The 140,109-nt window shown below is 55.7% G+C and overlaps 1 protein-coding gene across 1 annotated transcript; it reads right to left on the bottom strand.

Annotated features, from left to right (window-relative positions):
* Nucleotides 1-50,493: 50,493 nt before the first annotated feature.
* On the bottom strand, nt 50,494-116,757 carry ZMAT4 (zinc finger matrin-type 4). The gene is made up of 7 exons (XM_082495809.1): nt 116,662-116,757; nt 98,115-98,216; nt 83,652-83,741; nt 76,951-77,107; nt 68,565-68,792; nt 58,881-58,977; nt 50,494-50,929 (listed from the first exon to the last, which is right to left on the bottom strand). The coding sequence occupies exons 2-7, from the start codon at nt 98,214-98,216 to the stop codon at nt 50,914-50,916; spliced, it is 690 nt and encodes a 229-aa protein (XP_082351935.1). The 5' UTR covers nt 116,662-116,757; the 3' UTR covers nt 50,494-50,913.
* Between the last annotated feature and the right edge of the window lie 23,352 nt (nt 116,758-140,109).

The raw sequence follows: 140,109 nt of genomic DNA, 5'->3' as shown, positions 1-140,109 counted from the left end.
CCGCCCCGCCGCGGAGCGACCCGCTGCCAGGGCACGGCACGGCACGGCACGCGGCTGCGCAGACCCCCGGGGTCCCCACACCCCCACCACCCTGGTTCTCCACTTCCATTATTTTCCAAGCTGCTGTAAACACACAACAAAACCCGCCCGCAATTTCGACCTTTCCCCCTCCACAAGAGATATTTAAAACTGAAAATACTTTTCGCATGTGAATAGCGTGTTAAGTCAGAGCGTCCATCTTTAAAATTGAAAATACTTTTTGCATGTGAATAGTGTGTAAAGCCAGCGTCCCAAGTCCCCTGCAGTAACCTTCGATCGTGGAAAGGTCCCAGAAACAGCTGCCCCTAAACCCCACAGGCTCTCCTGCCCCTTCAGGGGAAACGGCCCTCTTCTGCTAGACCACTTCACGGGGTTTTGACCTTCCTTCGATACTCAAAAACTGATTTAGTGGGATAAATCTTGGTTTGAAAACTAATTAATGCTTTCCCCTGGATTCCCGCTCCCACTCCAGGGGGGAAAGGCTGTGTGCGTCTGCTGGGGGCTGTGGGGGGCTGCTCTGCCAGTGAACGGACTCCACCCCGGAGACCCCGGCAATCCGCGGGGGCTCTGCTGCCACAAGCCGTGCTGCGAATGCCGGCGACGTGCTGTCCGCACGCCGATGACCAGTCCGGGAACGCCACCGCCGTCCCGCTGCCGCGGCCTCTGGGGCCGCTGAGAGCGCTGCCGGGTTCCACGGGGGTTTCCTCCGCTGCAGTTTGGGGGAGCAGCTGCAGCTCCACCCCTGCATCGCACCCCCTCCTCGGGGTTTGCGACTTGAGTTTTGGGCCTGGGACCAAGCCTAAATCCAGGATCAGACCCTGAGGTTTTGCTGTCCCTTACCTAACAAATTCCTAACAATAGCAATTTTAGATTCACATCGTTTAAGAACCAGTTGATTCCCTGCACTCTGCTGCCCGCCCAGCAGCACCGGGCTCCCGGGAAGCTCTCTGCAGCATCCCCGCGCGGCAGCAGACGGGGGAGTGGGGATCGGTTGGGCCGGGCAACGCTTTTCTGTTGTCGCTTTTGCTTTTTCTGCTCTTGCTGCTGTGCGGAGCCGCCTGCGTACGCACCGAGTGCTGCCGACGGGTGTTTGAGGATTCCCCCCTTTCTTCCCAGTAGGCAGTTTTTGTTTTCTCACAAAACCAGCAATTCGGGCAAGCTGGAAACAGCGTTTTTACTGCTTGCGCCGGTGCCGCCCTCCTGTGGCTGGAGAACCGCTCGGGTTGGAATAAAACCAGCTTAAAAATCTGATGTAACACAATGAAGTCACTAAAACCTACAGTTATTGCCTCGCCTTTGGTCTGGCGATGCTGAATACTCCGGCTTGGCACCTGAACCCACAGCGACTCAGCAGCGGTGCCGGGCAGAGCCTTACGAGCCCGCGGGGGTTTATTCTCAGTTACTGTTCTGGATTTTAGCTCAGCAACGTGATGCTGCTGCCGAGGGTGCCGACGGCGCGGAGAGAAAGGGTGCGCGGGGGGGACAGGCACCGCTCCGCCGCCGACACACCTCACCAGCCCGGGGGTTCTACTCTCTGCTGCGGTTTGGTACTGCCGTGGTGGAATTTGTGTTAAAGCAGAAACAAAGCTTAATTTAAGAAGTCCCGCGAATAGCGTTTCTCCAGGCTGCCTTTGATCCAGACCGCAGCCATCACGCCGAGGAGCTGTGAGGTCTCAGCCTGACACACCGATGCTGCCCACCGAGTCCCCACCGAACGGGAGGGATCCCGGCGGCAACAGGAGCGCTCACGGCCGAGCCCGGCGCCGCAGTGCCAAGCTGGGCCGTTTCCTCGCCGCAGGGGTGCCTGGAGACCCGTGGCACGTGCTGGCAATCCCAGCACACGCGCAACTCAGTTGCTGGGCAGGATGGAAGGAAGCTCTGGCGATGAGCTGTGCTCCCAGCACTGCCCTCGCTCTGCCTTCCCCAGACACTCCGCACCCCAGCGCCTGCCCCCAGTCCCCCCTGGGGACACACGGGGGTTCGCAGGGCTGGAGGCAGCGGACACCCGTCTCCTTACGGTGCAGCACGCTGTACCAGGCAGCGCTGAGCCCCCTCCCGCTCCCTCAGCTCTCCGGGGAAATGCACAGCCTGGAGGGGACATCTCCCGCCAAACGCTGCTCCTGCCTAACGGGGGCAGCGGCAGAGGTGCGGGCAGGACCGAGGGAGAGTCCTCCGCTCCCCGCTTCAGCGCATCCACCCCGCAAAGGCACCCGCTGCAGCTGCTGTTTGAAAAGCACAGCCACGTCCTCAGGAGGAAAGCTCTGAGCTGTCTGTATTCAGTGCTGGAATAACAGTCTGCCTCCAGAGAGGAGTGGAAGCGGTTATTTTCAGCCCATTAAAATCCACCGCGGTGGAGCCCTTCACCTTTGCGGGGCGGCAGACCCTGCTGGGCTCAGTGGCCAGCGCACAACCCGTCCACGGCTAATCACAGGCTGTTACTCTAACTTCATCAAAAAACGTAACTGCTAGTAGCACGGATGATTCCCAAATTACTTTGGGCCAGATAACACCAGAGTAAGGTGGGCACAACTGGCCTGGACACACTCACCGACCCCACTGAGTCCCACCAGGGGCGACCGGCTCTGTAAAGTTCGTACACACCAAAAGGTTTCCAGGACAGGGGGATTTGGGATAAATGCTTCACCCCGGTGACTCACCACCTTCCGCAACACGTTCCGGGTTTCTTACTTGTGCTATGGCAACAGCAAAGGCAACACATTCTTGTCGGGTGTTTCACACAATAACCCTCTGCTGAAGCAACTCGAGTCCCTGAAGAGACCGGGCACGCCGCAGAAAAAGCACCACAGCCACTGCCCCAGCGAGGGGCTGCGACCACGCGGCTACAGACACGGGCTTTGGAATGACCGAAGGCCACATCAAACGTTTTGCAGAGAACCCAGCAAGACGCTGCTGCCGGACGCTGATCCAAGGCTACCGGCGCCGGTGGGGCAGCGCTCGGACACAGGGCGAGAATTGCCGGAGGGGAAGGGCAGAGCGGGTGAACAGGCACGGCACAGGGAGAGCGGCGCTGTGGCCGTGGTGGAGGAGCCCATCGCCACCGCCTGCCTCCAGCGCACCGCCTGCGCTCCGCGACCACTACCGCCAGCGACGGGGGAGCGAACCCCGCGTTTCACAGACTCATCTCCTCTGCGTCTCACGTAACAGCCAAAAAAAGCTCTTGAGCAAAGTGGGTGACTGACGAAGCCGGTGACACAGATGGGATGTTTCGTGAACGTAAAACCCCAAAATATATAGGGAAACACTCAATCAGTCAATAACCCGGTACAGGAGTGCTCTCTGCGTTCCTAAGGAAGGAGACGCAGACACTCCCTTTCCTAATAACCCTTTTGATTTTTTCTAAAATACATATGATATCAATGCACCTATAAATCAGCAACACACACCTAAAGGCAGCGACAGCCCAGGAACGTGTCCCGATGCCCTTTCACCACCTTCACCCGCCCCATCCTCGCCGAGGCACAGCGCAGCCGCGGTTCGTTCCCCGGCGTGCGGTGCGCGAGGGGGCTGAGCCCCGCGTGTTCCGCAGCGACCGAGCACTGGCCCCGGCCACTCCAGGGAGTCACTCAGGTCCCCTCTGTGGCCATGTAACCCGTCAAAAAGGGATTTCAGGCTGAGGGAACAGCTTGCAGGGATGCCCTCTCAGCCTGGGGCGGTTACCTTTGGTGTTGGCCGGGAGCTCGCAGTCACCCCGGAGCGGGTAGGTTCCATTGATCCTTCTCATGCTAGCTCTGCTTTTTCCACTTAGAGAAAGGACACCCCTCGGCACAGGTAGCACACAGACTGGGAAGGCACCACCCCCCCATTGCTGCCAGCATCACCAGCCACATCCACCCCTGGCCCAGCTGTAACTGTAGTTATTCCTTAAAAGCAACACCTGTGCTCTAATTAGTCTCTTCCTCAGCTTTCCCTGTTGACAGCAGTTTCTCCCACCCCACCTTCTCCCTCGGGCGCACACAGCAGTCACCCCGGAGCATGGCAGAAGGCAGCAGTGAAACCCGCTGCAGCCCTCGGCCAAAGCCCCCCTCCGTGGGCAATGTCCCCCCGCGGTGGTGGGCTCTTTGCCGGGTCCCACTCCTCAGCCTGGAACAGCGCTTCAGCACCTCCTGGGGACTGGTTTCACCCCGGCTCCCTGCTATCAGGGCTCCTGCATTGGGGGACATCACCCCCGTTTGCCTCTGGGGGGTCAGGGCTGGGAGCAGGCAGTTGACCCGCAGCGGGGTTTCTCTGGGAGCGCCACGGGGGACCGGGGACAAGCCAGCACCCAGGCACACTGCGGTACGCTTCGTTCTCTACAGCAGAGGCTCGCTCGCTCGGCACTCGCCCCGCCACGCGCTTTGCTCGCGTCTGCCCCGTTTACTGCGCGCCTCCCCAGCCGTGAGGCAGCAGCGGTAGCCCCCGGCCAGCCCCCGGCCCCGCGCAGCGCGGGCAGCCTGCGCACCGGCACGGACCGCCAATCGGCGCCGGTACCTGCCGCGGGCCCACGGCGAGCCGGCGCTCTGCAGCAGGCGCTGCTGGCAGCCACAAAAATTACACAACCGCTCCCCAGGAATGTGCATGTTTTTGTGAGTATTATAGATTGCAGGGGACTGGGGTTGCATCAACAAAATCCTGATTCAGAATGAAAAGCACCCTTGCTCCACTTAAAGGGACATGTCAAAACCTCCCTTAATTGTGACAAATCCCATTCTTTCATCTGAGAAGGTGACATTTCATGGCAAATAAGGCCAAGAAATTGAGCGGAACAAGGAAGAGGTTCCTGTTTTGTAAGTGATTTCCTATAATGAACAAAGCTCAGCGTGAGCACAGTAGGCTGCGTGCCTGGTGCTCAGGTTTTCTAGGTCTTTGTTGATCCCAGGCAGGCAGATGGAATTCATCACAAGAAGCTAATTAGGGACACTGAGACCTAGTTGCATTTACAGGGAGAAAATCTCGGGTTTGGGAGTCATCAGAAACCTGCCTCTCGTAAGCACATTGCCTGCAAATTTACAGACCGTTTCCCGGCCAAACTGTTCCACGCGGGCCTGCCAGTGGCGACCCAGAGGCGAGCGACGGGAGCCGTGCGCAGGGGACGGGTCACCCGGGTCTGTCCCCTCTGGTCCCCGCGCAGAGGAGGTTCACCGTTGCAGCAGCGGGAGGCTGTGTGACCTGGGGAGAAGGCCCACCAGAGCAGCCGGGGAACTCGGCCTCTCCCCATCTGCCACCGCACCGGTCCACCCCCGCGGCAGAGGCCTCCCCGGAGCTCCCGTAGTTCCGAGGTCAGGTCGAAAATCCCCGTTCTTCCCTCGAGAAGGGAAGAAGCCCTGGAAGCCTCCAGGACCCCCACAAGCCCCCAGGGAAGCCACCAGCCAAAACGACCCCTGAGCCAGGCGGCCTCTGCCCAAAGGCACCAAAGCGACACCGGGTGACACAGGGGAGCCTGTTTTGAGCTCTGGTGGGTGGAACTGCAAACAGGAAAGTGCTGAGCCAGCTGGGAACAAGCTGTTCGCCTGCCCCCGGGTCTCCCTCCCAGCAATATTTTAATTCCAGCTCAAACTGCCAAAAAAAAAGGAGCTCCTTAATCAGCAAAGGCGGGAGGAAGGGCAGCTCCCGTTCCCGCACGCGGCGGCAGGGTGGCCCTGCGGCCACCCCCTCCCCGGCCACTGCCCTTCCTTCCCCTGCGGCCGCGATGCAATGCCCGCGGCCGTACCCGTGCTGACCCTGCAAAAAACCCTTCCCGTGTCCTCGCGAGAGCCGGCACACACCGAATCTGCCAGATGCTGCCGCAGCTCTTGGTCTTCCCTTGTTTCCCCAGAAAGAGGTGCTGCTCTGGTGGAGCATCGATCGTCCCACGCGAGCTGCGAATTTCCCTGGTTTACGCCCTTCCAGGAAACTTGTTCTTCACGGTTTATCAAACTCGGCACGTTTCCAGATAGAGGAAAACAAGCTCCCCCAATTATGCTTTGCCATTTGTCTGACGTTTTCATTATCCCCGATGCAGTACCCATCAAATATTGTCTTGTACCGAAAGCCATTTCTGTCAAATTAAGTTAAAAGGAAGTAGTGGAAAACTAAAAGCTCCACATCTAATCCTGCCACCTGGAAAATCAGCAGAGAAATATAATTTTGTAGTCTTTCAAATTAAATCAGATTCTGGGCTCTCTGCTGATGAGTTAATCCAATGCTGAGTGGAATAGCTCTGCTCAACCATGAATAGGTTTAGGCATGTTCAATTCATGGCAAAGCGCTTCCAGTTCAGAGAAACTGCTTTTAATTGTATTCACACCCTATTTCTTTTAATTTTATAATTTGCCTCAACCGTTCCCCATGAAGAAGCCATCAGCAGGAGGTGGCCCTTAACCGCAGAGCTGTTCGTGCTGCCGCGGGGAGCAGTGGCCAGGGACCCGCAGGGGGGTGACGAGGTCTCCGCGCATTTCGGGAGGCCTTTCCCGTCCCGGGCGCCTGCGGCACCCACCACCGCAGCCGGATCCGCAGCAGAGCCCGCGCTGGTGGGCTCTCCCCCGCCAGGGCAGGAGACCACCGAGAGCAAAGCAGCTGGAGATGTCCTCAGCATATGAAAAACCCCCATGAGCTGGAGCTGGAGGACACTGGAGCTTTTTGACCATCTGCCCCCAGGTGGAGCTGGACTACGTGGGTTTATAGGGACTTTCTGGCCGAACTGGGATTGCAGCCTAGCGAGAACTGCTAAAAGAAAGAAACCAGGAAAGAAACAGTCATTGCACTAACGTCCCTCCTCTAAATTAAATTTTACCCACATCCCCTCACCCCCAAATCAGAAAAAAATCTACATAAAAATAAAAATTATTAGGGAAAAAAAGTAAAATCATCACCCGATACAGACTTATCAAGTAGGGCTATTAGGAAAATAAGAAAAGTGTGAGCATTGGCTTTTTTTGTGGTTCACCTCAAAACCCAGCCTGAATTTAAGAAAATTTCAGAGATCTACCAGTACAAAAGTTTTCTTATTTTACTTTTTTTACATTATTTTATAAATGGCTATTTTTATAGAAAAGCAGAAGTGAGGTCATTTCTTCAAATAATAAAAAACACCAACAAGGGTAAACCTGAATGAGGCGGTTCATTTTGAGAAGCTTTTCTGGTAACAAGAGAAATGATCTTAGCACAATATGGTGTTTGGGTTTGCTTTCTGTTTTGTTTTCCTCATTTACAAAGTGTTTTAGCATCTACGCAAAATATCCCTCAGGCTGCCAATGGCAACAGGACCCAGCGTGGTGATTTAACGTTTCTCTCACACCCTTTACCCAAACTCTCCCCTTTGCACTGAGATGTCATTAAACCACTGTAAACCAGGTCCAAAGGCTGCATCCGCACCCCGCACCTCCTCAGGCGGTGGCAGAGGAGTTGTCCCCGTGCCACACACCTGCAGACCGACGCTGGCATCTAGTGGCACCTCCCTGTTCCCCACAAATGCCACTGGGCACGGGGCAGAGCCCCTGCCCGAGAGCGACCCTGGCAGCCCGCCCCGCTGAGGGGACGGTGCCCCCCAGGACGGCGCACAGCCCTTGTGGTTACCCAAAGCCATTTTCCTTATGAGGACAGCGAGTGACGTGCATCAGGTCAAGCTGTGTGTCCGCAGGGGGATACTGGTATCACTCCAGTGGATGCTCGCCGCTGTTCTAGAGAATTAACCACCCATCATAACAACGAACCTAAAGCAACGGCTGCAAAGAAAGCAGGCGATGATTTCTGCCAAACATCGCAGCTGCAGGAGCACAATGGGAAAGGAGCGGCCGCGGGAGCAGCCTGACTCAGGCACATCACGACAGGAGGGGAAGGAGAGCCCGAAAGCCGCTCCTTTGACCCGAGTCTGGCTTTTTTCATGTGCAGGGAAAACAGTTTGCACTGCTGCCCCTCCTGCAATCACAACGGATGCTCGAGGAGAAGGCGAAGGATTTATCACTCCTCTCTGGGCGGGCAGTGATAGATTATCCATGGAGCTGTGGAATTTCCCCAGACCCGATATGAAATCAATCTCCTGGAAATGTTGCACCAGCCTTATAGAGGGCTGTATGGAAACCGCCGGGTCCGCCGGTGTACGGCTTTACCTGCAATCATCGGGGCTGCAGCATTTTAATTTGTTTCCTCTAAAGAGACTCAAGGGTACCGTAAGAGGCAGTTTCCAGGATTCAAAGGAGACGGCGGGATTTGATCTCTTTCCGTGGCCTTGTGTGTAATTACTGGAAAGAGCGAGGGAGGCAATACAGATGCAAAGGCGCAGAGAGGTTGAGAGAAGTTACTCAAAGCCAGCAGACAGAAACCCACCTCTGCTTGGATTTGGGGGAGGCGTGCGGGAACTGCTAAGCAGGACCAGGGCCGGTAACAACCACCTTGTGAACTCCAGTTTTTGGGGACACGTTCCCCGGGACGGGCGCCCGGACCTGGACAGGAGGGGCGATCACTGCCTTCAAGCCGCACCGAGGGCAGCCGGAGGTTCAGCTCCACCCATGGCCTGCCTTTAATTCCCTCCAGCCCTTTCCCGTCCCCGCGGGCAGAGGGCCGGTCCAGCCTGGGTACCGCTGTGCGTGGGCATACGGCAGCGCGCAGTGCTGCGGCAGTCTCTGCGGCAGTGCAGCCCTGGGGCAGGAACTCTCGCCAGAAGAGCGATGATGCCCCAGAGCATCCCACGGAGAAGACCACAAAGGGGCCGTCAGGAAGTGAAGTGGAGGGGACCCAGCCCTGCGGCATCCTTCTGCAGCGATTACCCTGCCATGAAGATAATTTTCAAAATGCTTTCTTAGTTCCCCTTGAGGCGGGTCCGCCAGCAGCGAAACGAGCCTGCCCGCAGCCCAAAGCGAGGCGAGCCCTGTGGTGCTTCCGCAGCACGCTCTTCCAAAGGAGCAGCTCCCGGCCACGGGGGGGCTTTCCCGGAGCCGCCCGGCTGCCTCGCAAGCTGTTTCTTTGCACTCTGTCACCGTGAAAGCTATGCAACTCGTGACACTTATAATACCCCAACGCAGTCCGTTTCTCTCCTTTTTTAATTGCTCCTCAGCCCAGTGCGTGACCTTCAGCACCGCCGGTGGCTCAACAACCACCTGAGGCCCTGGGCAACACCAAACTCATCTGCCTTTAACTTCGCAGCTCTGTATTTTACAGCCTAAGTGACTCCTCGGCACTGCCACTTGGAGAGAGTTTCTCACGTGTCATCTAGTTTTAGTGCTATTCTATTTCATTTGCTACCTTAGCTTAATCATTTTTTAACACACTTTCAGTTTGCGTTTCTCTCTCTTTTCATCTTCGTCTGTTCCTGATATTTTATTTTTCCAATAAACTAAGTAATTCAATGGCCCTAATCCCAAGCCTCCTATTTGGAGCATGGATGTGGAGGCTGCAGAAAGAAGTCCCAATTTAAATCTGTCAGTCAAACGTAATTTAATCTATCATCACCTTTATATCTAAAACTGCTCCATGGGAAGGAAAGCACGACCGGAATTCAGTTTACCGTTACAACATCCAGCTTTGCAGCTTTCTAGTGCTTGCTTTGCTTATGGACGGGCTATTAGAAAATGACAGAGTTATACAGACTCTGGACAACTCAAAGTCATGACTATTTAGGTCCCGAAGCGACTGCGCAGGCTTTTAAGAGCCCGGGGGCATCTCCACCACGCGCGGACAGAGCGAAGGAGCTTTAGAGCGAGGAACCTGCATGGGGAACACCTCCAGCCCCTTCCTCACCTCCGCGGCTCCGTCCCATTTCAGCAGCGCACGGTGGTCACCTTCAGCGATCAGCCCCGGGACAGGAGCAGCGCGCGGAGACCCACCTGAGAGAGCGGCAGAAGTGCATCTCTCACCCACAGCTGCACTCAGCGTTTGTGTAATCCCCGTCCCTGCGCGGGGCCCTGCGAGGAGCGCTATCAGGCGGCAACAGAAAATGTTCAACAAGACCGACTGCGCAAGACGCCAACTCCTGAAATCAATCCGTGTGAGAGAGCAGCTAATTACCGCCCAGGCACATGCTACGCTTCCCAGTCCTGCTCCCCGGTCCCCGGGGGGGACACGCACAGGAAGGGGTGTTCGGTGGCTCGAGCGCCTTGGCTCAACGGGCGGCTGTGGGCGTCCGGCACTGCCCTGGCTCCTCTGCCGGGGTCGGTTTTGGCGCTTTATTCTGATTTACATTTTCCCAGTTTCACCAGGATCCCAGGAGACCCACGTAACATCAGCAGGCTGCAACGCCCCCGGCAGTAAGAGCGAGGATGCCCAAAGCAGCCGGGCTGTGTCAGAGCTGCCGCATCCCGCTGCGAGCCGGGGCGCTGCCGGGGCGGGCCGGGGGGAGCACCGACTCCCGCCTGGGGAGGACGGACCGGGAAAGCGCAGCCCTGGGGACGGCTGGTGGCCAGCGGCCCCCTGGGGAGTGAGCTGGGGCGTCAGGGCTGCCCCCCGCCCGCCCCGAATGCGCCTCCTGAGGGAGCCGAGGGGACCTCTGGGTTACTCAGGTTTGAAGCAGGAGCACCCGCTGGATGGCTTTGGACTTGTCCGTGTCACGACCTCTGCAAACAAATCCTCCCACCTTCTACGGTGAGATGAGAGGTTGGGAAGACGGCTCACAGCGTGAGAAGAACCCATTACCCTGGAGCATCGAGTACTAAACGATCGTACTCCACCCGTGAGATGAGTTGTGTAACAGAGATGTCATTCTTCATGAATAATAAAGGACCTTTCATAAAAATTTTACCAGCAGCTGGATACCAAACGGGTGGGTGAGGGGTCCTTGCTACCTCCAGCGCTGGCAGCGGAGCGGCACACGGCACGAACACAAAGGAGAAGGCACAGGATCACGAGTCCCGGAGTCCCGGAGCCTCAGCGCGGGTGACTCCTGTCCGGCATCTCTGCAGAAGCGAAAACACCTGGGTGCATCTCAGGGTACATTTGCAAGACTGGACCAAGTAGTTGCTCTTCTAGAAAGTTCTCATCGGTTGTTCTTTATTTCCATGTAGTCAGTCACTGCTGGCTACGCGAGAGAAGCTTTGAACCAGGTCTGTTGAAGGCCAGAGAAGTCACTGCGTGATTCTCACCCGAGCCGGAGCATTCAGAAGCCACAACTGTCAGTACATTGTCGGCTGCAGCGAACAGCCTGACGCTCGGGCGCAGCAGCCATTTAGCACATGGCCACATTTTATTCTGGCCCTTATTTCATCCTGCAGCAATTAGCCACGAAGAAAAGGGCCTCGTCACACTGTCATTTCAGCCTTACGTATTCCAGCGTGTTTAGGGAGGCAGACCCTAGAGGCGGGTGCCTTCTGGACCCTGAATAAAAACGCTATTAATGTCTGCGAGCGCACATCAGAGTTTTCACAACTACAGCGTGAGACAACAGCCACTCATCCCTGCTGGGCTTTAACCATCTCAGGAGAGGACTTTTGACAAATCTGAGGCAATCCTGAAACCGTGGGTGCGCCGGGAGGGGGAGGATATGCAAAAGGGCTTTGTAGAAGGGATCAAACCGTCCCGACAGTCTGAGTGCGCTGTACTGCACTGAGCGCGCTGCAGAACGAGCTTCTCATCCCGGGCTGAGCCTCCATCCCAAAAGACGGGTAACGGAAAACTGGCATTTCCCACCTCCAGGCTTTTTACTGCCTATTAGATTGTGGGTGTGAACGTGCACAGGGACCCCCGTCCCGTGCTGTCCCCGCTGCCCGGCAGCGATCCCCCCCTCGCGCCGCAGGGGCTGCGCTGCCCGGCACAGCGCTCCTCGCCCGGGGAAGGGCAGCGGCGGCAGCGGGTGCTGCGAGGAGGCAGCGCAGGGCACCCCCCCCTCACCCGGGCTTCGCCCCGCCGGGGACGAGCCCCTCACCAGCACTCGCACATTTAACGCCTGTTAGGTCCTTCCCCTTTGCTCCACCTCCACATAAAAACATAAATCCGATGTCCATGTTCTAGTTTTCTGCAATAATATCTTCCCCATAAATATCTTCTAAATAGTCCCAACCTAACACATAGCTAATAAAAACACTCTTTATGGTTATTAGACAAGTGAGATGTCCCTGGACTGAACAATTACCTTCAAATATCTGTTCGGAACTGGCTGGGAGTGGAAATCAGTTTCTTCCTCCCCAGGTACAAATCCATAATGAGGATTTATTTCTGAGGCGGTGGGAATGAGGTAATCCCTCTCCTTGAGTTGAGATAAGGACCAAAAAAAAAAAAAAAAGAAAGAAAGAAAATGGTGCAAGTTAATACTGAGGCATCTGGAAAAGCAAATGATTTGCAGGAGGAAGGGGCAGGAGGTCAATAGCATAGAAAAGCTTTAAATAATAAGAGGGACAAACGGGTGGTTTGCCCAACGCTGCCCTGTGGCGGGAGGAGGCAGCAGAAGGATGGCGCGGACGTGCCGCGAGCCCGGCCCAGCGCGGGGTCCCTGCACCCCGCGGTGCCCCACAGCCCTCCCGCTCTCCCCCGACGGGGTTTGGGTCTGGTGCTGCGAATCCCCTCCCCACTGCGGGGCAGGACACGACGAAGGGGCGCGCTGCCACTCAGAGGGACCTGCGCTGCCTGATGCTGCCGCTGGACACTGAGCAAGAAACGGCCCCAAAACGCCCACACCGGAACAGTCTGGGTTTAACAGGGGACGCGGCACATAGATTGGACCCCCCCGCGGGCAGTGGCGCAGAGCCTCCCCGGGGGAGGAGGAGTCCCGCCGGCAGCGGGCGGCAGCCCCGGCACAGCCCGCACCCCCGGTGCCCGCGCAGACCTCCACCTCCGGCGGCGTGCCCCGCTCCCGTAGCTGCGCCCCCGTCCTGTGCCTTCGTGACTCCAGACCACACAGACAATGCTGTTTCTTTCTTTTCCACGCTGTTTTATCTCACTCTCTCCCGCGAGATGAGCAATTACCAGCAACAAATACCTGCTCGGCAGAGGAGGGAAGACAAATGCGCTTTTAGACCTGGAATATGCAGTTACTTATTACAAATATTTGCCAATGCTAAGAGAGTTACTATCAGTCTCTCAGTTATTCTCCAATGGCCTAACATCCACCAAAAATAAATCCAATACCTAAATTGCCTGTGAGAGCGCTGAGAAGCACTCTGCCAGTCTAGTCCTGCCAGGTGACAGACAGACGCTTGGGACAGACAGACACAGCTCCACCGCAGCCCCGTAACCAGCTGGGGCTGCTCTGCCACACGACGAATGCCGGGCTGTGCCGGGCCAGCCCCGAGGCACCGCCGCAGTCCTGCTCTGCTCCCCCTGGCAAGAGGCTGGAGGGATGGAGGGAGGGAGGGAGGGAGGGAGAGATGGATGGAGGGATGGAGGGATGGAGGGATGGAGAGATGGAGGAAGGGAGGGAGGATTGGTCCAAAACCAAACAGATGTGTTGCTTTTGAGGGGACAACCTTTTTCTGTCTATTTCATTTCAGTAGTTGTTACTATAATAATCCTACTTAAAACATATAAAATTGCCATAAAATGAAGCAGATGAGAAGAAAGCGTATCATCTGGGAAACAAAACTGTTGCCCAGTGTCTGTTCTCCAGCAAAGCCACAGCTATGGGTAACACCGCCCTATGCAAATGTAATCATTTGAGAAACAGTGTAGATTAGGATAAAGGTGTGTATTTTTAGGAAGCAATTGAGGAAAAACGCTTCGGCACTCTCCTGGGATTTGCGCTCTCCATTCGCTGATCAGCTTTGTTTTCTGCTGAACCCCCTGGTAGTTCTGCAGTAGGCAGAAGAGGAATTTGTTGATGCTACAGAAAATGAAGTCCCGCACAGCAGTCAATAGGAAATAATGGATATCAATTACACAGCTGGAACTGCTGACTTGATCAGATTTTATAACTCCTTACTCTCGGGGTCTTCTTAATAAATCCATTGAGAGAAGTGTCATACCGTTTACAGCAATATGTTTCAGTGTTTTATTTCCTGTGAAGGAGCAACTGGCAGTTTTACAAAATGCTCCTCGGAGTCTCCCAAAGCCTCATGAAGGGATCAGATTGACGGGAGATGGACATGAGCTATTTGTTCTCTAATGCGGGGACCACTTTGCCATAATGTTCCGAACCTGCCGCGGGATACCAGTCGGATTCCTTCCCTTCTGCTTCAGTCCCGTTTACAGCGGGGGGGGGGACTCCCAATGAGCCTCATAGCGCGGCGCTAAAACATCGGGTCACCTGGAAGCAAATGGCCCCTTGAGGAGTGCCCTGGATTCGTTGCAGGCGGAACGCAGCATCGTCCCGCGGTGTGCGCGGGTCCCCGGCCCCGCGAGGAGGGGCCGCGCTCGGGCAGGGCGACGGCGGCCGCGTCCCCTCAAACCGGGCTGGAAGAGTGCGCTGAACAGGGGCAAATCTCACCCCTCTCTGTTACTTCCAGTCTTTTATCTGTGTTTTTATCTAATCCAGCCGCCATCTCAAGCACCGACAGCAGAAACGCAGCCTTCTTACATGGCACCTTTCCTACGGTAAATCTAATTAAGCAGCCATTAAAACGTGTGCTAGCTCGATGATACCAAGGTGACCTGGAGCTCCTGCTAAATGTTAATAACAGCGCTCGCCACTAACAGGCATTCAACAGGGAACAGGCAGTACTGTTTCTATTGATGTAGCCTTTAGATGAACACGGTTATTACAGTGCTTTGTGTACTACAGATTCCCAAATGAACGCGTATCTAATTTTTGGGCAGCTGAAGCGCTCGGCGTGCCCCCCCAGTGCTCCCAGCCAGGGCCGGCACCCCGGCACGGCGGCTCCCGCAGCACCTCGCTCAGGGCAGCAGCGGCAGCAGGGGACACGTGCACAGACAAAAAGTGCACCAGCAGCATCTCTAAAAGCCTGGCCAGAGGAGAAGCGCTAAAAGGTACGAAAGGAGAGGAGGGAGGTCCGACCCCTACCTGCGAACTCCCCGCCCTCGCAGCAGCCCGTGGGAACCTCCGCCTGCGGCGGCCGCGGGGGGCTCACGGAGCAGGTCAGTCCCTCCACCCGTGGGCGATGAGGGTGGCTGCTTCCCGGGCAACGTGAACACCCATGGATACCTGTAAACCCCTAAGCCTCAATTCAGGCCAAAATCTGGAATAATTTTCCTGATTGACACCGGCCTGACCTCCAGCCTCAGAACCACACACCCTTCACGTTGATGTCTGCAAAACTCGGCAGACCGATTTGCACATCCCTATCCAGAACCAGACCTGCTAATGCCCAACAAAGAAATACCTCTTTATAAGCAGGCAATTTATCCTGTGAAGGTTAATGACAGCAAAATGCTAATGATGAGACTGATAACTGAGAACAGTGTCTGTACGTTACTGCAGGTTTTTATCATGCACCCTAAGAAGTATCATTATGCTAAAGAAAATCTTCACCATGTACTAAATCAAAGTCAGAGAGATCTGCAACTAAAAAATTACTTCCTTTGGTTGTTACCTTATGTTGGACTTTACAAGTTTATTCCTTTTACTGCAGCTGCAGTTGAAAATAGGAGATATCCCACCAATCTGCCAAATAGCTGAACAGGTGGAAAATGTCTCACTTCCCCCTTGCACATGTCAGCAAACACGATTTGGACACTTGGGCTGCATGACTGCATAAACCTCCCCCCCATCGATAATTAGCAATGACAGCATTAATTTACCATCGCTTCCAACCGCTCAGTGGCATCAGACTGAGCCAGAGCGAGTCCGCGGGGGCTCGGGGGGATCAGTACTGACTCCGAAACCTCCTCAGGAGCCCGGTGGTGCATTCCCACACCTGACCGTAGCTCAGCGCGTACCTGCGGAGAAGCGGGTGCCATGCCCCGGGCGGGCGGCTCTCCCGCCCCGGCGGAGCGCGGTCCCGGCCGTAACCAGCCCGCTGCAGCGCGGCTTTGCCGGAGCAGGTGACGCGCAAAGCTCCGCGGGACAGACCCGGTGCCCCGTGCCCGCGGCAGGGCAGCAGCGACGGCCCTGCGCTGCGCGGGTCTGCAGACGCTGGAAGCGCAGGAAATCCATTTCACTCTTACGGCTTCTCGAAAGAGCGGAGACCGTTTCGCATAATTACGCAAACAATCGGCCGTGCTAACAATTGGAGAGACAAACAAATAAGGCAGATCAATGCTGAAGGACGGAATGCAGCACTAATGAACTGGGCCGAGTTTCAGTGTTACGGTCCGGTAACAGTCCTGACAGCGGAGGGAGGTAACGCAGCTTCAGCTCGTGTGCTCTGGGGGATGCTGCTGCCCTTCCCGCGCTGCGCGTGCCGGGGGCAGGGACCTGTTCCCCAGACTCCCGCCCTCCCTTTGGCCAGTGGGAGTCACCGTGTCCGCTTTCTGGACTCGAAGGAGGATGCTGAAGGGGGTCTCAGCCCAGCTCGGGGCTTATTTCCCTTTCCTATACAAAACGGAGTCAGAACGACCGTTTATAGACCCCGCTGGAGTGCTGCCGCACGGCCACGCACAGGTCACCCGGCAGAAAGGCCGCTCCGGCCGAGCGATTGCGCAGCCCCCGGCAGGACCCACCGCCGCCTGAGGCACTCAGTCGCCCGGCGCGTGCGGCATCGCCGGGAGCCCTGCCCGACGCATGCCACGCAGCCGCGCGTGCGAGGAAACCGGCGCGTGGCCGTGTTGCACAGGACGGCCGTCGCGTGCTGTCCGCAGGGGGCCGGAGGAGGCGGCCCAGGAACGATGAACCCCCGGGGCGCAATGACAAAGGAATGAACTAAGGTTAAGAACAAAAAAGAAAGGAGAAACGGAGCCAGGCTGTAACACAGAGCGCTTCTGTTCCCCGGGCTTTGGCAACCCTTCTGAAGGCAAACGTCTTTTCCAGCGCCCTTTTCATGTTTCCTTTCTCATACATCCAAAAGAGGTTTTCTACGAGCACTTTGAGAGTGGTCAAGTATTAAACTCTGCGCTCGGCACAGGGTATGATGAATGTGCTTGAACAAATGACAGTGCGCACCAATTTAACAATAATTCTGGAATAAGCCCTGCACAGTCATTTTGAGCCTTTGATGCAGTTTGGCGAATGCCCTTCCCAATGTCAGGCTGTCTCCAGGGGATTAAACGCGCAATCCAGCTTTAGCCCGGTCAGAGTTGAGGTTTTTGGCCGACGAGAGCAATTCATCAGCTTCCTTCTCACAGGGGCACTGTGTGCCTGTTGCACCGCAGTTTCATCTGGGCAATTCTTAAAATCTGTGTTTATTTTCAGATCTTTGTTGTTCTGCATTATTTTGAGTTTGAATTTCTGTTTAAAGCATGCCTTCGTATTAATCCTTCGGCTATTAAGATATATCTCTGCCAAGTATAGGAGGCACAGTAAAACTAATTAAATAACATCCAAGAGCCTTAGCGCTGCCATTTATTACTATTACAGAAATGCATTAAACTCCGAGGAACTGCTGCTTAAGAGTAATTGCAAAGGATGCACAACCGGCTAATTTTTCCCCTGATGGACTGTCTGCTCATCTGCGGGGAGTCAGGAGAGCGCGGGCTCACCAACGGCGCCCTGCCCGGCACGGCCACCCCCTTCGCGGGCACGGAGAGGACACGGCTCTGTAAGTCCGGGTTTTGAGCAGGGATGTGACAAGGGGAGGGGATGACCTACACACTCCGGGACCGCTGGCTGCTCAGCTGCCGCCCGGGGTACGTACAGCCCCGGGGGCCACCGCCTCCCCCCGGGCCAGAGCCTGTTGGCAATCTGGGTACAGCGCTGCTGCAGCCTCTGCCTGCCTTTGGAGCAGAAGATGTCCCCGGCGGCTCCCATCACGTCGCTGCCATCAACCCTTAGGGGAACAGAAAGAAAAGAAAGGGAAGGGGTGGAGGTGGGGGATCGCTGTTGGAAGGGACAGATGTGATATAAATGAGCAATTCTACGCAGAAATCTACTGAATTTCACAGGGCGTAATGAATTAAATGAAGTGGAAACCACGGCACGAACCGGAGGTCTGCTGTAGTGACTAATGTAATTAACCTCTATTGAAATAATTAAGCCTCCTAATTTGTGCTGCATGAGCAGCACAACCCAAAGGGCAGGTGGGAGTCAGCCCCGCGCTGGCGGCAGGCGGGAGGCACCGGACTGCGCCGCGAGCGCTCCCTCCCCCGATGGGCTTTGGCTCTGCCGGCGGCGGCTCTCCCGGCGCTGCCCGGTGCTGCTGCTCGGCGCCTACCGGCATTCAGCGGGGTGGGACCTCAGCTCCGGCACAGACCCCGGCACCCCGCCGCGGGGAGCAGGACCCCGCGCACGGCCAGCGTTGCCCGAGCGCCCCCAGATCGGCATCTTGGGGCTGCTTCTCGGGCTCTGCGAGACAGCGGCGCTCGTGGGGAGGAGCAGCGGTGCCCCGGGCTGCAAAGCCGAGGGAGACGGCCTGGATCGACAGCCTCCAAACGCCCTCCTCCGAGCCCTGGCGAGCCCTGCCTCAGCGGGACGCTGCTCGGCAGCTCTGCCTGCGGCACAGCAGGAATAAACCACGTAGGTTTAGGAAAAAAAGACCGTGGTCACAAATATCCCACAAAATGCTGCGGCCCCTTCCTCTCGGACCTGACCTCTCTCCCGATAAACTGTCGCATTTCCCTTCCTTCAGCAGAGGATTGCTTTCTGCCAGTCAGCGAGGCAGGGTTTTGTTGTCGCTAGTTATTAATTTACTTTTATTGGCTGCAGTGCCTTTCCACGTTTTATTACCAAATAGCTCACAGTAGCAGAATGGTTTTTCTTTCGGGTTATACAGAGAGGTTTGACTTTCCCAAGCGGGCAGCAAGGACGGGCAGCAAGGACAGGCAGAACTCCGGCGGCGCCGGCGCGGTGCACCCGCTGCCGCCCGCCCTCGGGAGCGCGCGGACCTCGCTGCCGCCGAGCACAGGACCGGGGCAGCGCAACTGAACTTTGTAAAGCATCAGAAATCCCTCCTTTGAGCGAAGGGGAGGCAGAAGAGGTAGGAGGTCATGAAGGAAAGACTCGCCACCTCTCTGCTAGTAATGAATGTGACTGTGCCCCAAACACGAGGCTGTTGGTGGTCCCCATCGTACGCAGGAACGGCCACCGCTGCGCAAACCGCCCCCTCGCCCCGCGGCCGGCAGGGACGGGCTGCAGGCGCCTGCGCTGGTTTTCGATGCAGGAACAGCTTCATTTTATGAATGCTTCTGGGTTACCCGGCTCTGCCATAACTGCACAGTGTAAAACAGCCGATAACAAAAGGAGTTCGCTGGGTCTTTTTGTTCCGTTAGTTCTCTTAACCGTCCCAAAGGGCGCTCGTTCTCTATTTCACCGTCTGGATGAAAGGTTTTACTCTCCCTCTCCTGCAAGCGCTTCTGTTGGTGGGATGCATTGAATCTGTCTGTCTACTGAGTTTACGTTTCCCTGCTAAAGACTGGCTGGTGATGGAGGAGCACTGCAAAAACGCTGATCCCTTTTTCCCCCCTTTCACCGCTCGAGGCACATGATGAAAAAAGCATAAGATTTAGATTGATTTTTTTTCTGTCCTAAAAATACGCTCTGAAATGCTTCCATTGTCAAAGCACTGCTCCTGTGATAAAGCACATTTTTCCTCTATAGCAATTATTTTGAACACTGCTATTAGATTGACTGTGAAAACCCAATAGCATCACATAAGGTACGGGTGACACTGAAAGACCGGGCTCCTTCGCCGTTCCCGAACAGCAGCTCCCCGCTGCGGCGGGTCACGTCACTCGGGGTCCTGCTGAAGTCAGGACAACAGGAAGGCAGTGGGATTTTTTTTTTTTTTTTTTTCCAAGAAAACTGAGACCTGAAATGAGTCCCCTGCACAGACACCCGTTCATGCTACAGTTAAAAAATAAAAATAAAAAAACTCGGGTGCTTTCCTTGCTCTGAAACCCGACCTAAGAACTTCTCTGCTTCCCCGACGCTGTTGGGAACTCAGCCCGGTGCGGCGCAGCGGCTCAGCGGGACACTGCGGCGCGGCGGGGGAAGGTCCCTGGCAGCTCTGTCCCACTTCCCACCCGCTTCTGGGGACCCACAGGACCAAACTGGGAGGAGCAGCAGCGGGGACGAAGGATTAGCAACAAAGCAGCTCCGCGGTGAGGGCAGAGCGGGCTCGGGCGATGCCTGACGCTGCTCCTGGTGCGATAACGAGTCTCGTGCGGAGGCCGCGTAAGCACACCGCGGCCGGGCCGGCAGGCTGTTGTTAAATTAATGTCAAAGGCAGGCATAAATTCTAATTCACTGCACCCTTGTCAACGGCACTGAGCAGCACAGCTTCTCTCCAAATTTGATTATAGCTATATCACTACTGAAGATAATTGGGGGACTTGTCATTAGTCTTACATCAAGTACAGCATGTATTTTTCTCAGTCATATTTACTTTAACTTCACAAAGGATTAAATTAAGCTTACAGTGATATTCAACATCTGTTGTGAGAAGGTTAGAATTCAACTGAGCAAAGGAAAGAGAAGGAAAGACCACAAATGGGAAAAACTGAGCTCTATCAGACACTAGTGCTGTCTGATCCTCCTTTTCTTGCTCTGCTTTAGATGATTTTCCCCATTTTGCTGCCAACCACAAAAGAGTTCCCGGGAAGAAACTGTGGTGAAATACCTCCAGGAGCGTCCTGCTGCGGCCGGAGACGTGTGAAGGCACTCGGGGTCACATCCTGCCAAGGACGGGCCGGCGGGTGAGGCTGACACCCGGCACGGCATCTGCGATCTGCCGGCGTTTAAAGCCCGGGACACACTCCGATCGCTAATTCTGCGTCCCACAGCCCCCCATTCGCCAGCCGGCGCTGCAGAGTGAGGGACGGACAACAGAAGACATGAAGAGCTTTCCCTCAGCCGCCCGCACTAACGCGGCTCCTCTGGAAACACCTCTGTGCAGGAGAAGAGACCCTCAGGTCTTCTCCTCCTCTTCTCCGCAGCCTTCGTCTCTGCTCACGGAGGCGATGCGGAAGATTTTAAAGGTTTGTTCATTTGTTTGGGGGGGGTCATTTCCCTGGAAGATTGACAGGCTCCGACAAAGTATTTACATGAAACTGTTGGGTCCCTCTACGCTTAATTACACTCGACTGAGTGCATTAACACGACTGAATCTTTAAAAGCTATCAGTTCTATTCTGACTCCAAAGCTAACCGTGTGAGCCGCCTCCCAGCGCGTCCCTCCCTCCGAGCCCCTCTCCCCGGCAGCCGCAGCCGCGCTCAGGCAGCCCCGGCGCCGGGAGCCCCCGCGCACACCGGGCTCCGGCAAAGCCGCCGCGCCAGCGGGAAAACACCGACTGCAGCCCACGGGCCCCACTGGGCATTGGCTGTTCGTTGGTAATACAACTGCCCCAGGTCAGGAGAGGAAGTGCTCACAATGAGGGAAGAAATAGATGAACAAGACTGAACTGGCTCAAAAATCAGCACCGTGCACCAGGTCAGCAGTGCTTCCTCCCAAGACATTTGGCTCCATCAGAAATGGCTTTTATTCAGGAATAAACGAATTTAGTTCACAGCTGCTCACTCGGGGCATGGGACAACACACAAGTCCTGTCCCCAGGGACCCCTTTGGTCCCTGCCCGGGGTCAGCATCGAGTGAGTGGTGCTGGGGCCGGTGCCATGGGAGGAGAGGGATGCTGGGGCTGTCCCATGCTGCACTACCCAGGCGCCTGCGCCCAGAGACGTCCCTATCCTCATCCCATCCCATCCCATCCCATCCCATCCCATCCCATCCCATCCCATCCCATCCCATCCCATCCCATCCCATCCCATCCCATCCCATCCCCATCCCCGCCAGTGCCACACAGCCCCACGGGGCAGGACGGGGCAGCGAGGAGCAGAGCGGGGCTGCTGACAACGTCCCCGGCACAGCGAGCCGCACTCTCTGCACCCAACGTGGCGGATCTCCGCTCTCCCGAGCAACGCGCCACGAGCAGGAGCTGAGCGACTTTGGGAGCTCGGCCACAGTCGTGGGCACTGAGCTCCTGCAACTCGTACTTATTTGCCTCCTGCGCTCTGGCAGGAGCCCAGGCTGTGCACAGCTCCTCTCTTACATTTTGTGACTCTTCCATCTTCCACACGTTTATTTCAGTCCATTTCCTACTCCAGTCTGCAACCCTGTGATAAGGCATCACCCAGTCTCCACAGTCTGGATTTTATTGTCTCTGCTTTTCCCTCCATACTTAATACCACCGCATTTTCAATGAGAAATAATTTTTTTTTTTTTGGCTGAGGGATCTGGGGGCTTGTTTTTGGAAACACAATGCTAGCAGGTTTATTTTAAGGGGTATAAAGTCCTAATGCCAGCAGCAGAGTAAAAAGCTTCAGCACCTTTAGAAAGTCACACCCCACAAACCCGCGCAGTGGCCCGGGACACGGGGCTTTCTCGGGGCAGCCAGCCTGTGCCACGGGCACAACAACGAGCAGCTTCCGAAATGGGCACACGGCAGGGATGGCGAGGGTGAAAGTTTGCCACTGCCAAAGCCGGCTGACCATCAGCGTGCTGCCCGCAGCAGCCGTTCGGTGACAGCCACCACGGCCGGCACGGTGCGGCCGCTGCTGTCGCAGAGACCAGGCGTGCGCCGGGGAAGGACGGCACAGACGGGGCACCGACGAAGCAGCCCCGCAGCCGCACGGCCGGCGCCCTCGCCGCGCACCAGCGGCACAACGCCAGCACAGCGCACATCCACCTCCGGCGGCAAACCCGGACCAAAACCAGGGCGGGCGGGAAGTCAGCCACGGGCCAGAGGCCAACCGGCCTCGTCCAACACGACTCTGCTGCGACGGAGCCTGGAAAAGGATCTCCTCCTCCTTCCCACCCCCCTCGTCAGGCTGTGCCCATCCCTTTGCTAATTAAGCCCCTCCCCGGGCACAGTTACGGGGGGGCTCAGAGCGAGGGACACAGCCACTGCGCCACCAGCGCGTGCAGCACCGCGCTAGACAGGCTCCCGAAGACCTCACCTTTACACCCGTTGTCCGCCCCGGCAGCACGACCTCCTGCGCGGGCAGAAGCAGCGACTGAACCCCGCAGAGCATCTGACAATCATTTGGGTCTCAACAGGTTCTTCCTCCTCGTTTATCTCTGGCTGCAGAGCTGCAGCTACACCGAGCCAAGGCTGCTGAAACCTGCGGTAGTGATAATCACGGTCTGTTATCTTTGGCATCTGGTACTGAGCCCTGTGAGAGTGGTATCACCTATGTAAACACAGCAGCGAGAGGTTTGAGAAAGCAAGTGGTAAAATCCAGATTTGGGGACAGTAAAATACAGTTCAGCCGAAAGGGGTTGCAAGAGAAGTTTATAATCGCGATCTGCAGCACTAGGAAGGTTATTTGCATTTAATCTGGACAAGAAAATATAACCGAATTTACTACAACAGTTCTCCCGAGATGCAGCTTGTAGACCAACGCTTTATCTTTGCCGCTGTGCCGAACCGACTGCCAGGACAGAGGCGCGGCTGATCAGGGCGCATTAGCATTCACAGAGTAAGGGACAAATTAGCATATTGTCAGGAGCCGTGGGCAGCGGCGAGGACGGTCCGTCTCGAGGACTGCTGCCGCCGGCTGGGACCGGCACAAAGCCCGCGGCACTGGGGGGGCACGGCCTGGGCGCGGGGGGGCTGCTGGGTGCGGGGCCGCCCGGGGCGGGCAGGGGATTTCTCCAGCCCAGCTCTGGACAACAAGATAAGTCCTTCATCCCTTGGGCCACCGGCAGAGATTTCTTTTGAGGTCTGTGCCCAGCTGAGCCCGCAGGCACAGGCGGGGGCACCGGGGCCGCGCGGCTGCCCCCAGGCAGCTCTGCCGGACGGAGGCTGCGGCTCCCACCCCCCGACCAGCAACCGACGGTACCGCACGTGGGGTGGTGTAAAACTGAATTTAGAGCAGTGGCTCATTCATCCATTTATATTCTGGTCGAGCCCTGTGACGATGATGCTGGAGACATTTAATGAATGCAAGCGAGCACAGTTCTGCCTGTGTAATTTGCTTCTCTCTGGCTCACACACCTATCATCTTCCTGTAGTTTGTTAACAATAAGTATTCACATAATTCATTTCTGTAAGGACAAAACAGAGCGTTATTAATGTTTTGTTGCCCTTCACACATATGTCAGGCATTTATTGAATACAAACTTGAACAAGTAGGTGCCATCCAGAAATGTAAAGCAATATTTCAGAGCGAACAAAGCCCAGGTGCTGGTACCCTCCGAGTCCCTTTGCAGCGTTAAAACCCATCAATTGCACATAAATAACGAAGCAGTAGGGACTCCGGTTCACAATTAGCAATGACTAATCCCCAGTTCCTACACTGGGACACCTCTGCCACGCACAGACCCTCCCAACACAGCGCTCTGTACTTGTGTTCTGCTAAACCTTGTGCTGATGCCAAAGGTGTCCCCGTGCCACCCCCGGCGCAGGGACGCTCCTCGGCAGCCCCCGCCGGGGCAGAGGCGGGAAGGGGGACGCTGGCGTTACCGCTGCTCGGGGTTTCGCAGACACGCAGCCCCCAGCGCGGCTCCCCGTGCCCGGGAACGCTCCGCTCCTGTGCGGGTCTGCGAAGCGGCTCTCTGCTCGCCCAGCCTCGGGGCGCCCCATCCCCTGCAAACACCCCCTGCGCCCGCGCGGAAAGCGGTCGCCGGCGGAGCGGACGCTCCCGCTCCTCGCACAGCCCGGGCGGCACTTGCCAGAGAAAAGGGGAGCTACGACAGATCACCGCACTCCCCTCAGCTGGGAAATCTTGATCTTTCTGGTACTAGACATACTGGGAGAATGCTCCAAAGACTTCTTCGCCTCTGACCGGCTTTTTTTGTTTCAGATTTTTTTGTAATGCTTTCCTACTTAAAACAGACACAAACCCTCCCGGTGAAACCACACGCTTCGTAGGTAACGTAACGATGCCGTAGAGCACAACGCTGGAAGCATTTATTTTTAACAACCCCTTTTGTGATTTTAGGAGGACAGCGCAATAAATGCTATGAATATATACACGTCTTCCTGATTGCGAACAACAGCCTGGTAGCCCGCAATGAGCAGTCATTTATTAGGAATGACAGGAGGAACCATCCTGCCTGTTAAATGAGCACGTATACCTTACAGCACTACTTGGCAGGCTGAAGCTGCAGGTCCCCGTATAGACCTTTCAGGTTTTCTTTCAGATCTTAAAGAATCAGTACCACAGAAGGAAGTGTGCTTCCGACTTTAAACGCATCTCTTTTGAGATCATTTCATCTACTACGCAGAAATGTAAACTGTCCTGGGAAGCTGCTCTGGTTTCTGAGATGACTTTTTAAAGCTTTTAGCTCTCAAGCAATTTTCTTGCAAGGCTTTCAGTATATGGTTGCAAGGGTATCCTTTTCATACACCTATTATCTGGAATTTACTTCTGTGTTTGCCCCGTGGAGAACTACAAAAATTCTGAAAGGTGATGCACTTAACTGATAGTGACAACACACGCAAACACAGTATTTGAATTTCAATCAGCCATTCGTTAAAAAAATGAAATGGCATGAAGCATAGCAGCAGGAGAGCCTGGCATCAGCAGGACGGACAGGCAAATCTTCCTATTAACAGAAGTCTTTCCCACAGCCTGGAGACAGGTGACATTTCAGAAGTGTTATTTTTTAATCTACTGAAACGTGTTTTTTAAATGCTGTGAACTTTAAGTAAAAAAGGACATCTAATAAACATTAGAAAAACTTGCAAAAAGCAGCATAGTCCGGGAAGATAAAACCCTGCACTGGCAATTAATAACACCTCAGCTTTTTAATAGATGCACCAATAACGGCAGTAGAGCGGTTGTTTCGGGCTGTGTTCCCTTGCAGCGTGTGTTCTGCTGGTTGGGTAGCCAAGCCATGCTTTAAAAATGTGTTTAACAGGTTGGTAAATGGGGCAGTTTATCGGCTTCCTGCAATTCTGCCTTTCACCTGCAGCACCTTGAGCAGGCTGAGCACCGCGGCGCCTCTGCCGCGGCACAGGTGCCTACAGCCGCGGGGAGAGGGGTCTGCGGGAGCGCGTTCCCGGGGAACGGGGCACAGGAGGGGTCACGCAGACACCCTTAGAAGCAGCTACACTGGCGGACGGCTGAATGGTCTCGAGAGCTTATGGCTATAACAGCTCCCGAAAGTTGCCCTTAAACCTTCCCGTAACTTAACGGAACCAGAAGGCGGCTGCCTTAACGCCCGCCTTAACGCCCGGGGCTGACGTTCAGCCCTGCGCAGAACCGAGCCCTCCGGCGGCGGCTCCTCCCGCACAACGCCGGGGCCCACGGGCAGCTCGCTCCCTGTCTGCCTGCGCGGGGTCCCGTCTGCGGCGCAGAGGCAGTGTGTTGGTGGAGCTGCTCCTCTGCGCCGCCGCAGGAGCGTCCCCCACCCCAGCGCGCGCCCTCCAGCACCGCGCCGGGACAGCCCGGGCGGCATCCCCGGCATGGGAGCGCGCCGACACCTGCCTGTCCCCGGGCTGCCTCTCGCTCGCCTCCAGCCTTAACAGCGCGATTTCCACCTGCTCCCCGGGCACCACACCAGTACTCGCCTCGCACGCAATGCTAATTATCAGCACGGACCGATAAGCATAATTAGAACTGGGAAAGTAACAAGGTATTACAAGTGACTCCTTATCAAATAAGTACAATTCTTAAACCTTTGATGTGGACAGTTTTATAGAATTTGCAATTAACTTTGTCTAAACGTGTCAGGATTTGACCAGCCAGCGCTGCACCTCCACGGGCAGGAGGCTCTGGGAACCGTCACTGGAGATGCACATCCCGCCCTCCTCTCACACAAAGCACAAGCAGGAAAGACAAGTGATGGACAAGACATTCCTTTGTCTCCGTTTTGTGCCTCGTCCATAGCCCAGAGACACCTCTCCAGGGAACAAAGTCATTTGCAAGCAGATGAGAGAGTGATGGGGAGACGGACAGGAACGCAGGAGCCGGTTCTGCAGAAGCATTACATCTGAAAAGTAATTAAAGTGGTGAAAAAGTTGCTGCTAATAAAAGAGCTGAAGCTTCCAGCGGCAAAATCCCATGACGAACCAGGCAAGTGACAAGCAGGTTTCATCCTCTCCATCTGAGAGGACCGTGGACAAGTTTGTTTTCCCGCCTTAAAGTACCTTGATTTTACAAACACACTTTTCCCATTAGTAACCTATAGAGGGGCTAAATTCAGTGACACGGAAGGCGACACGGGCTCTCCCCGCGGAGCCTTCGCAGCGGGCTGGGGGCACTGTGCAAAGGGCACGGCCGACTGATATTGTCCATTCTATGCGTGCCCGGGTGCTGGCGGGGTTCGGGGCTTGCACCCCTCTGCTGAGGCTCTCTATGCGGAACGAGGCCCGAAGCAAGCGGGACCCCGTCTTAGTCCCTGGCAGACACTGACCCCCACCGCCCGAGTCCCTCAACAGGAGGCCTCCCGCCAGATCTCTCATACTCTGCTGAGCAAGAGTTTGATACAGTAACTTAAGTGGATACGCTTTTTGCAGCACTTACTGAGCTTTTATTCCTCAATAAGTAGTATTTAAATACGTCTCCCCCTTTCAGGCTTCTTCCCTGGCAGCGCGCGGTTTGAGGGGGCAGCCGCGCTCCCCTCACCTGCCGCCGTGACAAACCGCCACACCGAGTCATCACGGGAGAGTGTGCAGTTTGCGGATAAACCTCTAACGCGTGCAGACGCTCTTATAGAATAATTTTGGTGCAGTTGCTCCGAGGTTCCCGAGCCCAAGATGCCATCAGCAACACTGACGCGGGGCCCATTTTTTACAGGAGAGAAATGCAGTGTTTGGTGTAAAGGCAGGAGGAGGTGCGGGATAACGAATGAGCTCGGCCTTCAGCAGCGCCCCTGTGCAAGGCGGGGTATCGATTCCAACATGATGAGAAAATGAAGAAGGATGATGGGGGTCATATTATTGATTCTATCTATTAGCAGTAGCGGCAGGGCGCTCCATCCCCCCAGCCGCCTCCCGCTCCCGCCGGGGAGCACGCGCGGTCGGCACGGGAGGGGACAGGCAGCCTTGGAGAGGTTTATTCCGAGCGGGACTCGCTTGTGGCCAACGGGGAGTACACAGACCGACTGGCAGCAGACCGCCGCCACCGCTTTTTTCACGCAGAGCATTATTCTCGCTGCCGGTCAGGAGTGACTTCTCCCGGGGTCACCGGGACAGGGACGGGGCCGGTGGAGGGGTCGCGAGATCCGAAACTTGGCCTTACGTTGGAGCACAGATGAGAAAGCGCGTAAGCTGTGAATGGCAAGGCGATTTTTTTTCTTTTTAAACATATTACAAGTTACAGTTCATGCACCACAGTTTAATTGCATTTGCCCTCCAGCCTTTCAATTAAAAATAAAACAGAAACCACCGCTTTCAGAATAGAAATGAGAATGAGAACAAATTCTCATAAAGAAGGAAATGCTATGTTTGGAGAGGAAGAATAATTATTGCCAAAGACATAATAAAGAGGGAAGGAGTATCACTCTGTTATATCCAGGGGCCAAACATGAGCTACTCAGACCTTTCAAAATGAGGTCACACCATAACTGGAGGCAGAAGGGCAAACGGCAGATTATTGCGGAGCTCAGGGATCGCATCTTTTTACCTGAAATTCCGAGGTGCAATGGCGAAAACCCTGAGCTGGGAAGAATTCAGATTAATGACTTTGGGGTACTTTCCCTGGGATTCTGCTCCATGACTGCCCTGCACAAGGGACCGGGGGGGACCGGGGGCCGCAAGGAGACAGCTATCCCACCGCCGCCGTGGGCTCCAGGAGGAGGAGGTGAGGAAGGCTCTACCGAGGGCACCCGGAGGAGCGGCAGCGCGGAGCGAGCCCACCACAGCCGAGAGGTTTCGCGGCTTCTCGTGACGCGGCACGGCAAAGAGCCTCCACCAGCTGTTGTGAGAACCATACGGCAGCACCGCACACCCCGGCCGTGCCGCGGCCATAGGTACCTGTTGGAGTTCATTAGCGCTCAAGAGAAAGGACTGTATTTCCAGGCTACAGGAACGAACACCTTCGTGACAGATAATGAATAAATAGCAACTGCGAATAAATAACCTACTGCTATTTCCCAAGGGATCTTCGACTTTCATTCTTGCCTCAAATTTCTACAGTAGAAAAATAAATCTACAGAGCACTCAGTGTAAAATACCAAATACTTCTTATTCCCGGTTGTCTCTGCTACTTTCTACCGCCTTGCTTGGCGAGAGATTGATTTCTGATTAGTGTTTGCTTTTCCCACGTATTGCTGCCGGGTGCGCCTCCCACGAAAACGGCCCTTTTTCCATCCCCAGCCCCACCAGCCGCTCTTCCCCGGGGTCCCCGGGCGGCACAGAGGGGGTCCCCGGGCGGTGATGTCCCCGGAGAGGGGCTCCGCAGCGGCTCATAGATTGACAACAGCACCACAATTCATCTCCTTCCATTAAACACACACCTCACCCCGGCCCTGCCCCCGCTGCCTCAGCCACTCACTTGGAGAGCCGAGCGGAGGGGAGAACCAGCTAACCGAGCCCGTAACCGCGCTGCCTTCGTCTGCTTTGCCCCCTCCCGGGCACCTCTGCGAGCCAGCAGTTCCCGGCAGAGCACCCACGGGCGTCCGGTGAAGCCCCAGCAGCTCTCCCTCGGGACGCCCGGGGCAGGGGGACGGCTCCAGGCTGGCCGGGGCGTCCCGAGGGACAGCCGTGAGCTGAGCCTGCGCGTCCCGGCACTCTTCACTCAGGACTACAGCTCTCGCCTCGTACTCGAAGAAATTATTGGCACCCAAAATCTTGGAGGCTTGCGGCCCTCAATATTAACCACCGCGGTCCCTGCTTGCTACAGCTCCGGAATATTTTAAAAATTCTGACTGTACCGTCAGATAAATTATATCACGCTTTCTGCAGAGCTATGAATAGAAGATATTTTCATAAGAAAACCAGGAGGGAAGACACCCCTTCTTGCTATATGAATAATACACCTCATCTCAAACCTGGACCTCGCAGAGAAAAATAAGTCACCGCGCACAGGCTGAGAATAATCTCATACAAATGACCTTCTCATCACCCTCTCCAGTCCCTTGCTCTGTGTTCAATTTTGCTCTCATTAAATATCTTCAGAGCATTAACTCGGGACGTCTCTGCACTGGAGACCGCCTGGAGGGATGCTCCCATCCGGCCGCGGGGCTCTTCCCACGCTCCAGCTGGGCTGAGCCGCGCGGGGACCCCTCAGCTTCTCCGGGAGAAGGTCACAGGAGCAGAGGGAAGGCTCAGAGGCCCCAAACCTCCCGGAATACGCACTGCGGGGAGCGCTCAGGGGCAGGGAGCCCGGCGGCGGCAGAGCTGGCGCTCCCCACCAGGCAGCTGCCTCCTCCTGTCGTCCTTGACTCGTCCCCGAGGTGCCCCGAGCTGCACCAGCAGCTCGTCGCCGCAGCCGGGGGCTGACCTCATCCCAGTGCCTTCCCAGCCTTGGGGCATCCACTCCGCTCCCGGTTTACTCTGCTGTCAACAAGCTCGTGCTCAACTCGTCCTTTGCCTATTTTTCATGTTTTTCCTGCATTAACAAAGCTGCTACGGGGCCAGACGGGAGGAACCCAGGCAATGCGGAGGGGCAGTTTGGGATCTGCTCTCTCCAGACAGAAGGCGGCTGACCAGGCCATCAGGTCCCAGACACCCATCCCAGTGCCTCCGCGCCGCTGCCGAGGCTGGGGGGGAGTGGGAGGCACCACCGCACCGGGACACGGCCATGTCCTCCTATCCGCGTCCCCCGCGCCGCAAGGAATTGTGATGAGGACATGGGCAGTGGCTGGAGAACAGAGAGCTGCTCTCCAGAATGGGTTCTCACCTAGCAAAGTGTGGTTAATTAACACAGGAGGTTTAATAAGCCAATATTTCTAAGGCACTCTGAGAGCCTGAGGTGAAAGACACCAGATAACACTTTGCAGTTATTATTACATTTTGCACTGCCTCTCCCCCTCTCTCACTGCGCCCCCCTTTATTACACCCCCCTAATGCAATCACCTCCCTCTCTTTTCCCCAGACTCTGCGTTTGTCCTCTGCTCCCCCTCCAGATGCGGCTGTCGGCATTCGGCGGCTATTTCCCTCCTGGACATGGTGCGTGACCCTGCGCTGGGGGGCCGAGGGCCGGGGGCTCCCGGGGGCTGGGAGCGGGGGGCTCGGTGGGCACCGCGGCACGGGCAGCCCCCAGGGGCATCGCTGGGATTCGCGCTCCAGTAAGAGATCTCAGGGTTGGGTTGGGGGTCTTTTGCTGCCATTAATATGTGCTTAAGCCACAGGGAGCTTCTTAAGACAAAGTCACTCACTTTCTGCTTGTGATGCGGAGCTTTCGTTAACCACACTTTGCCTTTCCTCCCCTGTCCCTGCCCGGGGGGGGCCGTTTCAGACCACTCCTCTGGAGCGGGCACGGGGCGCGCTAAGAGCAGAAGAAAAGGCAGCAGCTGCCCGCCCAGCAGGAGAGACGTGTTCGGAAGTTCAGGGGGGACAGGGAGCATTAGCTTTAATGGATTGTGGGGGCACACACCGAACCAGGCTGCAGAACAGTCATTTTGCTGCGTGGACGAGTTTTAGACAGTAGATTTGCAAACTTTGATGCCTGGAAACCAGTGAGCATTAATGTGGCGTTCCCACGCCCCAGCTCAGCTGAAATGAAACAGCAACCAACAAGTTTCAGTTCGTGCATCTACTAAAATCCACGTTCTGAGCTCACAGAGCACTGGAGGCACTATGGGTACATGGGAAACATTGCTGGAAATCCACTAGTGTAAAAACACAAACATCCTGGAAAAACTGCCAAAAGCGATAGCCCCTGCTGCTGTGGAGCAACAAGCGGGGGGCGTTGGCCAACAGAGCGGTGTTTCAGAAGGAAAACAAACAAGATGATTTAGCAAACATTAAAGACATCTCAGCAAAGCACTTCTAATTGCAGGGAGAGGCCAGAAGGAGACACAGAAAACTAGCTGCAAGGAGGACATTCGAAACATGTCCTGCCCATCACCTGCCCGGCCAGCAGTTACCGTGTTCGGAAGGACACAAACGTTCTGTCCCTTTACTAACAACCCTAACTGTGACAGTGACTGCTACTGTAGTGCAGCAAGTCCCGGAATAAACGGAACAGTGAACGTCGGTGAGAAATCCTGGCTGGTTAGCCAGCTGCTCAAGCACAAGTTGTTTGTGGACATTAGAACAATAAGAAAAACATCATCAACGACAAGAAGAGAAGGCATTTCAGTGACTCACCAGCTGTGCTCGCAGCCCCCGTGTCTGTATCTGCCCAGGGCCCCCAGGCTACTCTGCCCGGGCTTTCCCCAGCGGTCGCTGGTGCCTCTCGCCGCCGATCCCGTCTCCAGCTCCATCAGTGCATTCCGGTCGGGCGCGCGCGGAGCCGCAGCCCCAGTTGCTGAGGTCCGGGTCAGGCAGCGCTTCCAGCCCTGAAAGCATTTGGCTGCAGCACCTGGAATTTAATACACAGACCCGGGAGTCACCGCTCGAGGAGCTATTTACAGCTCAACTTGTACCGAGCGCAGAATGATTGCAGGTCTCGCAACAGAGTTATGTTCTGCTGCCTTATTAATAAACCCCGAAACAGCAATGCCAGCTCGTTAAGCTCAGCGCCAAGGCCGCCCCTGGCAGCTCGACAGCCTGCGTCGGCGGAGACGGTGCATCGCTCCCAGCAGATGCGGCGCTGTGACCTGGACCCGGGCCACTGCCCCACGGGCTCCCACAGCACCGCCCGGCCGCGCCGATGGACGTGCGCTCAACGAGGCGGTCTACGTCAGTCCCCTCCTGCCCAGCAGGCTCCCCAGTGCCCGCACATCAAAACCACTGCCCCGGCCCTTGTGACAGTCATCCTCATGGAGAGCCCGGGGGTGCTGCTCGGGGGGAGCCCCCACCACCATCGCTGGCGCCCAGGAGGGTGAGCAGCCGGGGGCCGTCACAGGGCCGGATGCGACGGTCCCTCTGTCATCTCCCAGAGCTGAGTTCCTGGCAAGCCATGCGATGGGGTCCCCATCCCCACAGGGTGGTCTCCAGCCACTGTGTCCCCCGGGTCCCCATCCCCACAGGGGGGTCTCCAGCCACTGCGTCCCCCCAGGGGATGCTCTGCTCGGGCTCGGCGCGCTCCAGAGACAGAGCTTGCTGCTCACCCGCTCTTCCCAGGGCACTGCGCCCTGGGGCTGGGGGTGGGAAGGAGCCCCCGCGGCCACAGCTTTAGGACTCTCTGTGCCCGGCCGCTCTAAGCACAGTCTCTCACCCCTCCTCACGTCACAGCTCCGGCTCTCCTCTCGGCAGGGTCTCGCCACGCTCCCCGGCCATGCGCAGCCCTCCTCCCAGGGGGGCACCGGCTGCTCCCTGCAGCCCCAGGGCTGGATCCACCCTCCCCAGAGGAGCCCAGGGCAAAGCTCCTGATGCTCTGGGCAGGACCGTGCCCACAGCACGTCACCGCCGTCCCTGCGCGCCCCCAGGCAGCTCCGCATCACCTGCGGCAGCGCTGCCAGGCTCCCATCCCCACGCACAGCCCTGCCAGCAGCCAGCCCCTGCCGGCCAGCCCGGGGGCTTGATGGGCATGCTCAGCGCCAGTGGTAACGAGCCTGGCTCATTAGGGCCAGCTGGGCTCAAAGGTGTGGGCAATCCCTCCTCAGGGCCCGCTAGCCAGCAGGACCCCAGCTGTGCCGGGGAGCAGCTCACCGCCGTCGCCCTGCGAGGTGCAAACCAGGCACGGCTGCCGAGGGCAGCGAAACCCCTCCGCACGTCAGCCGGTCCCTGCGGGACAACGGGGACGCTCCTGTTAGGAGCTGATGAGGAGGAAAATACTAAATATCTACAAAGTCTGCTATTTTTGGTTGAGGCATGGATAAACACTAGCGCAGACAAGTAAAACCCAGCACACTTTGCACTCTGGATTCATTCTATGGCCAATATTTTCTTTACAGAAGTCACTCGAGCTAACGTGTAGGAAGCGTAAAAGCACTATTTCTGCTTTACTGATTCACAAATGGTTTTGCAGTAGCCAAGGACGCGCTGGGTCCCTGCAGCGGAGAAGCAGGAGCAGCGAATCTGCAGGGCTGCAGGGTGGGAATGAGTTAAACGGTTCTGCAGCAGATCAGGCAAAAAGCCGTCCCTGTTAGTCAGCCCCGCTCACCGCTCACCCTGCGGTGCTGTTCTGTGCGACACTCTCGGGGACGGTGACCTCCAGCATCCGTGTTGTGTGTGCGGAGGCAGTAGCAACAACACGCTGAATTTCCAGTGTCTGCCGTCGCAAAGCCACCTGCCCTGCCAGCCCGGGGCCGCAGCGCGTCCTGACGTGTGGCCGTTGCTGCGCTGCGAGGAAATAAATGAGAAAGAAACGACAGCCAGTGAAAAACTGTGCGATGTCCAATTGAAACTGCAGGAGGAATTCCCTGGCCAAGAAAAATGAGGTAAAGGTGGAGGGGAGAAGAGCCAGCAGATATTTAATGGCCCAGACTGACTGTCTGATACAGCATCAGCGATAATAGCCCATCCAGCCCACAGAAATGCCATGCCAGGGTACGGGGCTCATTAGTGACACAGGCGGAGGTGCGTCATCTGCACTCTGTCACAGGAATAAATCTTTCCCAAAAGGCCAAATGACTTAATAAGCCTTGGGTCCTTCGTACCAGCTCTTTGGCTGCGGAGTGTGAAAGCTGTTTCTGAAAACAAGTGGTGTAGGTGGGAGCTGAGATCCATCACACCGTACCTTGCACCAGCGCAAACGGTGCGAAGAGGTGAAAACGCGCCTTGGGAAACTCTATTTCCACCGCACAGTCCCAGCTGCAAGCGACCAAACAACATCGAAAATTAAAGCAATGGGAGCCAGTGTATCTGAGACAGCGCGCGGCGCGGTGCGCGGCGTGGCGCGCGGTGCGGTGCATGACGAGGTACGCGGTGTGCATCTTCTCCACGGGCAGTGCCGCCCCACGGCTGCCCGCAGCCCCACCAGCCCCCGCACGGTTTAAGGTGACTTTGCAGAAAACCAGGTGCTGAAAGCACGTGTCTTTTTCCCGCCTCGCCACCCGTTTCTCGCAAACGATGGTCCCAGTGGTGCCAGGACAGCCGGGCTGGCCGGAAACGCCGCGGGCAGGACAGCAGCGCCGAGGCGGTGAGGGCAGGGGCCCGGCTGGTGCATCGCCCCCGGGACAGCCCCTGCGGGCACACGGGGGGCAGGAGGAGGCGGTGGGTTCAGGGGGCAGCCAGCGAGAGAGCCCGAGCGCCCGGGGAGCGAGAGCTCAGGCGGCAGCAGCGGAGCCTTGGGAAGCGCCGGGCAGTGCAGCCACCCCCTCCCACCCCGGCAAAAATTTCACCCACGCAGTTCTGACGTGAAGAAGCCCCGCTGACCCGGGCGGGCCTCGGGCGCAGGTCTACCGCTACCTCGTGACAAAACCCGGGGGTCCGTCCCTGCGCTGCCCGGGGGAGGTGTTGGATGACCCCCCCACTGCTTTTCCCTCTGGCTGCTGCTGTGCTGGTGGCGCGCAGAGCCCTTCCGCCTGGTCATGGCTCAGCGCGTCGGAGCAACACACCGGTGACCTGTTACGGCACAGAGGAGCCACAGAGCATCCCTCTGCAAGTTGTACGTATTCTTTAACTGCGTGTTTAATTAAATAGAATACTTGCGCTTTATATTAAAATCACACAGCAGCTGACTATTTAAAACACATATATTGAATCCCGCCAACAGGGGAATGGCTCCGGAGCTGTTCCATAGATCAGCTTCCAAGAGAAAACACCGCTAATTTCTCTGAGGCCTTTCCCAATGACCCTCCTGGGACCGGCAGCCTGGTGTTGCTCTGCGAAGAGAAATGGGTCAGAGCCATTGCTTTTGCATTTAAAATACTGCTTCAGCGCTCACCAGGAAGACACGGAGGCTGCGGGCAAACAGGGGAGGCAGGGCCGGGCAGACGGGTCGCTGTCTCGGCGCGTTTGCCATGGTGCCCTCGGCGCTGGGAGGGCGAGGGGTTATTTCCCGAGCTCCGCTTGTTATTCCCAGCACTGCTTTCCTGTCTCTCCTCCCGGCGGAGCGCCGCCGTGGGCTCTGCCCTCGCCAGACGGTGACTCACCGAGCTGCCTGTGCCGCTGCCGGCTCCCCGCGCACCGCCGCGCCGTGGCAGGAGCTTGCCGGCGCCATGGCACTGCCGAGCCCCACGCGGGGTCCTGCAGCCGGTAGGAGCCACGGCTCCCGCTCCCCACGGAGCAGCCGAAGCTGCAGCTGCGGCCGTGGCGGAAAGCGGCTCTCTGCCACCACAGACCCCCGCCGATGTGCCCGCGGTGCCGCTGTTCTCTCTGGAGGTTAAAAAAAACCCCAAACCCGAAAATACAACATGTCGGGGGAGCAGTGGGTGTTCGCCAGGATCGATGCTGCCGCGGTTGGCAAACGGGCATGCCCCTCACGCTGCGCAAACCGGCAGCGCGGTGCTGGGTCGCCGTCCTGGCACTGACGGTGCCCCCGGGCGCGCCTCAGCCCACACCAAAATCACCTGGGGTAATTCATCCATGGTTTTCATCTTCTAGCCCCCCAAAGGACAGCTGGGTTCCTTCCACTGGTGAACGGGACCCCGCGATAAGGCCGGAGTGCCCAACCCCCGCCAGGGCGAGCAGGTCCAAGCGAAGACGCTGTTGGGAGGAAGGGGTTGTTCTGGAGCCTGGGCTGCTGTCCCGCACCGGTGGGTGAACCGGGCGGCGAGATTAACGTGCTTTTCCCCATTCCTTTCCTTTTGGCCTGTGCTAGCATCGCGTTGCTCAGAGGGAACGGCGAGGCTTTGCTTTGCTGCTCCGGCAGGAGGCGAGGAGCCGCCACAGAGCGGGCGTGAGTGCACAGCGGGACGAGCGCAGGGGGTGCCCGGGGAAGGGGGCTCGGCTGGTGAACGGACACGGGGCTGGTGAACGGACACGGGGCTGATGGGTGGAACCGCACCAGCCCCAGTTAGCACTGGTCATTCCCCGCATCGCCCGTCCTGGGCGCTGCTCCCCGTGCTCAGACCCCGGCAACGCTGTGCGACGGCGCCCAGAGCACGACGGCTCTCCCCGGCCCGATGGCACTGACCTACGGGGGACACACCGTTCCTCTGCCAGAGGTAAATCCCACGGGCAGGGCTCCGCACCCTCCCATCGGGTGCACCGCCCGGGCTGGAACCGATGCAGCGGTACCCGCGTTCCCATTTTAAGCACAGAGGAGCCATCGGGGCGTGCGGGAGGGAGAGGGAAAGGCTGGTGGCTACAGGGTGGTGTGTGAGCCCAACGGGCTTCCCACCCCCCAGAGCACCTCCGAGGTGGTGAACAATGTTTGGCTGGCGGAAAAAAAGATGCAACTGCAATAAATCCTAAAAAAAAATAAAATAAATCCAACTATATAGCATAGATTTCAAATTATTTATTTTTAACATTCCTTTTGAAATACATGTCTACAGTTGTGCTCACTTTAGAAATGGTACATACACAAATATCCTGTTCTCAGAACAGAAATGATGGGGTTGGACGTTCTCACGTACAAAACGCACGACGCTGAATGGCAACAGAGAGGATTGTACAAAACCCTCTAAACACAAACCACAACCTGTGCAATTCACATCTGTCAAGTGACAGTTCCAGTTTTTTGTCCAATGCAAAACAATAAATTTATTTTAAATGCTGTGAAATTATGTGATGGATGTAACACTATTTAAAGCCCCCAAATTTGAAATAATACATGATGTTTATAATACCTAATTTTACAGGTGCTTATCTACTTTTTTCCTCCAAACTGTCTAATTAATTGCCATAATTACAGGAAATGAGCTAAAATTTTTTTCCAGTCTGCATCGAGTTTGAAGCTTGTTGTTTCTATTTCAGACCCCAAACTGAATCTGTGTTCCCTAAAGCTTGTCCATTCCCTAACTATATTGGATACTCTAATAAAAAAGCAGTACGTTTCACTATAAACTTTAATTAGCCTATATCCTTAGATCATCACTACAACACTAATACTAAATTACGTAGAACTGATAATGAGGGTGAGAGTCAACGGGACCTCTAACAGACATCGCTATTGCTATGATTACAGCCAGAGAGAAATCCTAAGTAGAAGCCGGTGTCCCCGAGGCCGCCAGTGCCGCCAGTGCCGCCAGTGCCGCCAGTGCCGCCAGTGCCGCCCTGCCTCGCTGCGCTGCCGCGGGGCCCTGGGAAGGCTGGCGCCGGGTTTATTTCTGCGCTCTGCTGCGGAGGCCGTGTGCTCTGCGTCCCTCAGAGCGGCGTTTGTAGCCGGTCGCCAGTCGAGCTAGTGCGAGAGCACGGAGGGATCCGACCCGCAGCCAGTAGGAGGCAGCTGGGGCTCCGGAGGCATCCCTGCTGCACAAGTGCACACAGCCTTTTTAATTAGCAGGAGGCGCGGGCTTTCTGCATGGCCTCCTATTCCCAAGCCGAGCGCGGTGCCACCAGCGTGAATAATCACCAGCTGGTGCCTTTGCCGCCACTGGCTGTCCCCATCCTGTGCCCGCCGAGCGCCAGGGTGCAGCGGCACCACCAGTGCCAGGCGGGCGCAGGGCTGCCTGCAGCGACCGACGCCGTAGCGCCCGTAACCAGCCCTGCCTGGCCGCACAGTCCAGGCTCTGAAGGCTCTTCACGGGAGAACCAGAACAAAACGCCCCAGCACCTGGTGCTGTTGTGGTCTCACTTCTGCCGCACTCGCCGCACTGCATTGGATTACGTCGCTGCCCTTCTCCAAGAGCGGTACCAAAACTGGGGCAGTTCCCGCAGCCAAAGTCAAGTGTGAAATAACAGAGATCCTGTGGGCAACATCTTTGGATCAAGCAGTATTTTATTAGCATACTGTCCTCCTAAACAAACCAAAAGACACCCCCCCAACGCAGAAGCCAGAGGGTTTCCTCAACCCAGTCCCAGCTCTGCCGGGCCACAGCCTGGTTGAGGTTGGACCCCTGGAGCCATCTCGGCCAACCCCCCTCAAGCAGGGCCACCTCCAGCCGGCTGCCCAGGGGGCTTCTCCGTGTCTCCAAGGCTGGAGACTCCACCAGCTCCCTGGGAACCTGTGTTATTGCTGAGTGCGAGTTTTGTGGTGGGAGCAATGGCTGTTCTCCAAGTCTAGGCTGGGACACCGTCACTCACCTTCAAAAGAAGAGTCTTATACAAGTGCAAAATATTCCTCGCTGCTACTGTCCTGCAGGGCGTTCCCAGCGCGCGGGGACGTGCTGGGCAAGGGCTCTGGGCTCTCCCCCGTCCCTGCCCCGGGCACTGGCGGTGGCTTTGTGTCGGCTCAGCGGGGACGGGGCAGCATCTGGCCAGTGAGCACGGAGGGATGCAGGGGCTGCCCGGAGCGTCCCACCACGGAGCTCACTGCCGAACACATCAGCGGAGTCCTACCCAAGAAGTGTTGGGGAACGGCTGAAGCCGGGGTGGTCGGAGAAGGAAACAAACGGGCCTTTGGTCACAAGAGCAGAAAGTCTGTGATTTTGCCTTCTTGTTTTCAGAGCTTGTAGGCACTTACTGGTAAGTGGCCACAGATGTAATGTTCAGGACAACGTTCAAAATAAAGATGAGTTTCACCAAAGAGCTGGTTCACGCTGGTAAAGCAGGGCTTGTCTGCTCTTCTCGTGCAAACGGTTTAATCGCTTGGCTTAAGGAGCTTTCCAGGTCACATCAGCGCGTGCTGGGCTGTATGCGAGACTTCGCTGCCCTACGCTGCCCTGCTTACCAACTGCGCTCCACTGCCCACCGAGTAAGATCACTAGAAGAGAGCATGGCATTTTGCCTTTTAGCTCTATTTTGTAAGGTTTAGCTCAGTGGCGATTTTGGTCTCCTCTACAAGTTGCTTTGCTTTAGGTCTTGCCAGCTGAGAAAGCATCCTTGTCCTGCCCTTTCCTTTGCCTTTTCCAATTTGACTCTGTGGAATAACGTGCCACAAACCACCACCAACGTACCACCAAAACTCCGTCAGTGCTACAGCAAACATGATGGGCCTTCAGCCGCCTTTTGGTCTTGTTCCAGATGATGGATCCTGATGTCAGCAGAGCCCCAACACAGGCACAGCCCTCAGGGCTCGACCCAGCACGGCACAGCGAGCGCCAGCAGACGGCTGGAGCAGCCGCAGCCGAATGCAATGAGCCGCCGCCGGGGGGTCCCTTCCCGGTACCGGGCTGCGCGGGAGCCCCTGGGCTCAGGGTACAGACGCTGTTCGGCTGCGCCACGCTCCAGATGGGATCCAGACAGAATTTTGCAGAAGATTGGCCCTCCCCTCTGCCCGAGTCAAGGTGAAAATGAACACGAGAAACTGGGGGGGGGGGGAGGGATGGAAATTGCTTGGGTTTTTTTTTTAAATGAGCACTGCCTTTTTACTGAGATTCATTCAGTGCATCACCGCACTAATGAACTGAAAATCTGCATTAGGAAGTGACTCACATGGCGGGAGGCAATGGAGACAGAACTGCTGGTGCTTTGAAGACGCATGCTCCCAGCAGGGCGCGCGCTGCCCAGACCCCTGAAGCTGCGGAAGGCATCGATGAGAGCAGCCCGCGCCTCGCACCGCTCCCAAGGGCAGGCTCGAGGCAGACGCCACAGCGGTACCCATCAAAGCCAGGGCCTCTTCCCGGCAGCCTAAACCACGATGCCCAGTGGCACGAGCGTCTCGGTCTTCGTGCTCTGCAAGGCGCAACACGACGGGCTCCTCCTTGCAGAGTCCGTCTGAGGGCCCCGCTCGTCCCTGGCACCGCACCATCGCGTTCCTGGCACGAGCAAAGTTGCGTTTTCATTAGTTAACACCGTGCACCTGCTAGATCCCACGTTCCCTAACAAAGATGTCCTGGTTTGAGGAAACCACGACAAAAAATAATAATGTCCTCGTTAAGAGAAGCTATTGAATCAATAGCAGAGAGCTGTGAGTGAATCGAGGTCATTTGTCTGCTAAGACCAGCACTAGTCTCATTAAAAACCAGGTGCGAGTGGGACCTTACAGAAGATGCTGTTCTGAACTGGCTTTTCACTACTTCCTCCTTTCCGGATGGAAAGGCTTGTTCTGATCTATTTCTGAGCACTGGTTATCTCCGGGCCTTTGAAAATCCCCTTCCAACCCCGCGGTGGTCATCTCACCTCACAGAGCGGCATCGTCCCACCACAGCCCACCTGCGCAGCGCCCGGAGCCCGCGGCGGGACGGGCGCTTTGCTCCGGCAAAGGGAGCAGCCCCATCCCAGCAGAGCAGAGGGCTCGGCCGGGACAGCCGGCGCTGCCGCACGGGGAGATGCTGCCGGCGCGGGTTCTGCAGCGCCCTGGTGGGCGCGGAGCGGCTGCTCCAGCTCCGCACAGCGAGGGTCCCCCTTCCAGCACCTGCGGAGGCGCAGAGCGGCAATCCGGACGGAGACCAAAGTCCCCGTCAGACTCCAACCGAGGCAAACCTCCGCGAGGAACCGTGCCACGGGCTGCCGCGCGGGCTGCTCCCCGGCGAGGCCGAGCGCGCTGAGAGGGAAGGATGCCTCCTGCGCTCATCGGGAAGGATGCTCCTGCGCCGGGCAAGGTGGGCCGTGGCTCCGGGGCCTGTCTCAGGTGCCACTGAGGGCTGCCACATACTATGAAAAATAAATTAAGGTTCGCCTGGGAATTGGTTGCCTCGGGCTGACAAGGTGCAAAACAGCTGATGTATTTTCGCCACCCCGTGACTGCTATTGCTACGGGCCGTGGCGGCGCTGGAAGGGGCAAGCTGCCAAACTGCCACCGATTTTTGATTCAAGCAATTTCTGAACACTTGAACTTGTAGGAGGCTTTGTGCTTTGGAGGCTATAGCCCTCATTTCCAGGAGTGAGAAAAATCACAAAATCTGAGCCTAACCAAACGCCTAAAGGATCGTTTAAAATATTGTTAGATTGTCTGGTGAAATAAAGGCTTTCCACAAGAATCCAGTGTGTACTCACAAAGAGCCAATGTTGTCAAATACTAAATTTGAACTCATTCAGTTATTTACATTTACTATGATAACAACCATGATTATATAAATGGATTGAAGCTCTGGAGTGAAACATCCAACCCACGCCTTTGCTTGGGCTCATTCCTCCAGCCACTTTCTTCACAGCAAACGCTCACGGGCTTTTTTTCTACCTCACACTGCGCCTTTGGTCCCGCGCAGCCCGCAGTGGGTGGCTGCAGAAGCTGCAGACTGATTTCACATCAGCAGCCGCGTTTCTTTTCTTCTGGAGCCGGTGTGATTGAAAACCCCTAATTCCGCGCTGCCTCCCTGCTCACGGATCCCTGAGAGGTTCCTCTTGCAAAATATTGTCACTCAATATTTATGTGGCATTTACACGCGCGGTGCCTATTCTGGTCCCCAGTCACGCGCCTGCCGCTGTCATTTTGCACCGGGACCGGGGATGCTGCGGAGGGACCGGCAGCGGCTCTCCCCGTCCTCTGCTCCGCTCTGCCCCGCGCAGCAGGAGGCGGGAGCGGGGGCACCCCGGCTCCTGCTGCAGGAGCTCTGTGCTCCCCCCTTGCTGCTTGCTCCTCCCCGGCTCAGCGCGGGCAGCTTTGCTGGCAGAGCAGAACGGAGGAAAAAAATAGGTATCTGTCTCCCCGTTCTCCCCCCAAACGCCCTTTACTGCCTGTGTCTTTCAGCCCCAAATTAGGAGAGCGTGCTTAAAATTTAGTGATGGTAAACCTGAACCTGGCTTAAAGCTGCTCCTGTCCCCCGGCAGCGCTCCGCACGCTGCCCGCCGCGCACCCTCGCTGCCCGCGGGGTCTGCGTCTCCTCAGCCCCTTCTCTGCCGGGGAGCTGCCACAGAGCCAGTGCGGCCAGGGACCTGCTTTCTCCTCTGGATTTTTTTTTTATTCCCCGTTTCTTCAGTTTCTGTTCTCATCTCCCTCCTTCCAGTCTTGGTTTTTTGCCTCCAGGCCACTTTCCTGCTGCGCCACGGGGGAGGGAAGGTGCAGCCCAAAACCAGAGTGCAGAAAATCACCTCCCGAAGCTGAAAGCGGGGAGAGCCGCGGGAAGCGGCTGCGCTGAAGGACGGCGCCTCTGGCACAGCGGGGGAGAGTCAAGGAAGGGGTAGGAAAAGCAGACGGTAAACAAGATAAACAATCTCCTCGTGCTGTGATCTGCAGAAAAGCCACGGGGACGATTTGGGACTAAGCACCGGCAGCGGGCAATGAGCGTTGCAACCCCACGGAGCTCAGACTGAGTCACACGTCAAAAAATTCCCCCTCTCCTCAGCCCAAGGACCAGGGACAAGAGCATCGCTGCTTCTGCGGTCTGACAAAGCGAAGGTGTGGAAAACGCTACCAGCAAGAGGAACTTGCACTCAGGGCTTGTTCTGGGCCATCCCGTGAGCCCTCGCGCCTCCCCGCAGCCGCGCGGTGCCCTGCTCCATCCGCCCCCGGTGCCCCCGGGCACCCGCGGTGAGGGACGGCTCCGCTGTGCGGCACTGGCACCGGGATGAGGGAGCCAACACTGACAGCAGCTGTGAAACGCCGAAGCCTGGGGAGCCAGCAGTGCCACTGCTCGTTACAGGCATTTTAATTATTCTGCCGGGGTCAGCTGCAATAAACGGACTCCTGGGCTGGGTCAACCTTCGCCATTTTACATGTCAAAAACGCCCGGCAAAAAAAAGTGATATTTAGCCCAGCCTGGAGCTGTCACAACGGGCACAAAATCCTGTCTTACTCTCCTGTTCAATGACCCTTGTTCTAAGGAAAAGAAATAAAAAGATTAATGAATGCAACCATATGAGCTATTAAGAGAAAAATAAAGACAGAGATAAAGAACGATAGAGGCAGAGAATGGTAGAACCTAAAACACGTGTTTTCTGCAGTTTCATTTTTTATACAATAGATGCGGTTTCTTTCTTTCCTCAGACTGGAAGGATAGGCTTGACAACCATCTCATCAACACAGTGTATAATAACATCTCCCTGCTATTAATATGCAAATTGAAATGCACACACTGATTAAAAACATATTAGACAAAGGCTATTGTCAAAGACCCGCGAGCACGCTACGAAGCTCAATTAGCGAGCGGTGGCCCAGGGAGGGGATGCTGCTTACACTGCTCCCTTTCAAGCAGCGGCTCGGCAAACCAGCCCACGCACGGCGGCAAGCGACCCGCTCCCGTCACTGCCGCACCAGCGGACGTCCGGGGTAACTGTGCAGCCGCACACGCACCGCTGCTGGAGGATGGCCATCTGCCTCCCGGCCAGGGTACACGCCAGCTGCTCTCCGCAGTGATTTCCAGCAGTACTGGCAGGGTTATGAGATGCACAAAGGTGCTGAGAAAACGGGGATATGATATAGAGAAGGAATTTCATGGAGTTTGCTTTAGATCTCCTGTGACTTAGGGTACACGCAATATGTAAGAAAGCAGTATAAAAATGCAGTACGTTGCTCTGGCTGGAGGAGTTCTGCAGCAGTCTCCCGACACAGCTCCTCAAAGCCAGGAGAACACACTTAGCGGAGACAAACATCACTGGGTCAAGAGGACCTGCTCTATCATCCCTATTCTGACACTGGAAATTGAAATTAGACTAGAAAATTTATCCGGAAGTCTTGCAATTGAGCTCAGTGCGGTAATTTAAGCGGGGAACACTTTGCAATGTTAATGGCCATTTGCTTTCTCTCTCTTGAGATCCTGAATGTTCAACCACCAAATTGGGTCCTCCCCGTCTCGCAGATCAGCAACAGGTCTGGAGGTTCCCAAAAACCCCTCACTGGTGGGAGAGGACACTGAGCTGGGCGCACGCTTGAGGAGCTCGGATGAATGCAGACAAGCGCAGAAAGCCGCCAGCACAGCCCGCGGAGGGACACAGAGTTTCACATACATAATTTGAAGGTCATGGAAGGCAGTTTTAAAGGTCAGGACTTGCTAATTAAGTTGATGCAACAGGAACTTAACAAAGAAAGTACGTCTTACGCACTAGGAGCATTCTTCTCCCATGATTAATTTCTTTGTGTTAAGTAGTGTGTCTCGGTGTAGAGTCGCTTTACACACTGTTGCCATAGAGCTCTATTGCCTTCGCACCAGCAGCCTGTTAAAAAACATGTATTGTTTGTGCCATATTATGTCTGAGCATCAAACACTGCAGGAAGTTAGCGCCTCACCTCCCGAAACATAACCTAGCATATTTGCACCACAGCCTGCAGCACTGTATTAGGATGTGCAACAAAACTCTAATGAAACGCCGAAAAGATTACAGTTTTGGTGTTAATAATCACACTTCCAGCTGTCTCCGAGCGCCAGCGGTACTCCAGTTAGAGCTGCTCCTTAGAAGTGTGTGTGTGGCACAACCAGACTGACGCTTAATTATTGAGATTTACTTTCTTTACAGAATGTCTTGCACAGAATTTTAAGCTGGGAAAACTTTTGGCCAGAATAGACAAAATTAAATTCTGCTGGTTTGGTTTTTTTTTAAATGAAGAAAATATATGCAAATGTTTTCACCCTTCAATTTGAAGTAACCTTGGGGGATGCAATGGTTGCACTGCATCCGTTTTCGAAGATCTCTAATGTATCTGCACACCATGTTCAAGCCTGCGGTGGTGTACCCGTCTCGGCATCAGAGAAGAGCGTGTGATCTGGAGGCATTTCTGCAGGGATCACTGACTTCCCACCAGCAGATTTGTCTTTTTATGTCTTCCTTTGAAGGCCTAATGAACTTGGGAAAAGCAAGAGATTAGAAGGATTTAGGGACCAGAGCCTGATTGACTGGACCAGAACAATATTGGCAACAAATGCAAATATCGCACTGCCCCAGTTACTCCAGTCCGGAACGGGACGGAGCAGGGGGACGTGATGGGGCGTCTCATTCTCGCCCCACGTGCCTCGCGCTCGCCGGGGCCGGCGGTGGGGCCGGGGCAGGCTCGGCGGCGGCGCTGACCCTCCTCCTCTTGCGTATGAACACCTTTGCACCACTCCCGCAGTGTCACGGGACAAACCGTCCACCTGAGAGCTGCCAGAGCGGCATAAAGTGTTGATTTTTCAAAATTAGAGACAGGCCCCCTGCGTTTGGGGGTTCTCTCAGGCCGAGCACGCCGCTGACTCCCGGCCGAGCCGGACAGCCAGGGGAGAAGGGCAACCAGAGCCGAGCGAGCCGGGCGCCGCCGCCGAGTCCGGCCCCGCTCACTGCAGCGGAGCTGTCGGCACACCTGCCTGGGGAAAGAAATTGTGTTTGTGCTGTAATTAATTTGCTGCAATTAGCTTGTAGTGATTACTTGAGCACACAAGTTGGAAGATTTTTTTCTTCTCTCCTGACAAAACCCCGCTGCAGCAGCCCGGAGCAGCCCGGAGCAGCCCGCAGGAAGGGAGAATTTGGGGGGAAGGAGGCTCACAGAAGTCAGGCTGCACATGCGTGAATGATGTGCCCTATTTCTGTGAATCATTCTCTCCATAAAGAGGCAGTTTAGCTTCAGAAACACTGGCATCTTACGCTATAAGCCAAACCTCAATAGACGAAACAGCCCCCCAGCTACGAAACCTAAGGAGATGCTTACTCATCTGCCAACAACCCATTCTCCTCCACACATGAAAGGCGTTGATGCAAGAGCACAAATTAATCATACAGAGCTTCTTCAGTGTCTTTGACTGTCCCCAGAGAGCAAACACCCAGATTCCGCAGTGCGTCCCACCCTCCCCTTCGTGGGACGGAAGGCGGGAGCGCCCCGCGCAGCCCCCCCGGGCTCCCGGCAGGCTCCGGGATGCGGAACGGCAAAGGTCCCCATTCCCGCTCCGTTCTTTCCCTGTTTGACGCCCTCAGCGGGGACGAGGCGACGCGGTGCTGTGGCTGCTGCACTGCAGGTACGGCCCTGGAGCGGGGTAACCCCGCTTTGCAGGACCCCCCCTCCGCACGGGCGTTCCGAGGGGAGGGCCCGTGCAGGAGCCGCCCAACGCTCCCGCGACGGAGCACAGACAAAAACAATGCACGCGTTGCGTATGTGAGCGTACGCAAGGAGAGGTACACAAGTTACCCCACGGTTATATAAAATATTTTTAAACACCTAACATGGAATCAGGGAGAGTTAGTGCAGAAGAGGGAGAGCACGGGAGGGACAAGGTTTTGTGATGAGCTCTGTGGGCCCCCACTCCCCCCCAGCAGCACCAGGGAGGAAGATGAAGGGAAAAATCACTTCCAGACAGACTGCACACTAGAAGCACTCGTAACTTACTTCATTTGTCCCTTTTGTAAGTAAAAAATATTCTTCAAGTATGTACCAGCATCCCGTACATCCGCACACAGAGCTCGGCACCCGTCTGCGGCTGCGCCCGCGGCTCTCCCGGGTGACGCGGCCAAAGCTCTGCCCGCGTCCCCTGGGCCACAACCTGCCCCTGAGCCCGGGCAGAGAGGGGCGTAAACGCCTTAAATGCTGACTGCGGATGGGACTGGTGCTTCTCCCTCTTTCCCTACGCCACTTAAGCTAAACTAAGCCAAGCACAAGCAAAGCCATCAGGAAAGGTTTTCAAAGCAGATAAAGACAGTTAGGCAAACTTTAAAATTCAGTGTGAGTTTTGTGTCTCTGTCTCCTGCCTGTCACAGCAAAAACACACGAGTTTGCCCCACGTTGTCTGTAACCTCCATCATCACCCATGATGACATTCATGACATTCATACCCATCTCCCAGCTGGGACGATGACCAGCAGGATTGCTCTGTTCTCTCAAGTCAATTAGCCCAGCTACGATACACATGTAGCACGTCCCTTTGATTAAATGCCAAATGAAGATAAAGCACGGAACATTGCTTATTAAGTATATTTGCCAACAGATTTCATACGCTATGGCAAAAAAAACCAACCCTAATCCAAATCGCAGGAGCCTCATTTCTTCTTAGACTAGAAGGGGTCTATTTAGTCTTCACTGCTGGCGGGCAGAAAAACACGGGCTTCCATGGAGCATTGATTATTGATCTTCTGATTTCGGAGAATTTTTTCTCTTCTCTCCTGAAGATTCGGACAGAGTCTTTTAAAAATAAATCTGTTCAGTTTGGGGTTTTCCTTGCCTTTGCAAGGTGTCCTGCCTAAACCATGCCACAAGGTAAAATAATCATTTCTACCAACAAAATAGGTTTGTTTTCACTACAAGGGTGACCCCAGCAGCAAGGTAGTGAGGGCTTTCAGAGTCCCAGATGAGACGGTAATTAAGAAGCCAGTTACACAATATTATCACTGCCAAGGAAAGCCAAAGCAGCTCTCCACGGCACTGCTCCCTGCGGCGCGCATCCCCTGGCTCCGCTCCAGCCCGCCATGGACGAGGAACTTCTTCCCATGGCAGGGAAAGGTATGAAAAACAGAACCCTGACAGGAGATTAAGACTATTTTTCTTCCTCTGGCATCACAAGGTCCCCTCCAGGAAAAGCCTGCTCCCGCTCCGTCCCACGGGCTCATTTACACCCAGGACTGCTTGTGCGGACGGAGCCCCACCGGTACCAGCACTGCCTTCAGGACAACTACTGGGCAGCAGGGGCTGCCCTGTGACTTAGTGACTTTAAATATTGCCTTTCCCCAAAATACGGTTCAGCATAGGCTTACAACGGAGCTGCCTTGATTTCACATGCACATCTGCCCCTCAAGACTGCTCTGCTGTGCAAACCCTTTGGGCGTCGCTTCCCTCGACGTGAGACGGTTCGCAGTTACTGCGCAGTGCCCACAGCATCCTCTGCTGCAGAGCCCGAGATCCCAGGGCTGCCGTGTTGCCAATACACAGTAATGGTCATCATTCTATGAACACACAAAATGGCACTGGCACCACAGCTCCGAGCGACACACCCAAACACCTCTCGTCTGAATCGTACAGCGCTGCTCAACACCAAAGTGCGGCGCAATACGCTTTGCTTTGGTTTATCAAGGTGCAGAAGAGCGGACAGGGGACATGGATTGACCATCTATGTACGATTTGTTCACTTGGCAGAAAGTTCACAAACCTGCAGGCCACGGTGGTGAGCTGTGGATTAAATTAAAAGTTTCCCCGGCGCAGACCCCAAAGCAGCGGGTCACCGCTCTTCCTTGAGATGCTGCAGATGCGGACGTGCAGCTTGCTGGGATTCCTGGTAACGGGACTGATGGATGGGTACACGTCACTGCTGCCTTCCAAAGACAGAAGAGAGCCTCCAGCCGAGCGCGCACAGAAAGGAAACGTCAAAGCCTGTTATTGCAGAGATGCAGAAGGAGGGAAAAGGCCACAGTCTCAGAAGAATTGTGCTACTACACGTACCTAAACGACCAGATTGCTCTTTAAAAAAGGTGGTGCTTAATCTCCAGCAGCATTCACGGACAGGTTCTCTGTGTGCGAAGTGCACTCACCGAGTCTGTGCAACGCAGGGCACTGGCAGGTTTGCATCGCTCGCAGAACCTACGTGAAACTGCACCGTGTTTACCGCGGCTCTTTGCATTGCAGCGGGTTGGGTAAGAAACCTGATCTCTTTGTGCTTGACTGCAGTAGAAAAAAACGAAAATCCTTGAGAGTTCCCTCTTTTCAATGGACAGAGTGACTTTTGTTTCCGCACCTTCCCTACAGACGAGCACCAGACGGCTGCAGACTGGGGGCGGCACAGCCAGCGCTCCTCTCGGACAGTTAAGGCTGGCTCCCGTCCATCTTTTCTCCCTTCAAATCCTTTGAGCTTTTTCCTCCCTGTGAGCAGGGACCCCCCGAGCCGCAGTCCCTGCCCGGGGCCCGGCTGCGGAGCCGTCAGACGGGGGTCCTGCACGGGCAGTGGGACCCCGCTGGGGGGCTGCCAGGGACACCAGCACCCGCGGGGCTCCGGCCCCTAGCGCCCCCGCAGACCCGGCCCTGCCGAACCCTCCGCCTCTCACACTGCAAACTCGGCTGCAACGCACAGGGTGTCCGGTGCAGGGACAGCCTCCGGGCCCAGACCCGCTGCCCACACTGAGGGGAGCGCCAGGGCTCGGCGGGGGACCCGCGGCTCGGCAGCGCCGGGCTCTGACAGCGAGCGGCTGGGGAGGCAGCGCGGTGCCAGACGGTGTCTCGGCGGAGCTCTGCCGTCAGCGCGGCTCCCGGAGCACCGGAGCCTCCGTCCCTGGGCACGGAGGATTTCTGCCCTGATGCCAAACTCACCGGCGTGGCAGCACCGGTAACGCCCCGACGCTGGCGATGGCTTTCCCTGCCGCGGCCGGGGCTCCCAGCCCAGCGCCCGCCGCGCGGCACGGGCAGCTCCGGGGATGCGCGACGTTCAGCAGCCTCCGTGTCCTGAAAGCAGGCTCCGCACGCCGCCTCTCCACCGTCCCCACCGCCGGTCCCCGACGCCTCTCCACCGTCTCCCTGCGGGCGCGCAGGGAACACGCTCGCAGCCGGTGCCAGCTGCGCGGGACGGCCCGGCACGCTCAGCCACCGCCATCGCCGGTGCGGTCCCGCCGTCCGTCCCGCAGCTCTCCCGGGGGCTGCCTCTCCCGGGCGCCGCGGAGCTTTGGGTTGGCAGCAGCAAAGTCGATAAAGCGAACGGCTTCCGTCTAGCCTGTAGGAATCCTACCGGCAGGAAAAGGATTTTATGCTTTCACTTTAGTTTTCTTTGCTCAGTGAACCATTTGTTTCTCTGAAGACAAAGAGGAGAGGAAAAAATTCATCCGTTATACAATCCCCATGATTCATTTTTTGCTGCTCTGTACGTGTTGACACAAACCATGCTGGAGAAGGTGAAGAAAGTATGTTTATTTCTGGTTGAAGACTGATTACATCACTATCATGGATCACGTAATAGAATAATTTTATACTCTTGGGAGGAATCTAAGAATAAATATGAAAAAGTAAAATATTTTGTTTCCACTGTCTCTGAAGATGAGTGATGATTAAGTGCTGTATTTACAGGATAGTTGTTATACTCTAGACTCTGTGCTGAATAAATATTATCTTGAAAGGGTAAAAAAATCCATTGAAATATTTTAACTCACCACAAAATTAAAAAAAAAAAAATCCATGTATTTGTCCAAAGCGAAGGTTAGTTACATGTTAATTATCGAATCCCCACAGGATCACTGTCCAAGCAAGCATCCTCTCCTTGCTGACCAGCTCCTCTCCGCAGAAGAAGCCTCGGCGGTTCCCCTCGTCTCGACTGACCAACTACTACTGGTTCTTCAGGCTGCAAGACAGAAACGAAGCAGCAGTCACTCTCCGCCCGCCGGTCCCGGCTCCGAGCGGGTCCTGTGCGCCTCCGGAGCTCTGCCCGCGTCCCCCCGCGCCCCGGCAGCATCCCGCTCCCTTCCCCGGCAGACGCAGACGGTGCCCATCTCCCCCACCTCTTCCAGCGGCCGAAGCTCCAGCGCGAGGCACATCCTGGTCGAGCCGGTACGGCGGCAAACTGCAACTTTTCTCGTAATGACCAAAGAAAGGTTTTTGTGTGAGTGGTGAGGAGACTTCAATTCTAAAAGATATATAAATAAACTCTTTCTACCTAAAACTTATTTGCAATTTTAAGGACAGTTTTGTATTTTATGAAAGAAAACTGCTGTAACAATTTGAAAAAAAAGCGTAGTTGCTTTAGGTCCTCGATTTAAATCTGTTTAAGAGCCTCCCAAAGCCTGCAAAACGCTCCTTGTTCGTCACCCAATGCATTTTCGGCCAATAAAGAGTTTCTCATTCAGCAAGTGTTGGCGATCTCAGGTTTACACTTTGAGAAATCAGTCCAATGTTTATGCTTTACATTAAAGTAATTAATCCATACACCCGACACCCCAAAACAAAGTTGCAGGAGCCATTCTGGGGCTTTCAAATTATGATCAAACCAGAAGATATCAGACATCTTTATTTTCACTTACATTAAAAGGGAAGAGAGACAATTTAATCCTGTAATGAGAGAAAGTATTACACACTCTCTCTTCATAGGCAATGTAATTATTCAGCTGCTCTCTGGAACTGAAATAATGACAAATTAAAATGGCTTTCAATTCCATCTACCTTTTATATCTATTCATCTTCTGGAGTTATTGTCACTCTAAAGGCTTCTTTGTATTTTAGGCATCAGCCACTATGTGTTAGAGAACGTGCAACTGCTACCAATAAAAGTTGCACTCATCAAGGTAAGAACAAAATCATTTGGCTTTGTTCTAAAATATGTGGTACAACTCAAGTATTTAACATTATTTCCTGAAATTTATTGGAAAGCTTCTATCAAAGAGGGCATTCATTCTGGGTGAGGACGCGCAGGAGGGAGCTCAGCCTCTCAGCGCCGGGGACGGGGGCTGGAAGAATCCCGGGGAAACAGGAATAACATTTTGCATAAAATCCGACACAAAGGTAGTCGGGCCAGGAACGGCCAAAGGCTTCCTCTTGTCCTGTCCCCCACCTTTTGGCACCTCATGAACTGCCAAAGCCCCGGAGCCGGCGGAGCGGCACGCGGCGCCCGAGGAGCCGGGCAGAGCGCCCAGGAGCCGCCGGCGCGGTTCCCACGCCACGTACCGCAACCAGGAACACGCTTCAGCCACAACGGGCTGCAAAAATTTCTTTACACTTTCTTAAATAGATTGAAAAAAATATGGAAATGCAGCGACGGTGAAGGGTGACATTTCTCCAGGCAGGATATTTACAGTATTTTGATTAGCTCCGATTTCTGAATAGCCAAGCAGCTTATGTTAATAAACACCCTATTCCAATTAGACATCTGTGTTCTCAATCAGAATAAAACCCTCGCAGGCACCAAGCCTGCTGTCGTTCGCTCCTCAGCGGCCGTTAATCCTCTGGGCTTTCACAGGGCAGCACCCAACGACCTGGTGAAGGGCTGTGCAGGAAGACCCTCGCCGCACACCTTCCAAACTAGAAATGACCCTTCCCAACCCCCGGCACTCATTTTGACCGAATGCTGCTCTCCTTCGCTCGGTTTACATTCCCGTACAACCGATTTTACCCCAACGACAGCTGCAGGATTGGGTCCCCTCTCTGCAAAAATCCTAAAATTAATCAGAACGGCTGAGTTTGAAAGGGAAACCTAGACATGTATTAGCATCCATGAATGTGTAAATGAGCGGTTATAAAACCCCAGAATACATTTGTGAGCTCTGGATGTGGCAGAGAGGTCTGGCTGATCAAAGAGACAAAATAAAGGCGAGAAGATAAAATTCTTCTTTATGGAAGCGGGAATCGTTATCCCCATATAGTCAGACTCTTAATTAGCAGGGCTGGATCGGAGCCTCCCGTCGCTGACAGCCGGGACGGCGGAGGACAGCTCACGCTCTCGCTGTCCGGCGCGTTGTTGCAGCGTGTGACACACCTGCAACCGGCCCGGATGGCACTCACACCAGGCGCGGGTCTGGGCTCCGGTACTCTGCCAGCGGCACCTCTGCTCCTTTCGCCCGCCAGCGCCTGAGGAGCCGCTTCAGACCTGGTCACGGCCGCTCCGGGGCACCTTCCCCAAACACGGCCATTTCCTCCGGGACGCAGCCACGACCGCAGCACCCCGTCCCCAGTCGCTGCCCCCGCGCGACGACCGAAGGAGGGAAGCGCTTTTTGCAAAGCACTAAGTCAATATTCCACACGAGCGTTCCTTTGACCCCCAGAATTTGAATCTCTGCTGGCTTCTTTCATAACTACCCGGGACTTGAATTCTCTGTTGTTCGTTGCAAATCACTTGTAGCAGTGATTTTTCATCTTTCCAGTTTACATAAACCAGAAGAAAGGGAAGTTTTGTTTCTTTTAGCCTACAATAAGCAGTAAGGAGCAAGGCTGGCGTGTGGTTCGCTCCCAGGATTTCAGGGATAACGTGCCTGCCTTCCTGCAGCTCCCCACGAGCCGTGTTTTGGCTGCCACCGGTCCCCATAGAAACAGAGCTGCTGGACCGCGGTCCAGCCGAAGCGCCACCAGCACCGCCGCGCGCCTCGCTCGTCATCCCGCTGCTCGCTGCGGGGAGGAGGAAGGCAGAAGGGGAGATTAAAAAAAAAACCAACTTCTATTTCTGGAAAGCAAGTCAAACAATGACTCAATCATCTCTGCACAGTTCATAAATCCCTAATTAAAGGTTTAGTGCTCCTCCCCGCTGCAGATGTTCCAGAGTCCAGCCACATTTCCAAACCTGCCTTTGCCGGCGTGTGTGCACACAGCCGCCAGCGTCCCTCACCGGAGCCTGAGCCGTGTCTCCGCTTGCCCGAGGCATCGCGAAGCCGCCCTTGCTCCGCCGCTCCGGGTGAACGCACATTCCCGCCAGAGCGGGGACGAACACTGCCTGACCCCCGACGCGGGCGGACTGGATGCCAGATTTGTGATGTCTTAAAAGAAATGTTCTCCTGCATCTGACTCTAGCCCCAATTCCTCACTTTATGACAGGATAAGCAAAGGATGCATTTCTCCTTTATTTTCAAATACACAGCTTAAAGTACCACACCCCGGAGAAACACGGGGAGCCAGCAGACATCATCTTGCTTTGCGTATTCCTTGGCCAGAGGGATAAGGACTTGCTCCATACCAACCACCTCCTCCTGCATCCTTTACCCCACACCAAAACACCAGCCAAGACCCTTTCAGCTTCTCCCCAGCCCTCCATTTTCCCCATCTTCTGGTCAAACCAATCCAGTCGGAAGCGTTCAGGAGAGCCGCTGACATTCCTGTACATACCCAGCTCAGCTCTCCCCGCCAGACCCCCCCCCCGGCAGCGCGGGGCAGCAGCCGCCTGCGCGGCTCTGCGGAAGGGGCTGCAGCACCGCCAGCGCCGCGCTGCGGAGCACGGAGGCCCCAGTAACACGGCTGTTCGGGGGCTGCTACGCGGTGGGTCATTTAAAGCAACTCCAGCAGTGGCTCGGTTGTGTGTTGCTCTCTGGAGAGCTCTCAAGAACTATAATAAATATCCACAACTTGACTCATTCCTCATACAAGTTCTTCTCTCCTAAAGCAGCTTTTCAGAAGACTTCATCTGCCCAGTATTTTTTGGGTGCTACCAGCTTCCAGCCCGCAATCCCCTTCCCTGCTAACCTGTCCCAGAGCAAAATCCCTCTCCTTTACAGCCCCTTCGCCTTTTCTTTTTTTTTTTTTTTTTAATTTTATGAAGTATGACAGCTACATAAAATGTTTTGTTGCCTTGGCAACTGCAATCCGCTGGCTGCAGGCTGAGTTATAAGGAAGAGGACAGTCTTGACACTAACCAACAATAACGAGAACAGCAAAAACCAGCGGGCAAAGCACTGGCCAGGGGACGCAGGAGGGACGTGTCCTCACCGGGACCCCAACGCTGAGCACATCCGCCCCTGCGTCCCCCTGCGCCTGAGCGCCACGGGGCTGCGGCGAGCCGGCCTTGCTCTGGGACTCAGCGGCAGTGGAAACGTGGCAGAAGTACCAGGTCTGGATTTCAAAATTAACTTTTTTTGTACAGAAGAGGTAATCGCTTGTAGAAAGCTTCAAAGACGTAGAGGCAGCCCTGCCAAAATCGGTTGCCTTTCCGCTGCCCTGCACATCCCTTTGCAATGGAAACGGGGCTGCGCTGGGGGCACGTGTACCTTCAGTCACTCGTACAACAGTCAAGACACGACGTAGAGGAACTTTTCACAATGTATTAATTCACAGCACTAGAAATGAAGATTTGTTCGTCTTTATCCGCACTACAGATGATTTCTGTAGTCGGGAACATGAGCTGTATGAGCTGCTTTACCTTCCTGAATTCTTTTGCTACCTGTGAGTCTCACAAGCACCCAACCTGTGCAGCCGCCTCTGTACGAACACCGCGTACGTCACCTCTGCGTACGCAGCAAACAACAACTGTGGCGGTGAGACCCCCGACCCACTCTGGGGCTGCCTCTCTGGGTCCAGCCACTTCCAGTGGTGCGCACGGCTGTCACGGACCCCTCCGACCGGGGGGATAACTGACTCGGGATGAGAGGCATGGGTAACTCCTTCCCTCGGTCCCATACAGAGGACAACGAAGCTGCAAAGGCAGCTTTGAACAAGGAGAGTAAAATCTGGTTACATCCTAATTACAGGCTGGGAAGAGCTTTTGTTGAGCACAAGCCCAAGCTGCCAGTCCATTGTCTCCCGCGCTTCAGCACTTCTCCACAGGCGCCGGAGAGATCCGTGCTGTGCTGGGAGACCGAGCCTCAAAGAAAATCGTATAAGGATGAACAATGGATGGAGGAAATAGAATAATCAGAGCAATTTCCCATAGAAATTGGTCAGACGAATGTCTCTAATTGGCATTCCATTATTACATTTGTAACATACTTTCTTTTGAATTTATTACTTTCTTTCCTCTTGTACTGAATGCCCATGAAAATCTCTTGGGACCAGATTTAAGTCATTATGAATAAATGATAAGACGCTAAATTTAGAAAGACTGATAAGAGTATTAATTTGCAAAAGAGGAAGGTCCTTAAAAAACCACAGTGGGAGTCCTGCAGGCCCCTGCGCGGCTCTGGGGTTCCCTGCTCAGCCTGGCTTGGTCTGCACCGAGACGAGGGAGAAACGGGTCCTCCCGTCGATAATTCACGCGCTGTCAGAGCTCCGGAAAGCTCTGGGACCGCCTGCGAGTGCCACCGAGCCCTCACGCTGAAACGCTGCAATGCCGCTGGGCTCGACAGCGTCCCGGTGCGACGGGCTGCGACACCGGGAGCCTCCGGCCCCGCACCAGCCCTCCCCGTGCCGCCTGCCCCCTCCTCCCCACCGCCCCCAGCGCCCGCGGCAGGACGGGTCTGCGCCCGCCGCTTCCCCCCCGGCTCGGCCCCGCCAACCCTGCTCTGGAGGAGCCGCTCTCCCGAGTCCCAGCAACCGTGGGAGGTTCTGCTGCCGAACCCCCCCCGGAACGGGGATTCCTCCGTCTCCCCATCCCGCAGCCTGGCTCTGCCGCGCGCGCCCAGAGGGTCTTCTCCCCGGCGGGCAGCAACGAAGGGATGTGAATTAGTGTCTCAGCTCCTGCCGACTCCTTACCCCAGTACCCCCTCAACCCCGAGCCCCGCAGAGAACGCGCTCCCTGTTAGGCTCCTGCTCCCGCTACAGAGAGGGATGAAGCAGAAAGGTCCTCAGTCTTTGCGAATTTTTGTCAGAGTGCATCAGAAGAAAACATTTGAGAAAGCAATAGATGCGGAAGGAATTATCTTTCTGCAGAGTTGTCTAAGTGTGGAGATGCCACTCTGCTAATTGCAGGTGATTGAAAAACCCCAGCAGAAGGTGTGGGTACAGCACGGAGGAGGAGGCACTCTCCTGGCACTGAAAAGAAGTAGCGCATCTTTCCTGCACATCTGTATTTCCCATCCATACGGCTGCGCTGACTTGGAATGAACTCCTTTATCCTTTGCAGTAATACCAGCAGCAGCAGCAGCAGCAGCAGCAATAATAACACAAGCTCGGAAGGACCGGCAGGGGAAGGATAACTCGCAGCTCTGTGCCCGGGCAGCACGTCGCAGCTGCTCTCGTTGCGGGTTTCGGAGGGGAAGAGCCCTCGGCTCTGTCCCCAGCAGCCGGAGTTCGCGGCACTGGGCGCCGACACGGACCCACGCGCTGCGCACGTGACCCGGTGGAGCAGGACACGCCAGCAGTTAGATGCGCTGAAGGAGAAAGAGAGGTGGAGGCGGGAAAGGACTGGCCGAAGGTCCCAGACTGCTCATGGCACAGCCGAAAGCCACATCTCACGTGCCCGACCCTCTTCTCCACAGAGCAGCCGGACCGGGAGGTGCGCTGGATCCCTACGGCCGCCCGACAACTGCCTCTCCTCCCGCTTCACCCTCGCAGGGAGGCCGGGGAGATCCACCTCCTCAGAAAGTCTGACGCCATCAGTTCCTCCCGCTAATTGAGATCTTGAACATGACTGCACGCTCAGGGCCAGACTGGGAAGCACTTGGAAGACATTCGAACGCTCCATGAATAAACAGGATAGAGCTAACGTGAATAATACCAGGAATCTCTGAAGGTCTAACATCAGCTGGGGAAGGTCTGCGCTTATCCTTTGGTAGCTTAAGCAAAATTAGACATTAGTACTTATTGCTGGTTCTGATCATCCTGGCTCGTCTTTCAGCCCGCCCGTAAAGCCACCTGAGGTATTCCAGTACCTAACGACACCTTTTATATCCCCCTTCTAATCTGGGCAGTCCTGAGTGCTTCAGCCTGACACGGTTCCCAAAGCGCACATGTAAGTGTATTACGAGAGATTAGTTCATTAATCTACTCTCTGGTACCGTGTATCTTTATCACTTCATTTTAATAATTTGTACTAATTGACAGCGCAGACTCCCTCCATGTCTCAAAGTTGGGTAATACATAATTGCTCTAAATCACAGCACAAACACTTTCACTTGGCAACACCTAATCCCCTTACACTCCCAGCGGCTCTCCTGAGGTTTAACACGCGCAAGAAGCTGCAAACTCGCCGTCATTAAGCACCACTGCTTGCGGCATCAGGACCAGACACCGCTAACGCCTTGGGTCGCTGCTGCCCATTGCCCCTTCACCCGCCCCAAACCAGCAGGCGGTGCCCAGTTTGAGGAGAGGATGGGCAGATAGTTGGGCTCCCCAGCACCGTCTGACGTGTTTCGCTGGGGACGGACAGCAAAAATAACCTTTAAAAATAAGCAGACGTAGGGAGCACTCCTGCCCAGAATACCCTGTGAAGAACAAGGTGAGGACAAGGGGCGTCCCAGGGGATGCGCGGAACGATAGCCTTGTGGGGGGGCTTCCCGAGAAGGGGGGCTGGAGGAGGGGTCTGCAGGAGAGAAGGACGACGGTCGGGAAAGCGGGACATCCCCTCAGCACACCCCATGCCCCGGCCCCGGCTGAGCCCGCGGGATTCCCCCGGCAGCTGGGAGGCCAGGACAAACCTCCGGCAGCGAAACGCAGCATGCTGCCTGGACAGCGCGAGGAGCTGATGGTGGAGCTCACCGAGGGGTGCTGTGACCGGCGGGGAATTCAGAGCCAAGAGCCCTCCGGGCTTCGGGGGGCTGCGGGAAGCCCACCCGGGCTCAGCCCGGCCCGTCTCCAGCTGGCGGTGCCGCCGGTATCTGTGTTTGCGAAGCACCCAGAGCTCCTCAGGTGCCGCAGCTATCGCAGTGTAAAGCATTATTACATATATATATATTCATCTGGGCAGACAGACAGACAGGCGGCCACCGGGAGAAGCACGGAACACTCACTTGGTCTGATGCTTGGAGCCCTTCAGGTGCGCGTGGTACTGCTCTATGGAGTTCAGGGTGACGCTGCAGATGTTGCACGTGTAGCTGCGCTTCAGCCCTGCCGAAAAAACCCAGAGTCATTAATCGTGTGCTGCCCTCGGCCCCGGCTCTGCCTTTCGGTGGGGGCTGAGGGCAAGCTCCGCGCTGCACCGGAGGAAAAACACCTTCAGAACCCCTTTTCAGGATCAAAATGGCAGCTGGAAAGTATAAATGACTGAAAAAGGCTGAAAGAAGGGATGGGGGGGGGGGGGGGGGAAAGGGGAAAAAAAAAAAGCATTAACCCTTGCCCCCAGCAAACTTCTAATTAATTAGAAGGTAGTCAAATCTCAAATTTCACTTCCAGCTCCCCAGACATTCCTCTTCACAGTAACCCATCTATTTACCCGTCCCAGCCAGGGTATCCCCGCGTTAGCGAACCCTAAAGGAATACTTGTAAAAGGCGCAGACCGCGCAGAGCCAAACAGGGTTCAAAGGCAAATCCCTCCCGGAGACCGCGGTCCCCGCGGTTCGTCAGCGCGGGCATCCCTCTCCGCTGGCGTTCTCACGGAGCATCACTGCGCTCCGACTCACGAGCACAGGAGGCCCCATTGGTTCCTCTGGTGTTTTGGTGGTGAGCGCAATTCAGGGCAGTTCCTCGTTAATGTATTTAGGAGCCAGATCACTCAGGAACTGGGGTTTTGCCTCCAGAGGGATCAGCTCTGATTTATCCACCGAAGGGAGCGGCCGCGTTTGCTGCACGGAGCCGCTGATGCCCGAGAGCCAGCGCCTCGGCCGCCTTCCTCCGAAGGTCTCCGCTGGAAGCCGGGCACGGGGACCAGGTGGCCACCCAAAGCTGGAGCCCAGAGCTCGTTTGCCCGAGGGGTTTGCTCGTGGCCGCGGTCCCTGTGCACAGCCCCGACCTGGTCTCACTCATTTCAGCCCTCCCCAGACACGGTAACAACCAACCATTTATAAAGCTGCTGCTCTCGCTGCTGGCGAGTGAGTACCACTGAACCAGCAGTACCATCTCAGCAGGTTCACAGCAGAAATGTTATGAACTTTTGGTGTTGTTTTTGTTTTGCGGGGGTTTGGGGGGGGTGAGTTTTGTTTGGGTTTTTTTACCTTCTAACACATCTCAGCTGCCTGTGCTCCTTTCCATTTCATTGTCTCTTTGATTGACACAGTTCCAAGTTCTTTTCCAAGCAAATATACTGCATTTTATTTGATTGCCATGCCAATCGCAGGGAGCTCGATGTGGGCGCAGCAGCGGGTCCCGCGGTGTGCGGGCATGGCGGGGGCTGCGCCGGCCCCGCAGCGCTGCCACGGCTGTCTCCCGCTCGCAGGAAGGAGACAAGCGGTGGGAGCAGCACTGAACCGAACCGCACAAACACCCCCAGAGCCACCGAAACAGGGACGGCGGCCCGTCCGCACCCCGGGAAGGGGCCGCTGGACCAGGGACCCCCCTGCCGAGGAGCAGCGCCCACAGCTCCCGGCGCGGGAAAAGCGCTCGGTGCAACAGCAGCGCTCTCCCAATCCACTGCTCTGCCTCTGGGCACAGATTGCAGGGAAGGAAAAAAACAGGCAATTAAGCAGATTCATGCACATCTCAAAGAGAAGCTGCAAAGCGATTTATAAGGGAAGTCGCAGAAACATTCTCTCGGCACATTCACCGGGAAACATCCGAGCTGAAGAACTAAACCCAACAAAACCAGCCTGTGCTTCGCCTATTCAGCTAACATCAAACTTCACGTCTCCGAGGCACCCGCTGCAGACAAGGCATTTATTCACCTAAAGAGCGTGCCCGCACGGCACGCGAACAGCAGACTGCAGGATCGCAAGGGCAGGCACCGCCGACACGAGCACCCTAATAAGGGAAGAGCCGCTGTTCCCTGTGTGCAACTCAGAAGTGTCTCCAAACTGTGTCCAAATAATTGTCATCTAAGGTTAAAAAAGAGGAGACGGGAGATGATTTATGGATATAATAAAAACTGCTTGTTTAAAAATTGCAATAGCGTTTACATTGCTACCAAAGTTTGGGGTTTTTACTGGAGATTGATACTCAGGCTGGGACAGCTATTACAGTTTTTCTTCCCATACCATCCCTTCCGTTCCACGCTGTTTCAGACCTTCTCATACCATGAATTGTCCCGGGTGGGTCTCGAGGAAGGGGGAAGAAGGTCGGGGTTAAGGAAGAACTCCAGCGTTACGGCCACAATCTCTGTACAGCACAGCCTGGGAAAAACAGTCACCTGAGATCCCAGAGAGACACAAAAAGCGCTATTCTCAACGCTATTTATTGTGCTAAATAGGAAAATGATTTCTCATTTAACAGTTTGCATCTCAGAATTATAATTTAATGACTTAAGGCTGAGAGTACTTTCAGTTCTCAGCAGAATGAGGAAATCAAGACTTTGCTGCCTCTGAAAAGCTGAAAACCTAAAAATAGGACCCCAGCAGCCAGGCAGCAATCAGAACGAGAGGTGAAGGAGAAAACGCCTTTTCCCAAGACAGCGCGCTGCCCGGTGGCTGCTGAGCATGGCTGGCATTATTTTTGATACCTGTCAGTGTAGATTTCCTGGGAAAAAGCAGAGTTTGGTCCATTTCTGAGGCATTTATTCTTAGTGCCCTGGTGCACTCCTCCCCTCCCTCTGGAGGGGACATCACCCTGCTTAGCACAAGATAGTTCTACTAATTATTTACACTGATGCTCTATTTTGCCCTTCTAGACAGGTTTTCACCCCAAACATTCCTCAATGACTTTTGCAATCACAGCAGAACACGATGCTGCCGGCGCAGCTCCTCCGCACCTGCAAAAGCAGATTCGATTCTTTTCTTCCTCTTTTTTTTTTTTTCTTTAAACTCCTTTCCCCTGCCATAAGGAAGAGACCTGGGCCACGAGACGGCCACTAGCTGGGTTATAAACCTACTTTTTGCGGGAGAAATGAGAAGCCTCCTTTAGGAACTACGAAAACAACATAAACCAGGTCCTTCTCCTTCTCCAACACCTGGCGTTCCCGGTTGCTGTGCCGGGGCAGCATCCCGGCCGTGGCCGTCCCCCCGGGGGGACCCCGCGGCACCGCAGCCTGGAGGGGTGAGACCCCAGATCCCGAACACACAGACCCGGCCGCAGCTGTGGCCGCATCCCGGGGCCCGAGGAGCCGCCTGCCCTGTGCCGGCGGCGTCACCGCGATGGCAGAGGGGAAGGGACGGGCCACGTCCCCCCGCGGCGCCCACCCGCTCTGCGAGCACGAAGGGCAGGAACACAGAACACAGTCTGGTTTCTACAAATGGAGCAAACCTGGCGCCAAGGGAGGGGGTGGGCGCGAGGCCGAGCGTGGCACCGTCCCCGGGACAGGACGGGGCTCTCCTCTCCTCCCGGCAGCGAACCTACAATTTAACTCCATTATTCTTTCACCTTGGGAAAAGAGTACAGCAATTTCAGAGCAGAATTACAGAAAGAGTCACTTCTCTGTCTCATCTAACATGTTTTCACCGAAAAGACAGAGTGCAGCTGAATGTACATTAAACGCCCCTTTCCCTTCTGGACGTCCCCGAAGAGAGAGGCGGCAGTCTGAGGGCTCCCGCTCCTGGTATGTAGGGCAAAAGCTGACATGAATTACACACATAAACGCAGACCTAAGTGTTCCCAGTCCCCCGGCGCTGTTGTCTCTCTTAGCACGCCGAGTGCCAGTGATTTCTCCTCTCCTCCTCTCTTTTGTATTTTAACATCCTAATAATTCCCTTGGCATCACGGACTGCAATAGCATCGCTGACACTACACGCACAGTGGCATTACAGTAAACCATCGATGCTAAAGTAATTTCCGTCCGGTCCTCCTAGAAAAAAGGGAATTGCAAATTTTAGAGTCTCTGCGGTCAGGTTTCTGCTTTGCACTGATTCACTTCCACGAAGATCTGAACAGACCATTTACAGCTTAATTGAAGGGCTCTGCTTAAAAATACCAGAGTTGTGGGATTCTTACCACGGGCTGCTGCGCTCTTTAGGAACAGTTTTAATGTACCATGTAATAGTCTCTTTTGCCTTTCCACAGTACTATTTCTTTGCAGAAATTGTTAAAACAATTCATTTAGAACAAGTAATGTATGGCAGTCTCAAATTTGATCCGTTTATGCTTACCATAATTAACTATATACACACTTACCGCTCCCCAGCTGCACCTACAGAATCCCAAAAAAATCAGTTTTCCTTTTCTGAACTTCAGAGACTAGCTACACTAACGGTTCCCCTTTTCTCAAACACCTCATACCTCTCTCAGCTAGGAATTTGGCCCAGCATAAAGTTAAACACCCTCTTTAAAAAATATTTCAAAAATATTCAGATAAGCACTTGGAAATAGCAAGTGAGTGATAATGCAGAAGTGCTTAAATAGTCACCTATATCGCTACATGTTGTGATGTGGCACGGAGCGAAAATCAGATTGCAAATACGCTTACGGACGCTCTCCTTACTGCGTTTATTCTTGATGCAGCAGCAATGGTGCTGCAGTCAAACCCTCTCTCCAGAGCTGGCAGCTCCTCTTTGCTTTACGAAGCCAACGGGCACCAGAAACCACGTCCACGGGTGCCGCGATGCAGGGATGGCGGGGAAAGGCAGCGCCCGGCTGACACGTGCGGTGCGTGAGCGCCTCGCCGCAGACCGAGCCCTCGGACCGCGCCATGATCGCCGCACGGCCGAGATCGGGACTGGTAATACTTTAAATTAAGGTAATAAGGTTCTAATGCTCAGCAGCTAATTTAGCAGCATACATTAACAGCAGCCTTATTGAATCTTAATTACTTGTGTAGGTGGAAACGCCATCAGCGATTACAGCTCCTAACTGGGGACACTGATTTTTTTCCAGCAGCGTGTCACGGCTGCTCGGGATGATGAAGAGGGGGGAATCCTGTCCCCGCTCCCGCACCGGGGGACTCAGCGCTGCTCCGCAGCAGCGGCTCTTCCCACCGGCTGGAGAACGCGGCCGCAGAAGGGGCCGGTCCTGTGGACTCGCGTGTGGCCAGCAGAGTCCCGCGGCTGCCAGCGCAGACGGCCGCGCTCCAGACGGATGGAGACAGTGCTGGGGCTGGGCCGGCCGGCCGGGAAGAGGCCAGAAGCCGCACTGCGGCAGGACAGGGGCTGCGGGACCTCTCAGCTGAAATCGGCATCCTGAGACGGGCTCGTACAGGGAAAGTCTCGATCGTGACATGAACTCCACCAAAACGCAACACGGAGAAAGGCAACCAGCCTCAGACACACTGCAGGCTGAAACCACAGGCAACGCTCACCTCCAGAGCGCCAAAATCGACAGTGTTTGATCTCACCGGAGCTTACCAAAGCTGCCGGCTTGGCTGAAACTGTGGTTTCATAGAACGCACCCACCCAAAGCGCGCTGGAGCCGAGCATCAGCCCCGCAGGCAGCCCGAGCGGGGAGCGGGTGCCAACCGGCGCAGGCTCTGCCGGGGAACGCTCTGCTCTCTCTGTATTCGCATCTGCTTCAGCATCCTCACGACACAGCAGCATTCCCTCCCCTGCATCGTGACATGCACTCATGTAAAATTGAATGTCCCCCTCTATCCATTAAATAAAATATTAACAAGTCAAGTCATTAATGTCATTCTGCATAAAATGCATTAAAACACAGTCCAGGGGAGTACTTGTTAAATCGCTTTCTACTAACCAAAAGTGACAGCACAGAACGAAAAGTATTTATAAGGCATACAAAGAAATTATGAGCTGAGAAGGAAAACGAAACTCAGCTCTTTGCCTGATTTTTCAAGGAAGCATCTGCAACTCTGACAATCTACCTGCAAATCCAAAGGCTTCAGGTGACAACATCCCTGTGCAGCCGTCCCCACGCTGCTGTACTGCAGAGGCTGCTGTAATTTATTTTAGGGATCCACAGTGAAATCCCTATGAGAGGCACCAGTTTCTGCTCCAGGGCCCGGTGCCTCTCTCGTTCACCAGGGACCAAGTGCCCCGGGAAGAAGAGCCGTGTTCCTGCGGTTTACAGGATCCCATCGCCCAAGGCTGGCCCCGAATCTGCCTCCATCGCTACATAAAACTCAGGTTTTTACTGGGAGGCACCAAAGAGAGCCCCAGGTGCCCTCACGAGCCATTCGCTGCCACGCAAAAGGTGCTGAAATGCACATTATGAACGCCGGCGAGATGAAGGAGGGTCTGTCTGCACAGTCCCCCGCTCACTTTGTTCACTCGAAGGTGTACATATAGGAGAGGGACGCACTGAACCCACTTAACGAAGCCCAGACTTTCCAGCGCTGCGCCAGCCCTCAAAGAGAGAGCATTTTGCTGTGGGGCTTCGTCTCAGCACCAGCAATCAGCAGAGTCTGTTATTAATTAAACTCCCCGTGGACGAGACCTGCCCGTCTCCATCGCGAGCGCTCTGCCCCGGCAGAGCCCACCTGCGTCGGAGGAGGCGCAAAGGGGAGCGCGGCCATGGGCAACGCCAGCGCTGCGGTGAAACCGGTGACACGAGAGATGATGGAGCAAAACCGCAACGCACCGCCAGCCGCGGGACGGCGGGCACTGCCGGATGGAGCCGTGCCGGTGCCTCCGACAGAGCCGCTTCTGCTCTGCGCTGCGGAACAGCCGCAAGCAGTCGGGGGCAGAGCCCCGAGTTCCGGCTTTGTGCCATACCCGACAGGTTTTGTCTTTCACGATCCGCTCCGGGATCGGCTGGGGCGCAGCTCTGCAGGAAGAAAACTTCATTTCTTTCCCTTTTGGGTTACGTCTGTGCACTCTCCTAACGAGTGAGAGCAGAGGGGTTTTCAGGCCAGCCCGGGGGCAGCGGGACCGGGACGGGCTGCGCTGGCACGGCTGGAGCGCGGCACGCAGGCGCTGGGTGCGTACAGACCCTGCCTGGAGCAGCGGTGCGCACTGCCGAACCCCCACGAAGCGCGTGGGCTGCGTGACCGGGCACTCGCACGTATCGCAGCTTCAACTCAACACTGACTAGAGAAATAGTGCTGCCAGACAGGTCTCTTTTTTCCTTATTTTTTTTTCCTCTTTCTCATTTCTGAGAAGAAAATAAGACTTCAAAAATTGCAGGATGAGCACTTGGCAAGAAGAATCAATGCTTTTGTTTCCTATAAATATCAGTTGTCCGAAAATATATCTCTATTCTTATTTCACCCAATACTCATTCATATTTATCAATAAATATTTTATTATAGCCATTATCAAAACATCAAAGGCTGCTGAAATGTTGTACTTCAACTGACACTGCTCATTCCAGGCTCACACAATGCATCAAATGTTCGTCTCCCACAGCAGTCAAAATAGAATTAATATTTCAGTTGCGATGGGGGAAGCCACCGGGGATAGGGTGGAAAGGAAATGAGTCTGCATTCCAGCGAGCACCGAGGTAGCAAAACAAGCGTGGGGCAGGGGGAGCACACAGCTATCGCCCCCCACCTACTGCCGGAGCCCCAACCCGCCGGACGTCAGACGAGATTCCACTGACAACCTGGCACAGGCTGCCACCGGGTATCTCCGAACTGCCACTGTGAGCAATTTTCTGAGTCAGATATGACTTTACCTGCCAAGGCCAGGCTGTTTTCTGGGACATAAGGCAGATCTCACTCCGTGTTGGCTACCGCAGGGATCTGCCGTAGAGATCTGCTCCGGCCTCACAGCTAAAGGTGTACAGGAGAGCGTATCACGCTCCCTGGCTAAGAAAAGCTGTAAAAGAGGATTTCCCCACTGTACTGCCGCTCCAGCAGCAGAATCAAGCTTTGCAGGACCCCACCAGCAGCCCACGGACACCTCCCCTGCCTCACCGCCTCTGGCTGAGCCGCTCGTCGGCGCCAGAAGGCGCTGGGCGCCCTGACCTCCCGCAGACAGCCCGGACGTGCCCACGCAGAGGACCACAGCGGCCTGCCCCAGCCCTGGGGGCGCTCAGCCCTGCGGTCCCCCTCTCCTGCGACCGACGGGCACTGGCAGCACCACGCCAGGTCCAGGTGCAAATCCCAACCACGCACAGGACCGCCGCAAAGTTAGAAACCAACACGGGCTGATGAGTAAGTAAAGCCCTCCAATTTCAACTCTCCTAGGCACAGCCTAAATGCATAAAACACTTCACAATTGATTTATTTACAGTTAATGATATCCTCAGCCACTCCTGAGCTTGGCACAGTTCAAAGTACTAAGCACTTCCATGTTATTGTCCCAGGTTTTATTTCCCCGCATATTTTCAACCGCGGGCAGTGACTCAGCCACATGAATCATTTATGGCATTGTGAGTCACACTAGGTAGCACACGAAGGATCTGGATAACCGTTACAAGGTTTATTTGAGATCAAGAAATGCACAATATACTGCATAGTCATTAGTATTTAAAGGAAAATTATTTCATTTAGCAAGGGAAAAAAGGGTATTTTAAAATGTTAACGCGATGTCTTGCTGGCAATCCAGACTTCCTCTCCCGCATGGTTTTGGAAATCAAACCTGCACTTTTTCCTCAGTCGACTTCAGTCAAATACATTGTGCGCGTACAGGATTATAATCACGACCACAGAGAAAACTTTCAACAGGAGACTCGTACCTCTCCTCCTGTAATTACACCTCTATATTAAAAAGGAGCTTTGTTCAGAATTCAGCCCTAGCCACATCCGCAGCCGGTATAAATTAGCACATCTCCGTCAACACACCCAGTGTGACAGAGCCGGTCCTTCATCAGCGCCAGGCATGGCTGTGACCGGGAGGGGCTGGGAAGGACCGGGGATGCTCGGGGGCTCCGGGAGGGACCGGGGATGCTCGGGGGCTCCGGGAGGGACCGGGGATGCTCGGGGGCTCCGGGAGGGACCGGGGATGCTCGGGGGCTCCGGGAGGGACCGGGGATGCTCGGGGGCTCCGGGAGGGACCAGGGATGCTCGGGGGCTCCAGGAGGGACCGGGGATGCTCGGGGGCTGCGGCAGCCGCAGTATGGGCCAGGCTGCGGTTCTGCTCCTCATGAGGGGGTTTCCCTCCCAGAGGGGTGCAAGACCCAAACGCAGGTGACCCCGGTCACAGCCCCCACAGGGACCCTGTAAGATGCCAAGAGCCCCCTCCCGGCAGGGCCGGGACAGATGGACAGACAGACGGATGAACGGCTGCTCTCCCTTCAGCGGGAACACAGAAAGCCTGTGTTTAACATCCCCATAGCAAAAGCTCGGTTCCTCTTTTCTGCTGCTGACCCAGGGCCATTGCAGTGTTTTACAAGCACTAATTAAATCACAGAAGACAGCTAATGCCCTGCTCTCCATCAGGGAGATGCAGGGAGTGCTCTGCCTCCAGCAACAAACATCCCTGTTCCCATTTCCCTGTGGGGCTGAGCGCTTTAACGTGTTCTCCTCTCTCAGCTCACAGGGATAGTCCACATTTGCTGGAGGACAGACGTGTGTGCTAATGGAAGGGACTATTTTAGGAAGAGGCAAAAGAAACACCTAGGAAACAACTTTTAAAGGATGCTGCCAGAACTGCAGAGTGTCATCTCAGAGGAGGGGACTTTTTTTTTACGGTAGCGGGAACCTCATAAAGCAGCAAGAGCACCCTGGTCTCCCCTGCACCACTTGACCAGAGGAACAGTGACCGCAGCGGGCGAGAGCGGCTTCACCGCGGCCACCGGATCCCCCGGGGAACAGGTCCGTGCTCTCCACCTCCCAATGCTCTCACCTCTCAGCTCTCCCAGGTCCAGGGTCTTCCCCAGCTGCTCCAGCAGGTCGGCCCTGGCCGCGTTCTTCTTGTGCTTTTTGCCATCGTAGTGCTGCTGTGCCATCATGGGGTTGTTGAACCAGGCTGCGCAGAGCTGGCAGTATCTGTCCGAGTCCCTCCGCTGATGCGGTGACGGTACCACCGGGGGACTATCCGTGTGCGGCTGCTTTAGGGAGCTCAGAGTGGTTTCTGTAAAAGAAAATGTTCAGACATGAGCCCTTCCAGGCTGGCGCTGCCGTGTGAGTAACAGCAGACCCCGAGGCAGATCCCACATTAGACACCGGGAATAATTAGCAGCAGTTACAGGGTCCCACTGGATGTTCTGAATGGCACTGCTCGGAAATCTACCATTTCTCATAAAAAAAGCAGCATGAAAGCATGGCACAGGACTGCTGCTCAACTATCTGCGCTTCCCCGGCTGGGGAAGGAGGATGCTCTCATTGCGGTGACACGGCTTATCGCTGTTGTGACTAAACCTGCTAAACTTATCCTGCTTAAATTGCTACTTCCACGAAAAATTGCCAGCGGAGAATAAACAAAACATGCAAAGCCATCTACTTCTCAAGAGAGAGAGACATTTATCATTATCTCAGGATTCTTATTTTTCAATTTATGTGGTCTCGGAAAGAATAGGGAAAGCTGTAGTAATTGTAAACTGTCACAGATGAAAAAAAATATTCCATAGTCAGTCCCCGCATTCACATTGTGAATTGACAGGTAGCAGCAACCCACGACTGTAATTTAATCCCACTTCCCTTCAGATTCACCACGAGGCCATCTGGGAACGCAAACACAATCCCCAAATAATTTCAAAGAAAAAACAGTGATCAGTTTTTACATAATGGAGCGGCACCTTGTTTGCCCCAGTTTTCCTACTTTGTACAAGATAAGTCACAAAGCCATGGAAAAACAGTTTAAAGTAAAATAAAGTTCAGATAACATTGGGATACAAAAATATACAATGACTAGCACTTAATTATCACACCTCATTCAAAAATTCCCTTTTATGTGGTTTTCCTTTTCTTTTCTTTTCCAGATGAAATGTCTTCTATCTAAATAATTAACAAACCACTCTCTCCGTGGTACAAGAATAGGCAAATTTTAAGGTGGTGAGGAGGAGCTTGATCGCTCTCCTTTGATCAAGCGGCTCTGCGCTACTCCGGCTGAGCCCCGACGAGAGCACGGGGTGGCAAGCAACAAACCCACCTCAGCGTCTGATACCGGCAACGGCGGCAGTGGCAAAGCAGGGATATATTTAGGTGTATAATTACGACTGAAGCCCACTGCGATTGACTCCATGGCTCAAGAAAGTTAATATGGTTATAAATCTTCCGCTGACCTGCACGGGAAGGGATGTCTATTAACTTCCCTCAAGGAAACTATATCTTACATATAACGTTACTTACAACCTTATCAATTTCCAGGGGTCTATAAGCTTCTGCTGTTGTTGATGACACCCGCCCAGGGATCGGGGCTCCACGCCTGGACGGCTGCTGAGGCACCGTCACCCTCCTGGCCAGGCCGCCTCCGGAGAAGCACCCGGCAACGAGTTTCCTCCCTTCTGCTGCTGCCACCCGCGCTCGGCACAGCACGAGCGAAACGGGCTCTTTGGGGACTAGTTAATAAAGCGACTACACCAATGGAAGATATTTCTGCTCCTCGTCCCGCCGCCTCGCGTACCACCCGCCTTTTGTCTGGATGCGTTTCACCCCACCGGAGGACTCCCCTGCGGACCCCTGCCCGCCCCCGTTCCTCCAGCCTCATCAGAGGCCAAGCACCACGCCAACAAAGAGAACCTTTTTCCTTTGCCCCGCGCCCCCGGGGGCCGCACTGTGACAGCGGCAGAGCCAGCGGGCAGCAGGCAGGGCGCAAGAAGGACCCGGCTGTATTTTGCTCCTAAAAACAACATCTTTTGTAACACCCGCGGTTCCAGCGGGAGAGGCACACTCCCGGCCCCTCCGAGGTGTCCGCACGTGCCAGTACACCGAAGAGCGGAGCCAGGGCCAACGCAGGGCGAGGAAGAAGACAATTCAGAAATAACAATATTGCCTCTCCAAACCGAGATGGGCAATATTGATCCTGCAGGGATCCCGCACGCCCCCGAGACGCTGCGGGGACCCGGCGCGCTGCCGCTGCCCAGGACGGGGCTGAGCCGCTGCGGGCACGGGGACGGGGCTGAGCGGTGTGTGGGCGGTCGGAAACCATAAAGAAGCGGTCAGGCGGGCGGCCCAGCAGCTCTGCGACACATCTGACTCGCTGCGCTGCAGGCCCCAGGCTACGCGGTTACATCTGTCAGATCTTTTGGTCAGCCCTCCCCTGGCGCCTATGGCAGCTGCCGCCAGAGGGGAACCAGGGAGGCCGAAGCTGATGGAGCTGGTGGTGTCCACAGGAGTTACATCTCCCACTCGCTAAAGAAATACGACTGCAGCGTCCTCGGCCGCCAGCCGGAGCGGTGGCTCTCCAGGAGGCTGCGCGCGCCCAGCGGCAGTGCAGGAGGGAGGGATGAGCGGAGCCCCCCGTGCCCGCCCCAGCGCGGCTCCGAGCCCACCAGCGCGCCCGCCTGCCCCACCGCAGGGACCCCGCGCAGACCCAGCGCCGGACCCTCCGCCCGGCTCCCGCGGGGCAGGGGTGTCCTCCTCGCACTCACAACACGAAACCCTTTCTTGTAAAGCCACGGTTCCATTTACAGCCACCGCGGCCCCGCAGTGTGCTGAACCCAGCCCGGCAACCAGGGAAAACACCCCGCGTCTTCCGAATCCTCCTGAAGAGAAACAGATGAAAGTTGACTTCTCCACAAATGTGGATTTTTCATTTTGATATGTGATACATAACTACTACAGAAGAGAAAATATCATCGTTCCCTGAGCAGCGACACAAAAATTAATAATAAACACTCACAAAACGTCAAACGTTAAAAATGTTTCTCCATCTAAAACACAAACATAAAAGCTGCTAGTTTGACTATTTCAAGTATTTCAAAATGCTAAATAGCTCATGACAGTCTGCCTTACGTTCCCCTTTGCTGTGGGAGGGAAGTGAGAAAGTCTTACTTTGCTGCAAGAAGCAAAATACAAAGTTAGAAACACTTTAGCGCTCTGGCAATGAACTAATGTTTGACTTATTTCTTGCATGCAAAGCTTTTTATTCCTAGCTGTATGTAAATGGCACCCAACTTTTTATCATTGCCACTCTTCAGGAACCCAGCATGAAAATGAGAAAATAACTGAGCCATAACAACGGGGCACTGGAGAAATGCAGTTTTCTTCAAAAGACAACTCCGGGACCGAGGCAGACTCGGCTGCTGCTGGACGGATCCCCGCACCCAAACCTCAAAGCCGTTTACTCCGTCACCCCCCAGCAGAGCTGCAACGCAAACCCCACGCTAGGAATTTACAGAACAAGGAGGTAAAAAGGCCAAGGGAACTTTTCCTGCCGGCAAAATCATGCTTTATCCCTGAACTCAGAGGACGCCGGAGCCGGCATCGCCCCTCGCGGGAGCCGGCACTGCCCTGATGAGACTCCCGGCACGACATGGCACCACCGGTGCCAAAGAGCCAACCGCCACCTTCCCGAAACGATGCCTGCAGGTACCCACGCTCTGATCAATGGAGGCAGCAGCTATTTCTCCCCACAATTCGTTGTTTTATAGCTCATACTGATGACTAGATGCAAGCTGACAGATGTTGGAAATGACTAGAGAAATCCATCAGCAATAGTGGCGATATAAAGCCTCTGAGGGCTACAACCTCGTACCGCAGGAGCAACAGAAAAGATCACAAATATCTCACTGTAGTGATGAGACATCGCTTTCCTATTGTGAAAAAGCCCGGCTGTTAAAGCAGTCCTCCCTCTCCTGAAAGCACCAGCAGAGAAATGAGAGATCTGTATTCCATTAAGATGGTAAAATTGAAGGGGAAGGTGTAACTCCGTAAGGGGACTGAGAATAGAGGTAATTTTCTACGGGACTGGTGGGACAGAAGTGTTCGGAGGCAGAATGCAGTCACCAGCGCGTCACCATCTGCTCAACAGATCTGACCCCCGAAGCAGGTGACGGGCGCTGCAGCGAAAGGCGGCCAGAAGCACATCTGGAGGGTCCGGCAGGAACGCGAGGGAAGGAGAACTGTCGGGGCACAGAGCAGGATGCACACTAATGCCTCGCACCGCTTCATACACTGTGCAGAGCCGCGTTGCTCAGAGCTCAGGATCGACGTAACCTCCCTGGGGACGAGAGGGAACTCTGTTCTTTACCGATTCGGCAGAGTCGGGATAAACACTTCATTTTGCGGCGTGAAACTCACGGGCGGCCCCCGGGCCGCTCTCAGGTACGGCAGCAAGCAGCGCTCCGGCACTAGGCCGCGCGCAGGGCGGAAGGCTCAGCGCTGGGCCGCAGGCGGGACGCCCGCAGCAGAGGCGGCACCTGCAGAAGCCCTCCCCTCGGCGGCGTGCGGCCGGGGCGTGCTGCGAGCGCGGGGCCGAGCCGCAGGGCGCTGTGTGCGGCCACCGGCCGCGGCTCCGGGTCCCACGGCAGCTTTGCAGCACAGCGCGTTTCAGAGCCGCCGCCGCCTCCAGGAACCGTGACCAGCAACAGAATTCCAGTTGCAGACATTTTTCACCTTTGCTGAGAGTATTACATATTTTTCAAAGCCTGCCTTTTTTTTTTTTTTTTTTATACTGGAAACCGCTGGTCTTCAAACAGCTCACGAATTCTTCCTGAATTTCCCCTGCAGTTTCAACTGCGTTCATTAGTCTTCATTTCGTCCCCTAAATTCATTCTGTTACTGTGCAATTTAAAGGGATGCTCTGCTCCACAGAGGCAACTGTGCATCTGTGTGAAGAAAATGACTCCTGCAAAGACAGTTGTGCAAAGAATTTCACAAATTCTTCCTCCCTTTACACGCAGACCCACTATTTAAGAAAATTTTCAGCACAGAATTTCACAATTTAAGGTAGCAGAATAAATTTTTGTGCAAGTCTTAAAGTCAGACATTGCAATGTGGACGTTATTATCTATTTGCACTTGCCTATTGCCATTAAAATACCTTTTCAGACTAACTATATGTTTAATCTCAGCCATAATAAGAGCACTTGAGGAACTCTGAAAGCATTTTAAGCATTTTTTTTTAATTAAAAGATTATGAAAGTTCAAATATTTGTATAGAGTCTTTCTCACTTTTTTTGATCACACATGAAAGTTAAAAAATAAAGAGCTCAGGGAAACACCAAATAAAACATTCAACCCATATAACCATCTGAGGGACTACAGTGTTACGATCAGAACCGCAGCTTGATCTCTCTCGCAGACGCCAACCACCAGCAGCGCCAGCACGAGCTGGTGCCTCCCGAACCGCCAGCACCGCTCCGCAGTCACCGGGCTCGACTCCAGGTCCCCAGACCATCCGAATGGGTTGGATCCCCCAGCAGCGACACGGTGGTGATTAGACACACCTCTTAATTGCTGCGAGTTAGCAACTTACTTCTGAGCAGATTACTCCAGTATCAAACGTTATTGATCTCCTTTAAGGAAATCAAAGGGAAAACAACCCAGGACTCATCCCACCGTGGGGCGATGTGGAAAGCACTGCATCCCTGTCCCGCAGCTCCAGCACTGTGCATGCGGCTCCTGGACCGAGCGCACCCGACAGCCCGTTAATTACAGGGAAGCCGAGCAAGGAACCGTTCCACCACCAGCGCTTCCGACCTCCATCACAGCAGTCTCGAAGCCGACGCTGAAATGTCCACTGTCCTTCTGGCCATCAGGCTTTAAGGACGATGTACAAGAGCTGCTGGAGTGCCCTTCCATGGAGCTGGGGAAGAGAAACGGCCAGATAATCTCAGTGAGGAATTCCTATCGAATACAGCATTAACCACCGCTCAAAGCCCACACAGCCACCGGCCGCAGCGCACTGTCACTGGCACGGGGGACACCCCCGGGGACGGGACACTCCTCACCGGCAGGATGCAGCATGCTCAGGGCTGCACGTGGTCGGCTCCTGGGACTTGTGAGCACCAGAGCCTCTGAAGCGCTGTCCCAGAGTCTAAAAGCTCCCCGGTGCCAGCCATGAAAGACTGGGAGAAAAATCTGGTGGAAAATTGCTGGGCACCTCTGTAGGAAGCCCAGAAAAACGCTGTGTCCAAAGGGCACATTTGTGAGAACTACTGGAGAGCAGGGAGGTGCTTATTAATGAATTCCTGCCGCTCAGCTTCATCAGATCAAGTGTCTGGAAGAGCTGATGAGTCCTTGAGTTCCTCTTTCCCCGTGATTACGGCAGCTGAAGAGCCATTACTCTCGGAGCACGCGGTGCGGCTCGCTCAGGGCCTCTGCCAGGCTGATCCACATGATTAAAAAATTAGACAAAAAACACAAAGCAAAGCTGCAGCTCTTGGAAATCCCCTCCTCAACAGGGCCCTACCGCTCCGGATGCACAGGCGGCGCGGCAGGGCTGGCGGCTGCCCGGTCTCGCACAGACACCGCGGCGAGTCGCCCCCAGCACCGCTTCAGAGGTGTCCAGCAGAGGAGAGGGCACAACCGGTCCTCATCCCCTGCGGCCAGTGCCGCACAGCGCCGACTTCGTTAACAGAAACGCTGGTTCCTCGGAGTCCCAGATCCCTCCGGCCCCCGCTGCGCCGAGATCAGTCCGCTCCCGCCATCCATCGGGAACTGCCGCCCGCGGATTGTCCCTCTGCCTCCGCACGGCCGCAGCTCCGCAGGCAGAGCCCGGGCTGCCGCTGCTCCCCCCGACCAGAGCAGCCCCCGACCCGCCGGGTCCTGCCCGCCGCGGCGGTCCCAGCGGTGAGAGCAGCCACTCTTCCCCGCTGGCGGGTGAATCTGAATCCTCAACTTACGCGGGAATGGGTCCCTGCGCCGTTCCCCAAAGCCCAGCGCTCTGCGACCCGCAGAAACTCACCTGGGTTGAACCAGAACTGACAGGGTTTGGGGCAGGTCCTTCGGTGCCGCAGGAGAAACCACTGGAAGGCTGCGCGGGAGGGAGGGGGTTCTGAGCACTAATGCAAGCACCGGGCTATTAAATACCATAAACGAGTACACTACTTCTCCCGGTGCCCTTGTAATTATTTGCCAGCTGCAGAGAAGAGCCGGAGGAGCCCTAAAGTGAGTCAGCTGCAAATTACCACGTTCGTTCATGTCCGATCCATCCTGCTTGGCCAGGAGCTGCCAGCACCGCTGCCCCCGCGGCACGCGCACCCGGTTCCCCGAGCACCGGGCAGCTTCCCGACGCGGCTCAGTGACTGGTGACCCCACTGCCCCTTCACTTAATCACCCTTCCGAGAGCGCTCGTTACGTACAACGAGTCAGCCACCACCTAAAGCGACGCCCCGCGTTCCCTCCGGCAAAGGCGATAACATTTCCCAAGCCAATCCCGGTAAAGGACAAATGATATTCCACGCATCGGCATCTACACTCTGTGAAGTTAAAAAAGCACAAAGCCACACGAAGAGTGCCCACCCCCACACCCCACCCCCTCACTAAACCACGTCGAGAACGTGCGCCCGTGGTGCGAGGCAGGGCGTAAAGCGCACAGCCCCATTCACAGTCTGCCCTGAAGGAAGAGCCGCTCGCAGCAATAGCGACATCTGTCCGTCCATCCGTCCGCGGGACCGCAGCCCCGCTGCCCTGCCCGCACAGCACCGACAACGCTGTGTTCGAGTGTCCTCTGGCCCAACAACCGCAGAGGAAGTTTTGTTTCACAGTGTATTAGCGATTTGCAGAGACTTTATGGTTAAGCAAACAATAAGATGGTTAAATTACCCAATTCCAACATTTGACTGTTTAAACGGGAAAGTTACCAGGCTTGCATCGTTGGAGCCACCGCGGGGGAAAGCGTGAATACCCGTCTGGGCAAAAATCAAAAGACGATCGATCCAACAGGTTTTAAAGACTGGATTTCCCTCTGAGGTAAAAGCAAATGATATTCTGCTCTGTACAGTAACAGGAAAGGTTTATTAAACATATTAGCTGAGCTGTCGGATAACTTCTGATCATTAAAGCGAATTTTGGCCATTCGTGCCTGGAGGAGATATTGCCTTCCACCGAGCAAAACGTTCCCGAGGCGCGGAGCCAGGGACAGACCCTGGTACAAAGGCCGGCCCTGCCTGATACACCACTGATGTACGCGAACAAAGAGGACAATAACGAGCATCAGCGATTTTTAAAGGTTGTTATGACAGCGACACAAATGAATAGCTGCTTCCGCCGGCCTCCATCACTCAGCTATCCATTTTGCGCCGCGCAGGCACCGAGCCGGCGCCTCGGCCGTGCCTCCCCGGCACAGCGCGCCCGCTCCGCCCCACGCCGGACCCTCCTGCTCCGGCTCGCGGGCTCCGGACCTACCTGTGGCCTTTAATGCCGGTTGTTCACCTAGCAACAGTTTTAACCTTTTGGCATGGATTTTCCCTTGGTAATGCGATTCGGCCACCACTGCTGAGGTAAAGGACATGTTACATAGTGTGCAGCATTTGTTCTTATCCACTGAGTCACCATCACTGCCCTGGGTGGAGACAAAAACACAGACAAAAAAAGAGGTGTATAAGCCCACCGAGCACAGTCACGGAGAAAGAAGAGAGAGGAATCCAGGTTGTTATGCCGAGGCCATGGTTCCCGAGGGCTCCCCCTCCTCGTCTCCCCCAGACTCGCTCCTGCCTGGCTCCAGCCCGGGGATGCAGCCAGCCCCAGGGCTCTGAGCCCCCAGAGCCTCCGTGGTCCCCGCGGCCACGTGCTCATCCGCCACGTCCACCATCCTGCCCGCCCTTCCTCCCTACTCCTGCCTCCCGCTGCGGGAGCCGTACAAACCGGCGCTTTCCCTGCCATCAGACACCTGCGCCTCCTCCCGCCGCCGTTCCGTAAGAGACCCCAGAGCAGCCGGGGGGGACGGGACGGGGGACGGGACGGGGGACGGGATGGGACGGGGGTCAGCCCTCTCTGCAGGCGGCAGAAGCAAAAGCAGCAGTGGGAGTCGCGCGGGTGCCCCGGGAGGGATCGCACACCAGCCCCACACGGCTCCTGCCCCTCTGCCTTTGCTCTGCTGTTCTCGAGCCCTCGGAGGAGACCCCCTTATCCCCCCATCGTGCAGAGACCGTGACCAAGACGGGCTGGAGGGCCGGGCAACAGCTCCACGGGGCGCCCGGCCACACCGGCTGCCCATCTGCAGCCCCGCGGAGGAGCCGCGCTCACACCCCACAGTGACAACCTGACAAGAGAAACCCGAAGGCAATGGCAGCCTCACGGCACACACTAGAGTCACACTTGCGCCCCGGATGCTGCAGCGGCCGCCGGCACTGCCTCACGTCTCACCTGGACTCCCGCTACCCCCGGTGGGCACCGCGCACCCCAGCACAGCCCCAGCACCTCCCTGCACCCGGGGCTGGACACACCACCACTGCCCAGCCGTCTGCCGGGATGTCCCCTGCTCCCACTGGGGGTTCGCCCCCGCGCTGGGGGAGGCAGAGCCCGAGCGGAGGCTGCCCAGCCTGGCAGGGGGGGCTTGGGAAGAGCTCACAAACCTTTTTTTCCTTTTTTTTTGGTTTTTTTTTTTTGTTTTTTTTCTTTAAGGTAAGTATTCCAACTGCTGGTATAGAGTCCAAACAGAAAATGCTCTGCTTTAGAAGCTGCAATCTTCATTTCACAACAACTTCACAACAAGCTGTAACTGCACCCTGCAGCTCATCCCCACACAAAGCCTCAGGCACCCGCGGGGGCACACGACCGACCGGTCTCACGGTGGCTGTCCCCGCGGGATTGTGCACAGCTGGAAACGATGGCACTGCCGCGGGGACAGCAGAGGCCAGGGGAAAGTCCAAATCCCGGCTCCCCGTCTGCAAGCGCCATGCTGCCCTCACGCACAGAGCGCGGAGCCCAGCTCTCCCGCTCCCCCACGTTAAGGGGGAAACGGCTCCAGCACCGCCGAAGCCCAGGCTACGGCACCGAAGCCACCGGCGCACCCCGGCCCGCAGTGCCGCGGCGCCCTCGGCGGGCGGCAGCCCCAGAGCACCGGGGAACCTACGGCAAGCCCTGTAGGCACCCCCAGGAGAAAGGTTCCACAACCCTCGGGAGAGGGAACCAGCCACACAGTCAACACCCGACCCACAATTTAGGGTCATTTTCTCCCAAAAAATCAGAATAATTAGAAAAAGGACTGATTTCCATCACTTTTTTTGTTGTTGTTAACTACAAATCAACTTAAACCTTAGGGAGAAATCTCAAGAGGTGATAAGTACTGTTCTGAGTGTAATTTGCACTTCTTTTAAATAGGTTTCTCTCAAGATATTTTATGGCTTCAAAGGGAAATCACTTGAAAGTTAAGAGCAGAGTGAAAAATTCCCAGACTCTATTGATCATCAGCGGTGGTAACACATGAAGAGCCTCCGACAGAGCTCGTCGGAAAACCTGATACACTTTGGTGTTTGCGTACCGGGGGCTCTCCCTCCACCTGGTCTGCTCTTCCGCGACATTTTTTCCCTTCCAACCTACTTTCACCAACAGACTGCAGTTAAAAAAAAAAAAATATTAAAAACATTTTGAAGCCCCTCAAACGCCCCTTAAGACACCTCATTCAGAGCCCAAGGCCCCACTCACACTGACCCGCAGACGACCGCGCAGCGCGTCTGAGTTCACCCGCCCCTCTGGGCGATCGCCCCCGAGCCCGGACGGGGTCCGGCCCCCCGACCAGCGCCCGCCTGCGGGAGAGGGCTGTCCCCACTCCTCATACACCAAATGCTGCTCTGCGTTAGCAGGAGGCAGGAGAGGTTTGGGCTCGAGTGTCATTAATTAGTGCCCCAAGCCCGCAGCACTCGTCAGCAGAATCGCCTCCCTTCCCTCCTCCACCGCCCGGACCCCCGCGCGGCGCCGGAGGCTGGGCCCAGCCCTGAAGGGTAATTATGCCTTCTCATTTGTCAGCGGCTGTTCTACCTGTAACCAGATGCACTGGGGGGAACCTGACCCGGCTGTCTTTTGTCACCCGCTGAATGACGCCGCGCTGACAGGAGCGTGCAGCCGCCTGGTGAAATCACATCGCCTGGCCGCCAGGACGCCCGGGCGAGACGGGCACGGGGCTCGGGGCAGCGCCGCTCCCCAGGGACGCTCTGCACCTCCTCGGCCCTCATCCATCTTCCTCACCGCTCCCCTCGCGCCCGCGCCCAGCTCAGCCGAAAGCAGAGCAGCGAACAGGCACCAACGCCTCCATTTAACTTCCATAAAACCCACACGAGCACCTCTCCAGCCCCATGCTGCATACAGCCCATGTGCGAGCAATATTTCCACTGTTTGTTTTTGCAGTGTCCTCCAGACCATCCCTTCTCGCTAACCTCTGCGGAGATGCAGCACTGACGAGGGCGAACGGCCTCGCGTAAAGCGAGGCACAACGCAACACACCACGGGCTCGGAGAGAAAGCGTCCGCCCCCCAGTGCTGGCATCGCTCATCCGACCCCCCTCCGGAGCCGTGCCGAGCCAGCCTAATTTATAGGCCTTCTTTTTGTAATATTATAAACTTCAAAGCGAGTCACATACATCCAACAGAATTAACTGCCGTTACTCAGCTGCCTGTTAACAAGCTGCTAAAGGCATAATCCTCGCACAGGACCGCGCTTGCAGCCCTTTGCTGGATGTTCCTTGAGCAATCCTCGGGAAAAGTAAGGATTTTTATTCCACAGATACAAATCTGCTGTCTTCATTTCCTACGTTTTACTAAGAAGAAAAGATTATAGAAACCCTTGAAATACTGCAATATAAAACACAGCACTCCAGGCACTGCTAAGTGTCTTAAATTTGAGTTAATTTTCTGTGCGTGAAGGTGTTGCCGCTAAAGAGCCACTTTCTGTAACACTCTGTGTGAAATTTAGACCACTTCCATTCTGGAGTCTGTTTTCCTTGTGGTATAAGCAGAGAGCAAGTACCAGTTCGGGCTTCCTAAACCTGAAACGCTCGTTACCTCTCGGAGCATCTCAGGAGCTATACGTTCTCCGGAGAAAATCCAGCCCCAAGTGCAGCAAGGGGGTGTTTGGGAAGGCGAGCACGCGCCCCACCGTCCCGCTCTGGCAGGGACAGAGCGCGGGCAGGTCGCGAGGACGGGGGCGCCCCGGGTTCCCCGCCGGGCTGTGGCTCGGAGGGTACTGGCAGCCGCACGGGAGGGAGGACGGGAGCGCAGAGCCCGCAGCGGGACACACAGCGGGGCGTCCCCCGGGGCAGAGAGCCCCTCACAGCAACGGCAGCTCCCGGCCAGCCCCGGCCTTCTCTCGGAGAATGAACTCCAGTCTTCCATCACTAATTTCTGCCACTGAAGCCAATACCTGACCTTTCGGCTGAGAACCTCTCATCAGGTACAAAACACACAGTGTGAACGTTGGCTCCAAATCCAGACATTTCATCTTAGTTTCAGTGTAATCGCTAAGATTTAAGTTGCAGCACGCAGTAAATTTTGCACCAGAAGCTATAAAAACGGTGATTTCCTTGCTGATGGGGAACTGAAGCCGAACATCCCCAGGCAGCCGCCAGCACCTTTGTGCCTCAGGGAGGCAACAGCTCTTGGCTACACCGTCTCCCGCGCCGCCTTGCAGGACACGCATTACCCTCAGCAACAAAATCTAATATCCTGCTCTCTTCCCTCAAACAATTTATCCTTGCTAGTATGACCCCTTTCTTTTTTAAGGAAGATGATGCTGGTTAAAGCAATTTACTATCTTATAGTACAAATAGGGCTAGAACGAATTTGAAGGCTTTTATCCCATGCCATAAAATGTGCACATCAGAAATGTTCATCACGTCTGTCTTGATCATAAATAGGGGTCCTATTTTTTTAAAGGCGGTGAGAAAAGGCTGATTAAAACCGATTCACCGATGCTGGGACTCGAAGCCGCGACTCCTCACTTCAGAGGGGCGCTGACACGGGCTGCGACGCGCTCCCGTGCCTTTCACCAGAAATGTTAAAGGGAAATTTAAAATGAAAGGTCAAGAACCCCTCAGTGCGCCAAAGACATGAGGTTTTTCCCCTGCCCCACAAAAAAATTAAAACAATAACGAGCAGCCCAACAACCGCGCCGTTACCCAGCGCAAGACTAATTGTATAAGCCTCGTGCTTCTTACTAGGAACGGCTGACGGGCGTTTGGGGAACGCAGAGAGTTTTTGCAGTCCTCAAAGCAACGGCAGACGCCACCCTCCGCCGCGCTGAAAGGTCATGCAGCAAACGCTGGTTCTCAGCCCGTGCGGGGAGCACCGACAGCTGCGGCAGCTCCTCCTCCCTCCCCGCGCGGGGGGTCGCGGCGTTCAGGTTTGGGGCAGAAAGACAAAAATCGAACGGCACTCAGCCGGGTGCCAGTGAGGTTCCTGATGAAAAAAAGGGCTAATACTCCCTCTTTAGTTGCAGACGCTTCTACACAGAAATTTAATGGGTTTCACAGATTGTTTCTAACACTTGTTAAAGTTGGTGCGCCACGACTGACTGTCACGGCCGGACCCCCGAACCGGGCAGTGCGGCTGCGCAATGTGCGTGGCAGTGGCTGTCACACAGCACTAGAGGTGTCCTAAATACTCCTGTTCTCTCTAAATGCGAGCGCTGGGCTAATATCTGATCAGCAACAGGCCCGCTTTGAGCTGTCAATGTCGGCAGATTTTCCCCGCTGTATTTTTAGAACATAATTTTAGAATTTAGGTCTCACTCAGCCTATCATCTACCGAGCGCATAAGGACCTGTTAATTCATCCCCCACTAAGGGCTGCCCGTGGCACCACCAAGCACCCGCAAACACAGAATTACACTATTTCTCACTGCTGCCTTTCACCAAAGGCACAGGAATTAGTTCAGCTTTGACTTATTTGAGGTCTGTTTGGTTTTCTCCCACCATACCCCTGTGCTAAGGTGTGCACACAGCCGCGTGGTTCCTTGTTAGACACAACGAGGCTCATTAGAGGACCACACTCCCCATCTGTAAGTGCACGTCCAGTGTACCCTTCACATCCTGTAATTCATAACTCAATAAAAATTTGGTGAGACTCTGTTGTTAGGGGATAGATTGCATCTGCAATTACCCTGTGTGCAACATAAAAGTCCCACTAAAATTTTAATTACTGTGTGAAGGCGCTTTCAGATTCCTTTGGCAAAGCTTGCATGCTTCCCCCTTTAATTAGAAGATATCTCACTAAATATTGATAGCATTAAGCCACAGTCACACTCCCATAGATCTGAAATGGTTCGGATGCTATCTGCTGGGAACCTCATCAACAGCTCTCACACCGGCCCCGCAACACGGGAAGGAGCGGAATGAATAATTCACTGTGAATCAGTCCCTTATAAATTTAGTCTCCTTTTATTGCCTGACAAACGGCTGCGAACTGGGCCGATTTCCCCAGGTTGGTTTGCTTATTTGAATGCGACTGAGGAGCCCCACTGCAATTTTTTAGACCTGCAGACTGACCACGAAGCTCCGTGCGGAGCCTCTCGGATCCAGCGTTCGTCATCGGCTCTCAGCACAGAGGGGGTCGGAAGAGCCCAGCGGAGCCGACTGCCCTCCAGCGAACTCCCCGCTCCCCCCGGGGGCTCTCGGGGCTCTCAGCCACCACGGGGCAATGACACACAGGCGTCCCCTGGCAAAAGGGGACACTGCCCTCGGGAGCGGAGTCGCATACTGGGAGTTGGGTGAACGTGTCTGGAAGAGACCCGAGTGCTGCTTCCAGTGGAGCAGCTCCAACGCCGCTGCAGAGCCGCTGCAGCGCAGCCTTCGCCATCGTCCCAACCGCCCCGGCTCGCCGGCAGACACCAGCCACCGCGCTGAAACCGAGCACGCGCTGCGTACCTGCTATCAGCATATTTTTCTCCTGTGAAATAACATTCGAATAACTAAAAATGCAATTACTGTTGCTGATGCACATAATATTTCTTGTATAGCTTATTGAAAATTATTTCCAGTTACTTAGCATTTCGGCTAATCTAAATGTTACCTCTGGGTACCTGATCATCTGTGGCTGTAACGGGAAAAAAATGTTGTAGCACAGAGTCAATGATTCACAAAGCAGCTGAGTAAACAGGGACTTAAATTATACCCACGTTTTCTGACCGGAGCTTTTTAGCTGGACAGCCTCCGTCTATGGGGTGAAGCATATAATAGAGGCGAACTTTGCTGGCATGTTTCCGACTCTGGAAAAAAAAAAAAGAAAAGAAAAGAAAATGCAATAAATGAAGTTACAAAAAGCAAGACGCTCGAATGCTGTGCACGCACCACCGATCTGCAATAAGATTTCACATCCCCTTGATACATGTACCCAACACGGGAGGAGAAAAGGGGGAAAGAGCCAGGTGAGGAACATCTGCATTTCGCAGAGGTTTCGCCGAGCTCTCCACCCCGCTGGAGTGAGCTGTGGAATGATTGTGACGCCTGCCATCAGCAGGAGAAACGGTCCACCCTCGCCGCCCTGCGCTACGTCCTGCTGCCGGCAGCTCCTCGAAGATCCAGCGGGAATAAAGGCAGCGAGAGAAGAGCGACATTTGTTATCGCACCATTTCCATAGCGGGAGAGATTGAAAAGATGAGGGTGATTTCGCTTCAGGCAGAGACAGGCTGGCATCACGAGGGATCAGACACACACACAAACACAAACCCACAGCTCCTACACTTACAGCAGAATAAAATATGTGAGTGGTATAAAACGTCACCCTCTAGGAAATAAGCCAACTGATACCTGCCAAAGGTTTGAAAGAAATTTCTCCCACGGGTAAATTATCAGATAATTGCGTATTATGGAACCTAATGCTTCCCTCATACGCAGCTGGTGCCGGCCCTGCAGGGAGGGAGAAGGGCTGCGCGGACGCCCGGCCCGAGCCCCTTCTCCTCCCTCGGGCATTTCCAAGGGGAGCTGAGCAGTAAAACCTTCCAGAGGGTCCTGAGAGACGTTTGCTGCTGCAGAAATCAGCCCCCGGAGCCCCGGCACCGCTGCGAGGGCGTTCTGCTGCCCTGAGCCCTGCCCAGCGCCTCCCCCCGCCACCCCGCGCAGGGGACGGCCGTGGCTGCAGAGTGGTCCCACGCGCTCTCCAGCATCAGCGGTGGTCACCGGTCCCAAACTCGCTGTGCCGCGGAGAGCTCGCCGCCCGACCAAGCAGCCCCGGGACTCCTCGTGCGGTCCCCCAAGAAAGGCACCCAGCGGGCAGTTCTCAAACATCATTTATGCCACAGGAGAGTGCTCGAGGGACCTGTGTCTCTGGGGGGGACCAGGGAGAGCGGAGCGATGCCCGGAGGGGACCCGTCAGGGCAGCAAGGGCAGGTCCAACACCGCGCTTGGGCACGGCCGGCGCTCACAGCCGCTGAGGAGACGGACAGACGGAGAGGTGTCCTGGGCATGCCAGCAGCAACAGACACGGCAGTCCCTGTGGCTTGCAAAACGTAAAGGAAGACTTAAAAGCTCCTACAGCAGGACCAGAGATAAACCTTCAAAACACTAACTTACGGTTGGCTCTCGTCTTCCAGGAGATGTAAGAGGGGGGAAAGACCGCAAACACCACCTCCCTGCACCCAGAGCCCACACAGGCACGGCAGCTATTATTATGCAAATGTTTTCTCTGAATCTCCATTTCCGATTGCCTCACAGAACAACAGCACCGTAATATTACAATTTCAGATCACAGATTTGCAATTTTAAAATATTAAATTACCTTTAGCATGCTCTGGAACATTCTTTTTCCTGTGGTGCGAACTTGGAGCTATATTTGCAGAGAGCGGTACTTGCATGCATAAGTGTGACTACGCAATAATTTTTTCTTAATGGAGCAAATCAGTCAAGATAAATAATGCCCAATATCTTTCCCTAACTTAAATTTCCCTGCATGCATCTAGAAAATGTGACCCGTCGTAGTCAGAGCTAAGCGCAGGAAACCCCAAAAGCTTCAGCTGTCTGTGGTCAGCAGTCCGGACAGCGATGGTGCAACTAAGAAATGACAAAATAAATGTTTGAAATGCAAAGACAGAGGTGCGAAGTCAGTCCCAGAGTTTGGCTCCCAGTTTCTGCCCGAAGCGGCGCCGGGCTGGCCCCACCTGGAGGAGGTCCGGATGCCGGGACGCCGCGGCGGCGGCCGGTCCCTTCGCACAGGGCAGGGCACAGGACCAGCACCGCATCCCTCCACCGCACGCTCTGGATGGAGGAGAGTCAAACACCCTGTAAAGGCGACGCGGCCGGAGCTTTTCAGCTGAATTCCCTTAGTATTTACAGCCCTGGGAGCAGCCAGCCTCGGGCCACCCTGCCCGCAGCCACCCAGCTCTTCCCTCGGGTGAGTTCATCCAGCTGCCACGATGCCCACTCGCACACAACCACGCTCTGATGAATGTAGGAGTTAAAAAGTTTGTGGGATTTTGGTGTTTTTTTGCAAGACAAAAAGGTGAGATTTTAACAGTGATCGTTTCCCGTGTTCTTCTCCGCAGCACTCAGCTGTGCCATAAATGATGTCCAAATGTCTGCATTAAAAGGCAGCGAAGCTTCAGCCTTCTGTAAAACACCTCTCACCTTTATTTATGCATCTGTTTGGATTTATGAGAGCTAAGGTAAAGAAATAACTTATGTTTGGCATAATTTAAAACTACATGGCTCCTTAGGCAGCCTTATTATGCCACGGTTATAAAAGCGGAGCTTAAAATCATCCCCGGCCTTTGCGAGTACGTCGTGAGCATCTCATTCCCTCTCAGGGAGCGGAGGGAGCCCAGCCCATTTGTCACCCATTTTATCTCTGGTATTTTCTACATTTACATGTGTATTTATCATCCTAACACCACGGCAAGAGCGAAGTGATTATTCTTAGCGTGCTGCTCACGAACAGCCCCGCGGGTTGGCTTTTCCCTCCACAAAGCAACTTGAGATGCGCAGATCTGAGGCGGGAGAAGGGCGAGCGCCAGGGAGGGGGTGGCACAGCCCCCGGGGCAGCACCGCCGCCGCGGAGGGACTCCCCGGGCTCCGCCATCCCCGTGCCCGAGCTCCTGCCTGTTTGAAGGAGCTCTGGAGGTCGCAGCACCAGGAGGACATCAAGGAGGAGCGGAGCCACAGCCGCGAGCACGTATGGGAGTCAGGAAACCGGGATAAAGTGGGATCGGGGCACATCCAGCGCCCTTTTTGATCCGCCTCACCACACGTACGACCCTAAGAAAAGACAAAACCCGGACACATCTGCAAACCCACAGTCTGGAAGAAGAACGCTGCGGTGGGAGACACCCACCTCTCCCTCAGCAGCCACCACCGCCCCATCCCGCGGCACACTGAGGCAGCACTTGTGCGTCTGTGAATATCTCGTAGCCTTACACAGCGTTAGGCCAAAGGCATTTTCACTTACATTCCCCGTCTCTAGTGTCTGGAAACAACTCCCTGGGAAGGCAAGAAGTCTGGCTTAACGCTACGTGCTTGAAAAACAGCCCTCTCCGTGCAGGGCGCGGGGGAGGCTTAGGGAGAGCCTGTTTTCACATGGCAACTGCAGACCTCTGCACCGCAAGCTCGTGTGCCATTGTAGGAGGCTCATCAATACAAGCAAATAAATGGATCGTTTCTATCTACATCAAATCTACTTTAACGCAGAGGATTGTGGCAGAGGCAGCAGAGTTCTGGCAATTCAACCCGAAAACATAAAAGGGCAAAGCAGAGCTAAATTGTGCAATGAAATGCAATTTGACTTTGCATAAATCAAGTTCTGCAGCGCGCTCCTGCCCAGCGCGAGCGGCGGGGGGACGCAGCCGGGTCTCTGTGGGAGTGGGGGCAGCCGGTGGGACCCCGGGAGCCATGGACGGGCGGGCTTGGGACGCAGGAGCCCTGCTGGCCCCGGCCCGGAGGGTTTGCTCACTGCTGTCACAACCAAACAGCGTCTTCCACCGACAGCAGCAACACGCCGGGGGAGGACCAAGACACGTCTCCCTCGACGAGGCCCAAAGTCCCCGGGGGGGGCTGCAGCCACGCAGTGGCGCGGGGGGACGCGGGGAGCCCTCCCCTCCCCTCCCCTCTGCAGCAGCTCAGCAGCCTGCAGCGCCCGCGGATCCGCTCCCACTTTGCACTGCTGATTTAAGCTGACCTGACAGGCTAAAATATTTCACCATCTTGCGAGGGACTTCTTCCCGTACCCCCAACCACCTCGCCGGGTTCAAATCAACCGTTTCTGCCGCTTTCCTCGCGCTGCGCTTGCATCTGATCTAATTTCTCTATTCCCCATGGCTCCCTTCATCATCTGCTTGTTCGCTCCTCTGCTGGCAGCGCCGAGTGCTCGGTCGGTCTGCCCTTCCTCTCCTGCTCGCCCTCCGCCGTGCCCTCTTCTCCAGCCAAGGACCAGAGACGCACCGCGCCGGGGGACACGCGGCCGCACCGAGCACGGGCAGAGACGCGGGCAGGAGATGAACAAAGGAACTGGAATGGCTGTGGCGTCTCTTCGTTTCTAATAAATTCTTTGTCAGAAGCCTCTTGGTTGGATTTTAATCCTTTTAGTGTGTACTGTGTTGATTTTTTTTGTATGCTGGCAGTTTCTTAATTAAATTGCCATGAAACATGCAGTCATATGATTGCATCAACTTTATTATCTGTATTGGCCCTACTGGTAATCTCATCAAAAGAGATAAAGTCATGTTGGCCAGACCCAGCTCTCTAAACCTCACGTGGAACAGCAATTACACGGTCCTCCGGGGGTGACTGCTCCAGTCCCTCCCCAGTTGCTCGGAGCCGCGCCACGCTGGGAGGGCTCTGCTCCCACCCCGGTCCCCGGCACCGCCATGGCGGCTCCACGCTCGCCTTCCTCCCAGAAACCTCCTCCGCCTTCCGAGTCCCGTGAAGGATGAGCGGTGACGATGCAGAGCGCGTGGCCAGCTCTTTTCAAGCACTTGCTTGCAAATTACTGGACCTGCTGACTCAAAAAACCCCCAACATTCTAGATTTCATAATCGCTGCCTAACAAACTTCCAAATTTCTACTGGAAGGGAACCAATTTATTCCTCATACTGTGATATAACAACATCCTCTGCTTTTTCTTTTTTTTAAATAGAGGACAGAAGTATTTTCAGCAAACGCCTTCCCTTTTTTGCCTCTTCCGCCCACACGGGCAGCACACGCTATTGTCGAGATCCCCGTTGTTCGCCACAGAGACAAACTCCCGTCTGTTATTCCAGACGCCGCTGGGTGCCAATGTCCTTTTTCTCCCTTTGTAATTTTTGCAAAGCCTCATTTATAATTTATGGTCATTTCTATCCACTTCCCCTTTTTCCTCCGTGAGTTAATTTTTTAAAAAGCGTCTACTCATGCTTGTGACTTTCTGGGCACACAGATACGTGTCCGTAATTCCCAATTGCACACAGCTGAATTTTCACCCCCATGAAAGCGGCCCCTTCGCAGCAACAGGTTGGCCTATTACCGGTTTGGACATTGATTTGCTTGCACACAAAGGCAAGTACCGATGATCTATTCAGCCAAGCGATCACCACTTCATTTCATTTTCTCTAACTCCGTGACCGTTTCTCCCTGCTCTCCCAGGCGGCTCCGAGCGCAGATCCCCCCCGGGACACCGCAGCCTCGCCGGACGCCCGCGCACGGCCAGGAGCGTTTCACGGCAGCTTCTCCCGGACCGCGATCACTGCAATTTTAAAAAATGCAAAACCGAGACTTCAGAAGCTCTGAGTAAAACAAACAGCAGCAACGTGCTGCACCAAAGGCCGAGGGTACGGGGGGCCGCCGTGTCCGCCACCCTGCAATCACACGGGGTCAGAGCGTCCAGTGCAAGCCTGACAACTTTAATTACCATCAACATCGTTGTTGCTTCAGTCACCTTCACAGGAAAAATCTCACCCGCTGGGTCCTCCTTTCCAGCCTGAGCTCAGAGCTCCCGCGGCCGTGTGAAACGCAGTTCCTCCAGGAGAGCTCAGAAATGCCCTTTCCATCCACCTCCCTCCCGCCGCGCGGGAAGCGCTGAAGCTGCGAAGAGCCGGAGGGGCTCAGGGCACCGGCCCAAGAGGCCCCATGAGAAAAGGGTTTCTAAACCGCGCTTGTTCAAAGGAAAAGAAAATACCACCTTTGATTTTTCCCCCTTGGTGCGGTGCCCATCGCACGGGCAGACCAGGTGGTCGGCGGCGGTGCCCTGCGTGGGGGGTACCACGGGTACCCACAGGGTATCACGTCCCGCGGCCGCGGTGCCACCCCGGCACCCGGCCCTGCCCGACCCCGGCTCGGCGCTGCGGCTCCCCGGGTGACAGAGACCTGCAGCCCTCCAGTGCAGCAGGGCACGAATTTTCTGTCTCGGGACCCACCATTTCAGCTATACCATCTTTGACTTTACTGCTTCCTATATCAATTTTGACTGCAGTCAAAGTATCTCTTATCCTACATCCCACTGTGTACCCTGCGGAGAGGAAAATAACTCTCTTTGCAGCCCATTGCCAGCGCGGCACGGCAGGAGCAGCAGGGCTCAGCGCCCGGCTCGCGGGGTGCCCGCGGACCTGCTTCCCATCGCCCACCGCCGCGGGCTCCTGCTCCTCCCGAACGCGGTGACTCACTTCACGTCCTCACATTTCTCCTGCAGGTGGGTCTTACACCTAGATTAACGCAACCATGAATTTACCTCTTCCTTGGCGTTTACCCCAAAACTAGGACAAGGATTTTTCTCCGGGCAGTGCACCCCGCTGTGGCCGTGCCAGGGAAGAAGGGACGGACGCGGGGGACGGAGCAAGCGGGGCGGGAACCTCAGAGACGCGCTTCGCTCACAACCCAAACCCTTGCTGTTTGCCCACAGCCAACCGACGCCGAGCGGCTGCGGTGTCCCAGCTCAGGGCACTCTGCCGCCGGGCACCGATGCTCGAGGTGCGGTGAACGGCACTGCTGGCACAGGGCTACCAGCCCGCTATCGAGTGGGAAACAGAAGGGTTAAGGCAAACAGAACGTCTCCTCCGCACACAAGTCACCCAGCACCAGCTCCGCGCCGGCAGCGCTGCCGTTGTTCCCATTCTATCCTTACGTGTCTGAAACAAATCACTTTTAAAGCGCGTCAGTGCCAGTCACTTCTGAGAGCCCGCTCAGCCCCGGCGCGGCGCGTGGGCGGGTTCTGTCACAACACGCGGCGACAACTAAAAACTCTGCTTTGAAACACCTGGAACCCAAATCCAAACATGGGTTGGGAGTTTGAAATATTAAAGAAAAGCAGTAGCGAATAGCTGGAACAAACAGGTGCCCTCCTGTGCGTCGGGGGCAGAACGGGGCTGCCGCGGGAAAGGAGAGCTTCTCCGGGGGAGGGCTCTGCCGGAGCGACCCCCTCGCGGGTAACAGCCATGTTTCATCGCTTTTATTCCACCTAGGCTTAATGTGAGATCCCTTGTGTGCCTCTCCATTACCACTGACCTCAGGGGCTCACCCCTGGTGGGTTTTACCACTCCTCTGAAAGCACCTTTGAACTTCAGCTATTTTTAGCCAGAAACGGGACTCCGCACAGAGGTGCCCTGGAAGGGAGCTGTGCGCGGGGGCTCCATCTGCGCTGCTGTTGCTGCTATTCAGCAATAGATGTTGACACTGGGAGTGCATTAAAAATAATGTTTAGCCATTAATGCCGACAACAGCGCAGTAACACGGAGCCCTGTAAAGCACCATTTAATCTGCACTGGTTTCCTGAAGCGCACTGCGACGCAGCAGCTCCCGCGGCCCTGGTGAGGCCACGCTTACCGCGTGCAGAGGAGGGAGGAGGCAGCACCAGCCCCTCACCGCCGACGCTGACATCCACCCACCTCCTTCGCGCACCATGTGTGGCCAGCTTTACCTCGACTTATTTCAGCTGCTGCGGTTTGCCCCACGCGAGCCGGGCGCCAAGGCCACCTGCAGAAGGTCTACGTGTGCACACGCCAAAAACAGAACAGGACCCTCATCATCTTTGCAACCGAAACACAAAAAAGCTTTCTTTAGCCTGATTTTTTTTTTTCTCCCCAAGCCAAAGTTTTCCTACCGAACACCAACACAACCTGCAGACCGACGGTCACGTTTGCGCAGCCGCTAAAAACGATATAGCACATGTCCACCACGGCAGAGCCGATTCTCAGCAGTTGCGGGGAAGGACACAGGAACAACATCCCCTCCTCCTCCGCCCTCGCACGTATTTACGGGTCACTCTCCATAAAGCAAGCCAAAGCTCGGCAGGTAGGCAGCAGCAATGGCAGGACATATGAGAGAGGGCATCGCCGGCAAATGTCAGCACTGCCTTTGGTAGGACCCGTCGCCAGCAGCCTCCCTGGCACCAGAGCCCTGCCTTGTCCTTCCTCCCCGCTGCGGCGGGTCCTTCCCGCTCCTCCATCCTGGGAACGCCTGCAGCATCTCGTGCGGGGAGCCGGCACCAGGCACAGACTATTCCAGCTCCTTGCGATCTAGTGCGGCATTTATTTTGTTAAATAGAGTATGTGCTCTTCCACTGCATTAATATTTCAGACGCAGGATTGCCTTTCTGAGCACACACATCTTGATCCTTAAGGCACTAACGTGCCAGTAGTAAACAATGTTTATTATTCCTCCAGACAAGCCATCATTTTATGCCGTTTCCCCGGGAAGGACAGCCCAACTGGAAGCAGATTAACCCGAGCACCACTCCGGCCCCGCGCAGACAAGGAGTATTGATGAGGCTGTCGATACCGCTCGCCCGCTTCGCTCCGCAGACAGGGTGAGAAATTCCGAAGAGCACTCAGCTCCGGAGACGAGCCAAAGGCCACGGCGCTTTATTTGTTCTCCCCACTGTCCTCTGCATTTGAATTTTAATACACTTTGCCTCTGCCCTCCCCGTGCCACTCAGGCTCCACCGCAAGTGTCTGAGCATCACCCCTTCATCCCACAAGGTGAACCGACATTCGCACGACACCTTCCCGGGCTTCTCTTCCTACAGACCGGGCGCATTTCTTCATTTTAAATGAAAAAGCAAAGTACCATCTGAACACCTGAAGCAATAAAGATTACAACGGAGAAAAGTGTTATGGCAGCTTAAGGCGCAAATGTGGTGATGAATATGCAGCTCAGGATGGAGTCTGACAGCAACTTTGCACGTTTGGTAATTTTCCTGCAGGATTTTCAAGGAGAAACTTGAAAATAAACGGTAACTTCTTCCTAATGGCTGTAAACACTTCTGTACAGAGACGAGGACTCGGAGCTAACTCAGAAAGCTTTTTAAATGTAGGGAGCAGCTCACCAAAGGGATTGATACAACCTCTCTCAAAGACAGAGCTGGAAGGAAGCGTTAAATTACGGGTCATTTAGAGAGACTCCAACAGCGAAGAGGCTTTCCGCGCCGGAGGAAGGTGAGATGCAGAAATACGGAAAAGGAAAAGCTTGTCTCCGGGGCACAGACTTCCAATTGCATTGCACCAAGTACCGCACGTTTTACTTTTCTTCCCCTCCCGTTCAGCAGGCCCTGTGGCACCCGCCGCTTCCCAAATCCCCGGTGCCCCCCAACCCGTCCCGTTCCTCCTACGCTCTTCCCCGTGCAGAGGCAGCAGCCGCCGCCGCGCACAGCGGCCGCACACCGCAAGCACTCCTGACCGCAGGGCAGCAGCACCAGTTCTTTCTTCGCGGTACCTCTGAGGGGTGGACGGCGTTCGCATAGCGATGCTGCGCTGACGAAGTCACGGGAGCCTGGCGCAAGGCAGAGCCGCAGCAGTGCAAGCAGCGTGCTCTGAACCCCATCCTTCAGATCGGCTCTGCGCGAAGGTGCGGACGCCGGGCAGATGCCTTCTGGTTCTCCCACCCACAGATGTCATTTAAAAAACAAACAAAAAAATCAATCCTTCCATTTCAAAGTTGTGCTTGAGAGACACAGGCAGTCTGTGCCATCAAAGCAGAGCACACCGGTCGCTGGCCGGGAGATGCTCCCGGTCACCATGGCCGGCGCAGGAGGTGCCCCCGGGGAAGCGCCGTCAGAGGTGCCCCTCGCCACACTCCCACCCTCCCCGTCCCGCAGCGCACCGGGGGGCGGCCGAGGAAGGAGCAGCCCCGACACGGCCCCGGCAGCCCCTGCCCCGGGTGCGCCGCGGGAGCCGGCCAGCGCCGGAGACAGTTAAAGAGCACCCAGAGGTGGCCGGTCCCAACCCCGTGCAGACCAGGTGTCCTGTCTGGAAGGGCTCTGCCAGTCGTCCCCACACCCCCCAGCGGCAAGCGAGGATGAGAGGAGGCCTGAAACAGCCTCCCTCCACCGGGCAGCACCGCACGTTCAGCCACCACCGGCCCGGCGCGGGCAGCAATCGCCGGGAGCACATTGCATCCCGCTGCCCTTCTCTGCGATGCCATACCTAACCGGTCGTCCCTCCTCATCCATGCTCCTGCCGCGGGCGCAGAGGGAGAGCCGAGGCGCGAGGAACGCTTGGCACATCACAGCAGCGCCACCAGCTATTACCTACGGGGATTTTATCAGGCATCCATTTTTGGAGGCTTTCTCCCGGTGGCAGAAATGGGAAGGGAGTTTTCTGATACTTCGGGGGACAAATTAAGATATTAACTTGCTTTAAGAATTAAAAGATTCAAATGCACAATCTTCTGGGCATCGGCAACAACCAGTAAGGTCTGACTCGCCTCCTCTGCCCCGCTGCCTGGAAGCTCACCGTACCTTTGCAGCAGCGGCATCACAGTATGCAGAGAGCTCGTTAAGGCATCTTCTCATTTGGGCACCTGCAACCTCATTACGAGGCAATACCCCAAGGGCAGACACTCAGATCAGCTCTGCCCTAAGGCGAGTCCCGGACGGGAGGGCAGAACCCGGCAGATTCACGTGGTGGAAAGGAGAGCAAAGGCGCAGCAGACGTATCAGACAAAGCCAGAGACACGGTTGCACAAAGCGCATAAAATGAGGGCGGTATTTTGCTGTATGTCAAGTTGGAAGCAAAAATATGCTGCAAACACTCTGATTCTTTTGTCATTTTTCCACTACACTTGCCCTTGGAAATAATACCGCTTAATATTGCGCAACTGACATCAAATTATTTTTTATCCCTGGCAAAGTAGCGCAGAAGAAAAGAAGAGTTATTGGTTGATGATTTGGAGAAGGAGCTGAGACAGCGATTGGAACTGACTATTCCTGTTTGGCAAGATAAAAACATCCCCCTTTCATACGCCGTCTCCCTCTATTTTCTTACAGAGAAATGTCTTATTTTGCGTGCACAGAGCCCAGACTCCAGTGCCGGGCACAAAGGCTGCACATCTCCCCCGGCCGCGCTGGCGAGGCAGCGGACAGACCGACCCCCCCCCCCCCCCCAAGGCTGCGGCTCAGCACGGCTCGGGGTGGCCAAAACCAGCCACGGGCGCCGGTCCGAGGGCAACACCACGACACCGCGCCAGGGAGGAAGACGCGTCACCAGCAGAGACCGCAGAGCCCCAGTGGGCACCAGCACCGGGTGCGCCAGCGCCCGCAGGCAGCCAGGCTGGCCCCGGCCCCGGCGGCGCGTCCCTCCCTCGGAAAACCCAAGGAAAACTCTCAGGAGCATGGGGGGACCCGAATGCATGAGAGGTTTCCCCCCGCAGCTCTCCCAACACCAGCGAGCGCGCCGAGCTGCTGAACTATTCCGATGGAGCTGCTTCCACCACACCACTACGGAGTCCCTATTTTGCGGTGGTTCACTCCTCCCCATAAAGTTCAACTCAATTCAAAATGAAAAGTTTTACTCTGCGCATGAAGTTCATTAACACCGTGTTTTTATTGCATGCTTTGATATCGACAGTATTTTTTTTAATCAAAAACCTGAAACAATGCAACTTTAGAAGATGCAATGAAAATTTATTTGCAGAAAATTTAGTCTTCTGCAGTTGATATTTTCCCTATGAATAGAATCAGTCTTGACTGATTGCTGATTGAATCAGTGCTTTTTAAAAGAAAGACAGGGGCCAAAAGAGGTGTGAAAATTATGAGCAGCTAATTTTTAATTAGGAAGAAACAGTGAATTTTACATTCCTGCTATAAACTAATTGGCCTGCAGCGAGGGCTGGCGGTCTCGGGCAGGATGGAGCTCAGGAACATTCAACACCACAGCTTTGCACAAGAACAGCCATGTTGCGAATCCTGATGCTGTAAAGCGAATATTCTGACCACAGACTTGATCTGCTCATCCGGCCAGGGACGAGAAACACCTTATGTGAGCGGGACGAGAAACAAACACCTTCTGAGCCGGCGCGCGGCAGGAGGAACAGCCTTCTCCGCTGACGGGGCAGATGCTCAGACCAAACAGCGTCAGAGCAAGAATTATCTGCAGAAACTACTCTCCGATAATTTCCCGTGATTGATGCGCACGGGGAAATCACACACTGCTTGTCCGGTGCCTGACTAGAAAAAAAGGCTGAGTTCACCGAACAAGTGACTCACCACACGTTATTCGCTCGGATCTCTCGGGGCCCCGTCCGGCTCGCATCGGGAGGAGCCGGCGGCGCTGCAGAGCGGTGCCCACCCACATCTGCAGTCAAAGCGCAGGGACCGGGGAACCTCCGCCGCACCGCGCTGCCGGCAGCCCCGAGGCGTCGTGCATCGTCCGCACGGAGCAGAACACCCGGGGTACGGCTCTGTGCGCCCCGGGGAGCTCCTCGTGGGCGCTGCCACCCAGCGCCACCTTCCCGTAAAACCTGGGGCAGATTTTCAGCCCTCTCGCTGTCTCTGTGGGTTCCGTGGGAACGGGGCGCGAGGGGAACGTGCATTACACTCCCGAGCGGCGACCAGAACAGACGCCCCAAGTCGCCCTGTCGAGAGGAGGGACCACCACCGGGACACGGCAAAGCGCTGCACATCCGCGGGGACACGGCAAAGCGCAGTGCAGCCGCGGGGCAGAGGCTCCTTCAGCCTCCGCGGCCACCGGAGGAGACCCCGGCCGGGGCTGTGCCAGTCCCCGCGCCTGCTCGCCCTCCCCGTCCCTCTGCTTCGCCTTTCGCAAGCCGGCAGGCAAGGTGAGGCAATGACACGACGGTGCCGAACATCTACAGCGTCTGCTGGGACTTCACGGGGGATGACAAACGAGCACAACACCTCGCGCTAGAAATACACAACAGAAACCCGTGTTGTTTTCCACATTTCAAAAACATCTGCTATGAATTAATGATTCAGCTCGTACCTACAAGTACAGGCGCAGAAGAAAAGAGATTGGCTCAGCACCCCATCGCTCACCAGCCGCGACTCCTGTTTCTGCGGCGATGCTTCTGCCTCCTGTAGACAAAATTTGGCATCCGTGTCGCCCATTATCAGGGCCTGGAAGGTGTCCCTAAACCCGCAGCCTCAGACTTCACAGCGGCTGCCAGGGATCTGCTGCACACCCAGGGCAGCCAGAGGAGCGTTTACAGGAGATGTCTTAAGAAATTCACCAAAATAGACATGGAAAGCGCCTTACAAGTAAATGCGCACTACTGTTTGCATTGTTCATTAGGGCAGCGCCGCATTCCTGGATACCGTACATTGATTAAGCTTCTCGTATGTCTCCACTGGTCACACCGAGACGAACGTCTCCCCTGTACATCCATTACTAGACGCTCGAACCAGAGCAACAGTTTGGGGAAACTTCATCTTCCAGGGCTCTTGGCACAGACTCATATTTTGCTGAAATACTGCAGACACTGAGAGTCTCAGTGTATTCAAAAGTGGGGGCAAAACACAGCTGAGCCACGCAGCCCCCGTGAGTGCCGAAGTCCCTCATCCCCAGGCTCTCCACATGCATCTCTTCCCCTGCAGAAGGTCCTCCAGGAGAGCCTGGACCGCATCACCCATCCTTCCTCTGCGCACCGCTGCCCGCACAGCCAGGCGGCACGGCGGGACGCTCCTCCGCTCCCTGCACAGTTATCAGCACGCATAACGCCTTGTCCGCAACCATCGCCCAAAGCGACCCCGCACCCTCCTCTTCATCCGACCACGAATGACAAAATTCCTGTTCTCCTGTCGGGTTAACGCCGAGACACCCCTCACCACGACGCGGTGCCGCGGTGCTGGTTTCCCGCATCCCGCGGAGCGGGTGCCGACACACACAGGCAGTGGGGTTCACAGCAGCATACCCCACCCTTGTTTAACAGGAATTTATTTGTTTTGAAGATACGCGGTGCTGTTAATTGCTGTTCTAACATGTCTCTAATAATATATCCTTTCTAATTATTTATTGCTCGTTTATGTCTTAAGTGCTTAAATACATTCACAAATACTAATCTATTCCCCGCACAATCAGTGATTACTACTCAGCAAAGCATATTTAACACAAAAACTTCAGTTCTGCTAAACTCTTAACAGATGTCCTTGCTAACTATGTTTCTTTGAAAACTAGCTTTCAGGCATGTTCAAATTGCAGTCCGACTTTGCAAATTTAGACAGAAGAAAAACCCAGGCATGCAGCAGACAACGCTGCAGTGTCATCATTCACCGAGTAAGACACCACCAGTAAAAACGGTCTCTTCAATCTTGAGTTTTCAGAGAGGAACTTTAAATGCTGGTGCAGCTACTCGCTGGGAACGCAGTGGCTGATGCCGCCCTGTAAAAGACGCGGCTGCAGGAGGCAGCGACGGTGAGCTACAAACCAGAGCAGAGTCACCAAAGAGCGTCCTACCTCGTAATGGGCCACGCGCTGGGACTCGGAGATGAGCTGAGCGCTGCACACTTTGCAGTAACTTTCAGTGAATAATTCCTGGTCGATGTCGGACGATTTCATCTGTTCATGGCAGAGAAGAGACAACAAGCAGAATCAGTTACAAACGTCAGGAACAACAGGACACCTTTGTGGAGGGCCCCTACAGAGACATGGGCGAAGCAACGCTTGAGTCGAGCGGTTCTTCTCACCACGGGGGATCGAAAGTGTGACACGCAGACCTCCCCCCCCATCCCCACCGACACCTCAGAGTCCCCGGGTTTATGCACAACCAGTGCGGTGGCGTTTCTCGTCTCCCCTGGCCCCACGTCCCGCCGGACACGCGCCTGCGCCCAAGGAGCACCCGGCGCGCCAAACGGTCACGGTCATGGCACAGACTCCTGTGCCGCTCTGCAATTATACCCTATGTGTGAGCTACAGCTGTAAACAGCTGTTCTTCTCCATTACCTTTGGTATCTAGAAATGCCACGTACAGAACCAGCTATAGCATATATCACCCATGGCTTGAAACGCGCTTAACCATTTGTTACACAATACGAAAGAGCTGATAAGGAGTTTTCTATAAAACGCAAATACCATTACAACCTGGAGGAAGGTGTTTTGAAGCTGGAAGGGTGCTCTGCTATATTTCCCAATTCAGACACGGAAGGAAATTGCTCGGGTGATTTACTGGGCTGAGCTGTGCCCAAGCAGCTGTTTAAATATTTGCGCGTTCACAGCTCCCAGGGAGGACACGTGCGCTCACAAACCAGCTCGCCGAGTGATGGGGGTCGCGGGAATACGTCGGTTCTCTGCTCACACCGTCCGCGCTGCGTCGGGATTGCGGGTGTCCAGCTCCGACCTGACACCGAGGTGCGCGTCAGGGAGGTCGGGGGTAATAAAAGACTGATCCCAGGCAGAGCCAGAAAACACCAGAAGTAGCTTCGCAGTCAGGACATTTGAAAACAAAACCCGCCAGTGCAATCCAAGAGGGAAACAGAGGCTGATGCCGTCTGACTAACGCCAAGATGAACTCTATTAATTCGCAATCATAACAAACTTGGGCATAATGAAGACTGATAATACAGTTTTTATAGAGTTTATCCCGCTGATTAGGAAGAAAACCAACATGGAATGAACAAGTTACGAGACCTCATTAGCAGAAAGACCTGTCGCTGCTGGGCTGCACACGGAGCTCGAGCCGCTGGGGCCGCCCCAGAGCGCCCGGACGGTCCCCGGGCTCAGGGAACGGGGCTCCCTGCGCACGTCGGCGTGCAGCGAGACCGCTGCCCTGCGCCCCTGGGGGCGCGTGCACCGAACCCCCAAACGTGTCGCAGTCTCGCAAGTATTAAGATCCCTGCACGTTTCATAAAAACAAGGAGCTGAGTGGACAGCAGAGGCTCTCAGCCCGGAGAGACCGACTTGCCCCCAGCTCCAGGACAAGGTTCATTCGGGTGTTCATCGTCTACCAAAGACACAACTCTCGGAGCTCCTCAGCTGGTGCCCTTGCTCCCCGCAAAGGCACTTGCTTGTTTTCTCTTGCTATCTGCCGAGATTTAATCTTCATTTACTCTGTCTAGAGAAACGCCGCATTGAGAAACCTTCAAAGACACCAAAAGACCCTTTTAGGAGTACAAGAAGTGTTGCAGAATTGCATCAAAGGCAAAAATAGAGGGGAAGGAAGAAATCTCACTTAAATACAACAGATTGACACAAGGCAAACCGAAGAATCTCATCAAACCTCAATCCAGCAACCAAGACAGAGGCAGGTAATATTGCCCTCATTTGCATGCAATCTGCAGTGCTCACAGTATAAACCCTCATTGCAAAAATCGGAGTAAATCAAAAGCTGCTCAGTATTAGTTGGCCCTTTGTGCTCCGATACCAGGTCAATTCTGCCTCTAACATACGTGCACGCGAACGGAGCGGTCCGTCCCCCCCTTCACAGCAGCAGAGGCTGAACAGGCTCATCCAGCAACAGGATTAAATGTCTTTTCTCTAAGCTGTAACTTCTGATACAGGTATAGCATTTGTTAGCCTCAATATCGCCTGTTAGGTTTTATGTGCCATAGTTACTACACAAGGATATAATGCATCGCAACAGGTGAATACAGTTATTATGCTGACAAGGTGAATGTTGCGCAGCAAGATTCATGGGAACGATTCAAGTTACCGAATAAAGTCTCTCTGGAATGACAGACCCTCAAGTAACGCATCGGGGGGGCAGTGACAGGAGCATCCCCAGCGCGCTGTCCCTGCCGGTGACTCGGGTACCGCCGGGTCTCGCCCTGCTGTACAAAGCCGGGGAAAGCAGAGCTCTGACGAACCATAACTTGTGCGGCACCCACCGTGACGCCGGCACCCGCAGGGTCCCACCGAGGGCTGACCTAGTCCCCTGCTCGCATCAGCTCAGGCCCTTTTTTACCGCAACTGCCTCTTCCTTCCAGCATGGGCACAGCGCCCACGGCCTGACCCGACCCACACCTTTCACACGGGACCAGCGTTCCCCCAGCCACGCGTGCCTGGTGCCCCCAGCCCCCCTCCCGACGGACGGGCTGCCTCTCGCTGCGCCCCTGCCCTTCCCCACGCCGCGAACCCCATCGCTGGGGGGCACGAGCTGCTTCGCTCCCGCTCCCCTGCCCCGCTCCCGCAGCCCCGGGCATCCTCCGGGCCGGCACCGCACTGCTCTGCACGCCCGTCACTGCAGCATCTCGGCAGGGAGCGGCTCTCCGCAGCGGGTCCACGGGGTCGCCGCCACCTCCCCAGGCAGATCGCCGGGTCCCGCCATCGTCTGCGAGGTGCCGCAGTCCCGCTGACCCGCTGGCAGGAGGACAGGGTGACCCTTCTGCCCCTGGGGCTGTTCGGGGACGGGGTCTTTCTGCACCGGACGCCCACGGGAGCAGCGACGCCGCGGAAGCGCGCGGCCGCCCCAGAGCTCTCCGTGTCCCCGGGAGCACAGCCAGGCGGGCGCCGCTGAAGCGTGCCGGACGGCAGAGTCCCCTCGTCAGGAGCAGAAACGTAACTCAGCGTCCGCCCCAGGAGCCCGGCAGAGGGTTTCACCGCTTGTTTGCACCGGTATCGCTTTTTCATAGCGCTGACAAGGGAGAGCGAGGCCGGGGAGCGAGGGATGGGGATTACCGGGAGCAGGAGAATAAGCGGAAGCAAAGCCTCCTTCATGCCTTTGCATGAATGTATTAGGCTAAACCGTAGAGTGGATTCAAGCATATGTAAGCTTGGCTACTTAAACTAATTAGAAAGCTCTGGTAACAATAACTGCTTTGGGCAAAATTTATTACAACGAGTTTGACAAAAATAATAGATTCACCTCAGCAAAGAAGATCTCCCCACAAGCAATCCGCTACCAGCACCCATCATACAAAGCAAAGCGCCAAGCTGCTGCTAAAACCCCGACAGCCTGAGAACAAGTCTAACTTCGAGCACCAGCTATCGACTTGAGAAAACAGACGTTTACGTGTCCCACACGAATGCAGGAGAAGAGCAAAAGTCCCTTCCCCTTCTCAGTACCCTCCTACTCACCTCCCACTGCTGGAGAGCCCCCGTGCAGCCGCGCTGCCCCGAGTCCCTTCCTGGGGACTGACACTTTAAACTCTGCTCTGCAACCTGATGGCTCTGCATAAAGCTTTTACGATTCCTGGCTGACAGCTGCTTCCTTTGCTTTTCTTAAAATATATGTTCTTCTGTACTCTTCTATTTTCCTTTCCAGGGTAACGCGCTAGAGCGTTACAGCCAAAGGATGCCAAGGCAACACGCAGTGAAACAGGTACACGAACGTGCACCCCTCCACGCCGTGTTTCGAAGCCGGCTCGCCCGCTGCCGCGGTCCGCAGGGCACCACCGGGCTGGTCCTGCACGCAGACCGCGGGAAAGGTCCCGGGCTGGTGCTTCCCCGGGGACCTGCGCAGAGACCCGGTTACAGCCCACCAACCGCAGGAGGGACCTGTCTGCTCCCTAGGAAGGGATTGGTACAGAGATGCTGTAACCGCAGCGAGGACACCGCAGGTGGCCTGCTGATGGCATCTGTGCATAGCGGCAAGGGCTCCCCTCTGCAGAGAAAGGCAGACTGGAGACATGAACCCTGGGAAAAAGAAAATAGCTCTGGTGTGTGGGCACCTGACCCAAACCCAGGGCTGTCTCCTGCTCCAGAAAAGCTCCTTTTTGCCCCCGCTTTTGCCTTGACTCAGATACACTCTGCATTATCGTTTTGTGGGTCAGCCCTAGCAGCGATTTATTAACTTCTTTCGCCTGCAAGTGTCATAAAGAGAGTTCATAAGCAATTAATATTTATATATTTCTAACCACTTAATTCCACTCTGACTCCCCCTGCCTACAAGTGCCTAACAGCTCAGAACTGGCTGGTCTCTGGCTGATCCCCACTACACAGCCCGTCTCTGGCAAAAAGCGGAGTGGAAGGGGGGGCTTTGCTCCCCCCCCACCACCCCCCCAGCCCTCAGCGTGTCGTGGCTGCAAAGCACCGCGTGCCTCCGAGACGCTCGAGGAGAACTGCAGATGCTGAGCGAGGAGGGGCACGTTCCCTGCACGCTCGCAGAGGCTCTTCTTGCTGAGAGCTGAAGAATTAACGTGCGATTCGGAGCCTTGCCAGCTGGACTCCGACCATTCAGCCGAGCAGAAGCCCTCGGTCTGCACACCAAGGTCTAAACGTCTGAAACTCTTGGTCTCCTCCTCCTCAGGTGGGGACGTGGACAGTGGGACCTCTGCCACAAACGCCGACCACTCCGTCTCCTTCCCGTGGGGTGTACTGCTGCCCCCCGCGGGGGCACTCAGGCGCTGATGTCCCCCTCCCCGCTTCAGAGCGGTAACCTCTGCACGTGTCAGCTCAGCATCTCCAGGAACGGCAAACTCTGTCATAAGAGACTTCATTTTAAATACCTTGTGCCATATGGCTGCGATTCTTCTCAGCAGCTTCAGTGACTGTAACAGCTTAATGAAAATCAATTTGATGGGGCTGACTCCGGTTTTTGGCAACCGCTAGAAAGACGCTAACTAAGTTGCATTAAATTTTAGAGGACAGCAATCCACATATTGACATCAGAGACCTATTCAAAGCCAAATTCCGTTTTAAGGATACACTTTGCACCAGCGGAATCCCACCGCACACGGAGAGGTGCTGCGCATGTACCCGACACAAAGGAGAGCGGTGGAAGTGCACCTGCAATAAACGCTTTGGGATCCAGAGCCAGCCAGGACAGTGAATCTGCTGCAGGACCCCAGTGAGGTGTAGGGCTCCGGCGGGGTGGGCAGAAGCCGCCGCAGCCTCCGCGGCAGCCCCGGGGTCCCCACTCACACGGCAGGAGCAGAGGCACAACCTGCAGTCACCGCCAGCAAATACTTCCCATCACATTTCTGATAAATAGTGTTGTCATCTCCTTCCTGGCGATCTCCCCTCAGCAAGCCGCTTCTATTTTGATTGCTGTATACCCCCTGTTAGCAGGTTTGTTCCCCCCCCTTTTTTTTTTTGAGCAATGAGCTCAGTGAATAGGAAAAGAAGTTCTTTTAATAACGGGAAATTCACGGCAGGTAGCAAAAGTTCCAGAGCACATGACAAACATGAACAAGACAGTTTTTCTAATCCCAAGTTTTGCCTTTTGTATCACTTCACAGATCACCCTTGGTATTTTTCACTGTCAATTATTTCTGTATTCCGACAACAATAAGCAGAAAACCATGAAAACTGCGAGAAGCTGCAGATGACTTCATGTCAAGCCAGGGTTGGGAGTTTGAAAATGCAGCACCATCCTTCGCCTAAGCAGGCTGCTGTCAGAAGCAGACGGGTCGCAGGTCTCCCCAGCGCTGCTCGCACGCGCCCGCGGATCCCACCGCACCTCGCACAACGGCTCAGGAGGGGACATGTTAAATAGAGACGGCAAATGAAGGATCTAAATCTGCGATCAGAGCCAAGTCCCTGGGTAACCGTTGTCTAAACTTCGCAACACGTGGCTCAGGTTCAAGGACGAGCGTCACACGCAGACACCCCAGACGTCACCGACTCAGCTGCTGCGACCGCAGACCCGCACACCCAAGGTCTTCCTCACCCAGCTGAGGCCCCGCAGACCCACAGGACTCAGAGCAGGAGGTGGCAGTGACCTGTGCAACACATCCAAATGCGAGAGGGGAACCTGTCTGCCAAAAGCACCGGCACCTTTGGGAAGGAAACTGCTTCCCCGTCGCTGCTGGCCGCGCCTCCCACCGGTCACTTCCAGCTACGTTTCTGCCTTTCTGATTGAACTTTTTAAAAATTTTTAAAATCACTGCTTTTCGGTGCCGAGTTTCCCCCCCGCCCCCAAACACTGCTACGGGGTTCAGGGGAGCATCCCCCGAGCCACCCCCGGCATGGGGCCGCTCTCCCCGAGTCAGCTCGGACCCACTGCCCTGCCTCCAACCCCACCGGGGAAAACTCCCTCCCACACGTGTGCGGCCCCCGGGCGGCCCCACCGAGACCCGCAGCTGATACAAGAAAACAGCCTTTGCACCATCATTTAACCAAGGGGTACCCGCGACCTTGGGGCGCATCAGCCCCAGGGCCTGGCCCCTGGCGTTGGGCACACGCCAGCGGTGCTTCGTCCCCGTCCCGAGCCCGCCACCGCGCCGTCGGCCCACCGCCTGCTCGCGGAGATGCACCGGGAACTGGTGCACGGGTTCATTTCTCCTACCGCACAGTCAAGGGTGAGGAGCAGTACAGGACAAAGCACTGAATTCAGCAACTCGCTTTCCCGCAGTCAAGAGGAACGGAAAAAAAGATTGTGGTCCCTTATCCAAGGCCTTAATCGCCTTTCCCAGAATTAACAGCTTCCGAAACCTCCGTATTGGAGCACCAGAGAAGTGGCAACTGAGCACGTGTGCGAATGCCAAATGCAAATGACAAGACACAAATTAAATGGCCTGATTTTCATGTTATGAATTATTTGTGGCTTTTGCTGCTGTCACTCTCCTATGGATTAACATCTCATGTAACACTCCCTGTTTTCTTCTGTTGTTTAATTTGTCTTGCAATAAAAAGAAAAAAAGTCTTTACTAATAATTAATGTGCTTTCAGCAACTCTGTCACTGCACTTACAACGAGGCATCTGAAGAAATGCAAAATACTGCCTTTTGAAGTGCCTTATTTCCCAGCACTATCAGCATGATGGATGGTGGAGCCTGTTCCACCAGTGCAATTCTCCTCCCGCTTTTATCGCCTGCAGAACGGGGCGCCGCGGGGGCTGGAGACCGCAGCATGCTCCCCGCGCGAGGAGCGCCGCCCGCGGCCCCGGGGAAAGGGCAGGGGACGGGGCAGCGCTGCGCGGCCGACTCGGAACACCGAGGGGCGGACGGGACGGGGTATCCTGTCCCACAGTGACGAGGGGACCCCGCGCCGCCCACCCCGAGCCTGCCGCAAGAGGCCGAATTGGCAGCCGCGGGACCCGCAGCCCCTGCCTGCTCCTGCGCTCCCCCGGCAGCGGCGGCACACGGCCCTCCCCAGTGAGCCCCGACCGCGCTGCGCCCCGGAGGGGACGGTGGCGGTGTCCCCACCCACGCAGAGCTCGCTGCGAGCCACATCTTCGGGGCATGTGCGCGCCATTCTCGGTTCTTCCTGTCCTGCCAAACCAAAGATGCTCCGTGTCCCTCCAGCTGTGCTGCACATCTGCCACCTCTGCCACGCTTCGCCTTCCCTGCAATTCTTGCCTGGTTTGGGGCTTATCTGCCATCTCCCTACTCCCTCCATTCCTGAAATCCTCTCCAGAGTCAATTTGCTTCACTTCTGCATTCAGCCTTTGATGCATTTTGACACGCTTTATTGGAGCCTTGAAAATCAGAGCAAGATTGTGTGTGGCATGAGCTGGGAGCAGGAGAGATCCCGCACGTGTCTGCTGCATGTGTCAGAACACAGAGGAGAGGCTGCGGAGAGCCGCGCGGTGGGGACGGAGCCCCGGTGCAGACCAGAGCCTCACCCCGAGCACCCCAAACGCCCAACTTCACCCATCGCCCCCAGCGCAAGCGGCCAAACCGCCCCTTTGCAGGGACCTACTTCTTGACGTTTGCCAGGACGAAGAAAGGGACACGCAGACAGCAACAGTGTCCTCTGAATGGACGAAGATGATGGGTTTGAAAGGAGCCCCACAGCTCCCGCGCCGTGGGGTGCGCAACGCCCCACGGGACCCCCAGAGCAGGCGCAGGGACAGAGCGGACGGCGGCGCGGGAGCGGGACCCCGCCAGGGATGTCTCGCTGCATTCCCCTGAGGCTCGTGCACGGGGGGAGCCGCCAGATGTTCCCACCTCCTCGCCTCGCCACAGGCGTCACCGAGGTGCTGTTTATAAATAGCAGAACCCAGCAAGAATTAAAAAAAAAACAAAACACAATGAACGTGTCAGGAAAAACAGTGTCCTCTGGGCAGAGGGAAGCCTCTGGCGCGGGCGATGCCTTCCTGGCAGAAGCAGCAAGGCCGAGGCGCCGGTGCGCGATGAGCGCCGCGTCCCCAACAGCACCGCGGCACAGCGCAGCAGCGGATGACCGAGGTGCAGCCTCTCACGTGGCAGGAAAATCCAACCGGTGCCTTTTTGACCTAGTGCCTGTCTGAGGTGGGAACAAAGGGCGAGCGGAGGAAATCACAGGCACATAGATTTGGAGAGCAAAGGAAAGACCTGTTCCTGCAGCAGAGAGCAGTGCCACGCGTCGCCTCAGGGGGTGAGGAAGGAGAGATGCTGCCAAGTTTGAAGGCAGCTACACTGCAATTTTGAGAGTGGCACCATCCCTTCCCTACTAATGCGCGTATCCGGTTATACACATGAATTGTTCTAATTATTCACACTACATCGTGTGGCAGGATTTAATTGCAAACATGTGCTGACTTGAATAAAAATATATTTTTAAAAGGAGATTGATATATTGTGACTGCTTCAAGAAAGTTTGTAGGAACTGAACAGAGAGCTTTCACGATTCGTGCCTCACAGCATCAATTCTGCATCCTGCACACGTCAAGGACGGGGCTCTGGCACTCGCTCCAGCGTGGCCGGGTGTCACGGCTCGGCCCCTTAGCAGCGGGGACAGCCCAGAAACCTCCTGAAAGACGGTGTCAGAACAGACCCGGGGGGGCTTTGGCAGAGGCTGCGCTCCGAGATGGAGGGGCTGATGCAGTCAGACGGCAGAGGGGAGGGACTCACTTGTACTGGGATGCGAGAACCGAGGTACCCCGGGACACGGCCCTGCTGCTGCCACCTCCACTAAGCCCTGGCCAAGCCCCACGCTGGGGAGAACGCCCGGTCTGACACAGCCTGGCACGAGGCCCCAGCGCCAGCTCCTTTCCCTCCTGCTCGCCTCCCCTCGTAAACCCTCCCGCTGCTCCCCCCGCCACGCTTCTTCGCGCCCCTGCCACCCAGGGACACATTTTTGGCAGCTCTCGCGGTGCCCCCAGCCACGAGCATCACGCTGCCCCAGCGCCCCCGTGCCCCCCGGGACCCCGCGAGGCGTCGGGGCGTCGCGGGGACATCAGCACGGGGCGCAGCGAGGCGCCTTGCGGGCTCCCATGCTGCGGAGCCAGGGTTACCATGTGATGCTCAGGGTTGCTATGGAAACGGTGGTCTCTCACAAAAAGATGCATAAATAGTCTCCGAGCCTCCCCGGAGCGCGCTCTGCGCTGCCAGGCTGCGAGCGCCCCGAAAATCAGGGGGTGCTGCTGCCCCGCGCCGGTCCCTGCCCGCGGGTCGGTGCCGGGGCTGCGCCGCAGCAGGAGCCGGCGCGGGGGAGAAGCCGGCAAGCGGCTCCCGCGCAGCCTTTCTCTGCAATTACAATCAGGGCGCCACACGTATTTCTGGATAAGCAGGACCTACTTTTTCCCGTGGCTCCCTACTAACGTACAAAACAGTAGGAAGCAAGTCGAGCCGAATCCCGTGCCCGCAGCTCGTAGCCGCTGGTGCTTTGCATAATCAGGGCTTGTCATTCCCCATCAGCTTCAGCTCAGAAACCCAAGAGGCAAAGCCACGTAAGGTGGCAACGAGCTTAGAAGAAGCCGTCAGAGAACAAATCTGTCCATCACTGATGGGGGATTATTCTAATACTGGATGCCTCGACAAAAGCCCGCACGCTGGCACAGCCGGTGAGGCAACAGCACCTCTTACCAAAACCGGCTTCAGCCTCAACAGCTCTAACCCCAAAGCAGTTTAGTGTCACTGCTCGCTTGCCGGCAGCGCTAAGGGCTCCCTGCCCAGTGAAGGTTAACGAAGTTAGCAAGAGCAGCAGCAGAGATGCTCCTGGTGACCCTCACTGTCGCGCGAGCCCCCGCGGCGGGCTGAGCTCCTCTCCCCTCCCCGAGACGGTCCGTTGTCCACCCGCGAAACGTCCGATATTTGCCAGCCGGAGCTGCCTCACCGAGTGCCGCCCGGCGAGGATCGATAGGAGCCCAGGTCTCGCCGAGGCAGCCGAGCAGCACTGGCCAGGAACCCCCCCTACTTGTAATGACTGATGGACTCTCTTCCCTTCAGCTGCAGCTCCCCTCCTAGAGCAGAGCTTTTTGCAATCAATGAAATGATTTAGAAACAAGACACCAGGAACGCAAATCCTTTGTATCCAAGTCCCCCAGTTAGCATGGAGCCGCTAAACCCCTCGCCTAATTTAACTGCGCATCCAAATTCCACGTCCTCTAAAGGGTACCAGCAGATTTCATTAAACTTCTTCATATTATCATGTAATCTGTCAATTAGCTTTGTGTGCAACTGCAAACAACACGGAGCTTTATCTAAAGTAAAACATAAAACATTTACATCCCTCCTACAGCCTTTTATTTTTCTTTGCCCATCCTTGATTTAACAACACAACCCTTCTTTTGTTTGCATTCATTCTCTTCTAAGAAGCAGGAGCAGAGGCGTGCTGGACTTAAGTCTTCTGTCAGATCTGCCTCGGATTTGGGAGCGTTTCGGCAAACCACTCGGATAACTTGTGCTTCATTTTCCCCTCCAAAAAAATACCCAGCACTATTCTGTCCCTTACCAACAGATGATCAATGAGAAATGGTTCATCAGTGCCCACTGTAGTGCTCCAGCTCCACACGTGAACGGGTCACCAGAAATGCAAACTGTTCTATTTTCACCAGTGAGAAATTAAACTGCCGTTGCAGAAGGGCCGGCGTCGGGCACGCTCCAGGCTGAGCACCAGCTGCTCCTTTTGGAGACGGGCTCCGACTCTCTGACTCCAGAGTTTGGAAAGGTCTTCCTCTCTCTCCATCCTGCGCGGACTCCTGTTCCTACAGTCCCTATCAGGCATCCCCCCGTGGGACCAAGAAGCAACAGAAAGGCATTAAAACAAGTTAACGTGTTCCATACAACATCAGTTACCAAAGTGGGGGGTGTAAGTTATCCTTCAGCCATGGCCATCAGCCTTCCTCTCCGGCCAGAGGAGAAATAAGGCTGAAAAATGCTTTTCATATGTTCCGCCAAACCAAAACAATCGCTGTGCTTTGGTAGTGGCAGGAAAATACCTCTGCATCACGCGCACACAGATTCAAAACTTCTGAAAAGGTGCAGACTTCTCCAAAAAAACAAACAGACCGAAGAGACATCTCAGCTATACCACCTCCCAGAGCAAAGGGGCCAAGACCTGGCGGTGGAGGATTTCTGAGGAACAGGAAAGCATCCATCACGTAACACCCAATTCCCGAAGTAACGCATCGCCTGGTACAATCAGAGCCAGATGAGAATGAAACGCTCATTAAAACATGACTTATTCCTGGGAAGGCTGAATGTAATGGGGTTCACCACGATCCGCATCAACCGGCAGAGACGATGCGAAACAGCCCCGTGACCTCCTCAGCACAAGCAGCGACAGAGCTCGCTCTGAAACCACGGCAGAGCTTGGCAATTTGAAACAGCCTAAAGCGCGAACCAGCCTGCGCTGCAGAAAGGAACTGCGAAACTCCTGAAGAGTTTTGTAAACACAGATTAGCGAAGATAACTATAAATGGCACCAAGGACTCGGTTCCACCCTGCTTTGCGATGCCCTTCGTGCCCACTGTTGGAGCGGTGCACTACAAACCGCCTCCTCGAGCCCCTCTGTCGTGATGCCCCGTCCCCACACGTGGGGGATCCCCCCGGCAGCAGGGGGGGGGCACAGCCCGGCGCTCAGCACAGTGAGCTGAAACTGCGGTAAAAACATCTGACAATTAGAGAGAAAATAACAGGTCCCCACACTCTGCGTGGTGCCTGTCCCTGCCAGACTCCTGTGAACTACAGTCGTGTGCTTGGAAATTAGACGGATTAATTATTGCTACAATTAGTAGTATCATGAAGCATCTCTGGAGGCAGGAAATAATATTGTCATAAACTTGTATAATCATTCAATATTTCCAAATGAGCAGTTGGATCCACAGTTATCATCTCGATGCTCTCACCAGTGATATTGTAGGGTGGGAAACACAAAACTGATTAATTAGTTCTCGTCTGAAGTCAGGCTGAGCCCTGGCTGGCTCCGCCGCGTGCCGTCACTCAAGGCAAGGCTCCGCACAGCCCAGAGAGGAGGTGAGCGTGGACGTGGGAGACGCCAGCGCCCATGACGCAGGGTCACGGCTGGGAGCAGGAGAAACGCCGGGGTTCAGCCCGGCTCTGACCGCGGGAGCACACGCGCCGCCCGCGAGCCCCGTGCACACTCTGCCGTGTCCCCACCGTGGCTCCGGCCGCCCCCACGGGAGCACCCCGGGCTGCGAAGACCCGTGCCAGCTCTGCGGCCACCCTGCTGCCGCCAGACCCGACCGCGAGACCGGGGGATGCGCATACGAACACGTCAACTTATATTTTGGCATGGTGGGAAGGGAAAATCCCACTAATTGTTCCAGTCTCCCGCTCCTTCACCCAGAGCGCGCGGGCACATCCACGGACCCCAGAGCGTTCCAAGGCACGGGCGCCACGGGCAGCACCCCCACAGCGGGATCTGGTCAAACCCCGGGCTCAGGGCGGCCGCGGCAGCCCGACCGCCTTAGTCCCCCACAGAGACCACTCGAGTTTCTGCCTCTCTTACTAATACCGCCCGCTCACATGTGCTTATTGTGCTTGAAATAATAGAGGAGCTTGCACAGCATCCCGTACAACAGGGGGTTTAACCGATTAATTCATGGCTTCAAAAGCAGTGGGTGTTCAATCCCACCCTATTCCCGGGGTTCCTGACAAGCCGCTCTGGGTGCCGCAGATCCAGCGCTCACAGCTCGTCCCGTTTTCTTTATGTAATTTCGAAACCAGTGCGTGCCTCATACTCACAGCTCGCTGCTGGGTGTCAAGTCTGTGGCTGTATCCTTCAAGACAGCTTTAAATACCAACGTCTCACTTTGCCACCAAGCCCACCCACTGGTTTTAAACGGCTGGATGAAATTTAGGAGCCGTTTTAGGTTCATAGCGCAGTTCCCTGCATCTTAGCGTTGATCCTGCTTTTTGAGAGCCACATGCGCAGCTCCATCGCGCCCATCTCACGGGCAGCCAGGGCCTCGTCCAGGGACCCCCTGTGATACGCACACAAGGAACACGTATGGGATGTGTAAGTGAGTAGATCACAGGGGGAGACACCTCCAGGGCCGCGAGTGCAGGGGCTGATATGCTGAGAAGGTTTATTTATACTCTCCCACCTTGAGGATTTGTTTCAGCAACAAACACGTGTTGGCAAGAAGCAGGTCCAAGCTTAACTACATCTTGTGCCCCACTTCCCCTTTAACAAGGCAAAATAAATGTATTTCTGCTTTGGAATTAAGAGGAGCGATATTCTCCTCCCCTATCGCTTTCCAAATGAAGCTCCCGAAAGCCCTTTTTGAAGCCTCCCGGTTGCGTTTCCAGCCCTGCTCCCCCTCGGTGCTCCGGAGGAATGGATTAAACGAGCCCTTTGAAGTGCTGCTGCTGTGAGCCGCTCTGGGCGAGCTCGGCGCGGCTTTGTGTCGTGTCCTGGAAGGACAGCAACTGCCACTCGCCTTCCAACTGCCATCTCACCCCGCAGGCGCCGAGGGGCGACGGGGCTGGAGCCAACGCACACCCCCAGGCGGGACACAGCGCTCCCCCACGGCAGCCCCCACCGCCCCCCTGCACCCACCACCTCCTCTGGCAGCGATGCCCAGCTCAAGAGCGAGCCCCTCCACCCGGCGGGAGCCCTCTCCCTCCTGCCGCATCCCCCATCCTCTGCCGGGCACGAGGGCAGCGCTCTGCAAGCCGCCCCGTCCACCCCGGACCCGCGGCCAGTGGCCACTCACACGAGCGCTGGCCGTAACGCCGCCCAGGGACACCGACACCACCGTGACCAGGCCAACGGACCCTCGGCTTGGTGTCACCCCACCTGCGAAGTCTTGCAGAAACTCCCGGGCCCCATCCTCGCACATACGGGCAAAACGCTGCCACGGGACCGAGGCTGTGCCGCACACGTGAATGCCCCCGCACGAGGATGCCGACCGCCGAGGCAGGAGACACCACCGACGTCCCCTGCCAGCACATTAACGGCCCAAAAACTATCAAGCATTGCACAACAGGCAAGTTTTAATATTGAGAATATTCATCTCCAGCCATTTCTACTTAATGGAACAAAGCAAACTGTCGAGAAAAAAATGGGAGCGTTACAGTAAAAACAACAACAAATTAAACTCTAATGCAATTAGAGAGCAATTAGGGATCTGTCCTCTGGGAGCATTTTGGAACTCTGGGTCTTTCTCAAAATCTGATCTCTCTGTAACTTTATTTCTTTCTAATTAATAAATGAAGGAGCGAACGGCACGGCTGCCCCCCGTCCCCTGCAAAACGCCATCTCCTGCTCTGCAGGAGCAGACGGTGGTGGCAGGTAGACACGTTCACACCTCCGAGCGGAGGAGAAACGCAGGTGTCAGCAGAACGAGGCGCAAAGGCAGGGAGAACAGAAATCGCCGCCTGTGTCTATTGCAAGGTGACCACAAACACAAAGACCCAAATGCTCTCGTGCACGCGCCAGGCTGAGCGGGCACGGCAGAGCAGAACGCAAGCGACCCTACAAACCCCTTTGTCCTCCTATACACAGCTCCCACAAAAGCCACAGCCCAGAAAAATATGTATTTAATTCCTCTTGACTTTTTAAACTTACCCACGGGCATGCCTAGAGATAAGCACCTGCTTAACCAAACTGCTCACGTGCGCTGCAGTAAGGAGCGGGACGCCCTGTGGCATCGGTCCCTGCTGCGCCCCGGGCAGGGCACCAGGAGCCTCCAGCGTCCCCCGCAGCGAGGGTGCCCCTCGACCCGCGCGCTGCCTGCGCTCGCCCCTCCGCCAGCCCAGCAGCGCTGGACAGGAGCGTTGGGCACGTGCGTCCCCAGAGGGCAGGGGACGTGGAGCGCCGTGCCAACAAAGTGCCCAAGAAATGACCGAAGATCCGAAGCAAAGGGGCAAAGCTGCACCATCCCACCAAGCCAGCGCGTCGCCAGTCCCACCCACCAGCCGCCTGAAGGTCGCAGCTGCACAACCGCTACGGCAAAGCCTGGCTCTGTTAAACCTCCCTTCAGCGGATGCAAACACAGTAAACGCTCTCTGCAGAGGAGAGGACGGCACGGTGGGGAGAACACGTCCCTCTCCTCTCCTGAAGCTGCACTACACCTTAGGGCAGCCCTGTCTGCACCGCGCTGCCCTGGCACTCTCACCAAGGGTTGTTTTTCACATTTCGTAAGGAATAATAAAGGTTCCATATGTCCTGCTACCTGCCCGTCAGCCGTCAGGGAGACGGCCCCCTCGGCGTTGGGGGAGGACGGCACCCGGGCAACGGGGGAGGTGGGAGCCTTCACCTTCATCTGCTTCTGTACCCACATCCACCCTTGGGAACACGAGCGGCCCCGTTCTGGCCTAGAAATTGGCCCAGTTCTGATCTCCCAAACCAGTTCTGGATCTCAAGTCACACCGCTTTCCTTGGGAGCTTAACCCAGATAACGCGAGACACTTGCCCGGCTGTCTCAGCCCCCACAGCGGTGTCCGAGGGGCTCCTGGGACCCCCCCGACTCCGCAGAACACCTTGCAATGAAAAAGGGTCTGGCCAGAGACTCACGGGTCTGAAAAAGATGCCGACTGATGGTCAAAAGTTGCTTCTTGAAAAGAAATAAGTCTCAAAAGATCCCCACTGTTATTGTCTACGTTTGGTCACCGACGTGGGGGAAGAGGGCTGTTCGTTGGTGGGTTTGGGGATTTTTCCTCCCCCGCAACAGCAAAACCCCTGCAGGGAAGGGTGATAAATCTGTAGTGGGACCAGACTGGCCACCAGCATTCCCAGCTCGATCCCCGGGCGCGAAGAAGAGAAGTCGGGTGGTGCAGTGCCATACACACACCCACAGAGCCACAAAGCCACCCCGAGAGAACGCCGGGCTGCGCAGGGCAGCGAGGCGCCGAGGCAGCGCGCATCGACGGGCCGCACCAACTCCCGTGCACACTGCAGGCACCAAACGAACCAGCTCCAGGCAAACATCAGCAAAACACCTCCATACACAGACAACACCTCGCGAAGGGTTAGTCAGCAGTGCCGTGAGTCGCCGGGGGGGCCGTCGGGGCGCCGTACCTGTCTGCAGCACACCCAGGGAAGTGGAAACGCAGCAGCACTCCACCTCCTCAGTGCGGGAGAGGGCAGAAAGCCCGCGGGAGGACGGCTGGAGGCAGGAGGAAAGTTAAGACAGTGCAACTCGGAGCCAAGGGAAGTGACTTCTGACATGTGCACACCCAAGTCGGCCGCGTACGCACACCAAAACACAGTGCAAACTGCTGTGTTGGGACAAGGACTAATTAACTATATTTGCAGTGACTCAGAATGATCAGATAAAATCAACTGGGGGGCCGTCACTCCAAATTTTGGAAGAGTCCCACCCCAGGATGCGGCCAGAAGGCTGGAGCCTCCCCAGGGACAGGGATGCAGAAGGTGCCAGAGCACACGCAGGGGCACTGGGATTAGGAGGTTTATATTCGACAGGTCTACGCTGCTCTGGGAGTAATAAAGGATTCCTGCCCCCCTGTTTCTGGTAAAATTGGGGGAGAGCCCCATTTTTACTCTAGAAAGCTCCTGCGCTGCCCCTCCCTCCTGTCCCTTCCTACAGGGGATGAGTCACTGTCTAGCAACCTTTATCAAAATAACTCTTACAAAACTGTTTATCAGGTCCCTGCCATTCCCCGCCCCACAGCACAGTGCAAGGAGAAGTGGCAGGAGATGCTCCAGGTCACTGTCCCTTCCCCGTGGAATGACGAGAGCCCCGAAGCCAAGACTCCCCTGCCCAGCGTCCCCCCTCCCGCAGCATCCCCCTGCTCCCCGCACTCACCTCTGCCATTCCAGAGCCGGTTGTTTGTGTTTTGCAGATGGATTGCACGTGCTCATGCCAGAGCCAACAGCACAATCTCATGCAGAAAATGCAAACTGCTGATTTTTAACTGTCTCCTTCAGGCTTCGCAAACCTTGCTCTTCACCCAATACTGCACACTAAGGTCACTCCAACATCAGAGGAGGGGAAAAGGACCATGTGGCTGCCCGGAGGGCAGCAACCAGAGCATGTTTAACATCAGGAACTGAGGGGGCACTGCCCAGGTCTGGTATCAGTAATCAACGGATACGATTGCCAGCAATTCAGACAGCTCAAGGGTCAGTTACCGGAGATCCTTCACGCAGCCCAGAACAGCAGTCACCTCGCTCATGCTGCACACGAGACAGCTTCTGCTTAAGCTCCCAGACCTACAGATGACTCCAGTGCAAGACATGGGGCCGGCCAGCCCCACGGAGACGCACAGACCGATCCCCTTCGCCGGCGACGAGCAGCCGTACAGGCTGGTGGCTCTCTCCCACGGGTGCTGCAGTGAGCGGGGTCAGGGCTGCCCCCAGGACGGCGGCCTCAGCCCCCCACACTCAGCTGCCTCCCTGGAAACGTGCTTTTGCTCTCGAAGCAGCGCTGACTTGGGAAGTTCTCCAAACTTCCCAAACAACAGAGAGAACAGGCTTGTTTTCCTGCATCTGCAGACATCTGTGCTTGCATCCCGCAGCCCCGAGAGCTCCCGTTCCCACGCCGGGCTGTGGGGACGCCTGCACAGAGCCCGCGCAGTAAAAGCGCCCCGCGTTCCCGCTGGCGGTCTGGCACGGGGGATGCCCGCACCCACAGGCCTGCCCGGCAGTGGCCACCGGCCCACAGGTGGATGCAGCGTTCCGTCAAAACTCCACCGGGAAAATAGTCTAACGCCTGGCACGGGGCCGGACCACTCGCACAGCGCACACCGGTCGCCTCTGACCTCCTGCCGCAGGTCCGGGGGTGGCACAGCAGGTGCCGGGTCGGACCCCCACACATGGGCTGCCCCTCCGCAGCATCGCTGGTGGTACCAACACCGCCCCGGTGGTACCAACACCACCCCGGCAGCACCGGCACCGCCCCGGCGGCCTCGCCGCCCCCGGCAGCCGATCCCCGGCAGCTCACCAGACCCCCTCCCGCGAACACGGTGCTCAACCAGCTCCCCCCCTCCCCCCGGCAAACTTTCCTCCAACTCCACCGCGCAGCCCCGGACGGGCGCGGACGGGCCGGCGGTACCTCGGGGCGGCGCTGCGGGCGGGGGGCGCGACGGGAGCGGGGCTCTCCTCCTGCCCGGACCGGGGCTCTCCTCCTGCCCGGACCGGCGGCTCCGGCTGCCCGCGCCGACTGTGCCGGGGAGCGGCGGGCGGCTCCGGGCTGCGGCTGCGGCTCCGCCCCCCGCGGCCGCCATTGGCTGCGCCGCGCTCCGCAGGGCCGCGCCGGTCCCGCCGCATCCCGCTCCTGCGGCCCCGTACGGCCCGGCCCGGCCCCCCCCGAGCGGCTCCCGGGGCTCGGGCGGGCTCGAGGGGGGGGGGCGGGGAGGGGTTGGGGGGGGGCAGAGCCGCCCGGTGCGGCGCGGCCCGGAGCCCCCCTGGAGGGATGTCCGTCGCTGGGAGAGTGTGAGGACGCGGCGATGCGCTTTGCAGGGCACCGCGGGCTCCGGGGGGAACACGTTTCCTCACAGATTCATACTTTTGCAGATGACGCACCTATTTTAATCCCCGGGGTCTACGGAGCGAGCGCCCGCACGCGGCACCGGGGCCCAGCGGGAGCCGCGCCCCCCACGCGGGGACGAGGGGCGGGAGCCGCTTCCTCAGAGCGGCGGCCGGAGGAGAGCAGCTGCGAGGGGAGGGGGACGGGTTCATCCGCAGCCAAAGGGCGGTCAGGGCCTCCCCCGGCGGGACGGACGGGGCGCAGAAGGCAGCGAACAAGTGCCCACGGCCGGGGCAGAGCGGAGGAGGGAAAGGCGAGAGACGGGGGAAGGAGAAACCGGGGCAGACGCAGAGCCCTGCAAAGCGGACGCAGTGAGGAGACACAGCAGCGCACACGTGCCCGTGTCTGTAGTACACATCCAGGCCTAAACCAAACCGGCCTCCCCAGTCTGCAATCCAGTAACAGCTGAATATAGAAAGAGAGTACACTCCTCCTTTTTTGTGTGCAGTACCCTCCGGGGTAAAGCCGCTTCAGAGTTCAGACTGAAAGTCCTGAAAACCAGGGCGCAGACGAGCACAATCCCATACACCTTCCCTCTGCCAGCGCAAAACTTTAGGGGCGATGTCACCTCACTGCCCTCCTTTCTGCTTATAACGACATAAGGAGGGCGAGGACCGGCTCGGTACTGCCGAGGGTTCCTGTCCCCGCTTTGCTGAACTGGCAGAGCACCTCGGTTGCCAGCACGCGAGCCTTACGAGGTGCAAGTTCGGTAAGAAACGGGGACGTGATGGAGCAGAGAGAGGTTGTGCTCCAAGCCTTGGGAGGGAACATTTCCAGCCTGCGATGCGTATGCCAACAAGGAGAAAGGCAGTTGATCTGGCCCTGCTCTGCCTCCCGTTCCCACAAACCAGCAGGGAGGGGGGTGACGGGTCTCTGCAGGGGAGGCGAAATGTCTCAAAAGTCTTTGCAGCCGAAGGCAACGGGGGGTTGGCTGCACCCTGGAGGAACTGGGGGATACTCGTCTTGCTGAGATGTGGAAAGTCTCCTTTCTACCTTCACTTCCAAAGCCCGGTAAAACCACGCTGCTTCGCTCCCCTTCTGAACATCCGGCTAATCAAAGCGATTACGGGCCTCCCCTTTTTCTCACAAAAGAGCTCTGCTCTCTAGGTATCGCCTTTGCCAGAGCCTGATAAAAACGCTGTGTCTTAAGCAATACACCTCACTGGGAGGTGTGTCTACTTAGTTTGATTTGTTTCTATTAAATACACTTTGCAGACAGTCTCAGGGATTTCGTTTGTGCGCAGTAGCTGGCTGGGCCACGCTGCTGCCCTTTTGCTGCCGGGTATCTGGAGCCTCACCTGGGTGGTGAAGCGGACTTTAAATCACCCTCTATCACACAAACATTAGAAAGAAGAGAAGAGACTTCACCGGCAATTTTTCCATTTCCAGCTTAATCTGCTTGACAGCAGTTTTATAAACTATCTGAGCTGTGATGCTTCATGATCCTGCTTGGCTCTATAGCTGTAAAAAAAATAACTGCTAAGGAGCATTTAAGCCATGCATCTAAGCCTCCAAAATTGACACACACTCCTTAGAGCTGCCACCTGGAGCCTCAGACACCTCAGTGCTAAGAAGGGCAGATCAGACAATATTTGCAATGATGCAGCTGCCATCCAGGGAAGAGATATTTCTTAAATCTCTTCCTCACTTTTTTTTTAGGATTATATAATTCCCAAGAGCATCCCATGCTCCCTTGTAATGGCGGCATCAGCACAAGAAATGTTGGAAATAACTTACAAATTAATAAATCCTTTAAAATTTTTCAAGGTGCGCCCCCTCCCCGCATTGCACGCTCACCCCATCTGTCGCAGAGCACGAGCTGCCTTCCTCCGTGTTCGCCCGTGCCTCCTTGGCCCAGTGAGGGTTTCGGGATGCTGCCTGTTCCCCAGCCGCCAGAAGGGGACACGAGGGTGTTCAGGCACCACGCTGTTGCCGGAGGAAGCTCTATGCCAGCCTCCAGCGGACGCTTCGGGAGCACTGGGCTGCCCGGCTGGTAGGGCTGCGGGAACAGCCACCCCGTCACCCCAAACGCAGGCAGCTGGGGAAACCCCAGCCCAGAGACCGCGCACTGCACTGAGCAGAGAAATGAACGGAGGTATCCAAGCACCAGAGGAGCAGGCGTACAGCTCCCCGCCGCCCGGCCCCCATGGCTAGGAGAAGGCACGTCTGCCACGCAGGGGCTGCTCTTACCACACCGGGACCAGGAACCTTTCCTCTCCTGGTGGTGCGAAGCCCCAGACGCCCCCCGAGGTCTCCCCGGGAGCCTGGCAGCATCCCTGCGGCGCCGGCTTGGCGTGCACGGCACAGCTCCGGGGGCCACACAAGGCTCCCCAGACAAAACGCCTCTGAGCAGAACTCTCTTTTGCTGAAAATAATGGCGAGAGTGAGTAATTCGTTACTGCCCTCCTTTGTGCCAAACAAACAGGCTGCCCCGTGGCTCTCCCCGACAGACTTAGGCAGCCTTGGCTTTGAACAAAGTGCAGCACTGGAAAATTCAGCTTTTGCTCCATCCCAGCACCGTGCCAGGGCTCAGGAATGTGTTTACTGGCCCTGAGCTGGGCTAACTTCGGAACAACCTGAAACACATCAAAACAAGGAGCTGTAAAGCAGCAGCTGTGATTGATTAATCACAGCAGTGAAGCTGAAGGGTTTGATCATTTTCAAGAGCTCTTTAACATCTTATTCTCCAAAGAAGGAGAAGTTACCGCAGCCACGGAACAAAGAACAGCACAAACTGGGAATTTCCTCCCCAGAGAGGCTCCAGAGAGGCTGCGCTGCATCGCCCAGTGCCTCTGAGAAGCAGGAGACCGGGACAGACGAGCGAAGCCGCCAAGCTGCCACCAGCTGGGAAGGAAACAGCCTGACCGACATCTTGGTCCGGGTTCTCCGGATGTGCCGCCCGCACGGGGAGATCGCTCGCGTGCACGGCCAGACCCTGCGTGGGCTGCACGCCCTCGGCGCCGGTCGCACACCCTGAGCCCGACGGCCACAGCACCGCATGAGCCAACAAGGGCATTTCCGCCCCTCAGAGCAGCCCGGTCAGCCCAGGTCCAGCCCGTTTCCATCAGTGGTGCTGTCTGGGAGACCTTTTTGCTCTCACACCTCATCACCACATGTCCCCACTGCCGGAGGGCTGCCCAGGACCGGAGCATGCACAGACCCTGCTAAAAATCCCTACCCGCAAAGGGCATCAATTACTTTCCGCCTCGAGACGGAGGCACAAACCTCCCTTCGCTCGCAGGTAGACAATGACAGCCCTACAGCCGATTAATAATTGAATTTCCCATCCAACCTCCTCACCCAAAGGAAGCTTACCCTTCCTCTCACACACACTATGGCTATGAAATATTTCAGATTCCTTGTATTTTTATGGGAACACTACATTTTTCCCTTCCAGAAAGAAAAAAAAATAATCTGTTTCTCTCTAATGTGACTCTGGTGGGCAGTCACATTGGTTAACTTGCCTCTTCCACCAGCACTGCTTCCTCCCAAAGGCGGAGCTAAGCACTGTCCATAGCAAGAACACGGTATGGTAACCATCACCCTACAAGGCTGTTCAGCAAAATAGTTTTCAACCACCAATTAAATACGGAACTGTTATCTGGTCAGCAATCAGTTGGCGTAAACATCAGAGTGCGCAGGGAGGCAGTTCCCCGCGGCGGTGCTGGAGGAGCAGCCCTTGGGCGGTTGGCGGCCGCAGCACCGTGTGGGTCCGGCTGCAGGAGGAGCTGCCAGCGCCGGGGCAGCGACAGACCTGCACACCCGCCAGATCGGGGCCCGGCAGCAGCGACAATGAAACACACCTGCCCTGGTACCCCGAGGGTTCGGGCTGGCGTCCTCGCCTCCGCCTCTGCGCTGGCAGCGGGAACACCTCTTTCCGGGCGGGTTCCTCTCCACATCAGTGCGCTCAAGAACCGCTCACTCGATTCGTGAATGTTTTCACTTGCTTAGGCACATCAAACGCGGTCACGCTGGTCCAGCCTAAAGCATATTTAATGAGCACTTGGCATTTACATGGCATTTCATGCTTCCAGACTGGTGTAATTACCTGGAGTCCTGCAGCAATCTTCCCAGCGCTGAGCCAGGCTAAAGAGTCGGCAACACAAAGGCAAGAGCCCCAGAGAAGGACAGGGTATGGCCTCGAGGTGTCTGAATCACCGCAAACCCTTCACCTTCCTTCTCACGGAGAAGAGCAGCCCCTCGCTCTTTCAAACACCTCCGAGCAGATGTCGCCCCCGCAGCCAGGGGACGGGGACAGTCCCCATGCGGGACGTGCAGGGCACCTTGGAGCGGGCACCCCGTGTGCTCTGCTCCCAGCGCTGCGGCCAGACTTGCAACCTGCCAGAAATGGAAACTGGATTTTCCCCCACGAAGCCCCGGGTCTGACTGTCTGCTACTAATCTACTTCTCCGCTGTGACACCCAGCTCCTGAGGCACTGCATAGCTCAGTGAATCATTATAAAAATCCCCCAAAATAAACAAGATTTTCATCACAGCTGTAAGCACAGCTCCACGTTGCTTTCCTCCTTGGGAAAACGCACCATTGCTTTGGTTTTCCTTTGTGCTAAGACCACGCATTAGCACTATGACAAGTCTGGAAGTGTTGCTTGTGGCACGGTGTGGTCCGAGGAGAAATGAGAACCATGCCTGGCGGGACGGCTGACCTGCCCTTGGTGTAAAAACTGAGCGTACCCCCCTTTCCCCAAGGGAGGAAAAAAAGAAACCCGCTGTCTTCACAGCCATTTTCTGAATTAGCAGTCACTGCGCAGGTCAAGGGGCACAGCAAAGGCAGTGGGTGGAAGAGAAATAAGCAAAGTAAAATTAGCGCTTGGGTTTTTCGCAAGGCACAGACAGGCCCAGCTCCTGTCCGCATGCGCAGCTCAGTGCCCGCGCAGCAGAGCACGTCAAAGGACACCGCACAGTCTGGCCAAGCACATCATAACCCGGACTAGCTACGTGCAGGTCACCTTGTCAGGCAGAGGGGGGACTGCTGCAAGTAGCTGCATTTTGCACTTTAAAAATCTACTTTCTATCTTATTCCAGTAAAGCAATTCACACGTGGCGAATGCCACACTGTGCAGGGGACAGCAATGGGCATCGTTCCAGGCTCTCCTCTGAAACGCCACTAATCAGATGTCAGCCTGTGGGTTCAGAGTGAATTCTGGAGCAAGGATAGATGATGGTCTACTGTGCAATGCAGCAACATCTGGTGTTCCTCTTGGCGCTCGCTATTTCCCCTCCCTCCCTTGGGCTATGCTGTGCTATCCCCGTTCCGTTTCCTGAGCTGGCAGCCGTGGGGGAGCGAAGAGGAGAGGAAACCGTGGGCAAAGGCAGAGTCACCCACGCGTTGTTTATGAGACATCCTTGCAGCAAACTCTGCCTGAACCGGGACCTCCATTCCAATGAGACGTGGGACAAAGCAAGCTGCTGGTGCTCCCCGTCCCCCGTGTGCCACCGGCGCAGGAGGCTGCAGGCAGGGGAAAGCTGCTGCACTCTCCAGAGCAGCCTCCAGCTCTGCTGCCACTCCGCTCCCAAATCTCATTCCCATTTCCGATGAGAGCAGAGATCGCAGGTTGATGCGGAGCACAAAGCAGCACCGGCTCTGGGAGCAGCAGCTGCTCAGCGTCCCTGGAGGGAGGAGACATAGGCTCGAGCAAAGCTTCACATCAGAGTTCACAAACCCCGCGGCCACGTGCAGGCAGCATGAGGCTGTGCTTTCGGCAAGGCCAGTGCGCAAAGCTAAAGCAGGGCAAAAGGTTACCCTAATTGTGCTGCCCCTATTGTCCATCTCCTCCAGCAGAGGATCTGCCCTGGGAGAAAATGCTGTTTGGATGACAGCGAGAGGCTGTGGCTCCCAGTCCGGCACACTCCGGCTCCCCAGACAAGGCTCTGCAGTTCCCGTCAGAAAGGGCTGTGCCTGGACCAGATGCTTTGTGCTCGCCCCACACACAGCTCTTTGTGCCCTGCGGCTCCCTCCCTCCGCCCAGCGCAGTGCCCAGCAGCCCCCCGTGCACCAGGGCAGTCCCGGCTCCTTTGAGATGGTGACAACTCCGATTCCCTTCTGCGGCACATCACCCTCTGGACTTCTCCTTTCCTGACGTTCAGCAGTGAAATCAGAACAGGCAGCAGCAGGTTTTTTGCAAAACAAAGTTTGCTGAGCGTGTTTCAAGTACAACGTGCTGCTTCTCTGAGGTTTGTGGGCGCTTCTGCCAGCTCGTGCTGTTTGAAACAGCCTGCACTGGTGGCTGACCCGGGCTCCATCACACTGTTAAACATGCCTGCGGGATGTCCCTGGATAGGTTACTTTGATTTCGTGAGCTCATCCTCAACTGCAGCTTTTAATCCTCGGGATAACAAAGGCTGAACTGCAACCGCCTTCCAGGAGCTCACACTCTGGCAGAGCATCTCCAGCTCTGTGCGTAAGAATTGCAGCACCCAGGGAGCTTAAACAAAGAGCCCCAGGCAGTCCCAGCCCGAAACACTGGGAACAATGCCATCCTTCGCAGACAGGGGAAGATATTTGGAAATGCAATTTCCGAGGTCACCTTTTATCATCCAGGCAAACCACAGGCACAGCGCAGAGCCTGAGCACCGCTTCTGCGAGCCAAAGCCAGCTCTGGGGACTTCCCGCAATTACAACCCAGTGGTGGCCGCATTTCCAACAGGTCCCATGCCACCTCCCCATCACGCACCAGCAGCTGAGCCCCCGGCGAGGACGAGGGCAGCCAGCTGCCCTCCAGGACCCTGCGAGGGATTTTGGGAGGCTTGGTCCGCTAATCTCAGAGGCTAAAATAATTTTAAGCTTTCTTCTGAGAAATCCCCGCAGCACAGCCTGGAAGATGCAGCAGGCCCAGACAGAAACATATTTCCCCTGTGGTTACCCTGATGCCCGACTGCCAGCACACAGACGTGCCATTTGTGCCTCACTAGGCAAAACCCAGTCAAGTGTTTAACTTGACAACAGGAGCGTTTCTCCGAACGCTGCCACCTCGACTGACCCCAGCACAGCATCGCGGGCTCCCCAGCGCCTCGCCAACACGCACCGCGGCAGCCGCCCGCAATGCTCCGCTTCCCAGCAACTGCTGCCTCTGCGCCGGTTCCGGCTCCTCATATCCAGCAGCTCGCCACTGCGCCCTCCTCCTCCTGCTCCAGAAGGTTTGGAGTTTCTCCCACCCCCTCTGACAGCAGACGAGCCCAAAAAGCCGCCCTTGTGCCGGGAGCCACGGAGCGGGCACAGCCGAGGTCTGGCACAGAGCACAGAGCCCGGGCGCAAGGGGACAGTATGGAGATGGACCCCCCGGGGTGGAAAGATTGGCTCTCGCACAGGGAAAACGCGGACCTCATTCCAGGCTGAGCTGCACCTCAGAAGCTTGGAATTAACAGCCGTGCTTGGCCTGTAGCTCAGGCGGCGATGCTGGCGCCCCACTTCTTCCTCTGGCTTAGAGACGTGGGGACCAATCTCTCTGCCCACACTGCGAGCGCTAATCCAGAGGCAGAGAGCGGTAACACACAGAGTGGAACAGACACGGCTGTCGCAGGAGTCCCCTCGTGGGAAGAGAGGTGTGTAATAGCCCTGAGCTGCCAAAGGCATCCTGAAAACTCCCCGATGGCCGAGAGCAGGCGCGAGCAGACGGCGGGCACAGGCCGGGCACAGGCCGGGCACAAGCTGCCCGCCCCGAGCACAGACCTGGCGGTGCTCTCCCCGCTCGACTCCCGCCCTCCGCCGCTGCAGCGCTGCCGGCACGAGGGGCAGCTGGGGCCGCTCGGGCCCGTGGCTATCAGCGGTCCGCCAGGACAGCCCAGGGCGACGCAGACCAGCTGGGCAGGCGCCCGCAGGAGCCCAGCGCACGGCACACCCCTGCCGGTCGCCCCGGCTGAGCCGGGTGCGCGGGACTGCGCAGGAGAGGGAAGCCCGAGTGCTAATTGCTTGAACGGATCCCAGTTACCCTGGAACTGGTCACCCTGCGGTGCTGCTGGAGGATCACCCACGGGGCCCCGTGGGCTCCCTGGGAGCACGTCGCAACGCGGAGCTCTGCCCGCAGATCCTTCTGTGCAAAGCCTGACTCCCGGGTCAGCTGCAAAGGCCCCTTCTCTCACCGGATTGTCAGTACCGGTGTTTTCCCAACACCAAAGGCAGCTGGCTGGACCTCCACCGCTGTGGCACGGCACGTGCGGCTTCACCAGCGGCCACCCGAACACCGGCTCCGGCACCCCCAGGCAGGCTCGGGCGTTCACCGAGCTGTCTCCTGCGCAGCAGTTGCTGAGGGTGCTGGCTGCCGTCTAACACCATCTAAACCGGTGGGCCAGGGCTCGCCAGCTCCACGGACAGGAGATGGACACGTATCAGCCAAGAGCCAGCCCGGTCCCAAGGTGTGAGTATTAACAACGTGCTGTCAGATACTGTTTGTCACCAGTAATTTATCAGACAGGGCCATTTTGATTGGTTTCAGTGCCTTTCCCCAGGGACACTGACGAAAAGGAGAGCTGAGTCAATCCGTTATTGTTCCTTGAATGAGATCTGCTCCCACCCTGGGCTCTGCGGTGGCTGCAGGCGGGTGCCGGTGGCAGAGGGTCCCTGTGGACAGGGGCAGGACAGGACTCCCACCAGGACGGTGACAGCCTCCAGGGGCTGTCCAAAGTGATGCCCTGTGCCAAGCCCAGAGGGCGATACCTTGCTCAGAGTAGGCAGGTGCATCTGTCTGCCTATGGCCAGAAGGGGAATTTCCCTCCCAGAAGGAAATTACTTTCTCTGATTGGGGCCCCCCAATATGTGTGGCACCAGGAGTCATTTCCACACCCACCCCAGCACAGCATGCAGGGTGCTGTTTGTCTGCCTTGCTATAAATAGTTTCTAGCAGTGCTGAGCAAGGATTAATGACTTTTCTAATTATACCACATCAGTTGGTGACAGGGGAATGATACTGTGCAGATGTCTGAGCCCACTCACCCGGCGCATGGCTGGATGGCTCTGGCAGAACATACCCATACGTCATTCCATAATTCCAAGGAATATCAAGTCACGAGTGCAGCAAAGCAAAGCAAAGGTATTTCTTAATATTAAATAAGACACATCTGGAAACCGTATCTACTCCGAGTTACTAAGAGGAATCCTGTCTGTTTTGGGTGACATCTCACACACCCGCACTACCCAGGCCGCAGCCGGACTGATCCCTGCGCCGTTACACGGCTGCTGCCCTCTCACCGGCCTGCGGCAGCCCTTGCGGACCTGAGCTGTGAAACGTTGTCCTTTCTCCAAACACTCCTTTTCCCCATGACTTGCTAATAGCGTGCACAAGAATTTCTGCAGAAGGGCTCTTACTTCAAAAAACGCTAATAATAGGAAAGCACATCTTGCAACACCTGATGGCAGTTTCAGTCCACCTTCTGCATTTTGACTTCTCCTATTTTATGACAGCATGAACAAGATGCAGTTTTGGAGGGGGTATAGTATTTTGGAGCCAAAATAACTCTCCATTTGCTGAACAGTCGATGGCGAAGGCAAAAAATATTTTCTCCTGAGGCCATGGCAGGTGCACAATTTGCCTGGGAAAATTACTGGAAAACCGAACAGCCAAGGAGCGTCTCATTCCGCAGCGGCAGCACCGGCAGTTTCCATCTGCCAGTCCCCCGCAGTGTGGCAGACGAGCCCGGCTGCCCTCCGCTGCCTGGGCTCCACGGGCGAGATGCTCTGTCCGTGCACTGCACTCCCCGGTGCTTCGCAAACAGCGTTTCTTCGCCAGAGCCATGAGAAGGGAAGGGATCGGGCACGTTATTGTGCCCAGTCATTTGGAAACAGTACAAGTCACTCCTTGCAGCAGAGATCCTGCCCTTTGTCAGGTCTAATTTAAGGCGGTAACAATTCTATCAGTTCCACAAAGCAGTACCTGAGGTCCTGCAGCTCAGGTTAAAGGAATTGCTGTGGGTTTCGGATCTCGGCGCAGGGAATTGGTGCCTCCAGGTGACACCGCTGGGTCAGAGCAGCCCAGCGCAGTGCCGGAGAGGGCCAAGGCAGCCTGGGCGAGCTGCGCTGCTCGGGCTGCAAGGCAGGCAAGCACAAGGGCCAGCCATCCCACAGCCTCGCACCGCCGAATTGCTCGTGCCATCCCCGGGAAGCCGCGACGCGCGGCCGCCGAGAGGGGCTGTGCCCCTGTCGCCATATGGCAGCTCCTGTCCTCCGGCTCCGAAGCATCGCTCCGTTTCTGTTCCGCCGCCAACCTCGTCAGAGTGCCCCAGAAACCACTGCCGCTATTTTTAGAGGGTTAACAAATACCTCCAGGAAAAAGTAATCCACTGGTACATCACTCCCTTTCAGCCCAACGCTCAGCAAACGGCCGCGGCACGAGGCCCGCAGCCGGGAAGATGAAATGCCAACTGATGAACTCCGTCTCCCCTCACCCACCTGCCCACAGTGAACGAACACGAGAAAACAACTAACCTTCCATTTGGTTGCCAAGGTTTCTCATTTTTATGTATAACGATGTATATTTATAGTGCCCCTTGCTATCAAAAATGAGCAAAGGGAACAGCAGATAAGACAGCCCGGCTGAATTGTTTCTCAACAGAATGTTTTTCAGTTTTCCACGAGGCGTCAGCAGCTCTTTAAAGTCTTTTTATTACATTCTGCGATAGATGCAAAATCATATTTCAAAGACACTTTAACTTTGAGAAAACAAAATGCAGATTCTGTACTGTGCCACCTGCGAATGGCAGCGGAGTGACCCACATTGGCGAAACTTCTGTCGGAGGGAGGGAGCTTTGCCGACGAGACTGGGCCATTTAAAACACTTTAAAAATAAAAGGTCACAGGGAAATTGCTGCCTTCCTAATTATAGCGCTCACTCTAGTGTCACCATGCCACAACTCAGGTTCCTAATTTAAATTGTCATTAAGCCTCGCTGCAGGCCCCATAACTTAATGTCTTGTGGTAGGATAGCCTGCGCCCCACCGAGGAGACAAAGAGCACGTTCGTATCAGAGACGGGGCGAGGAGAAACGGCACACGGGGCTAAATAAGGATCAAAATGCCAACACATCTCAGGGGCTGCCCTCCCATTTTCACAGCACCTTAATTCGATGTCCTATACCCACACAACAGCTTTTCGTGTTGTCTGCGCTCATGGCTGCCCCAAGGGATGTCGGAAGAGCACGGATGCTCAGCATGTTACCCCAGCTACATGGCAAGCTTTACAGGGACGGTGGCCCGATCCTGGCTGGCTTTGAGGAGGTGCTGGAGACCGCTCCAAAGAAGCCACTGCAGCGGGACAGCAGCCGCAGCAGCACGGTGGCCTTGGGCATGGACTGTGACTGCCCCTCACGTCGCAGGAAAAGGCAAGAGTCTCCTCGGAGCTGGGTGCTCCGCTCGCCCGCAGCAGAGCAGCTCAGCAGAGGTTTTTCACCGCCTGCCTGCTCCTGGCTGGGTGGCAGTGGGACCACCGGCTGTCCTCAGCCCACCCCATCGCTGGAGGCTGCTGCCAGAGCCCCGACGGGTGTCAGCAGCACTTGGACACCAGCCCCGTTCCCAGCTCGGGGCTCTCATCGCAGCTCGTTTTGTAACGGGACAGCACAGAAACCCACCGATTCAAACACGGCACCGGTCGGTGCTCAGACTTTTAGGGGAGACCGAAACATGGAACAGCACGTGGACCGTGACCCCTTCACGCGGTTCCCAGCAAACACCCAAGTCACTGCCTTGAGCCACTCCTGGGCTGCAGGAGAGACCTGCCCCTGGCTGCAGTATTCCCCTTTCCCCAAAGGACCCGGTGGCCCTGTTGAGCATCCTGCCCTTTGGGACCAGCACCAGGCAGAGGCCACCGCTCCGCCCCTCTCCGCCAGACCTCGTCCTCCCCAGAGTTGTGCCAGGGAGGGCTGCAGTCACCATGCAATTAGCATTTAAAGCCATGCAGCAAAAATTAACCAACTTGGATTTTCTGTTAGATGTTAAATAAAACCAGCAAAGCTTCCATTATTTTTTGTTCCTTCCTAATTAGTTTATCAGACCACAAATTACAAATCAAAAGTCTTCTCATCTCCATTCCTTCCAGCATAGAGACCGTTATCAATCTCTGAATTTTCTGGGGATTAAGTTTTACCTTTTTTTTTTTTAAAGTATGAAAAGCTTTAACAGCCACAAGCAATTAGTGAAATGAATAAAGCAGCAGCTTGTACGTCCAGATTGGTTATGCCATAAAGAGGCACCATCCTAATTGGACCGGAATGGAAGCTTTTGACTGCTGCACCTGATACTGCAGAACAGGAGATGTACAAAATTCAGACGCAATTTCTCACCAGCATCACAACACTCAGCATAAATCATTTTACACATTATTATTTGGGCAGAGGCCACGCAAAGAGCTGCTTCTAGCATTTTGGCTTATTCTTGAAAAAAAAAAATAAATCAATATTTAGGGCAAATGAATTCTTGCCAAGATTCTCTCAAGAGCTGCAATTAAAAATAATTATAATTTTATTTTAAAAAATAAATAAAAGGCCCCAAAAGGTGAGGAGAGGAGGACTTCCGAGGGCGCGGAGCTCTGCCCGGGCGGGAGGGAGATGTCCCCGTCCCCGTCCCCGTCCCCCCCGGCGGGGCCGCCCCGCAGCGCCCCAAAGGCGGCGGCGGCTGTCGGAGCGGTCAGCAGGAGGCACCAAAGCCTAAAGAAAGAGGGAAACGGGGAAAATCGCCGCTCCTCCTTTGGAGCTGCAGCTTCCCGGGGGGGGGGGGGGGGGGGGGGCGGGCGCCTTCGCCCCCCAGAGCTCCCCCGAGTCCCCCGGGAGCGGCTGCGGCGATAGGGGAGGGGCGGTGGGGCGCCTCCGGCATCAGCCTCGGACGGCATCAGCCTTCCCCCCGCGGGAGGGGGCAGAGGGCACAGCCCCCGCTGCCTGCCTCTGTGCCCAGGTGCTTAAGCACATCCCTCCGGGGGTGCTGGCCAGAAGCGGGAGCGCCCCTCCCAGCTGCACAAGGGGCCCCTCCCAGCCAAAAGCCACTGAATAATTAAGGGCAAAACACATTGGACTGCTCATACGCTTTCCTGCTGTTGAAGTCCTCCTCCTGCCTGCGCTAAACGGGGCAAAATGGCATTTTGGAGGGACAAGCGTACACCGGCGAGTTGGGGGCGTTCTGCTTTCACACATGCTGCCCGCTGCCCTACCAGCTCACCCGCGACTCGGCATCTGCTCCCTGCCCGCCGGCACCCCGCCAGGCTCGGGGAAGCGGCTCCGAGCTGCGGGATCGCGCTCAGCCCTGGCGCACGGCTCCAGCAGCGCGTCCACCTGCTTTTTCTCAGCACAGGTACTGCAGGAGGAGCTCCTCTTATTCATAAAGTAAGGTGATCTGCCGGGAATTAATTTTGGACTCCATCCCGAAGCTGAAAGCAGGAGCAGATCAAATTTTGTACCACTGTGGAAGACACAACAGTGCTTTTCTGAGACCGAACTGAAGAAATTTTAATATCTGCAGGCAAACAATGAACCTCGTTCATATTTTATGTGCTGCTGTCTGTCTTCCCTTTAATTCAGTCATGTAATTGCAGACAATTTGGTTTCTAGACTGTAATCTGATATTTGCACAAAAATGATACCAGTATCCTGCCATTAAGTCCCTTTTACTTTGAGGAAACAGTTCAGGCATTATGAGATGCTTATCAAGGAGCAGGACCTCTGGGTTCCCAGCGAGAGCGGAGCCGTTCTGCAGGAGCAAGGGCCTTGTTCAGATGGGGAAGGGCATCTGTGTGCCTGCCTGGACAAGCAGCGGATGCCCTTCTCCTCCCCAGAACTATCTCAGCCTGTACCAAACGTGCACAGCAGGAGCCAAAAGAGCAGTTGGGAGAGGCACTTGGGAGAGGCCCCAGGTAAGGCAGGATGACTATAGGCAATGGAGAAGGTGTAGTCACGGAGAACGAGGAGCTTCCAGGATCAGATGTGGCTTGGGAAATACACTATAGGGATTTTGGAAGCGACTCAAGTTCTCAGTGGGACCAATCTGTCTGCTCCTGCTATATATCCGTTATCAGACTTAGTATTTCATCGCTGAGTGGAACAGAAGGACCACTGAAGGAAAAACAGGGTGAAAAAAATGAGACTGGGTTTCAGTTCTCCTGTTGTACAGCCTTCTCGATCTCGCACACTTTCTGAGAAGGCAAGCACCAGTTTCACAAGAGTGGAAAAGTATTTCGAGCGCAGAGGTCAGCGGAAACAATGCAAAACTTCACAGTCATAAACAGAACAAGCAAATCCATAGCCCATGCTGTGCTGGGACTTGCACAGCCATTCTGTCAAGGAGAGAAACAATAGCTTATAACTTGCCAGCGCAGTACGAATTCCAGACCGCCACCTGGGAACGGTCCCTGTGCCGCCGACTGTGAACAGCTACAGAGTGCGGTTTGTCCGCGGAAAACTTTCCCCAGCCAGCTGGGAGAACAGCACAATGCAGAGCTGCTCACTGCGTGACGGAAGGAGCGAAGACAATGCCCGGTTTCGTTTGGTTTGTTATTCGGTCACCTCCAGCCATACGTCCCTGGTTGCAGGAACTGCACCGGGACAAAACGGGAATTCCTCCTGGGCCAAAGCGAGGAGGGTGTGCTTTGCGTTGGGGTAGCACCTCGTGTACTTATCTCTGCCCTTCTTATCTCAGCAGACACTGCTACCCAAGTCAACAGGACACGGTTTCATCGTCCTGGCTAAGCGCAGAAACACCCCTGTCCTGGGAACCCTGCACGTTACACCGACGCGCCAAAGGCCGTGAGAAAGACGCATTCACAGCAAGATCAGGCACGGGCTCCCCGCCGGACAGGAAGGCAGCGCTTAGTGGAAATGGAGTGGAACGCAGCTCCTGCTTACACCCAAGATAAAGGGCAGAGCCACCACTGAAGGTCTAGAGGCGATGCTGCACTGCGCGTTCAGACACGAGACAGTCCTGTCCCAAAACACTCAGTATCTGCTGAACTTTACCCAGCCCTGACTCACAGCACTGCCGCACCAGCTTTGCGTAGGATGCGCTCGTCAGGGACTTCATGAGCTGCAGGAAAGCTGCAGGCACACATCCCGGCACCGCTTCTCCCAAGGGAAGCACACTACCTCCTCCTCCAGCCCTTCCCAGTGCGTGACCCTGATTTTGCCACCAGCTGGGAGTCAGTCTGCCATCCCGCCTTGCAGGGTGGGGATTTCACACCTCGGCATAAAGGTGATAAATAAGACTCTGCACAGGACACGTTGGCTTTGGTTATTGATGATGCACATTCCAGCTTTGGGAAGTCCTTGGAAGCCCGGCGTTCATATTTCAGTTGAGATTTATATCCAGGAGAACAATGCTCTGTTATAGGAAGGTTTTGCTCTCCCAGCCACACCAGTAATTCTCAGCAGCTTCTTCCTGAGCTCTTTTCTGGCTCCCCACTTTGACTCATTGTCTATTGTTGCACATCTGTCAAGCGTAACAAGGAAAGCCATGTACACGCCTCATCCACTGCGAGGGAGTTTCTTTATGCACTGAGATGTCAGTGCTCTGCTCTCTTAACCCCACAGTGCCACGTACAGGCATAGGAAAAACTACCAACTCCGACTTCACCGCTGCTGCCTTTTCTCCCGCTTGCTCCACGAGAACGAGGAGCCACCTCCTCCCCAGCGCACACGGGGTCCCAGTCCTCGACTGCAGCCAGAGGGGCTCCCACCAAACCCGGATCTCCTTGCAAGGATCCCACCCCCAAAAGATGGGGATTTGGCTATTTGTCTGCAGAGAGGCAACGCTAGACTTGGAGCCCAAAGCACTTATTTAGCTGTGGGAAGGCATGACAAACATCGCAGCTCCACAACCCAAACTTCCAGGCCTTTCTGAAGGTCAGTAGCTGAAACCCGGCTTAGCGAGTACTTTCTCCTGCAGAAACAGAACAGCTGTAACGTAACTGCTGACGTTAGCGCGTGGAAGGTGACCGTCCTTCAGAGAGCAATTTGTCTCCCATCTTTGCACAGAATCAATCTGAAATTTGTTCAGATCATTCGTCTTGTCACAAATGATGCTCCAAAACCACTTGCTTCTCCTTTACAAAGAGTTCACTTTCTTCCCTCGTTTACCTTGTCAAAAAGAGACCACGAGTTCAGTGGCTTTTGTTTATGTTGTGCATTCAGAGTTTTCTCCTCTCCCAGAATCCATCTCCAGGCGCTGCTTGTGCTGCCCAGGGACCTTTGGTGGCTCCAACAGAGAAGTCTGCCGGGACCCCGGTGAGCAGGAGACCCCGTGAAGGACTCGCCCGCAGACACCAGTGGCCGCTCAGCGAGCGGAGCGCAGGAAAGCAGGTCCTTCACAAGTTTCCCACTGCGGAGAGTTCCCCCCGGTCAGCCCCAGGCTCGGTCTGGGGCTTAACCACGGTGTCCCCAGGAGCAACGCTGCAGCAGGAGGATGCTTTTACCATCGCCGCCTCGTGGCCGGACCCCAGCCACCCCTCAGAGCCCGGTGACGGCTGCTGCGGGGGCAGAGCGCCAGGGGAGCGCGTGGGGTCCCCGGCTCAGCACCAGCAGCGCACTAACAGCAGCGGGAGTCCACGCTGCCTTCGTTAATGATGAGCCATGAGAGAGACTTTAATTATTCCAACGCCGACTGTTTTACAGCAAGCAAAAGGGATCCAGGGAAGTGTTTTCCTGCGAGTAAGTGATTGTGAGAAGCTGGCTGTAAACACAGCGCTTGGGGTCCAAACACCACAAAGCGGAACGTTACCTGTCACAATAAATTGTCGGCCTCAGCCCGTGCGTCCCGCGAGGAGCCGCGGGGGAGCAGACACCTGGCCTGCTCTCATCTGGGCAACGCGGCCACCCTCACTCTCTGCAGGAGGGGAGGGACCGCAGCCCTCTGCTATTTGGGAAGAATAACACGCAGACAAATCACAGAGCTTTTCTTAATGCTGCCATGATATACAAATAAGAGGCTTAAGTATAATTATAGGTTGTATAATCAGTGTGAATAAAGAAATATGTAGTAATTGATGCCATATTTTATAAATATCCTAACTGTTTAAGAAACTGAAAATGTTTTCAAAAGAAATACTTTAGCATAATGATTATAAAGCCCTTTAATGTGAGCGAGCTGCTTTCTGAAGCCAGTTTTAGATTCGGTCTCATGAACATAAATAGAGTTAATTGCCCTTCTGTGCGAGCTGGATGTTAGCACATTCCAGCAGAGTGTGCATTTTCCAAAGTGCCAATTCCAACACATTCCACCCTGTGCAATTTCTGCCTTTTTATGCACAGCACATAAAACTCACAGCACATCTGGGCAAGGGCAAAGTTAAGTGCTTACAGTAGTGAGCCCTGGAAATGGATTGAGACATCAACTGCTTTGCCCGTATGTTATTTGGATATTCGAGTGCAAATGTGGCTTTTCTGAATTCACCCCAAAAGGGAGAGGACATCGATGTGCAAATCGGGACAGTAGGGAGAAGGGATGCAGGGTGGCTCCGAGGGTGCAAATTCCCTCTCCCTTTTGCAAATAAGGAGCTGCACCACAGGGACAGAGCAAGGGGGTGATGCCCACCAAATCCCTTACCAGAGGCAACTGCTCAGCTGAAGGCGTCCCCGGGGCAGTGGGATGCTGACACTGCTAGGAGAGGATGCGTGAGGAAAACTGCCAGGGGCACGTTCTGCCTCTTCCCTGGTGCATCGCTCCCGTCCCGAGCAGGAACACGGCCGCTCTGGCATGGGCTGCACCCAGCCATCCTGCCAGCCCCGCTCTGACCACCTCCAGGCCACAGTGAGCCTGCACAAAGCTCATTTTCTCAATGTAACTCACATAACACGTTATACATGAAAAATGCAAATGAAAATACAACACAAATCCATCAAGAGACCTTGCAGAAACAAAGTGTTTCCATCTCCAAAAGTAAATACCTCCTCGGATTCAGACCTACAGGATGAAAATAAGGGATAGTTTGTAAGTAATGCTAAAAATAATAAAAATGTCCCGATTTGGACATGGCTTCAGGGCACAGCACAATGCGCATTCACAACTGCCAAACCGCAACTGCAGCGGAGTTTGTGCAGATGACCCGTTGCAGAGGGCCGTCTCAGAGCACGGCGCTCCCCGGGGTTTTGGGTTTCTGCCTTTAATGAGCTGGTGATGAGTGACCCCTCCCTCGGCCCTCCTTCACTCCTGGGCCTTCTCCTGGGAGTCAGGCAGAACAATTTTAAATCCAATTTCCTCTTACAGATTCTCTGAGACGGGGGGTGAAGCGCACTGCTGAGCAAGCACAAGCCCTGGCTCTGCGCCGCAGCATCCAACCGTCTGTCACCGCAGAGGACGGCCACGCACAGCGCTGGAGCGGCGCTTCTGCCCCCGTTTCAAACCCCAACCCCACCGCCAACCCAGGGCCTTGCAAAGGTCGTGTTTTCCCAGGGCACGCAGGCTCAGGGCTCTAACGTCAGGCTCTTTAACAAAGGGCAGGGACGGCCACACCGCCGGGCTCGGCACAGGGCAGGGCACAGCCTCTGCCGCTGCCCGGTGCGGAGGGAAAGGCTCAGCGCAGGACCGAGCCCCGCGCCCCCAGGGCCATGCTGCTCCTCATGCGCAAACTGCCTGCAGCGCGGCAGAGACGGGGCGACGCACCGGCACTGCCCGCAGGGACGGGGGCAGCTCCCGGGGCAGCAGACGGGGTGTGCTGTCCTCTCCTCGCCCTGGTTCTGTCCACCTCGGCTCCCCTGCAGCTCCGTTCCAGCCCAAGGCTCCCTTCACTGTGACCGCCAGACCCGCCACAACCTGCTGCAGTTCCCGTTGCTCTCCACATGAGTTATGTTGGTGTTCGGGCGCCTCCCTCGCAATCAGCATCGCCTGTCTCTCGCATGCTCTGCCACAGCCAGGGATGTGCTGAAAACAGCCCTGTGCCCACTAATTGCTTTGGCATGTGGGCAGCGGGAAAGCAGCCAGGCTCTGCCTTGAGTTACACCATTCCTCTTCTCTCCTTGGAATCACTCTCCTGTCACTGCGCCTTCACAGTAGCCTTTCTGCAGCCACGCACGAAGGATTCATCACTGCATGGTGTGTCCCACATGCAATGTCTGGTGTTCATCAAAACAGAGGCGGTTTCCCTGTTCCTGAAGGCACAGTATAAGCCAGAGCCTCGGTACAGCAATAGCCCTGGAGCCTGGAACCGAAGGGTCTGGCTGGTCACAGCGCCTATTTGCATCTTTCAGCACCTTTCTCAGCCTTTGTAAACAGACATGACACAGTCAGCCTTTTCCTTGGCTGGGAAAAGCCTGCAATGCCCATCGGCACACTGCCGAAACCACACCGCCCCTTCTGCTCCCTTCAGTTTGCACAGTCCACAAGAGGCTTTGAACACCGACACCTGCAAGCGCAGGAGGCTGCATCTGGCCAACAAGGTGGTGGCAGCCTCCAGAAAGCCACTGCTCAGCCCCCAGCTCGAGCGTTGCCAGCCCTCCAAAACCAAACAGCAGAAACACATCCCACCCCAGGAGGGGACAGGTTGTCTTCTAGAAACACAGTGGTCCTTCTGACCACAGGAGCCAAGTCAACGACTCTAGTGCTGGAGGCACATCCGGACTCTCAGGGACACTACGGCGCTGTCCTTCATCCACCTCTTGACTCTGCTGCCAAGGAGGGTGCTGTGCCGGTGGCTGGGGCTGCAGCGGCACTCGGACTAAAGGAAGACATAGTGAGGGCCTATCTCTGCTGCCATCAGACCACCCAGTGCTGCTACTGAGTGTTCACCGTGGGCCAATAAGACACACTTTTTGGGGGGACCCCATAGAGTGTAGCAGCCTACGCTGAGCCGCGGTGCCATCACTGGGCCACTAAAACCACCCTCAGATGGGCCAGCACCAGCTGCTACCACTCGACTACAATATAAATACACATTAAAAGTCTATGCTGTGATACAATGCTGCAGCAGAGCTGAAATGCAAAGATGTATCACGCGCTCCGGCTCAGTCATGCTCTGTTTATAGCCAGGCTCTTCTGGACCTGAACAAGGGTTTATGTTCTCGGTCATCAGCAACCCTACAGTTCAGGAAGGACATCACATTTGGCTCCACGCCTGAGCTAAACACTGCCCCATCCATCAGCAGTTTGGCTTCTCATTCACATGATGGCCTTGATCTTGAAACCATCTGTTTTCCCTCAGCTTGCACCCAGCTCTCACTTGGACAGCAGAGCCCTCTCCAGCTACAGCCCCTGGGCATGGGGGTGGGAAAGCCACTTCGCTTGATGCTCTCTACAGCTAAAAAACCAAGTTTGACTGGAGACACCCATCAACGACTTGTTAGCGAGGAAGACCAGAGAAGCAGTGTTGGGACAGAGCTCAGGGGCTGCTCGGGCCAGATCCTTGCAATCGGGCAGATCCCACACGGCTTGGAAATACTCGGCCTGTGCTGACCCTGCAATGCATGGAAAAGGTCTCCAGGAAAGAGGTGCCTGGTCCAGCCTAGAACTCCAGGAAAGAAAGATGCTCTCACCAGTGGGAAGAAACCTTCGGCAGTCTGAGAGCCTGTGATGAGTAGTTTCCTCCTTGTAATGCTTGTTTTAACCTGTCAGTGTGTTTTCTGCTCCCAAACAAACACGGTCTGGATTCTGTCACTGAGGGGCTCTGCGTGCGCTGGTTGTGGTTTGGGGCTTTGTTTCTTTTCCAGGGAGTGGAACCGATGTGAACTTCACTGAATTGGTCCTTCCCTTCCTCTCCTTGAGATGCTTTTGCTTTATTTCAAGGCTGTTATTAACTGACAGGTTGGCGTAAACACACATGTCGAAAGGCACTGCACTCGCAGCACTCATGCGTCTCCGCAGCAGGGATCACAGGGACGATTCGCCGTGTGCCCCATCAGCGGGTCGCAGCTCCAGCATCCAGGCGGGGAGGAAGGCACAGGGCGCCAGACTGCACCTCTCGCAGGGGCTCACCTGGGAAACAGGAGCCCCCGGAGCTGCAAAATGGGCCTCCGGCAGCTCTGCCTTCCGACCACTGCCCTGTGGTCCCCACCTCCCCGGCCAGGTCTGACCTCAGCAGCGGCTCCAGCATCACACCATGCTTCAGGCACCATGGAAAAGGCTGATCCACAGATCCTGGGGAATGCCCCCGAGCAGGGGACCTGGTACGCCTGGCACTGCGCGGTTAGGGGCCCTCTCCTCCTGGCTGGAGCTTATTGTGAGCCCCAGCTCCCGCAAGCCATGCGGCAAAGCAGGGCAGAGGGAAGGAGCTCTGCACACCCTTGAGCCAGTCTCGCTGCTTCAGAGCAAGCAGAGTCCCGCCAGCTGAGCTGCACAAGCCAGCTCCAAAATCCACAGAAATGAACTGCACAACCCTGTGCACTTCCAGTGCTGCGGGAGGGAAAAAAAGAGCATTTCCTGCAGATGTTCCCCTTTCACTGGGCCAAATCTGGACCTGGCATAAGCCGGAGCAATGCACGGAACTGTATTAGAAAAAGCCTCCCATGCTGACACCCGGTGCAATAACTCCTGTCCAACCTGGTGGGGACACCATGGGATACTCCTCCAATCTCTCAGTAGTTGACGGTGCCAAGTTTGCAAGAGCAGGTGAGGTGCCATATAGTGGCGATAATGAAAACCAGCTGCCGAGGAAGCGTCTGGAGACAGCAGCAAACAGTCAGGCTCAGGATAAGCACTGTCTCCTCCAGCATGGAGACAAGATAGCTTCGTCTCTGGGAGGGCCCTGCAGAGGTCATTTCGCAGGAATGGATATGGAGGAGATTTTCACATTAACCCTTCGGTTGACTCGAAATTGCATGGTTAAAATCCTGCTGTTGCTGCTGAGCCGTTTAGAAGTTCCACTGCGAAACAACGCCGCCCACCCGAGCCCTCCCCTCGCTGGAAGGCCCATGCGGAGCTGCAGCTGCATTCGTCCCCTGATGCCCCATAGGGCACATCTCCATCCTCGAGGGACAGAGCCACCGCTAACACCAATCCCAGGGCTCCAGGCAGCGCCTTTGGTGCTCATGCTCGGAGCAGCCGCTCCGGCTCTCCATCCACTAGAGAAAGCGCCATTTTGGTTAAACGTGGGCAGCAGCAGGGGACAGCCAGCAGAGTCCTGGGGGACATGTGGGCAGGACCATGTGCTGCCACCAAGAGGCACCAGGGACCAGCTCAGGGGAGGAAGAGGAGGAGGAGGGAGAGGAGCGGCTGCCCCAGCGCAGCTCCGGGGAGATGCTCCCGCGGGGCCTCTCGGTGCGCCCCGGTCCCCCGTTCCGTTCCCCTCGGCCGCCGTGAGATGGCACCCGCCTCCCGCGGCGGAGCATCGCCCCCCACTCCCCACAGCGGAGCAATTCATGGAGGCATTAAACTGCATTTCTGGGAGCCAAGAAACACCTTGGGGAAAGCAGGAGCATCTCTACTCCTGCTTAGTCGCATATGTTGAATCCGGGTGCTTGGAGGACACAAACCAGGACCTCCAGGCTCAAAAAAAATGATTTAAAATCCTGAATCCTCTATACTCTAAATTCATCTTTTGCCTTTTAACCTTTGAGTGACTTTGTTCAGCTTTCCTAGCCCTCCTGCTGGAGGAGAAGTGTCCTCCTCTAGGAAACAGAGAAAACGAGGAATTTCTGCGCCAGATGCCTGCAGCAGCTGAGGCACTGGGAGTTTCCTGACCAAACTGGAGGGGGTGACAACAGGACAGCCGCATATGTGCTCAGGGAAAGGCTGCCAGCAGTGCCACCAGCTGCCCAGTCGAGGGTACATCCGTCCATCCTCCATCTCCCCCTACAACAGATCCGTGCCCCGAGCACCGCCGCTGGCGACGGAGCATCCTCCCGCAAGGGCCGGCTTCGGGGGGGCACATCGGCAGGGAGCACGCAGGCATCTCGGCTAGTAGCCCTGGCACCGGCAGCGAGCACGTCAGTTTAGCATCTCCAGTGCACTAGAAAAGCAAACCTGCCTTAGACATTCACCAAGGAAAATCTCGGGCTCAAAAACTCCCTTCCCCAGGCCAACCGAAATAAACCTCTGAGCGGAGAGGCCGGGAGAGCCGGGTGTGCT

The sequence above is a fragment of the Vanellus vanellus genome, assembly GCF_965231255.1.
Source record: "Vanellus vanellus genome assembly, chromosome: 26".
Taxonomy (NCBI): domain Eukaryota; kingdom Metazoa; phylum Chordata; class Aves; order Charadriiformes; family Charadriidae; genus Vanellus; species Vanellus vanellus.
This window is presented reverse-complemented; position numbering and strand designations above follow the sequence as displayed.

What these genes read in the sequence shown, in the direction of transcription:
- ZMAT4 (XM_082495809.1), bottom strand. Translation starts at nt 98,216, where the DNA reads ATGAAATCGTCCGACATCGACCAGGAATTATTCACTGAAAGTTACTGC. An exon ending in AGCGCGTGGCCCATTACGAG is followed by an intron (nt 83,742 to 98,114) that starts GTAGGACGCTCT and finishes TTTTTTTTCCAG; the next exon opens with AGTCGGAAACATGCCAGCAA. An exon ending in GGACCTGGGAGAGCTGAGAG is followed by an intron (nt 58,978 to 68,564) that starts GTGAGAGCATTG and finishes TTTTTTCGGCAG; the next exon opens with GGCTGAAGCGCAGCTACACG.